We start from the raw sequence: 128076 nt of genomic DNA, 5'->3' as shown, positions 1-128076 counted from the left end.
TTCTGAGAGTACATTTAAATATATCATCTTGCTTAATGTAGATATGATACAGAAATACATTCTGGATGTTGATTCTCAATGTGATGTTGTTAAACTGAGTGGTTCCTTTTGTCAAGGTTGTTGTCTTAAACATCTGACTGATCCATTCACATCTGTCCAGGTACCTGCAAAAGCACATTGGTCTGTTGGGATGGCAGAAGAAATCAAGATTAAAACTGAATTGGCTTTGTGTGTTTCAGTGGAAGAGAATTTCATGACAAACAATATGGAAAAGCTGAGACAAATATTGAAATATTTAATGAAGTGATGCAGGGTAGATTCAGGTGCCTTACAGGAACTATACAGGCAGGATCACAGATGTTAGAGTGTCAAACTGTCTTTTTGTTTGGTTTTTTTTGTTATATTCACCAGCTGTTTTTTCTTTAGATATAGTTCAATATGAATTTACATGTCAGTAATTTCTTCCAGAGGTATGTGGTTCTAAATCAGTATATATTTGTAATAATATGCAACTTAAACCTCCATTTATTAGACATAAAGCATTCCAAGATTCAATTTTCCTAATATAAGTAACGTATTTTTACTTTTTTTTCACTGTACACATGTTTATACTGTATTTATTACATGAGTTTCATAGCACTCCTTTCCCTTACAGAGGGCATACAACACAAGAATACAATGAATGTTCTACTATCACTCATAATGATGTGCTTTAATCATTATTGTAATCAAAGTGCAATAAATATTGACATTAACAGATGTAAGTGACTGCCTTTACAGTACAGTAGAATGCTCTACAATATAAAAGATTTACAATGTTGATCACAAACTATAATGTTATGATAAGATATACTACGGTGGAAAGTAACAAAGTACATTTATGTTATGTTATGTTATGTACATATTTACAATTTGAATTTATATGCATTTCACAGAGTAAAATATTGCAATTTTTAATCTAATACATACAGTTATGTGACAGCAGTTACTGGTTACTTTTGAGACTATGATTTTTCATTAAAAAAAAAAAGAAAAAAGAACACAATTAGTTTAATCAATGGGTTAATTGTTAGTGAGTAAATGACCCATAAAGCATATAAAGTTGTTAAAAAATTAGCTCCCTTATGACCTGCCACATTACTAAATTGCTATTTAGATGTTAAAGCATCAATTATAACAATAATATAATAATATAAATACATATGTATAAAAATATATTTTCTATTTATATTATATGTACATTTTAATATTTTCTGGTAATATTTCTGCATGGTGACGACTTGTACTTCTGATAGCCTATTTAACTACTTTGTAGTTAATACTTATACTTAATACATATATATATATATATATATATATAGTTTTACTTTGTGATTTGCTGCTGTGACTTAAGTAAAAAGATATGATATAGGATATATTTTTGAAGGAATAGCCTGTTTTCTGCTTATTACTGTCACAATACGCAGATAATATGAGCTGTAAAGTTCATAGAATAAAACATGCTATTAAATACCAGTAACTGTGTATTTGCCTGCGGAGATTTCAGCTTCTCCAGCATCAGTTGGACAACGGCAGCTTCGTCCTTATTGGTCACAAATGGCTTACGTAAGACCGTCTCTGATCTGCTATTGGCCAGACTCGCTGTCTGTCACTCTCAAGGGGAAAGGGGGGAATGGACGCAGAGACACTCAGCATCTGTAGCAAACGATGAAGGTTGTGTCAGATTAAACGGTTTTTGCTTAAAAATAGAGGAAAAAGAAGAACGGCGGTCATCATGGTATGTAATTACCGAGTTTATATTATGTTTACCTGCTGGTAAAATAGGATGTTTGTGGTGTGACGCGATGCATTTGACATTTCCTGCTAGTAGACCACTATGTAGCCGTTACACAATAATATGTATATAGTGTACTGTATAATAGCCTAACAGGTGAACTAACTCTGGCATGCGGAGTTATTTTAAGCAAACGATAAGGTTTGAACATGGGATATAACATTTAAAAACCAGCATCATGTATGTTTCAGGAAGAACTGTCTGTTTGCATAATATTCACGTTGCTCGTGTTTTCCATGAATTTACAGTATGGTTTTGTGAATCACGCCTTGGAGCTCCTCGTTTTAAGGAATTATGGCCCGGAAGTGTGGGAAGACATCAAGTGAGTTTGTGGATCATGTGTTTACTACTCGGCCCTGTTGGTTGGTATCATAGGTTACACAGTGACCAACCAGACCACAACAAGGATACAAGACAGGCCTACTGTACAGCTAGCTCACTTTCAGCTCACACTTTGTCACTGTGTTGCCAGCAGGGGTATAGACGTTTTCTTTTACTTTAATGATTAACTGTCATTCTCTGCAGGCTCACACTGAAACTCTAACTCTCAACTAAGTTGGTAAAAAAAAAAAAATTAACATTTATAATTCTGTCCCACAGCAACTCCTCTTTTACTCAATCACTCAAAATACTCTGCGAGCATTATGTTATATTATTTGATTACTGTTAATGCAGCAATGTAAAACTAACATTTTAATGTTGTAGCTGGTGGAGGTGGAACTCATTTTTTGGTTTTATATATTGTAGGGTGGTTTCTTGTACAACCATGTATCATATTATATAAAATGGTTATAATATTTTTTTGTAAAAAATATATTGCAAACTAACTAGTGTCAACTAGTGTTGTTTGACTGCTGTTAGATAAATGTAGTGGATTGAAAAAGTACAATATTTCCTTCTGAAATGTAGTGGAGTAGAAGAACAAAATAGCATAAAATAAAATGGATTGACAAAGTTATTCTATTTCTTAAGTTATATAAACAATTCAAAATCCTTTATTATTATATAAAAATACAGCGTCACAAAGCTGAAAGCAGGATTTTTTTTCCTCAGCTCATGAAAAATGTAGTTTATATTTTGGAGATATTGTACTTCATATGTATCACTTAGAGGGATACATATGAAGTACAATATCTCCAAAATATAAATGGCACATCACAGTCCAATAAAGAGTAAAAAAATCCCCAATCCCCTCATGGAGCAAATCCCACTTAAAATGTGTTTATTTAGAGTGATTTTTAGTTACAGTTTCAACTTAGTGGATGAATGTAATTCCATTCCCTGGTGTAATGTTAACATGTCATTTTTTCAGCATGTTAAAATGTTTGGCTCAATCTGAGTTTATTTTTCATCTGTAGTCTTAACTGCCCTCGACCTGACCCTGCCTGAAAAAAGAAAGAAGGAAAAAAACAGCAGCAGCTGCCTCGTGTAAATGTTTTGAAAGTGGTCTTTCTGCCACCACAAAAAAAAAACTATACTGTTGTGCAGCATCTCCAAATGTAACTCATTGTTATTTCATGCACAATTTATCATGTTTGGTCTGTTTTCAGACTTGATGAGCTGAGTGATTTAGAAATGAATTCTTATTTTCTTTCCAAAACCTTTCAAGGCTTGGTATGTTTTCCCAGCTGTTACAGGTTCTGATAAAATGGCGCTCGCTGGTCAGGCCTGTAAATCATTTCTGTTTTTTCAGTTAAACAGTAGTAATCAGACCCTCATTAAGATTTTGGACTTAAAAAAAAATGGATTGTCAAATGTATAAATAGCAAAGTGCACTCTGTGCTTTGAGTGCTTGCCAAAGGATCTGCAGTAGATCCAAATCTGATCATCTGTACTTGTTTCACAGTCTAGTTCTGAAACCACATAACCACTTCAAACCAGTATGGAAACCTTTTTAGATCAAGACAGCTCACACTGACTGGCCACAAATAAGACTCAATAGCTGTTATTGACTTGTTCCTGTAAACAAAAGTCCCTCTGTGAATTAAGCAACAATAGAAAAGCAGTTTTAAAAAGGCAGAGCCATTGGTTGCCTGAACAAGATGCCTACAATGACTGTTTACTTCTACTGTAACATTTGCTGTGGCTCATGAGTAACATCTTCACTTTGTTTTCAGGAGGGAGGCACAGCTTGATATTGAGGGTCAGTTTCTTGTTAGAATCATATATGAAGATGCCAAAACATACGATCTAGTTGCGGCTGCGAGTAAAGTTCTCAGTAAGTGACAGTATTTTTTTTAATTATTGTAAATGAAAACATATGCGATATATGTAACATATGGTGCTTCATGACACAAGTGCCACCTCTATCGCAAGCAGTGATCTTAATAAGCTCTTTTCTGTATTTCAGAGATCGATGCTGGAGACATCTTGCAGATGTTTGGGAAAATGTTTTTTGAATTTTGCCAAGAGTCAGGATATGACACCATCTTGCGAGTATTAGGATCAAACGTTCGTGAATTCCTGCAGGTAGGCTCTCTCTTCTTTGCCCGTAGCAGAGCTGGAGGGTAACACTAACTGCAAAATTGTGAAATTGCGGTATTTACAAGGACTCTACCCATTTATCATTGCATTCCTATAACATTGTTGGACTCATGATGGACAATTTAGAAAAAAAAAAAAGATCAAACTTTGTGCAGCAGAATCAGAGATATCGTCTTTTTTATTCTATGCATTATTCTTCTTTGTTAAAACCTGGTGTCTAAATTGCCCACAATGCACGTGAATTGATGAAAGTTCAACTGGAGAACCGGGTGTGTGTTGCCATGAGGAGTTACTCTCAAGCAGAGATGGGGAGTGGGTTACAGAGATCTTGTGAACTCACTTCCTTCTAATTCCATACTCTTTTTCATTTGAAACGACACGAGCATTAATTGTGCATGAGGGTCACAGTACAGATGCTGTTGTATTGGATTATGGGAAATCTAGGATCCAGTGTTTTTGGAGCTTGATCCATATGAGGAACTAAAAGTCAGGATGTTGCACCTTCTACTGCTTCCGTTTTAAACATTCATTTTTAAGTCTACTTCTCACAAGTCCCCCATCGTTATGGAAGTGCAATACTAAAAAATAGGAGTGCTCTTTTAATGTTTAATGTATTTTGCACAACATTATCCCTTAACTAATTTTATCTAAGCCAGGTTTTAATTAAATGTGCCGTGATTGACTGTTGCATATTTCATCTTTAATCTAAATTTTCAGAATTTGGATGCTCTACATGACCACCTGGGAACTATTTATCCCGGGATGAGGGCTCCCTCATTTCGCTGCACTGATGCCGAGAAGGGAAACAATCTGATTCTTCACTACTACTCAGAGCGAGAAGGCCTGCAAGACATTGTGATCGGCATCATTAAAACTGTCGCTCAACAAATCCACGGAACAGAGATAGAGATGAAGGTTTGCTTCGCTGTTTTTGTTCCCTTTTTGTGCACAGTGAACGCACAGCTCTAATGGCTCTCTCTGCTCCCACTGATGAATGAAGATGACTTCCACTTTTTCTTTTTTTCTCTTTTTTTTTTTGCCAGTTCCTCTCTAATTTATGGTACAACATTCAATGAAGCCTTTTAGTCCTTGTGATGCTTTGTGTCAGGATGTGTAAGTTTGTGTCTTGGAATATAATTGAAAAGGTTATAGTGGAGATTAAACAACAGAAAGTTCCAAAATATCCAAAACGGGAACAGTGCTGTGCCGTGACAACTGCAGTTCAGCAGTGAGTTTTTGGCTAATGTCTGTGCGTCAGAGGATATTTTTAGATCTAAGTTATAGAGTCTCTAGCTTGGAGGTGTCTGGAGTCTTTTGGGGAGTTTTTTCTTCCATGGTTTTATTTGAACTTTTGTTTCTTGAATTTAAATTGGCCATGAACTGCATATTTAATAGATAATTAACCTTGATTTTTTTTTATTTTATGTTTTTTAACATGGCTCATTTACTCGACCACACTTATCTGATTGTGTTTAAACTAGGAGGAAGAATTGTAACAGCAAGATGTCATAAACTGTCATTGGTATTTATATTTGTACGATAATGTTCAGCCCACAAATCACAGTCTGTAATCTACACCAGTAACTGCAGTATGTTGTGCTCCTCAGACATCTACTGTACTTTGGCTGGAGTTTTTTTCATTGTTTCATAAGCGAGTGACATTTTCTCCCAAACCTAATCACATTGTACAGACAGGATAATATTTTTCAGCAATTGTGTGTGTAATGAAAGAACAGAAAATGGCAGACGCTCCAAATGTGACACCCAATTTCTGGAAATATTAGCCACTGTTGCTGTGGCAACAGGGTGCAGAGACGGCAGCTTGACGTCAGCATGCCTTATGCCCATAAACCCACAGAATAATGTCATTTTATACCCTCCTAATTTTAGAATAGCACACTTGAGATTAATAATAATATTAATGGGATAATATTAATGAAATGAATATTTCAAAGATGAAATATTCAATAAAAAATGGCCGCAACCATGTGCCACAATAAATGGCAAGTTTAAATTAATTTGAACGTAATTATTTCTGTATTGTAACAATAACAACATTATTCAATCATTTCATTTTGTTTTATACAGATGATCCAACCGAAAAGTGAGGAGTGCGACCACATCAAGTTCCTCATTGAGGAGAAGGATTCAGAGGAGGAGGCGTTCTACGAGGACCTGGATGGCTTTGAGGAGAACGGAACGCAGGAGACTCGGATCAGTCCGTACACGTTTTGCAAGGCCTTCCCGTTCCACCTCATGTTTGACAAGGACCTGATGCTCACACAGTGTGGGAACGCCATTTATCGAGTCCTGCCACAGGTGCACATTCACATCCAATTATACCTAAAGTCTGTTTCACATGCCACAAACCTTAGTTCATGAAGTCAGTGATGATGTGTTTGTCGGAACTGTATTTTTCTCAAACTGAGTAGTGGGTTGCATTTTTTGGCTACAGCTGACTTGCAGTAATTAATTGCCGAGATAACAAATATTACAATAATTTCTAATATCTCTTGACTGAAATGTGCATATTTTTATTTTATTCCCCAGCTCCAGCCCGGTACCTGTATCCTCCCTTCAGTTTTTTCTTTGGTCCGTCCTCACATTGACTTCAGTTTTCACGGCATCCTTTCCCACATCAACACTGTCTTCGTTCTGCGAAGCAAGGTACATATGACATGTAATGCAGTTTTTACCACAATGCTGTGGGCTGATCACATCACTACTTCTGTTATATTTGAATACTTTTCCAGGAGGCAAAAAGTACTAAAACAGACGCAAGTCTTAATGATCAAAACATGGTTTGATTGTACATGACAGGATGTGTTTATAGTTTTATATATTAATATTGATGAGCTCACTGATATTTTTAGAAGCTGCATAATATTTCGACTCTGAGTTTCATCAGCACTGTTATGAGGATTAAATTGTTTACGTGCAGAGATTGTAAATGGTAAATGGACTTGAAATTATACAGCACTTTTCTAGCCTTACTGACCACTCAAAGCGCTTTACAATACTTGCCACATTCACCCATTCACTCAAATTCATACATCGCACGAACAGCCATCAGGGTCAATGTGGGGTTCAGTATCTTGCCCAGGGATACTTCGACATGCGGCCTGGAGGAGCCGGGGATCGAACCACCGACCTTCTAAGTAGTGGACGACCCGCTCTACCTCCTGATCCACAGCCACCCAATTATTGAGATTTTTCAGCATGTGACCAATTAATCAAAGAAATTCATATGTAGAATTCTATATTGATGTTTATGCATGGAACACAGAGTGCAAGGGTCTAAATGTCAAAATGAGAAACTGAAAGGACAAAGTAGATGAGAAGCACAGATCTCAGTGAGAAATTAGATGGAAACTCAGGTGGGAAAAATATAGTAAGAATAGAAAACAGTTGAATTTGTGTACTTGCTACATGAGCTATGATAGAAGAAAAGAAGAGTTACACATAAAATTTGAACTCATGCTCCCCAGTGGTAAATGATGCACTTAAAGCAAAAAAACATACCGGTTTAAAAATAAAGAATGAGCTGAACTGGTGCCCAATTTTGAGACAGATTTAGAGAAGAACATGTAATGAAATATTCATAAGTGTGATGTAATCCTGACAGGAGGGCCTACTGAATGTGGAGACTGTAGAGAACGAGGATGAGCTGACGGGGGTGGAGATCAGCTGTCTGAGATTGAAAGGACAGATGATTTACTTGCCAGAGGCGGAGAACATCCTTTTTCTTTGCTCACCCAGGTAAATTCACAGTGCGGTGTCCTGACAGAAGCACACACTGAATATACACACCAAAACACAGATTCTTTTTTACCTACTGAGTGGGAAATGATGGCAAAGATACAAATCCTGAAATTAAAAGTCTTAATTTACTTGGATGAATGCTACTGCACTTCTGCTTATATGGACATAAAATCTCTGAGGAATAATATATGTATACAGGCCACTATATACATAAACCCCAATTTGAAGTAAAATTGAGAAGCTGTTACAATTTGCTACACTTGCTCAAATGCGTCAAGAGAGTTTGTTTCTGTTTACTGATAATATGCTGGAAGGTTATCTCCAATGTGTTTGTGCTTATCTCAGTACTTTTTCTTCACTACTCTGTGATGTTCGGCCCAAAAGTTGTTCCTACTGAACACCTAAATCTTTAAAAAAAAATAAAAAAAATAAAAGGGTCACAAACATATACTTTCATTTTAAAAAGGCTCAGTGATTTTCTAAAACATATGGACACTGGAGTTTTTTTTTTTTTTTCCTTTTGCTTTTGAGTTTCGAGAACACATACACAGAGTTACAGAGCAGTGCGGCAAAATGACCATGTGATGGATATGTCATCATAGATACTACATATACAAAACATTACAGTCATCCTTTTCTTCAAAAGTACTATTTACAAACTATTGCCCTAGAGTTACACAAAAATGACAATAGAAATGTGACGATAAACGCTGAGTATGACATTACATGCCACAATATTCTGTAACAGCACTTTTTCATCTTAACCCATCAGTGGGTAAAATGGTCAAATATCCATTTATTAGTACAAAAACAATTTAAATTTTGTGTTCTTTCAGCTTAATTGTTCAGACTACTCTTTTCATAACACACTCAAATCATGTCCATCTCTCTCTCTCTCACACACACACACACACACACACACACACACACACACACACACACACACACACACACACACACACACACACACACACACACACACACAAAGCCAGATTAATATGTTTTTGCAAGTATTTATGGCAGCAGGGCGGTTTATGTGTGACGGACCCAAAATAAACTACAGTGCTCATGTTCGTAGTACCTAAGCAACATATCACAGAGCAAAACAGAACATCTTATCTGGCAGTTTTCACAAGATAAGTAGTAATCCTTATGATAAGTAAACTGACATTAATGTGTAAAATTGGTGGAGTGCCCCATTAATAGTTTTTGGACAGCAATGGAGGTCTATGGCACAAAGAAATAAGTTACTATAAACAGTATCAAGCTTTGGCTACACAGGCTTTGGCTATGCATGTAAGTGTCTTTTAAAATAAAAAAATAAAAAATAACATATTCACAATATTCTCTTCATGTACAGCAAATATTGCAACTGAGAGAAAATGGTTATGGATCATAGGAAAAATGTCAACAGAAAGCCTTTTTTTCCCTTGCTTGTAATTCAAATGTGTTCATAATCTATATATATATATATATATATACATATATAGATTATATATGTGTGTGTGTGTGTGTGTGTGTTTGTACATTTACACAAGACAAGGCAAGACAAAACAACCCCATGAGGAAATAAAGAAAACCTGTGAGCTGGTAATTACATTGGTTCTATTGTTGTAACCTCCATTAGCCTTTGTGGCCCTAATATAATCGATCAGACATTAGATCATCAGACACATCTCATACAACACGGTGTGTCTGGCCTCATGCTACAAGAGGAACATTTATCTGGAGATAGTCGGCTTGGCCCTGAAAGGAATATGGTGATCTCACTGCCGGCAGTTCATACATTATGCTCTGTTTAATTTATGCTCATTCTTTATATGAGCAAGAATAGGAAACTAGTCTGCAGTGTTCCTGCTACTGATACAAACAGAGATTTTCAGCAATTTCTGCAATATTTAACTGCAACACCACCAATGACAATGAATTAGTATTTCAGTGTTTTCTATTTTCTTTGTTTACCTATTCTGTTTTTTTGTGGTTAGTGTCATGAACCTTGATGATCTTACGCGAAGGGGGCTATACCTGAGTGACATCCCGCTACATGACGCAACGCGTGACCTGGTGCTGCTGGGCGAGCAGTTTCGTGAGGAGTACAAGCTGACCCAAGAGCTGGAAATCTTGACAGATCGTCTGCAGCACACACTCCGGGCCCTGGAGGATGAGAAGAAGAAGACAGACAGGTTTGACTGTATAGATGTTCTTTCTTATTTACTTTTTAATTTAACCTACAGACACACTTTAACTCTAGCTTTTGGTAACATGACTAGAGTTATTATAAACACACATCATTGGGTCGTATAAATAGCTTAACAAATGATCTTCCAACCTGCCAGACATTTATTTGAACCAACCTAAGCAATGTAAGACTTGTAAACTACAATGCCACTTGGTAGAATGCATACCTCAGCCATGGCCAATCCTACTCCTACACAAACTCAAAGATTTCAACATCATTAATATGTAAACTTTTGGCCCACTGAACGTATGGCATTCACTAGGGATGCCACAAACTATTTTTTTCTGCCGATAATGATCGGCAGCCGATCAATCGGGTCATCCCTAGCATTCACACAATTGCTAGCATGTAGGGAATGTCAAAAATGACCCCTTTCAGCTAGTAATTCCCACCATGTTTGGCTTGTGATCCATTAAAACAAGTCAGCGACCCCTCATAAAAGCTTACACATTTGTATGACCTATTAGCAGTTCAAGCAAAGAATGATTTTTACTCATATGACTCATATGGTTTAATTTGCCTTTTTTAGAGGCCTGAAGAGGTAAAATTACTAATATTTAACAAGTAAAAGATGTAGACAGGAGAAATGCCTTACTGTTATATACCAGAAATATATATTTTTTTCCTTTTTTACTAACTTGTTTATCATCTTGTAACCCCTCAGATTTCTCGTCCCAACCACAAAGTTGAGAACCATGACCCTAAGCAATAACCTAGCTTTTCATTCACACTTGAATTTAGCAGTGTTTACAAACTATTCCTTCTAGTTACTGAGAAAACTGTGTCATAATTATGTATAATTATATGCCACAGCCCTGTAATTATCTGTAGGTTATGAGTCAACCTCAACCTCACTATGATATATGTGTAATAACACTGCTGTTATTCTTCTGTAATTCTCTGTCGTTGGAAAAATAAATGGTGAAGATAGTTCTTCCTTAAGTATTCCCTTTTATGGGACTTTAGACAAGAAACACTGAAGAAAGATGCAAGTCTCAGTCCGCTGAGGTTGTGTTGAAGCTACGTCACAGTAGGACCACCTAGGGTCAGAATCTATTGTTATCCCCAAGTTGATATTTGCCTAAGCTACTCTTCAGTCCCTGTTATGGTGAAGACACCTAGTTAGTTTTGACTTAGGCTTTCAGAAAAGGGCCTGTCATAGTAATTTGGCACAGCAGTGGGTGACAGCTGGAGAGGAGCACGGAGGTGGAGCATGGTCTTTATTAAGACTGCTTGTAGCAGCCCTATCTTCTCATAGGAAAAGACTTTCACTCTCCTGTTGGATCCCTATATTATTATTCTCGCCATTCTCTGCTCTCAAAGTGCTTTGGGCTCCGACTATTGATTAGAATTCATGGCTCCTCTCTTAATAGTTAAGAGAGCTGTTGCTCCACTGTCGTTGCATTTTCATTTTACAACACTATGTTTTCTGATCATGAAAGCAGCTGTTTTTGCTGCTCCCTCATAAGAGAAAACACTCTTTACACCCTTGAATGTAAATCGTGAAAGATGCTACAGATAAATGTGTACACTCTTGTCTACTAGGTAAAGATACCCTACATGCATGTGTAGATTTGTCTAATGACTTATTGTATGTATCATGTGTCCTCAAATTATAATGCACCATGGAAGGTATTTTGCCTTTAACAGGCAGCCATGATCTAACCAGTTACCATAGAAACACCACCCTCCCATCTGAGAGCAGCTTGTATAGCGAAATGACCAAAAGGTGGTGGGTGAGCAAATAAAATGCTGATCCAAAGAATGGACTTCAGTCCGGCAGCCCCAGCCCATTACTCTGCTGCTCGGGTACACCATAACTATGCTTTTCGCTCAAAATGTTCATTTCTCTTTTTCCTTTTAGATTGCTCTACTCAGTTCTGCCGCCATCTGTTGCCAACGAGCTGCGACACAAACGGCCCGTCCCGGCAAAACGCTACGACAACGTGACCATCCTCTTTAGTGGCATTGTAGGGTTTAATGCCTTCTGCAGCAAGCACGCCTCGGCCGAGGGAGCCATCAAGATAGTCAACCTGCTCAACGATGTTTACACCCGTTTTGACATCTTGACAGACTCTCGCAAGAACCCTTATGTATACAAGGTGGGAAGCAAGAATTGTACCATGACAGTATATCATGTATATTTGTAAATTTCTCTCAGTAAGGACTGGAATTATGCAGCAAAGTGATACTGAAACAAAGTACAAAAGACACTACAATTGTATTGTCTGAAATGAAGAACTCGAGGGCTTTTATCTACCATGTTCTCAGCTGGTTCTCCAGCTTAAATGCATGAGTGAAGCCCCCTGACTCTCTGGTGAATCATGTTATGCAATTATGCACATACACGTCAGCAAGAGTGTATTTATATCAATTGACTTGAGTTTTTCACCATAAGAGTAGTACCAACTTCTAAACACAGTGTAGTTTTACAGAGGGACTGCACCATTTTATAGGCTTCATGCAGCAGATTTACACTCCAGGCTTTCAGACAAGAATGCACTTTAAGAAGTCAAACAGACCTCGGCACTTCCAGGGGATCGGCTTCAGGCACTGGGTCACCAAAAGAAGTAATATTTACTCTACAAGCTGAATGGCTTGGTGGTCCTCGGGTTTTAGCAGGGCTCAAAGAGGCCCCGAATGTCTTAAAGCTGATGTAAGTGTTTAACTGTTTATCTCAGGGTGTTTCAGTTTATTTCTAGCGGCACAGTGCATTCAAGAAGTCTCTATGTAGCACAGTGGGAACAGTTGATTTTACATGAAATGAAAGTAAAGCAAAAATAAAAGTGGTTATGATATCCTTCATGTGAAGAATGACAAAATGTTTTTCTTCATACAGGTGGAAACAGTGGGTGATAAGTACATGACAGTGAGTGGCCTGCCAGAGCCTTGCACGCACCACGCCAAGTCAATCTGCCACCTCGCTCTTGATATGATGGAGATTGCTGGACAAGTCAAAGTGGATGATGAACCAGTACAGGTGTGATATGAATCTCAGGCTTCAGAACATACTTTTTGTATTTTATGGCTATATACATGTGTATGGTTGAAGTGGTGCTAAATCAGGCTGTCAAATACATACTGTCATTTGTAGGTTAGACAGATGGTACGCCAGCTAAGCCAGTTTTACACATATGTAGTAAATTTTTATATTTATATTTTGGCTGTAGCCATTAAACATAAGGGTGACCCCTCTTACACTTTTGGAATGATTGTAGCTGCAAGGAAAACACAGCTATCATAGTGACAAGTGGAGAAACAGACCTTTGGGCCCTTTTGAAATGAATTCAGTGACTCAAAGTGTGTTTATGTTTCGGTTTTAAAGAAGGTGCTGACGGTGCTGCAGCACGTTTGGTTTGAATGGGTGGAGGTGGCAGGGAAGCGTGAGCATCCTGTGCATTACCTCCTTTAGATGATGCTGATTATGGAGATAGCACATTGCTGTCTGTGCCCCACAGTTCACTGAGCAGTGACGAGGACTGTGGTGCATGGTTAATATGGCAAATTGGGAGAAATCTGAAAAATTGGATAAAAACTGGACAATCTGCAAATATACATAAATTTAAATAAGAAAAAGGGTCCTGACAGAAAAAGCGAGAATCTTTTCTAATGCAACATCATCCACTGTAAATGTTGTTGTTTTAATTTCATGATAATAGCAAGTTTAAGCATCAACTTATTCTTTATTTTATTAACTCTCCACATAGTATCATGGATTGATTTTGCCCTCAAAAACCTCACAATTTAATGTTTATATTGGCAGAGTTGTGTGTGTGTGTGTGCGTGTGTGTGTGTGTGTGTATTGTACATGAATGCTAATTAGCGGTGTTTCTTGATTGTTCCAGCCCCTTGTGTAGTGTAAGTGTCTTTTATCTCCCTGTCGGATAGTTTCTCTTTGGTGATGCTGTTTGTTTGTATTTGGCACATGTTGTCGTGATTTTCAGACTGCTTTCTATCATATATTTCTATCATATATTTATTTATTTTGCTGGGTTTTTTTTTTAAGCGATTTTCAGACTGCTTTCTATCATATATTTAATTATTTTGCTGTTTTTTTTAAGCTATGCATCTGTTATTTTGGCAAAGAGAATTTGGACTTGTTGGAGCTTTGTAAATGTCTAATATTGTTTTGAAACTCCACATATTAAAGTGTTGAGTGTCAGACCTCTTCGGGAGCTGACAAATACTGCTTCAACCTAGTATGACCAACTCTTTAGCCTCAGGCTTTTTTTGCTGATTGATATCTGTGCATCTGGACATATTTCCACAGTGAAGTAATAAGCAGTGAAAAGATGGAGAAAAAACAGCAGACTTTTGTTTAACTGACTGTTAGAGATTGTTATTGTATCAATGACTGTTGAGACCTAACTTTGGAAAATCATGTCTGCTTAACAAAAGGCTGTTTATTTTGGGACATGGCACTGGCTGAAGAGGAGTCCGGTTTAGTAGCAGAAACAGACTCAAATCATCTCACGATCCTGTGGCTAAATATAGATACTCATTTGTCCCAGACACTCACCACGTGTTCATGTTCTGAAGAAAATAAGCACTGAAGTGCCTTCAAGTTCAAGTGTAAATATTAGTCTGCAGATTGCCTGGGGCTGCTTTTGGAATTGCTAGTTTATTGCAAACCTGAAACCTAAAAAAAATCTAATTTTGTGCATGGAGTGATTTCTGGCAAAGTTAACCTTACATCCACCCACCAAATGTTGCACCTTTTCAGTCGATAGCTTTAAGATTTAGTGCCAACAGACTAAGAGTAGCATTCAGTTGGATAGCTGCTTGCATGTTTTTTTTTTTTATCTTGCTCTCTGTGGAGCACAAATCATTTACTTAGTCCTTGATTTAACATTGACTGAGGTTTAGTTCAAATGCTAGGATAGTATTTCTCAAACTGTGCTTTTTTTTTTTGTTGGTGTATTTTGAAATCGATAAATCAGGTTTAATGTGCTGCTTTAAATAATGAATTTACCTCAGATAACTAATGATAAATATTATGGATATCTTAAAATAAATATTTAAGCTTTATTTTACCAGTATTTGACAAGAAGTAGGGATATATTTGGCATATTTATGTGCTTTAATCAAATTATTACCAAATACAAAGCATTAGTCTCCTTTTTTTATTCTCCTTTCTTTCCAGATTACAATTGGGATCCACACAGGAGAAGTGGTCACTGGGGTGATTGGCCAGAGGATGCCAAGATATTGCCTTTTTGGAAATACAGTCAACCTCACAAGTCGTACAGAAACTACTGGTGAAAAGGGAAAAATAAATGTCTCTGAATATACTTATCGGTAAGTCAAAGTACTCCCTTGTTTCATACCATTTTTTTTATTCATGTGAAGCTATGTTTGGGTTTTGTCAATGCATGTAGAGAAATTAGGTGGGTCTGAAGGAGTTTTACAACTAAGTTAAACAGAATTAAAATAGATTTGTAATGTGTGTAGGGAAGTATCAGTATTAGATATGAAGAAGTGGGAATCTATTTAAAAAGGTCTACACATGGACTATTTGATGTTCTTTGTTGAGCAAGTGAGATAAGATATCACACAGGGCCGTACAGCGTGAGTGATTTGCGACGGTGTTGATGCTGTATTCCAGGTGTTTGCAGTCTGCTGAGAACGCCGACCCTCAGTTTCATTTGGAGTATCGGGGCCCCATCACCATGAAAGGAAAGAAGGAGCCGATGAAGGTGTGGTTTCTGTCCAGGAAGCCCACTGACACAGAGTCCTCCATGGTTAAAACTTAACTATTCAACACTAAAACATCACAGGTGTCATCTAATGAAAGCTTCAGTTTGGTACCTTCAAGGGGAATTTTGAGGCACAGATGAGATGGATCAGATGTATAAAGAGTGATAATTTATCCACAGACCTGCAGATATTTTAATATAAACCACATTTTTTAAAAGTGAATATGAACCCGTTTCATTTCTCTCCCTCCTTGTTTTCTGCTTGACAATGATCTGTCATGACCTCACTATATTTTTTTAGCGTACACACAATATGCTTAGTGATACAGTATATGGTATATTCAAGTTTGATAGAGTTTTGGACAAAGTACACACAAGATGTGATAAGCAAACCATTTTCCATCTACCTTAAATGTTTTTAGTTGCTAATTTTGTCATATTCTGTATTTGTTCTGAAGCCTGCCAAAAATACAGAGAATCTTTTGGCTTTACTCTGTCAGCCAAAATAACTTATTTCACTTTAGATGAATAAAATACAGTATTTTTTTAACCACTCTCATTGTCACTTTCAGAATGACAATGATAAAGTCTTGATTTAAAGTGAAAGATTTGACTTGCGAGTATAATACAGATGTGCTCTGGCTTGCTTTATACTAAAAAGAAAAAAAACACAAATACTTCAGCTAGGTATCATATTAGTGCCATTATATTACTGTCACTATTTGAAGGGGGCATTTTTGTTCATTGGATGTGAGATATACAAGGTTTTACACTGAACACGTTGCACTGGCATCAAGACCATTCAAAGAATAAGAAATTGTATTGTATTTATATAGATTTATATCACCATGTTCATTAGTTATTTGGCACAAAAGCTATTGTTCTAACTTGATTCATGTTGAAATTCAAAGATGTATTTCATGTTTAATTAATGTTATAAAGTTACAAATGATAGTGTTGAGCCATTAGTAGACATGTATCATCATGTATCTCTCACTAAATCACAAAATAGTCCAATAAGTAAAAATGAGCACTACACTATTTTATTTAGTATATTTATTGCACCTCTCAACTTAGCGCACATTCACATTTTATCAGCTTGTGTGAAATAATATTGAGCGCAATTTTCAGTTCTACAGTACATTATTGAGATATTCTTAAAGATCTACTTATTTATTGTTAACATCATGTTACTTTGTATTTATTCTTTCATTTGTAAGAACTCATTACTTTAAATGTAGCGTTCACCTTTAGAAAAGAAAAAATATAGTACATTTAATTATGGATGAAACTACTGTATGTGCCTCCATCATATTTATGATTAAAGTAAAACTTTATGTGCTTTATGTGTTTGATTAATTTCACATGCGTATATGTACTGTACTTTGTTACATTTTTCCAAAGTCATTATTATGACACCTCACTGGAAGAAATCCTCTTGTGCAAGACACAAACAGATGCCTCTTTTACTGTTCGATTGCGTTTCTGTGGTTGTAAGATGTGATAGTTTTATTTTAATATTGTTTCTGTTGGGAGGTTAACTAATAAAAATAGTCTTGAGAAGTGTTGGTTACAAGATATTTTCCTTTGTACAGTACAGGTCATTACTTTTACTGAAGGTGGTGTTGTTATTCAGTGTAAGTCTGCGACATCAGTGTTATTAGATACAGAGCATTGATAACTTTGAGAATGTAGATTCTTTTGTAAAGTGCTCTCTCTAGTGGCCAGTCAGAGGATTACAGTAAGTATTTAAAAATAAATTTGACATCTCCACCCTGAGACTGTGCCTATAAGACACAACTGCTGTAGTTATGGTAACTAAAGTTGATTTTTTTGATTTTTTTAAAAAACTTTTTTTTCGTGTCTTTTACTCGTCTATGGTTCTCATTATCCAATCAGGAGAAACTCCCCTTTGCATTGCTATATCAAATGGTTGGGCTGGGGCTTTTTCTCCTGGTTTGAACCCTTTTGAAGACATGCAGTAGTTGGAACAGGTCATTCCTTCAACTGTCTCATGAACCAGTTATGTAACCAATAAAGCTTTGTCAGTATAGATTCCATGCTGCTGTGATAACTGATAAATAAAACCTTGATGGCATTATTTTTTTTTTTAAGCATCCTCACTTGAGTTTTAGTTAATGCCTGAAGGTTTTGTTTCTTTCAGTGTTTGTTTATTAAATGCACAGCACAAATTCCCAATCACCACATCATAAGACATAACTTTCAAGCTCCACTCAGCTTTTCAGCTTAATTTCTTTCTCTCTTTTTCCCCTTTGTCTTCCTTTTCAGCCTTAGACGTTTCATAGAGCTGGGCTAACTCCATGCCCCAGCCAGTTCTGCCAAATTTGAGCTACCACTGTTTTGACCTATATTTGCTAACATTTTAGACAATTAAGCACGACGAATTCAATATTGCACCACACCTGTTTGTTGTGTGCCATTGGATGTACAGACAACTAGCAACAAATTACTTTGCTAATAAAGAAAACTTTTGATTCATGATTCTCAGGCAGGTTCTGCAGTTACAAGGAGTTTTCTATGATTTCTGGACATTAGATCTGTGGAAATTAGAAATAATAATATTCCTGAGTTACACTGAACCTAAATACGTGCATCATATCTTTGTGCTCAGATGAACAGTCAAATTGTTGCAATCGTGCGCTATCGGTTTTAAAACATTAAGCTAGGCTACCTTACTTACCGTTGCCGCTGCTGCAACTGTGGACCATGATGTTAAGCAGCAAAATCACAACACCTGCGTGCACCTGTCCCCTTACCTTGCACAGTGTCTTCATCTCTTCCACGGGAACCTCCCTCACAGTTTGGGAACCTCTGGTCGGACTTTCCATAGATAACCTCCCTATTAAAGAAAAAATAAGCCTAGCTGGACCCAGCTTGTGACTTTATTGTGTTTGCGTCAAGCGGCAATCTCAGGGGTTGACAAATGAAGCCAAGCCGGAAGTGCCAAAAACTGCAATTCCGCCAACGACCACTTGAGGCCGGCTCCATAAACTACTCAATCCCCGTAGACTCCCACGTTATAACTTTACAGCAGAAATAAACATGTTTACTGCCTGGTACAAAAAGGTTTGTGGTCTCTAGAGATTTTTTATAAAATTCACCGATTTACATTTTATTAAGGCTTAAAGTTATGCATCATTGGGGGCATAAGTGACAGTTGGGTGCCGTCACAGGCTGCTAGCTGTCTGCTAGGCGTCACCTCAGCTAATTGGAGTCAATGAACGTGACTTTCCGGCCGTGTTTGTGGAGTTGGTTCATTTTGGAGGATTTTTCATGCATATATGGGACTAATAATATGGCGTTATGTGTGTATTATTTATGTTTTTAATTGCACCTACGTATGTGTTTTCTGCCGTAATATGACAAAATGTGAACTGTAAAAAATGACTAGTTGTAGCTATGTTTCTGAATATAACCTCGACCCTGGCCCTTATAAGCACTTAAATCCTAAAACCAATCCTCAAAAGTTATCAATAAATTCTTAAAATTAATTGCAGTGATGCTGAATGTGGAGAAATGTGTTCAGTTCATACGCTATGTTATCATTTTGCATGTAGTGTTACATCAGATAAAACTGGGATCAAACTTTGTGTGATATAATTGTGTTAAAGATTAGCCTCACAAGGTCTTAATCTAGTATGTCCCAAGCACATCTGTCAATTTCATGACTGAAGTCATAGTAGAAAGGTCTTTCATGTGATAAGCGGCAGATTCATTGAGGTGGAAGTGAAGGTCAGGCAAAGGTCTCTCGTGCGACATATTGATGAAAAGAAACTCAGATAAGAGATAACTGACATGTTGTGCATGTTTTATTCATCTCTTTGTCAGATTTGGCAGGGGATATTTAATAAATAATCTTTTATGTGCGTGTTTTTTGCTTTTCTTCTGCTTGAGAGAAATATTTTATGAACATTTTTTGACACCTCAGTTAGCTTGGTATCAGTAAATGAATGCCTATCATCCTGTTATGACAAATTGCCCATAAATACCCAAAACCCAAACTCAAAAACAAAAAGAGACACTCTACAAAAACATTTTCTCACTGGCATAAGCTTTGTGTTTACCCAGAGAGACTATAAAGAATATCAATTGAGCTGATCTTAATTACACACAATGTGTTGCAAATGATGACTGTGTACACTAGTGTGTGTTTAATATTAACTTAAAATATCAAAGGTCTCACTTATCAACAATGGCCAGATTAAGGTTGAAGGTTTCATCAGAAACACAATATCAACTGATCACTGCATTATTTGTATAAAGCAGTTACATCAAGTGTAATAATGTCTTGTCTAATGAGTGACAAGAAGTAAAATTACATCAAAGACAGTCAGATTTAACGAAGTGCAAACATTGTATTCACATATGCTTCAACAGGTCTGTTCAGTTTATTATGTTTTTGTCTCAGCTTGAGGTACAGGGCATTAAATTGTTGTGTTTCAAGTTAAACTTAGAAACATATTTTATATATTTTTATATAATTATTATATCATTATATCAAATATTGTCTGCTTCATTGCTGCAGTCCTGCACTGAGTACTGTTAATGTGTGAAGCAAAGACCAACGCCCTTTGTAAACAGAGATACAGGTATAACAGGATGCCGATGGTTCTGTTATTCAAAAAGAATACCGTGTCAGTTGGCGTGGTTTACTGGGCATGGCACAGTTCTTTCTTTTCAGAACCACTGCGTTTCCCAATCAGCTGCAGCGCTGGATATTGCCTTGAGACAATATGAGCTTTAAACGGCCACATCAGCATTCAGATAGATGATGAGATAAGGAAGTGTGTGGTTTAAAAGCAGCAGCAGACTTAGAGTAAGACACTCCTTGCTGCAGAGTTGTCCAGTTCATACCCCACAGTCAACATGACCTTCAACGGCTCCTGGAAAATTGAGCGCAATGACAACTATGAGAAATTCATGGAACAAATGGGTGAGTGATATCAAACTGCTGATAATCTGCTTTAGACTGTTAAAGATGTTTCTTAAATAGCTGGTATTTGATGCAATGCTACGAACACTATAGTGTGTTTCATTGCTATATCTATTCCTTCTGTAAAAGGATGACAATAAATATTATCAAGAGCTGATAAGGCAGTTGATATAACACTGATAAAGTGCAGCTAGTCACATCATATAAAGATTTCTAAGTCAGAATGTCAATTATGCAACAAACTGATAATAGAGATTTTTTTTTATTTGGTCACATTTATAATTATTTTTAAATGGTGCTATAATTTAAGCTATAAATTATATAAATATCTCAAGTCTTTAGACACTTAAATCAGAAAACAGAACAAAAACTGGAGCCAAGGTCTCAACTGAAAAGACTTGGTGGCATGATGACCTCCTGTACATTTGGCAGGTTTGTGATTTGGCTTTTGTACATACTTACCCTCGACAAATACTCAAACCAAGGAACTACCTTTGTAATACATGCGCATGAAAAGGGACTAAATCCTGACAAATTTCCTGTGATTGTTCAGAGCCTATTGAACATGTTCAAGTTGTCTGTTGATAGGAATTAACATGGTGAAGAGGAAGCTGGCTGCTCACGACAACCTCAAGATAATCATCGAACAGACTGGAGACAAGTTTCATGTCAAGGAGACCAGTAATTTCCGCACCCTGGAAATAGACTTCACCCTGGGGGTCACCTTTGAGTACAGCCTTGCAGATGGAACAGAACTATCAGTAAGCAAAAGCGGCATCTAATGGGGCGCCTTTATCCATCATTACACTGTCAATTACTCAGAACCAAGCTTTACAAGATCCAAGTTTCTCCCCAGTCAGACTGTTGTTATTTTTTGTGATCACTCTCTGAATACTTTGCAGTGAGCTGGGTATTTCACTTTGAATCTTTGAGCTGCAAGAGATAGGTCATTTGTTAGCTGAGAAAACAATCAATATCCTTGTGCCCAGTACCACGAACTGTCAGAGACATAAAACTGTCAACTAGCACAGCACTTCTGCAAAGCTTTTTCCACCTAGTACTCATGTCGTGACTTAGTTTCATGTTTCACCCTGCAGGGCTCATGGATCATGGAGGGAGACATGATGAAGGGAGTTTTCAACAGAAAGGACAATGGGAAACAGCTGACAACAACCAGAATCATCCAAGGAGATGAGCTCATACAGGTAGGATGAATTTGTATCTATGCAAATTAGGGCACCAACAATCCCTATTTTATGTCAATCACTTGTTGACTGACATTACTTGTTTTTTGATATTCCAGCTGCCACTCTCTTTGTATGTCTGAGTCACGAGATACTGTTATATTATATACTGATTTACATTTTATTAATGCGTTATGGATAAGGACCTCAAATGTAGTAAACCATCTATTACGCCAAATGCAGAACTATGACATAATGATATAATAACTGTGTCTGTTACCATCTTTCTCCAACAGAGCTACAACTACGAAGGTGTGGACGCAAAAAGAATTTTCAAGAGGGGTTAGACCACAAATGTTTGACCACAGGATTACATACAGTATTGTCTCGATTTATCAACTACATATACCAGCATAACCTGTAAAAAGTGCACTACTTGTAATGCCATATATTTGAATTGCAATGGATTTTGATACTTGCAGTAATAAAGCCTTTCTGCCTGTGTTCTTTGTCAAAATCTTCATTTTCAGTGAGAATGTGAATTTAAAGAAGACACATTAAAATGACTCATTTTAGAGTGATACAATAATTTAAACTTTATTCAACAATGAATAAAAATAAATATATATTATCTACAAAAATATAAAGTGTAGACAGATTTGACATGTTTCTTTAAATTGGTCTATACTTACGCAAGTCATGAAGTCTATCACTGAAGCACCGACAACTCAATTCAGCAGTAATGTCAAGCTGAGTCCTAACCACACACAGAGGTATGACAATAGGATTCAGTGAGGTCTTCACATCAGGCCATATCAGATAAAATCAGTGACATAAAGTGGAAAGTTATTTCTTATTCTCGAGTGTTGATGCAGTACAGTGTAATCAGGTTCTGACCCCGTATATGTAGCACAAGATAAAAGATTCGGATTGATGCAATACCAGCTGTGACGTTATGTGACACAGGACAAAAAGACCTTTCATCAAATGGGCCTCTATAGTATATAAAGCCTTCAACTGAAAGCTATGGATCATTGGTGCAATTATCAGCTTCCTTTTGCAAGCGCACAGATGCACATATACATATAATAACCCAGGACAAGCACTGGAAAAAAAAAATCTTGTTTTTATACATTAAGGCTCTTTCAAACTTGGAAGCACCCAGCTTCACCACCCAGGAGGTGGGATGTACTTGCCACTTACAAGCACTGACTGCCCCACTTTTTGCTGATGACATTTGAACATGTCAAACTTGCCAATTGCAGCTAGATGAAAAGTGAACCGCTGAGTTTGCTGCTTGCCGCTGAGGCTGTAGCTTCCAAGTCTGAAAGGGCTTTTAGGAAGATTAGACCTGGCACCAAATCCACCCAACCCCCTCACCCCCCACCCCCCCACACACAAACACAGTACAAGGGTGCACACAAAGGAGTGTCAGCAGATATGTCACTATTATCACTATTAGCATTGCATATTCAAAAGTTTTGCATGACCTCCTCCATCCCATTCATTCATCTCCTTCATTCCATAAGTGTGGTTTCACTCTCACACACACGCACACACATGCACACACACGCACACACACACACACACACGCACACACACACACACATACACACACACACACACACACACACACACACACTGAAAATGTCAAGGCACTCTTGATACAACTGAAGACACACAGATCAGAATGTAAAATAAAAGTTCCTATTTTTTTCTTACAGGTACAGGAAATCATTTTAACAGGAAAAATACTGTAGATAAAATATAGAACCATTAGTCACATAACAAACCACAAAAACACTTTGCAGGTGAGACAACATTAAGATAACCTGGTTAATATACTCAATTCAGCTTCAGCCAATGATTTAGTAGTTTTGATTTCTTTATCTACTTACTATATTAGATATCTTAAAATAACAGTAAAAAAATAGAGTTATAATAACTACAGCACAATCAGCTTGTAAAGGCATGAGTTATATAATGAATGAAAGTGAAAATAATGAAACATTATTAGAAGATGCTTCCTTTTTCTTCAATTTTAACAGTGTCAATAAATAAACCGTGAAAAATGCAAATAGATGTTTAGGTTACATGTTTAGGTGTGATTACACCCACACTCACACCCACACCCACACCCACACACACACACACATACACACACACACATAAATCTCTGATGTCAGACAACTCAAACACAACACACACAAACAGCAAATGTGAGCCAGTATGTGCAGTGACAATAGTAGAGCAATACCTTGAAAAAAAAATGCAAAGCAAGTGAAAACACACATGAATGTATAATGTATAAATGGCAGGATGTTTAGGAAAAGACTTGGCAATTTAATGTCCAGAAAATTAAATTGATATTAATATTTGAAAATTGAGTAACACTGATTTTTATGTGTTCTCAGGAATGTCTGATGTACAGAATACAAAGCTTTAAAAAACACCAAAATCTGCTGTTAAAGTAATCTTAAAGTAACTTTTAGTGAATGCATAGTATGTGTTGGACAGGCATATTCCAGCATATTGTTTGCATCATCCGTTTATATTTACAATGGATGCATAAACAAAAGTATGTGTTCTGGCATGAGCAAGAGAATAGAACATCATTCAAGTGTTAAAAAGTTTCCAAATCAACTGTTGTTACAAAATGCTGTTTAATTAATGTATTTTATTTCAATTCAGTAAAATCCAATAGAATTTATGTCTGTTGGACTCACAGTCCAATATTTTCATGCTCATGCTTATGCTGTACACACAGCTAGTAAGACTTTGTAAAGGCCACATGCAGGTTTCAGAACATTAATCTTATTAACAAGAATACTTGTGTTTTTGTGTTGTATGGTCAATAATAATATCAGAGAGGCATATTAAGTATATTGGCATCTTTATGAAAATACCTGCAAATACAGACCTGTTTAAATCTTTCTACTTGAAGAGGAAGACTGAAAAAATACAATTTGACATCACTGTGAATTACAAAAAAGGATTACAAGAACCAGCACAATCGAAGGTAGAATACACAAGTTTACATGATCGTATATAGTGACCTGCTGAATAACCTTAGGGCTGCCCCAGCTACAGAACGTCATAGTCTACAAATGATAGGCTTTGTAACTGACCGAAACTGAACACAGTCTGTTTCTCTCAAAGATCTCTACATTTTTATGAATGATGGCATGAAATGTGCCTATAATGTTCCAGCAAAATGAACAAATCATTTGAAGCAATGATTTATTTATCTTTCTTGGCAGATTTTCACAGCCAATGGGAGGCTGGCTGTTACGGGGCAGCCTGCAGTCATTCATTAACAGATACATGTTGTAAAAGAACTGATAAATGATAACAAATAATCAGTAACCGAATATAAGTGAATGTTGCAACATCTGTTCCCTGGTGACCCAAAGCCCTCAATGTGCATAAAATCAGTAAGCTGCCCAGAAAAAACTTTTCCAATATTATTACTTCACTCTCCTTTGGTGTGATTAAATGAACTACCTTTAACCTGCTGCGGAAGGTTTTATTTCATTTTTTTATAGAATGACATCATATTCTGATAAAGTATCTTTCACATATCCCTTCATGTTATCATGCTGTGATTTGTTATCACACTTCATTCTGTCATCTTTGTATAATTACTGTGCAAACCACAGTACAATCAGTCTAATGGTGGCTCACCATTATCTCTCATGCCTGACTTTACATGTATCGGTATATATCTTCAACTCTGCAGCTCTTCTGCAGAACTACTGTACAAATAAAAAAATAAACATTTTTAACTTGACATAAGGTGATTAAAAGACTCAAAAAACTCTTTGTGCAAACTGAGAACAGTCCAGATTTTGGTTAAAACTAAATCTTCTTGCAGCAATGCTGCAGGACAATGGAAGACAGTATATGTAATAGCTGATAATCTGTCACACAATACATGACAGCATTTAGAAATAGGTTTAACTTATGTGACAACCTTGCATAAATACATTCCGCTCAATTTGGAGATGGCGGGCTTCTGAACATCTTTCCGTTCTCTAAACTCTTTGGCATCCAGTTAGTACTCCACTGACCACTGTCCATCCTTGTAAACAAAACTTACCAAGTAACACTCATAAAAAACCATGATCATCCAGTCCTTTGGCTGACACTGGGTTCCATTTTGCAGTGGGTTTATTGCTATTATGGCCTGTAAAGAAAAAACAAAAAAATATTATTAACATTGTGTTTTATGGAGCTTCCCCTTGTGTACATTTACACCACGACAGAGAAGACAACTGAATACTTTCATTTTGTCTTTTCCAATATCTTCCAGGTAGTAGTGGGCGATATAAATATAACCCTCCATTAGGGTAATATGCAATTTTATATTGTGATATTGACGCATGTGGTGGAAGAGTAAAGTTTTCAAAATTAACTTGGAAATTGTTCATGATTGGAGTTGACACAACAAATTAAATGCTTGACAAAACAAGGGGCTTCATTATTGATGCAGAAATCAGATACGATTCTAAATCTTCCATACAATGGTCCTGCTTCATAAAACAACCAGACATATTAAAGGACTGGCTGCTACAGGATCAACAGTATAGCAGAATTTCTGGTGGTTGAAATTAAATCATCTCACAGTACATATATTATGTCCTGCACAGCCCCACAGTACATTCAGGTTTGCAAGCATAGTGATGGAGGCTCACTTGTTTCAGGTCTGGCTTTTGGCACATCTTGTGAGTGTGTGTCAGCAGGGAGTGTGTGGCTGGTATCTCTCCGCTCAGTTGCAACCACTGTCCGTGGCACCGTGGCAGAGAGGACAAGAGGCCTCTGGTTGTGGTACTTGAGACGGTATGTTTCTGTCATACAGTTATCCACATTGAAGTATGTTGTTAGAGAAACCTCTTGAGCTGGCACCGCCTGCTCCGCTCTGCATCCAGTCAGTCTTTCCTCGCTTTCACATGACGATGGGGTACTCCTCTCTGGGTCAGAGCCAGACTTGGAGCTTGCATCTGAGAAGGTTCGGAGGCCTGACATGTCGGGCTTCCTGTGAGGACTAACATAGGATGTGGATGAAAGGCGAGGAGATGATGGAAAGGGTTCTTGAAGCATCCTTGGACGAAACACGGCATGGCTTGTTTCGCCTTGGTGAGGAGAGATCCGCTGGGTGGATCGAAGGTGAGGTGACCCTGTCGTGCCGAGCTGACGCTGATTGTTCAGTTGAAGAGGTTCTGCAGTCACATTGCTGGGAGGGTGGTATGGCGGGGTAATATGAGGACGCTGGGAATCAGAGGCGACGGCCTCGCTGTTGCTGGAGCGGTAAGTGCTTTCTCTTTCCTCGGGCTCCGAGAGAGCAAGATCATCAGAGCTGTTCCATTCTGAGCTGCTGGTTTTTGTGATATGCCTCAGGGCTGTACTTTCTCTACAGTTTGTCAGCTCCTGCTGATCACTCTGCCTGTTATCGGAACCAGCAGAATCCCTGTCTGAAGACACTGCTTTCCTGGAGGTGCTACAACTGTACTTTGATTTCCGTCTACGAAAAAGAGAGAGAATTGTTTATAACAGAGAATAATGGAAGTGATTATTCATGTATAATGGGAATACTTGAATAAAATGTACACTACCTCGAACTTGGACTGCACTTTAGATGCGAATGTGAAACTTGGTCATGGTTCTTTCCCTGAGGTTTGGGTTGATGTTTACCTATAAAATATAAAATAAAGGTGATCAAAACATAGTGACAGAAAAAGAGACAATTTAAAAATTGAGAATACAGTCTGTGTAGCAGTCCTCCTTTTGGACAGGTCTGCACTACTGTGACAAATAGCTATTTACATACTGTAATTACTGGAAAAAGTATTTTTGTCTTCTGACCTCGTTAACTCTGGAATGAAATTATGCAGAGCATGTATAAATGCACAAAACTACTATTGTGCCCTAAAGGACAATTGATCACAAGTAGAAATATTCTAAACTATGACAGAAAATAAAAATCCCTAATAATATTAACAAATGGGAATTCATCTGCCCTAAAAAAAACAATCTCAGGAAGAGGAGTAGAGTGAAAAACAGATTTAAGTGCTGAGATTAATCTTCTCAGAATTGATAGATTTAATTCAGAATCCTGAGAATGAAGTCAGAATTCTTCTGAATCGCAGATTTTAGACTTTAATCTCATAATTCAGATTTATTTTTCTCTGAATTCTGAGATTAATATCCAAGCTTAAATACTGTTTTTTCACTTTGCCCTAATCTTCGTCACTAATTATGAAGTGGGCATCTGCATATCCACAGGCGCACACACACACACACACACACACACACACAATTAATTAAAGGCAGACACTAAGCAAAGACAAAGGGGCCGACACATCTGACTAAGAAGCTGTTGCCCTCTCAGGACACAAGGTGGCGGCAGAGTGTTAATCTCACTAGACTCTCTCACAGCTGGATGAACCAGTCAGTGCGCTCGCCCCATGCACCAGCGCAGCGAGAAGCAGTGTGGTGCCGAATTCCTTCCCTTTAAAAATAGACGTGTTATTTTTTTCCCTTGCTGTTGCCCTGGAGAGGTCCATGCAAGGATAAAAGCTGCCAGTTGGAAACACTGGCTCTAGATGCACATAGCCTCGATAAAGTATCAAGTGCAGCAGACTCAAAGCAGTGCATGAAACAGAAAGATATTCATGACAATGCCAGCAGCCATGTCCAGCTGTGCTATCTGAACGAGCTTTGTAGGATTATTATCAGATTAATGCCTCTGCAGGGCTGACTGGGTGAAGAGGTTAAATAAGCCAGAACAAGCTCAGAAATCAACTCTGACATTAATCAATCTTCAATTACTCTCACATTATCAGTAGAAGAGGTGGATGACACTTCATCTGTTTGTTTTTAAAGACTAACAAAATAGACAGAAGTAAACAGAGAAAAGTTTCTTTTGGAAATTGCTCTCCTGTGGCAGGCACCTACTCGCATAGGGCAAAATGAAATAACCTTTCTTACACTTAATAATATAGGACACGAGAGTCATGTGTTAATATACTCAAGCCATTGTGTGTAACCCCGTGTGTGTCCCTTGTAATTACATACTGGATCTACGAAGACTTAATTCTTTTCTTTGCAAATCTTTTCCTGGAGGTTTGAGGATTAGATGTGAGATGTAACTGACAGTAAACAGTGACATGTTCTTTTATGCTCTAAAGTTTCATATTTTTTTCATCTTACTTTTGTTATCGGTATCTCAGTCTATCCTTTTACTTCAGCTTTGTGGTTTTTAAGTTAACTTGAGTGAACTTGTTGCCAGGGGATAATCATTCGCATCACATTATGTCATACACTGCGTCAGGCTACAATATAATTTAAACTAAATTTACTTAACTTATCACAATCCAAAAACTAAATAAAAATGTAATATTTAATAGTCAGAACTAGGTAACTGGATGTGGTTATTCCACACACTGTATTTAATACCTGCTGAGATTTTTACTGTGCTAGGAAAAACTAACGAAGCTCAGTAAGTATTAGAACTGACCGTTGTATGAAGGTGAGGACATTATACTTGATTTTGCATCGCCTCCCTTTTGATGCAGCTGGCTGGAAATAAGAGACAAAAATTACTCTCATGTCATGTACTAGCATGTTTTCAAGCTGATTAATCAGTTAATACAGTAAATGTAAAATGTCTCAGCACAGCCATAAACAAACAAAAGAAAGACAAATAATGCACAGAAACCTATGAAAAACACTGGCAGAAACAAAGACTTTTCCAAATCACTGTCTGCTCAGGCTAATGGGATTCTAACATCCCAAAATGTGATTTTTTGTTTAACATAAGTACAAAACATTAAACATTTTTGTCTTTTGATGTATTATTGTTTTAAAATACAATGTGTAGAAACCATATGCTGAGAAACCTTTTAATACAGCAGCAGCTAAGTAACTACTAAAACTTATATTTATATACTTATATATACTATATATATATATATATACGTATAAATAAGTATATAAAACTATACTATACTTATACCATATATTAATATGTGTGTATACATATATATATATACATATATATACACACACACACACACACACACATATATATACATATATACAAAGCTTATTAATATTGCAGTATATCATTGGCCATTTCTTTTTTAGTTAATTTGACAAATCATTTTCATCTCAAGGAATAATTTGTAATGAGTTGTTGCATTTATTTTTCAAATCATAACGAATAAATACCGAATGTAAATTGACAGTTACAGTATAGTACAGTGTCAACCATCTTCCTGACATTGATATTATACACGTTGTTTGAAAAGGGAATGTCATGGGAACACGTGTTGTGTTTATAGTTTCCAAGGAAATCAAAAGTATTCCTGGGTGATGATGATGAGAATAGCAAACCCCTGCATGCATGCACTGAATATCTGAGAAATAGAAAAAATAGAAGAGAAGCATGTGGTTCATCAGCTATTAACATAATCCCTTCACTTGAAAACATATAAAACATAAAAACTGTTTCATTGTTTCTGTACAGTGGGACCATGACTAATTACCGAATGAGAATTATTTATAGGACAGTATTTAAGATCCACAATTTGGACTGTTACTGGTATGAATTTTCAAAACAAACAAGTTGTTTTTATTTAATTAAAGGGTTTCTTCCAAATTTGCATGGGAATAGGCTCTTAACATCAGGCTGTTACCACATCTGTAGTTGTCAGTAATCCAGTATTTACTCCACACCTCCATTTGTCCTTGTGCAGAAGTCCCCCGAAAAATTACACGGCTGTGTCTTACCTTTGCAACTGTGCCTCTGGTGTTGATCTCTGGTCTTTAACAGCAAAGCCATCAACCCCAGGTGAGTCAGGATTGGTGGAGCCACTGCTGAGTCTATCACTACTCTCATAGCCAGACTCTGTCCTCTGAATGGTCCAGGTGTCACTACGCAGCAGCGTCTTGGGGCCACCTTTAAGCCTGCTGCCCCTCTGTTGGTTGGCCCTGCTCTCTGACTCTACAGAGCTGTGGCTCTCAGTCTCAAGCCTCTGCTCATCCTCATAAATCGTCATTAAACACTTCTGCTTTCGATCGTCTCTGGTTCGTACATATTCCCTCTCATGGTCTCGACTTGGTTCAGCGTGCACCCTTTCCAGTGAGGAAGGCTTGCTGCGCCGCGGACTGTCATGCTGCTGTTGCCGGCGCTGCTCCAGTTCGTTCAGCACAGTGTCCACATTCAACACCTCCCGGATGGGTCTCCAAGTGGACTTAGATTTATTGCGGCTTCCTCCACTTACACCTTTTTCCCATTGTTCCTGACAGCTATCTTGATCATAGCGACTTGGGGAGGTGTTGTTTTTCTGGCCATGCCCACCACCCTGTGTGCCCAAGGACTGTCCACGTGGCTCCTGAGATCCTCTGCTTGAATGGTTTGATGACTTCTCAGTGCGTTGATAGCTTTTTAATTTTTGGTCCGCAGGAGGCCTCAGTCCATTCTCTGGAGGAGGTGATGATCTTGCATGAGCCATCTCTACACAAAGTAGACACAGATCATTAGTGGAATGACTATTTCCAACATCTTGTGACTTACAATTATCTGCACTGTATCGCCCCTGTATGTCTTTGTTTTTGCCTCTGTAATATCAGTGTTCCCCCTAAACCTATGATGCTGACACAATGCCCTACCTTTGTGTTGTGATGGGTCAGTTCTCCGATGCCCTCTGTCCTTTTTTGACGTTTCACCTGGCCTCTGCAAATTCTCCATGAAAGGTTCCTGGAATTTGTTAGGACTGCCAAGGGGATGTTTTGCTGAGGGGAAAAAAATGAAATGGCAGATGAGTTGCTGTGCTTCAATGCAGAAAACTGCTGCTGTTCTTTGAACTTGTGATTTTTTTATTGGTTCATAAATAGCATTTTCTCAGGCCTGCTGACATTAGTGTCAGCTGCTTTACCTGCAGAAGACATCAATGAACTTGAAAAACAAGACATGACATGACTGTGTACATCATTGACTGTTTTGGGGTACAACATGAAATTTCTCCATATGAGGTTAACCTGAGGTGTTTTAGCCATCTGATGGCCCCGTAACTTGTTCTGGGTTCAAACTAATTTACAGTGTGCTATGCACTGCAGGCAATGAGCTTCAGAAACCATCATTATATCCTCAACTCTCTGACCAAGGCTCATCAGTCAGGTCATTACTAACTACTCTGTCACTCATTACAAATTCCAGTGCCGCTATAATAGATGTTTTGATAACCTTGCATCCTTTCTGCAAATGCAGACAAAACAAAACAAAAATTCTTTACCTAAGAACAGATGCCAGTGCATCATGCATGTTAAAATACACTACTGCTTACAGATTTGCCAACACTGTAGTGTGCCTCTTTGCCTCTGTAGCAAGCAGGTCACTGCGAGAAACAGAGCTGCAGTGAAGTGCGAACATCTGCCTCCAAATCAGCACATTTACCTAACAGCTGCCACTGTCTTTCAGTTTTATATCTCAACACCTCCTTTCTGCGTCTTGGTTAGATCACTTTCTGCAGCACTGTTTCCTTCTTTACAACTGAGTTTTTACGCAATTAGTACTGTGCTTCAAGACAATGCTTCACATTTTTGTGAAGATCTACAGCAAAATATAATGACAGTATAATAAATAGGAAACAGGTGAAGGAAATTCTCTCTTAAACACAAGCTATAAAAACTGCATAAAGCTGTGTGCATGTGCATGGCTGCTGGATGTTACAACAGTGGTGAGTAACAGCAGTGAGTAAGCTGTAGTATTATGGATTTTCAGATTTATTCATGTAGCCTAATGCTGACATAAGTACAAGACCTCTACTGAAAAAGCATGCTAGATTCAGACAACTGCCATGTAATTAACTAATACACACTTCATCATGTTGCCTGAAGTTACAGAGACACTCTCAAGCTTAGTAATGCAAGTGTCTTATAATGCTGCAGGGCAGTTGTCTTGGTTAGTTGTAGTTGGAGTGGATAAATTAAATTGGAAGAAATTAAAACTCCTATCATTATGTACTGTAGGGAAAACTAACAGTACTTCAGTAAGCCTCAACAATAGTTTAACAAATGAGATTATAGTAAAAAAAACAATAAATGTTTCAATCTGAGCTACGCTTGACTCTAACACTAAAAAAATATCATTTACTTACGCTTATTTTCATAAAAACAAGAATGCCGTCCCATGCCAGTCAAAGTGTCTGGCCACCGCACTAAAGCAGAACAATCCATCTAAACGGGCAAGGCGCCATTGCCAAAAAAACCAAAATAAAAACCAGATATATTAATGGAGACAAACATCGGAAATGTCTAGGGGAGGAGTGAGAACTGTGGAGCAGGAGCATGAGTGCGCTTTGCCACAGGAGCAGGGATTAGGGAGGGAGGCGTGGGTGGTAATCTGCGTGCAAACAGAGGCATCATCCTCATGTCAAGTTCAAGCCAGCACACAGGGCAGGACAATCTTTCTGCCCATGGTTTAACAACACTCTCTCAATCCCAATGCAAACCATAACTGTAATTTTTTTGGAGTGACATCATTATTGTCATAGGTACTGGCATTGTTGACATTTAATTTCACTTAATGATACTTTTAGAAAAATTGTTCAAATGTTATAATAGATATGATTTTTTTGGAAATACATTATCAGACAAATATAAATATTGTAATTCCTATCACTCTCTTATTAGTCATTAATAATACTACTATGTTGCTGTCTCATTTCACCTGACACATTACAAAAATTATTCTTCATTTGTGTGACTGTTTATAACCTGTACACCAACTAGAAGTGCAGTTAGAGAGCACAGCTCTCTGCCAGTGTCAAACAACACACATCAAACCTTAGAGACAAAAATTTAAATTCATAGTAAATGTTTCAGATCTGCCTCAAAATGACCAAGTTCAGTGCAAATCAGTTTGTGTAACTCTAAACAGACACGAGGGAAAACATAACCTCCTTGGCGGAGCTAATCGGACCCTAATTGAGCATATGGTGACTTAAGATACTTGACCTTTATAATTAAATGTGCACCTTTGATAAAAAGGTGTGTGTGCACGCGTACAGTTGCCTTCACGTAAGTCATTTTATTGGTTAAATATTGTGAAGAATGACTTGAATATTAGCTGCCTAAAGTTCACAAATCACATGTGTTACAGTGACGCTCACACACTTCCTTCTCTAGGGATGTCTACTTGCATACTCTTTACTAATTAAGTGATCATCTTTCCACACTTGTTTCTCAGTGGAGGTAGAATGCATGTGGAAAATGTGGCATACATGTATTATATACCCAGGCCGATGTGAAGGCCTTATCGCCGTTCTAAATGAAGTGTTTTATAGACTGTGGGTGTACTATTCTGTGAAGCAGTAAAGCAATATTTATTCCCAGGGGGGTCAAAGACCTTGTGTGTGTGTGTGTGTGTGTGTGTGTGTGTGTGTGTGTGTGTACCTGACACAAAGTTTTAATTAAAAAGGACGCTGCTTTCAAAATAAACAAAGCATACTTTTTTTAATTGCAGGCCAATAGCCATGGGATAAACAAGTTAATCCACTCTGACACATCCACTTGTGAAAAATAACTTCTCAGAGGTTTTTTTTTTTTTTTTGTGACTACGCAGCTTATGATGGATTATGTCTATCTTGATTCAGCTCAAATTCTAAATTCAGTCATTCATTATCTGAAAAACAGGCAGTTGTTCGTCATACATACGGTCCAAAGCTTACAACGGACGGAAGTGAGTGATTTATTTCCTTTCGGCAACTGACTGTGGTCAAAATAGGATGATTCAAGACAAGGTTTGTGTTTAATAAGCAGTAATGATACTGGAGATAATGATCTGGAAGCAGAGTGGATTTTACCATTCTCACTTTTCAAAGGAAAGAAGGTGGCTCGTGTTTAAACCTCCACCCCCACTCCTCCTCCACTCCTCCTCCACTCCTCCTCCACTTTCATTTATCCTGAGGTATCCTGTGGTTACCTGTTGTTTAAGATGGCGCAATAACAATTTTTATAGGCCCCTACATCACTGAAATATATAATTTTTCAAAGTTAGCAGTACAAAGAACAGCTGCATCTGTCACATTGTTTGATATAACAGTAAAGGTATTGTAAAGCCTCTATATGTAAATAAAGATGTAAAGATGTGTGGATAACTGGAGGATTGTCTTACTTGTCATGTCACCATTTACTTGGGCTTTGTACCGGGGACACATTGTGGTTTGTCTTGGTGCATCTTCATTAGACACTGGACTTCCCTCAGGATTAGTGTAAAATAAAAGAAGTGGCTGGAAATGTCCCCTGATACATTTAGAGGCGACATCTTTCCATTTGGATCCAATCTGTGATAAAGAAAAGTATGATATTAGAGCATGTAACAGACAGTAACAGGTAGTAGACCTTTGGGATAAAGCAGATTAATAGCAGAGTTCCTAACCTCCTTCACAGTAGCATCATCAAAAAACATCCATTTTGAAGATTTGGTGTGATAGGCAAAAGCCGAGTAGTGTTTACTCGAAAAACAGATCATCCCCACCAGATGTAGCTCGCTCCGTTTGGCATTTTCATCAGTGACACGGTTGAAAAGCTGAAAGAGAGCAAATTGAAGTTTGATCTCTGCACATTTCTCTCGGGGCAGACACTAAATCCTATGAGAATAAAATTCATGTGTGTGGTTTTGATAACCCTTTTCTTCCTAACCTTCATTTTATAATATCATAACCAAAAGGAAAAAAAAAGAGAGCTGTGATTGTGAATTTTGTGGATATGCATTTTTTAGGTAAAATCTTTTCACGCCTCAACTGGCAAATCGCTTTGCACAGTACAACAATGATGATGACGGAGATGATGCTCTTACCCCACACAGGTTCAAACGCGGGCCAAGTGAACGAATGACATCATCCGTAAGATCAGACTGCTCAGCATCCCATACAAATCCTATAGTCACAATCTCTGGACAGTTCATGAGCACACGGCGGATCTTGATACTCTGGCCACAGTCACTCTGCAAAATATGTAGAAAAACATATATGAAGGCCCATCATAATATCAACATACATAACAGAAAAACATTGAAGTCAGACAGAAATCAATAGAACTATTGTTACAAAGTGCTTTACACTACATGGATAATGTCATCAAAGATACCGGAATAAAGTAAACAAGACAGAAACCAGTCGACCAGAAATAATGTCAAAATCTCTGCAGCGTATAAAACAGAATAGGATGTCAGTGTGTAAACAACACGGCTGAGGTTAGCTGTTCCCCTGCTTCCAGGTTGTGTGCAGAAGGAAGGCTAAACATGGATCATGGATCCAAAGAGATAAAAGTGAATTGATGTTTTATTTCAAGTCTCAATAAGAAATAAATGAGCAAATTTTCCTAAATGTCAGAGTAGTCCTTTAGTTTGCGGCTCAATCTCTCTGTCTCTCATACACACACTTAGACAAGACTGAAATAAAACTCATGTGACTCATCACTTCAAAATGCCACAATTAGGACTATTGCAAAGATGGAAAAGAGCCAGTAATATCTGCACATCAGTATTGTTAAGTCAGTACTGCAGTTTGATGTTTCCGGTAGAATAATGGGTTCATTGGAACAGAGCCCTCAGCTTCACCACAGAGATGCACACTGAAGAGGAAGACAGTGGCAGCAAATACAGATGAGAGAAAAACAGTGGATAAGCCCTTACTGCTATTTATATCCTAACACTAGTCTGGCACCGTCTCCTTCCGGCCGCTTCAAGTGCAGTGTCACAGCAGAAAGCACAGAGTGTACTCTGCATAGTTGCAAGAATTATTTTTGTGTCCATTTTACAGTAACATGCTAACTGTTCGGCTGAATGGCTAAATTATTCATTAATAACTGCCTGTATCAAATCAGCATTTAATGGTGGAATTCAGACAGATGTTTTGACAAAACAGCAGAACAGGGAAAAGTATTGAGTCACCACTTTGAAAAGATTTGTTAATTCATTCAAGAAAAACATCACATAAAAATAAACATTAACAATTAATCACATACCGGGCAGCTTCGGAGGTCACCTGTGTTGTTTGCTGCCTGCAGCAATTCTCCAAACATGTCTGACCTGAGCCGCTCGTTCTTCCCCAACATGCGATCAACCTGTTGGCTGTGTATACAACGTGTAAACACAGAGACTGCTCATAAATAATAAAATCACCACAACCTCCACGCATAACCTTTACTCATGCAGTAACAAACTTGCTATCAATAAGAACTGTTTGAAACTGGGATATGCACTCCCTGGCCACTTTATTCAGTACACCTATACAATTAAATGCAATCCAATAGCACAGATCTTCCACAAATTCATACATTTTCATACAAGATTTTAATGTTCAGTTTTTGTACACGCTGAAAAAGAGGTTTGAATTAAGCCAAATCTTTAATAACGATTACTTTTTACCGTGTGCAGGACTCAAGTACACATGCATGCAAAAAGTGAACTGAGCAGGCATCATGTGCAGCCTCATATTTGAGGAAATTATGAAAATATAAAACCAAACAATCGTCTGGCATCTTCAGCCTTTTGAGAAATGTCAGGGCAGACCCAGAGATGATAATCAACCCTGGCTGTTAAATAATATGATGATTTAACTAAATCTTTAAAATCCAGTATCACAAGTGATTAATGGTGGAGCGTGTTACAGAACATGTCACGACAGCGCACATGTCAGTGATGCGTTTTTATCACTCAGGTGTCAAAAAGACACATCAAGCTTCTAAAGGTCAAGTTTAGGATCCTGAACGTACAAATTTATGCAGAACAACACTAACAGTGAAAACACTCCGATATACTGTACATATAAAAAGAGACTCAAACTATGGCTGTTGAAGGGAGGGAACGATATTCAACTAAGAAAACTGCAATCAAATTATTTTCTAGCAAACTTGTTTAATACTTTTGACATTTATTCAGCACTCACCATAAAGCAGTGGTTGAGACATAATGAACAAATTCTGTGAACGGGTGTGGGTCTGAAGATGCGCCACAACAGCGACACACAAACTGCAAAAGAAAAGGAAAGATTATTTAACAGATTACATTTTGTATTTACCTTTTAGCAAATGACATGTGCATTAAAAAGCCATTAACATCAACTCACTACAACTACACTACGCAACTCTAACATTTAGTAATGGCAGCTGTAGGAGTCGTTCTTTGTTATTCTTAATCACCTTCATTTTTCTTCCTCCTGTAAAAACTGAGCATCTTATTATCGTCTCTATGTACTTCACATTAATGCATATCTTAGAACAGTACTGCACAGTTTTTTTCCACATCATTGAACAAATGAAATGACAAACAGCTCTGATAATAATAGTTACCTGCTCATAAAGCATCATTGCAAACTTCTGATGGGTGATGCAGGATTTGGATGAACAAGCATCAGTTGCAGTGTCTGAAACTATGTGCAAATGAATTCGCTCGAGGATGTTCTCCTATTAGATAAGAAGTAAGAGCAGATACAGTACCAGTATTGCATACGTGCACATACACTTGCTACATATGCACTATGGCACAGTTAGAAACACAAAGATTGAATTGTTATGTTAAAACCTTAAAAATTCTGTGTTTCCTTACAAACTGTGAATCAATCAGTCATCACTCAAACATGTATGTGAAACACTTGAAACATCTACATCTTCATGGTCTAATTCTGTAACAACTAACTAAATTCAAACAGATTTAAAATGGTTGTATATGATAAAACAGAGTCTGAGTCCTCCAAGTGAGAGGAGGAAGCACGATAACATTATTCAATAAAACAGTCACTGTGGAAAGGACTTATTACTTTTGAGTGTCAACGTACAAAGCACTCTGCAGCATCATCCATCAGGCCAAGTTGAAAGCGTTGCTCATCCTTAAAAGTTTCAGCTAGGGCGTTACGCAGGCTGTCGGAGGGGAGCACACGCTCTCTACTCTGCTGAAACTGGCTGAATATACTCTGAAAAAAAAGAAAACAATGATTAGTTAGTTCATGACAATTGTTAAAACTATCCCTGACAACCATTATTATTGGAAATGTTTAATACCAGAATCGTCAAAGAGAAATATGACATAATAAACAATACTAATAAAAACAAAACAATGTCTGATTTAGCTTTAAATCCAAAAACCGAACCTACAAACCTTTAAAGCACAGAAAATGCAGGCATCACCGAGACAAAAGTGACCTGAGAGCTGCCTCAAACTTCTCCTGAAGATGTCCAGCTGCCAAAGCACCTGCGAAGAATTCACAACAGCAGCTGAGATCGAGATATTTTATTCAGGGGTTTCAGAAGTTGGAACTGCGGAGACAGATTAAATTATTTTTGATATTAACATTGAATTAAATGCCTTTGTGTAATTAAAAAGGGTTGCTACTGAAAACTGAAAATTAACACTGGACTCTGCAACTTTTCACAGCTTTTAATCATTTCCAGCTCATTATTTTGGTTTGCTGATCCATGTGGCTGAGTCCAGGCTTCTCCCAAAATGTTTGCCAAATAAACAAGATGTTTGTTGTGTGCTGTAGTTTTACAGTTTGCGGAGTTGGTTTTGTGGTGTACTTCTGCCCTCTGGAGATCAAAAATGCTGTGTATGCTGCTTTTCAGTGTGGTGCTTCAAACTAAGTGCAGAAATGTTACAAGAAGAATGTATTGTTTGTTTGAGCATTGACATAGTTTTGTAATTATTTCAGTGTAAATAAGTAAAATAATTAAATTTAAGTTTATTTTCAGTAATTAAGAGTTGGTAGAAAATGGTTCTCACCTGAACAGCACTGTTTAGAAAACAGCTATTCTGCCCCGGCTCATTCAGCAGGCCTTTGGTGAGCGCGAGAGACAGCATGCTCCCAGGCTGGTAGGACTTCTTCAATCCTCCTCCAGGTTTTTTGAACATCTTCACCCATGCCATGGAGTTAGAGCCTGCAACTGATGAAACAAATCCTCATGTTTTGACATGTATGCTGCACTGGAGTCCATGACAAATTTTCCCATGGGGACAATAAAGTATCGTATCGTATCGTATCGTATCATATCGTATCATATCGTATCGTATCGTATCGTATCGTATCGTATCGTATCGTATCGTATCGTATCGTATCGTATATTTTGTGTTTCACATAGAGGGTGCTTGTCTATTTCTTTATGTCTCAACCCAACCAGTCGAGGCAGATGGCCACCCACCCTAGGTCTGGTTCTGTTGGAGGTTTCCTCCTAATAAAATTTAGTTTTTTCCTCTCCACTGTTGCCAACTGTTTGCTCATTGTGGAAACTGTTGGATTTCTCTCATATTGAGAGGTCTTGATCTTACCCTGTAAAGCGCCTTGAGATAATGTATGTTGTGATTTGGTGCTATACAAGCAAAGTTGAATTGAATTGAAATTAATTCTTTTGGATCAATTTACATGCTATGTATATTCCATTATATATTGTTCTTCTTCAGTAATCTAAACTTGATTTAACGAAATCATACAAACTAAACATACAGTACATATTCATTCTTGTAAACTTCAGTGCATTCTCATTTTGTTTTAGTTTGCACTGCTGTACTGATGGTTTTCAAATAGGATTATTACTGCATGGCACCGTGGAGATAAAATAAGCAGCCATGGATAAAAACTGAGTTCATCTTGGACACAGTTTTCATTACATCACTAATCCAAATGACTTATTTGGTGAGATGACAGATGAATTGTGTCATCTACCTTCTCCAGAGTTTGGAGACTTGCTGCAGCTGGACATGCTGGGAGGTGGGAGCTGGTGCGTTGGTCTGGCCATGGGCTCCATCCATTTCATCCCCATGCACCTCCAGAGCGGTTTGTTGAAAGCATTGTCAGGATCAGCCACAGGGCAGTTTCAGCCATGTGCTACTGGACATTGAATGGCAACTCGATAAAATCTGGGGGAAGGAGGAAAGGGAGAGGCAAACCATAAATGTAGAAGACATAATGTAATAATAAACTTAAATAAACTTTTCCTCATTAGATCAAACACTTCTACTCAATATAGCAGATAAAAACTAAAATTAACTATGCATGCAGTTCATTCTGAAACCATGAATTGTGAATATCATATCTCAGAACCACAGAGATAAGACCTGAGCTTTGAGTTCGGCACCACCTCTATGATCAGCCGCCTTCACAACCCTCCACAATCTCCAATCTGACCACCACAACGGCTGATGCAAGAACATGACAACATCTGAACTGTTTTTAATACTTTACAACGGCTTATATAGAAACAACAAACCCCATTCAACTTTTAAGACTTACAAATGTTCTGTTACCTGTGTTTTTAATTGTATTTTTCACCCAGCCATTGCTTCATCACTTATACATTGTTTACAGTAAAAATTAAATATACATAAGTAGGGTAACAGTATAATAATGCAAGGGGTAACATTACAATAAATCCTAAACATTACACCTATTGGATTGTAATTGTTACATTTTATCAATACTACTTTTTTTTTGAAACGTAATACAAATGCTAGGCTATTTTTAAACCCAAAATGCTGCAGTCTTGCTTAAATTCAAATTTGCAAGGATAGTGTACAGTTCGGCTTTGCCCTGAAATGCTATTTTCTTATGAATATGATAATGTGCAATTATAATTAAAAAAAAAATAAAAAAAACTTTAGGGGTGTAATAATAAATATAAACAGTAGCTTTGTCTTGAAATTCCATTACATTAAATTTTAGGACAAGAAGCTCAATCCAACACCATAAAATGAAAACACAGAGATGAAGACACTTTTTTCCTCATCTGCTGCTCTTCTAGTTTGTTTAGGGTACATTTGTAATATTCATACATAGGTGGAGAGATATCAATATTTTCACTTACGAACACATGACAAAGAAAAAATTCTTATTTTTGATGTTGAACAGGCATATACTATGTTTTATATTGTTAGAGGCATATTTGTAAATGTGCCTTTAATTTATATGTTCAAAACATTACTGATTGTATGTTTGTATGACGTCATTTCTACCACAAAATTGCATAAATATTCAAACATTTTTCATATTTAAAAATCCTATTTAAAGCTTACATTTGGTTAAAGTGCCCACATGTGTTTCTGCACCAACCTCTCTGAACACCATGTGACGCTTGTATAGGCCTATACGGTCTCACTTAAGCACCCATCTTTGCAGAAGGGTTCATAACGAGGACATAAATCCTTTATTGAACTGATTTTAATTTATTTTTTAACAATCCTTTGTTTTCCTGCCTTGAAAACCTCGCAATCTTCGTCGAGCGCGTTTCCACAGCAGGAGGCATGCTGCCAGTGCTCCACCAGCCTCTCAGTCAACTGTATACGGGAACGGCGCCCGGTCAGCTACAGTAGCATAAATATGCCGCAACTTGCATTCAGGCGTTGAGAAAACAAGTGCTCTGCAGACTCACCTTAAAGGGAAGCGGTTCCTTGGCTGCTCGCCTCCAATGAAGGCGCAGGGCGGTCCAGCTGTCAACGCGCAAATCCCACGACTTCTCGCCGAATCCTGCGAATAAAACTGGCTAGAAATGACTGCAGATATGTCCAGACGCATGTAACGCACTATCTGTCATAGTGCAGCATTACCAATCCCTCCGACGCGCACACAGGCGGCAGCCCGAGTCTGTGTTTGATGCCACACAGACCCGGTCCGGACAGTGTTTTTTTTTTTTTTTTCTCCGGTGAAAATGTGTCCCTTTCTTGTACAAGTGGGGCTGGTGATGGCCTGTGCCAGAATGTCCGACGCGGATTAGTGATGTTTTGAGACTTGAGAGGTCAAACTCCGCCCCTAGTGTAGCCTCAAGTCCACTGCTGCTGTATTGCAGTCTTCAATCCCTGCATGGCAAACTGTGTGCTGGCGGAAGGTCAGACTTCCAACTTGTCATGATGATGATGAGAGAAGACATCACATGACTGCACTGGTTTCATAATCACGCAGCACTGTGGGGACTAAACCCTGCCTGTGTTTCGTAAATGTCAAATACCAGAACAGAATACTGTTTTATGTTTTTTGTTTGGAGTCCAACTGCAATACCAAACGCGTAAATATGCCATGATTGTCTTTACATGCCACAGAGAGGCTGTGATTCTTTCTTATCAGTCGCGATGTAAATAACACATAATATAAGCATTAGTGTTATCTGATAACATCACAGACATTCTAAATCCACCATTTCTATCTGTGACGCTGACGCTGCAGTGAACAGGACATGGAATGACAAAAATCGGGGCAGATGGAGGGCCTGGCAGGGGAAAGCCTGCAGAGCTGAGCAGGTTTTAAGAGTAGACAGGACGACTAAAAGAGGCTGATGGTGCATGCGAGCCAGCGTCAGCAAAAATCATACTCACTAATTGGTGTGTCTCTCTCCCAGTTTTTTCTACACAAGTTTTTGTAGATCTGTCCCAGTTTGGCAAAGAAAACAGTTGAGCTGTTTTCATTAGGCTATACAGTACAGCCATACATTTTTTCAAAACAAAAAGATAAAAAAAAGCAAAAAAAAAAAAAAAAGTCTCAGATTTGTAACAAATCCAGGATAAAATGAGTGATTTGGTGACGCTGTGATCTTAACACAGCGTTTACCATCAGCATGCTGAGTGTTCATCAGCTGCTGCTATTCTCACTTCCTGTAAATATAGTGTGCACAGGGGATCCCAGTAGATTATTTACAGTATATGTGTGTGTGTGTGTGTGTGTGTGTGTGTGTGTGTGTGTGTGTGTGTGTGTGTGTGTGTGTGTGTGTGTGTCTCCACAGCCTGTGGGTTAGCCTGTGAAAAACAGTGGAAAACGCTCTTCATGTGTTGTTACACGGAGAGGTTCTCACTGATTCTGAGTCCAAAAGGAAATCTGTTTCAGTGATACTCAACAGGCACTTCTTCTATTACAGTCATGGAGAAAACAATTCAGTGATGCACTGTAACATGGAGTTGAAACCATTAGTTGATTGATCAATTAGTTGATTGAAAGAAAAATACATGGCATGTATTTTGATAATCAAATAACTGTTCATGTCAATTTTTAAGCACACTTGTAATGGTTCCAGCTTCTCCAGTGTGAACATTTGCCACTTTTCCCGTCCTGTGTTGTAGTAAGCGGAATATCTTTGGGTTTTGCATCAAATACAAAAAGCTATTTGCTATTTGAAGACATCACCTTGAGCTCAGGGAAATTATTCTGTTCATTTATATATATATATATGTATACTGAATACATACAGTATAACTGTATTTGGCATCTCTCTAATCCTGGCTTGGCTCTAGCAATAGCAGTGAAATCTCCCTCGGGGTACATGAAGAGTTCTTGGTATTATTTATAAAAAGACTCAACTGTTCTTAAGGTTATTTTTGGAGTTTGTTGTTTGTATCTGTTTCTGATCTTTTCTAGTATCCAGGATGTAGTTTCAATTACCACCATAATCAGTGGTGAGGAGTCAGAGTTTGCATGGTAGTTTTTGTTCAGTTAGTTTTTTTGTTCTAGTTGTTAGACTTTTGTCACACAAAGACTGGCCTCAACTTCCAGTATACCCTTTGAATTGAGGTCAGTATCAGATACTATTACTGTCAAACCCCTAGACCTTCCCACAGTTATATCTCAATACATAAAACAGCTCATCTTTTGGAGTGTGGGTAAGAAAAACTCCAAATGATGTCTTCTGTCTACTAATGCTACTTTCTACATTAATTGGAAATAATACAAATTAACATTTATTACTGTGACAGTCTGAAACAGCTGAAAAAGTAAAATTGTTCATATATCGTTATGTGGTGACCGTTCTGTGAGAATGGTATGCAAATTCTTTGGAGTACTGAGGTTTTGGACAAATGATAGACATGCATTTCCCACTGGCCTTGAATTCAATCCTGTCAGATCTCCTCTATAGCTGCTCTCTGTTTCCCAGCTGTCTTTGTGAATGGTTCCCTCGTCCAGTGGGCACATGAAGTCACATTCAGTATGTATGTATGTAGGACTGTGAGACATTAAACACTTTAACTGTATAAGAAGTAAAAGTAAAATCATGCTGCTCAAATGTTTTCTGCTTGATTTTCAAGAAACAGTGAACTCAACACTAAATGTCACTCACAGACAACCAGTGTATTTTGCACTAACACACAGAGTTGCTGCTGTAGGTTGTTTTACTGCAAAATAAAATCTTATTTTTACTCCATCCACATGACCAGAAACAAGACAGAACAAACATCTATAATTCCTCTTTACTGTCATCGCACTCCAAACAAGGCAGGTGTGACAGTTTCCATGTTACATGATTCTCAGCAGGGAGTGGTTGTTTCTTGTATACATACAAATTCAAAGGTTTTGAGTCCATGAGATGCAGTGATTCTAATTAGAAGTGCTTTAGCACGGCTCCATGCCATCACAGGTCAAAGTCCAGGTTCCTCGGTCTTCCTCCCAGATTGGTGATCTCTCTGTGATTTTCTCAAGATAAATTAATCTCGGTTGCACTGTGAAATCCCCTTTTTCTTCTGCTTAAATACTCTGAATCCTCTTCCGAGGATATGGGACCTTAACATGAAACAGAGCTTCCACTTTTATCTCATGTCTACAAATTTATGAGTGAAAAATTCAGTTTAAGTTATTTGTACTATGAAATTTTGACTAGAGCTTATTCAATCTTTATTATATCTATAGAGCTATAAATATACCTCACGTGAAATTTTCAGTTTCACTTATATATTAATGTGTATATTTTTTGTACTATCTATAATAAAAATACTACAAACTATATAACCTACTGCATGATCCAGTTTTGATTTTGTGCCATCAATAAATAAGTTGCATTCTTTATTTACATTACATACTTCTCTTTTCATTTGAAAATTTATAAAAATTTACAGTTTTGTTTTCAGTATCAGTGGAAACTCTGGATTTTGTGAATTCTGTATAGCACATTCTTTTGGCTATTTACATGACTTTCTTTGGAAACAGTTTTTCTAGCGACAGCAAACATACTAGTCAACTGAAGAACAAAAGAATGAAACATTTCGTGTCCATTGCATGGGAACAATCCAAAATACTGTTAAGGATTCGCAACTGTGCTACTAATTGACTGTTTTGTTGTCATCGCAGGCTGAGGCCACAATATTACAGCCAACATCATGTTGCCAGATTACATAAAACCACCTACAGGTCATCAGACTCCGGCACGTTGGCAGGCTCCACGGTAAAAGTGGGTAGGATCAGATGGGTGCCCTCAGATATCCATCCCTGGGCTGTTCTGTTGAAGGTGGGCCTCTTAATCCCCGGCTCCTGGAGCTCTGGGTAACTCGGCGGGTTCAGGTCCACCTCCGGGAGTTTGAACGTGATTCCTCTGGGAGTTTTCTCAAAGCCGCCATAAGGAGTGGCAACCCTGTAATTTAGATCAAGGTGTGAATTCTACTCTTTCTCATACTCTGCACTCATTCGCTGAAATGTGCTCACAGTTTTCTCACCGGTTAAAGCATTTGTATTCAGGAAGGTCTGGTCGTGAGTCTAGTTCAGGCATTCTTAGTTTGAGAGTTTCAGCGAGGTCGGGGTCACCGAGGATTGCCTCCTCCCATGGAGAGTGATAGGACTTGGGCATAGCTGTGGTGTTTAACTTCTCTGCAGTCGCATCTGTGAAGGAGAGAACAAAAACGAACAGGTACAGTGGAAGAGAAAAGTCAGCGTGAGATCATGTTGTTCTAAAATCGCAGCAGAGTCATCTGACAGCTTGATGTGCAGTTAACACGGAGCTGTTTTCTTTAGCCTGTTTTTTTTGGGAGGCTAAGGATTTTAGAGTGGATAGGATTATGAGCAGAGACTGTGCTTAGAGAACACTTAACACAGGCAGACTGAGTTGTCCATCATTACGATGCGAGGCCTTAAAATACCACATAGTTGAAGTGTGCACTCATCGTATAATGTGTCGATATGGGATGACACACTATGGAAGCTTTTTAGAATAAGCACAGGGCTCTGCTGGTTTTTCAAATATACCAAAATAAAATAAAGCATTTAAAGCACCTCAGGTTGTGTTTTCAATCATAGTTACATACATGGTGTCATGCTACTCACATTAGCTGCCATGTGATAGGACCAGCTGTCATAACTGTATGATATAGGTTTTCATTATTACGACAGCCTTACACAATCTCTTTTGACTGTGAATAACACTTTGACGGTGGAAAATTGGTATAGTTTGCTAGTACTAATGATTTTCAATAATCAAACATTTACACATCACATTTTCCTACTTATGCTTATGATAGATTTTCTAATACTTTAAAATGTTTAACTATGTTTGAATTGTTCCATATTGACACAAACAGCTGTATCTACTCAGCAGCATCATTACCTGAAACAGAGGTTTCTGCATTAGCAGTATTTCCATGGGTGGGTGCATCAACTTTAATTTCCACAGTGTGTGTACCCTCAGCTAAAATATCATTCTGCAAAACAGAATAAAGAACAGCACACATGTTCAGCTTCAGTTAAAATATCAGTTGCGCAACTAAACAATCAAAGTTGGCTCATGTATGAATGCACTTGTCCATCATGTGCTGAGATACACGTGCACACACACTAAAACACACACGCACACACATATCAGCAGGCAATGATAAAGAGGGAGCAGCTCCACAGCAAAGTGCCTGAGCAGCCTCTCAGAAGATTTGGCAGGAGGATGCAGAAGGCACGCGGCACATGTCTCTGTTATCATCCATGTGTTGTAACACTTTTTTTTTCAAGAGCATATTTACTGATAAATTTGCTGAATGAGTAATACACAGACAATTTAGATATTATATATTCAGTCATTCAAACACATGAAAATGACTGAATAACACACACAAGCTGACTTACATTTAGCTGCGCGTTTGCCTCATTTTGGATACTTTCAAATGTGTATTTGTCAGATCTCCTCTGGCGCATTTTAAAAAGGCGAGAACCTCTGTTGGAAAGCAACGATAACTCCTCCAACATAATGTCTTTAGGAGTGCAGAGCTTCTTTCCGAGATCCATGACGTCCCCTGTCAGACAAAGATGAGAACAGAAAGAAATATGTTGAGGATCACAATCAGCAACAACAGCATACTGGTTGTTGCATTTTATATAGTGTTGAGCTAACATTTTCAAAATTTCTAACGTGTGCTAGCATATATGATTGAGTTAAGGTAAATTTTGTAAAAAGGATAACAAAGCAAAAGACTAATTTTTCCGTTCTCTTTAATGTTATTGGGTTAAATAACATAACATAATAGCTTGAGGGGTCCCAAAAGCCCCAGAGTTACAGTGTGGCAATCATGGTAATCTGATTAATTGTACATCTATTTGACAGTACTCGTTACAAAAGCACAGTATAAATGGAAACAGTGTGCACCTTGAGGTGGCATTTTTTATCTAATTCTTAGGCCATCTCGTAGAAAGGTTTTTGCATCAGTTGATATTACACTTAAACTGTATGGTATCTTCTCTCAAATAAATGAGTATATAATCAAATGATCATAAACAAATTTAGAAAGGGAGTGGAGGAATAGTGGCTGACAGTTACTTTATGCCCCTAAGCCCCCTGGAGGGTTAATCCAGCCCTGGTTTTAGAGCTGGAAAGTACAGAATAGACAATATAAATATACACACAGACATATCCCCTGACATAATTCTGTCATCAGAAGGGGTTTAAGGGAGGGTCGAAAAAAAAGACGTCAAAGGTGTCACCGAATTTTCCGTATTATAAGTCCTGTCATGGAAAATGCGTTATCATTATAGTCGAGAATCAGTTTTGGATGTACACGACGCTCCCTCATCCACCAATAGTGACGGAATGTACCCCAGCTGTCACCAACCTTCACATTATCCAAACAGCTACACAGTTGGCCTGCAAAACGTCCCTCCCCTCTCCCACCCACCCAGAAATAGACTTTTGAAAAGGACAACGACAAAGGATTAGTCACCATAGGTAGTACATCACCCCATTCGCTTATTTATGGCAAGTGCTGGAGAGTAGCCCTGACATTTTGAACCCAGATCAGAATGGATATTCTCTGGCAGCAGTGTGTTTGTCCGCTGAGCCTCAGCTCTAACATCATACCATTGGTACCATGGACCTCTCGGCAAATAGCTGCTGCACACTTCTTCCTCTCTCCAGCTGGCATTGTACAGAATTGTGACATTGAAGCTTTGGCAAGGTTGGCAGAACTCAGGAGGACTGGAAACACATACAGGACACAGGATGTAGTTGTTCTGCCCAAGTAATAATGAAGGAGTTTAACTCCTAATAATCTGATCCCACAGAACATCAGTGCAGTGTTAGATTTAGCTAAACAGAGTGATGTTTGGTGAGTGCAAGTGTAAGGTCATTGTTTATCAGATGTCAGAGAAAAAAACCTAACTCCTCTTGATCAGACATATTTAATGCTCTATTCTTCTCTGTTACATAACACATTGGTACTATACATAGTTTGTTTAAGTCTATAATGTCTGTCTTCCATTTGCTGTCCACATATATTGGGATTTGAATATGATTTGTAAGGTGCCCGAGTAAATAAATCTGCTATATCAGCGTTTGGTTTGTTATAATAATCTCTGTAGAGGTTACATTTAACAGATTACAGGGTATTGCATAATCCAAAAGCCCCATTGTACTTGCATTGGTACCACACACGTAATTCTTAAATCTGGCCTCGTCACTGCACCAAAGGTTTGAGTACGTGAGCTAACGTTAGTGGCATCTCCTGTTAACGTTGTTGCAAGATAAATTACCTGTGTAAAGGTCAAGGGTGAATATTGTGTCCTATGTTTATATGTGTAGGTGCACACAGCAAATGTCCAACAATACAAAAAAAGACAGAAAAAAGAGGCACACAACATCCAAAATTACTTTTTAAAATTTTTAGTGGTTGTATATATTCAGTGTTCCCTTTCTTCTCAAATTCAAAACATGATACCAGACAGTAAAATTATAAATATACGTCTTTAAATTTTAAATGTTCAATAGCTCAGCTGTGCCTGTCTGCTGACTTTGCAGCTGTGATATTTGTGAGAATTTTAAAACTATTTCCATGCAAAATAGACACCCTGCAAAGTCAGTTAGTCAGTCAGTCAGTCAGTCAGTCAGTCAGTCAGTCAGTCAGTCAGTCAATTCTAAAGAGAGAAAATATGTACAATTAACTGATAATCTCTCAAATGTCACAAAATCCATAAGGTCATAAGAAAGTGATTCCTATAAATTCTAGAAAATATAAATGTTAGTTAGATCCAGCCAAATTTCTTTTATCACAAGACAGTGACATTCTTGAATGATCTAACGTATACCTCAATTTAATTTAAATCCACCACATATTCACAAAATACACCTTGATGAGGCCATACCTGTGATGGTGTCCCTACTGTGCAACCTGTATCCTTGAAGGGGAGACACGGAGACTCAGGGGTCAACCTACAGTAGGTAGTTTGATCTTCCCTGATCTTCACACTCCTGGACACTAAAGCCAGACTGTGAGTGTGTCTCTGTGTCTGTTGTGAATGGAATGCAGCTTACATCAATAGGCTAAATTTAACCTGCCAAACACTCAAAACCACTCTCAAACACCATGGGGCAAGGATAGCTACCAGAGGGAGAGGGGAGGAGAGGGGAGGAGAGGGGAGGATGGTCAACACACACATACCCACTGAGGTTCTTTGGGGCAAGGACTTCCCTCCGGAGACATTCTCCTTTCCTTGGATTGAATCCTCAAAGTCAACGCTTCTCTGTGGGTTGATGTAACCTCTGAGGCGCCGCGCTTTCCAGTTAGGGAGGTCGTCGGTACTCAGCACAGCTGCACTCCTCTCCCCAAACTGAGTTGTGTTACCATCATTATGTGTAATTACTGACTTTGGATAATGAAATACAGATCACTGAAGAAGGTTAAAGGGCAGTGTGGTCTCATCCCTGAGATAGCGCTCAGCCAAAAAGATTTTTATGAGACAACATCAGGGTCATTTTCCTGCCAGCCGAACATGTTGTCCTACCTCAGACATCCTGTACATTCTGTTGAAACATGAGATAAGTTCCTGTCGTACTCTTATTTTAATATGTACATACTGTCAAATCAGTATAAACTGTATGTGTTATTGTTACGTAACACTGACATACCAAATAAACAAAGAAATGTTACAAATGATCAGAGAATGGATCAAAAGCATTTTCATCTGCACTAAAATGATGCTGACTCTTAGAATTATATCAGAGAATTAAAGCCAAAAAATAACACTTTAAAGACGTCATAAAGCATTTTTGTGTCTTTTAATTTTTCAGCTTGTGTTTAAAAGATGCAAAAAAAAAAAAAGAAACATTTTATTCAAGAAAATCATCAAACACAGCTGGGCAAAACCCCAATTCAAAATTTTTAAATTCTAAAAAATTCTACATTAGAAATTTCAAAAATCTTACAACCCTGACACTCGAAGACAGAATCTGTGGTTCTGTTTACACTATAAAACCACACAGTGTATGACTAAAGGTGGGATACTTTATGAATGTATGCATGCAACACTTATTCTTCTTAAACTTAAAATATATTGATAATAATAGCAAAAAAGCTTTTATCCATTTTGAAATCTCACACGTAGTTTTTCAGTTTGAACAAGTATCAATTTTAGGACGCAACACTTATTGCAACTTTGCTGCTTTCCTGTTTCCTGTCACTCTAGCTTCCTAAGAGCATATAAAAATGGCATGTTGGCAATAGGCAGTCGCTAGAAAGGGCTACAGATGAATTAAAATGTTCTTCCTTTTGTATATTTGCTACTGCAATAGTAATGCAGATAAGAGTCATTAAAAGAAGATGAGTAACATCTGTAATGATTATCACTGAATTAAATATTCAGATGTGAAATAGTTTGCACATCAACATCAACATGAAAAAGTGATCACAAAGGCCCAGTGAGTTTTAAACTAAAGATAAATGAATGAAAAAGCCACACAAGGTTTCTTAAAGCGCCTTATTTCTCATAAAATATTTATAACCACTATTACCAACATCTTCAGTGAGTAAACACCACTCCAATTAAAAAATAAAAAAGCAGCCAAACCAAATTTCTTTCAACTACTACACGTTCACTTTAACTTGCATAACACATTCTTAATCTTATCCTGATGACAGTTTGTCTTAAAACATCATCCACTTCTGTCCTAAATTATTCTGAATGATCGCTGCACAACTGCAAAATCTCCCATCAATGCTCAGCAGGGTAATATCCCATCAGCAACACAGCACAGAAGCTACAGTAAGTTGTTGTGCTCTTTAAACCAAGTGATCACTCAAACAACGAGGATAGCTGCTGAGACCCATCACTCCCATCAAATATATAAAACAAACATAATAAATGGTCTAAAATAATCCCAACACTCAGATCTATTGGTTAAGTTTTAACCAACACATGCCAACAACAACCTATTATTTCATCACCGTGGATCAAACATATTCCATCTTTCTGGGCCAAATTTATTCAATTGTTTTTTTATGTTATGTTTCTTAATTTATTTATTTGTTTATTTATGATAATATATATGTATGTTTCTCTTTCTCTGATGCACATCTGACTTCATCTTAACTCCTCTGGACTGCAGAATAGAGGGGAGGGCACTTTGTTGGACTGGGGCCTTGTCCCATGTATCCAATACTGGATCTACTGCCAGGCCTAAGGGGCTGTGCAGGTCTGAAAGGAGGCCCGTAGAAGGCTGGTTTCTCAGGTGAAAATGTCCTGCTCAGAGATGGTGCCTGGAAAGCAGGGGCTGCATGATAACGACTCTTACTGAGAGCTGCAGGATCAAGAGACACCCTGCGCTTCCATTCGTCTGGTGGCTCCGGCAGAGATCTGCGTTGCCCTGCAGCTTTGACATTAGAGGCAACAGATGACGGGAGGCTCTGAAACACAAACGCGTCATCCACTGAACCAATGGGGCTTCTAGATGCCGCCTCCCATGGTGACAGTGGCTTGTAGATGTTCTCTTGAATGGATGTTTGCCTCTGTGCTGGTAAAAAGGATGCCTGGGTTCCAGGGGTGCTCATAGGTGACAGAAGTCCGGTTGAAGGCATCGAATTCAGCCGCTTTGGCAGACTCAGGGAGCGGCTTCGACCAAATCCCTGAAAGAAAACACACGGATCAGCTGACTGCTGGGACAGCAGTGTTGCAGACTTTGCTGCCACCCGCTGGCTCCACAGAAGCCGGGACAACTAATAACTATCTTGTTCATGTTTTACTTGAAGTTATATGAAAAGTTTTAGTTAACAGAGGAATGTAAACATATTCATAATTATTTTACTATAAAAAAAAAACTTTCCAATTTCATTGAAAAGTTGCCTGTTCACTGGCAAAGAAAGTAGAGGAAGCAAAGTGACGCATTGTGGAAAAAAATGTGGCACAAATTGAAAGTTTCACCTTTTTCTGATTGGTCATTTCTGTTTGTTGAATCCTTTGAGTGAAATGTTCACATTTTGTCACACATCTTTTTCTCTTTGGGCCAGAGTGATTTCAAAGCACGACCCTCACAATTCTTTGTCTACAATAACAAAGGCCAATCAGAGGATTGAGTTTTCCCATAAATCCCATAAAAATGTTTGGCTGATATAAATGTATGGGAAAGATCTCATGTGTGAAGGTCTTGTAGCATCATTTAACATTAACATATATTGAAAATGAAAAAAATATTTCTTGACTTACCTGTTGTTGGTCCAAGAAACTTAAAATACAGTACAGTAGCAATGTTACTACATAAAAGACATTTAAAAGATTATGAAACTTTGCTTGGAACTATTTCTCGGTCAACTTGTCTTTGTTTTCTCTTCTTAAAGGGATATCCACCGTAAAAGAGTACATTTTGTCAGATTGAGCAAGTATTTCCATACTTAATTTCTGTTATTACTCAGTAGTCAGAGCTATTATTGTCATGTTTGACAGATTCTTCTCCATTATTTTGTTCTGTGTGAGTCTTTACTAAATTCGGTGTTGTTTGTATTTCTTAAGCAAGCAGAGAAACTTCCTGCAACACAAATCTTGCCATACTAAAATATTTGTCACACAGTGCCATGGTTTGTTGTGCTTGTTGTGAATAGTTGTGTGTACTCAAAACTTAAGGGGAATCTGGTCTGTCCTTAGACGTAATTGACAGAAAAAATACAAGTAACATACTGTTAACTGACTCGTCAACAGATCATTAGAGTAGCAAAATGTAAACTCTGCTTTACTGTGGATTTCTTATTTTGGAGGCCAAGATCATAGTTCCAAACTTTTTACATTAAGGGCTGAAGGTGGACTGATGGAAATGCTATGAAAACAATCACACAAGAGTATGTTTGTTTTCACAGCATGTCCATCTGTCCAAACTGAAAAGATAAAGTTATACAGTGACAGTGTCAACCTTCAGCAGTTCACCATTTTATATTAATACAAGCAATAATTTATTGAAAATAATCAATGATGTAGTGGAGCTTAGAGAATGGATATTGCTGAAGGTGCAGTAAATATGAATAACTTCTGTGTGAAAGTGTGAGGCAGTGAGAAATATACAGGAGGAAACATGGGTGACTCAGAAAAAGTAGTGATACAGCAGCTCAGCAAGAGAGAATAGAAGCTCATGACACACAGGAAGTACTCAGGTAGGAGGAAAGAGAAATTTAATGGCATGATTGTGCTGATGACAAGAAGTGCAATAAAGAGTGATATGTCAGAAAAACAGAGACAAACAAGACAGTTGTTTTGTATTTTCGTTTTGAGTCGCTATTAATAATGTGAGTCAATAACATTCAACTCAAATCCCTGTGATATTCTGCTCATGTTTTACATCAAGGATGAGGACACAGAATGTCTGATGACATTAAATAACTGGTCTTATCTGATGATTGCAGAAAATACATCCACATAAAAAGCATTTTAAGTCATCAGGGTTAATGATCACAACTAACATTGATGCTTTTTAGCTGTTGTGATACCATCAAAGTTTGGAATGAGACTGAAGGAATTTCATCCAAAAAAAGAAGTGCATAGACAGTTTCTCCCCAAACAACAAATAAATAATTCAAAATATTACGCAAATATAATTGTAAACTTGAGTTACTCTTATCCCAAATGACAGAATTATTAAGAATTATTATGACTATTTTGGATAAATAAATGTAGTTTTGGGATTAGTGGTGATTACAGTTACATAAAAATGCATGTAATCTTATTTCTTACAAAAGAAAAAAAAAGAACTAAAGAAAGATGAGCAACTCAAACTAGAGACCTTAGTTGAACAAGGCTCTCTACTCACATTATTGCACATGTAAAAGCACCTCCTGAGAATCACTCAACATGATTTAGTCTCATATTTCCTTTTAAAACACACACGCACCTCCCAAGTTTTAGGAAGATGATGTGATGTGCTAAGTTATTGATTTATGTTTTAGTTTGTATTCCATTGTTTAATCACAATTTTTAAACTAGTTTCGCTGTACATTCAACTGTCTTTTCCTGTTTCCCGTACATTGGCCTACGTTTAGACAGTGCAAAGGTCTATACATTTCCGGTTAAGTAAGACATTTTAGATGCTAGCAAGTTACAGACGTAACTGCGTCCTATCGTCTCAGTGTTGACTACACCAAAGCCTGACCATATACAGTATTAGGACAAATGAAGCATAGCAACAGGCTTCCACTGTTTGCCTGTCACTGCTGGCTTCTTTGCAGAGAATTTTGGCCGAGGAGCCATTTGACGTGCGCCTCTAGCAATAAGAGATGCAGGAGAAAAAGCTGAAGCTATGCTGTCAGCAGTAGATGACTGCTGGGAGGATGTGCTTGTGGGTCGGGCGCTTGGTGCTTGCTTTTTGGTTATGTGATGGGCTGCAGGTGTGACAGTGTGCTTGTCATCCAAGTGCTTGTCAGTTGCAAGAGGCTCAGCTGATCTTGTGTTTTCGTGGGCAGAAGAATTTTGGGAACTTACCATTCCAGGAGACTTAGCAGGGGCTTCTGCCTTGCCCTGAACAGCAAGCTCAGAGGCATTGTAAGGAGAATGAGAGGAGGCAGATCTCTGTTTAAGGTTTTTAGTAACCTCAAACTTTGACACTGGAGTTGGTTTGGGGCTGGGGCTTTTGGCCTCAGGGACTGCATCATACTTGAACAGTGACGAGTCCAACTGATAAGGCTGATGTTTCATAATATCTAAGGCATTTAGGTGCTTTGGGGGTGCTTTAGGTTTTTCTTTGGTCTTGGGCTTGATTTTGGGGCTTGTCGAAGGGGGCTGCTTGGCTGCTGATGGAGGGTAGAAAGGAGCAAGAAGGGGATTGTATGATAAAGGCGGGGGGGCACGAACAATGGAAGAATACCTCCAGTAGTTAGGGAGGGACGCAGTTGGGGAGGGAGATCTGGTTTTGTTAGCTTGCACTGATTCAGCATCGATAACAAACTTCTCCATACGGGACTGTCTCTTGGCAAACAACTCCGCACCTCTTCCCGCCATAGTTGAACCATCACCAGCCCGATTAATACCTCTGTCTGAGACTCGACCCTTTGGAGAAGCCTGCGATGCTTTTGATGCGTGGATGTATGACTTCCCTGCTTGTGGTGGGCAAGAGGCGACTGAGTTGGGAACACTGCCTGACTTATTCCTTGAGGGTGAAGGTGGGTGATGTGGGCTGTAAGTAGGACTGTGGGCCTGCATACTCACAGGGGATCGTGGCGGCTGTTGATTCCAGCTATTTGTGGTTGGCTGAAGATGAAGCTGAGAAGAGGAGTTGACCGGAGCCCAGGCATTGACAGGTGTTTGAAGTGGTGCTCGGGTTTGATCTGGTGCCCACTGGTTGGCCATCTGCTGAGGCTGAGCCCAATCTTGCTGTTGTAAGTAATGCTGACTATGAGGCCCTGCGGAACTGTGAGAAGGTTGTGAAACCGGACTTCTTGGTGGAATATATGGTTCACCAGAGGGACTCCTCCCCATCCAAGGTGGGCAGGATGGATTGATGGTAGGTTTTGGGGCAACTGGAGGTGGATTCTTGAGTTTTATTGTTCTTGGTTGCATAAAGTTACAAGCTTCTGCACCAAGACTAAAACAGTCTTCTTCTGACTCAATATAAGATCTCCTGTCCCCTTTGCTTTGAAGGTGAGGATTTGATTCTTGCGCCAGCTGTTTAATAGGAGCTTTTCTTTTTGACTCTGGTAGGATGCCGGTCTTGATCGCTGGCACAGATATTCGCTCATCTCTTGAGGCTATGATGTCTCCAGTTGGGGACCAGACCTGTGGGTTCGTGTTAATAGGCACAGGTACTATGAATCTCGGTTCGTTCCTCTTTGTCACTGGAACAACGCCACCAGGCATGACATGAGCAGTCGTGCCATCTTGAAATCCTAGGAAGGGCTTCGCAGTTCTGTTTGGCACCAATGGTTTTGGCACATCAGCTAGGTGGTTCATCTGTTGAATATTTTCTTGGTAATCTACATGCTGCCTGTGACTCGCATCCATGTAGTTGGCCTGATCAGCATGCATGTACATTTGCTTAGTGTCATAAATATTTGGTGCTTCTGTACATTCAGGTTCTGTTAATTCCTCCGCAGGTAATCCTTTACTCCTCAGTTCTTCTTGCTCTGACACAATTTCATCCATCCGTTTGCGGCGTTGGGCAAACATCAAAACTCCCTTCCCTTTTGTCTCTGGTAGTGCTTCCATTTCTCGAACACTTCCCCAATTCAGACTTAAATTATGCTGCTGGTGATAAACAGAATACTCTTCCTCTAACTCAGAATCACTTGTTGCCACAAAGTTATACCCAGCTGATCTGACTTCTTCAGTTTCCTCCTCTATTTGGTCTTCGCTGTCAAGCTTATCACCAGTCCCGTAACTCACAAGTGTATACTTCTTCACCCTCTGGCGCCGTTTTTTAAACAGCAAGGCTCCCTTATTTTGAGGATTGGGTGCATCAGTTAGGAGCCGAGCAATTCGTTTACATTTAGACTTGGTCTCCTTGACATTCTTTTCTGATTGGCTCTCGTTGTGGCTGAGCCCTGAGACACAGGAAAAGACAGAGAGAAAGAGAGAGAGAGAAGGGAGAAGGGAGGGGCATGAGGAAGATGAAAACGTGCGAATCTTAAAATAAACAGTGAGCCCACATTATTTTATTTTGATGTTTTGTCAGTGAGAGGAAAGTTAAGAAGCTACAGTATTTAAATGATCAGTGCTCAGTAAAGTAAAACAATTATGGGAGAAATAAGCAGTTTGGGATTGTTTCATACAGTGCTTTGGTATCATTTGTTCTCAGTTTGCAGAATGCATCAATACATACGTTACATGTTGGCTGAGCATTATTATTATTATTATTCTTTGAAGCAAGCACACTAATGTTAAATGAGACAAATTTTAAAGTTACCCCTGCTGAAGCAAGCACACTAATAAAAGCATCATATTTACTTACAGCTAACTTGGGGGGGGGGGGTCTCCATGAGGCAAGGAAAGTGAGGAGCTCACTTTCCATTGCAGTCCAGTCTTACGATTGGAAAAGGGATCGGGTGACAGGCCAGGGTGACACATGCTAGTGTCTGTCAAATTTGTTTCTGCTAGTCTCATCATATGGTCATATTTTATTCTTATCTTGCTCTGACTATTAAAGCCATGGGAATTCTCCCTGTAAGTCCACCTCAAATAGACCCCAGCATGAAAATAACCAGCACCCATAATGCTTTGCACAAGTTATTTATCGATTAAATTAAGTATTTTGTTTCACATAACACTTCTAATGAATGCAGGCAGAAAATATTATTTTATGATAATATTATGATTATCATGATGTAAAGTTAATTTGTGCCTCAGGCTGCATTTAAACCACATACAAAATTGTATCTATTAATAAATCATATATAATTTAAATTTAGGGGGAAAAAATCAAGATAGGTTACACAGCTTGCACTACTAACTCCTAACTACATATGTGCACTGAAATATATAAAAGGAGGGTAGAAGATAGACACTTACGTGTGTGCCTTGCCCTGTGCCGGTCAGGTCTGCACAGATCTGTGTCAGACTCCGAGTTCCACTTCTCTGCCTGCTCAGCACCCTCGTCTGGAATTTCAAAGAAGACAGAAGCAGGAGGTGCTTCACCACTCCCTCCTTCCTCTGAAGATTCAACCCTCCTGTTCCCAGTCCCTGAGTCCTGCCTATTACTGGCTCCCAGTGGCTCTTCTGTGGTCAGGGTCAAGGCCAGGGTCATGTCAGCGGCACAGCCAAGAGAGGAAGAAGATGACAGGGAATGCAGTCGTGATATCTGGCCAGCGGGAGGCCTGGAGTCAGGGCGCTCTGGGTGTGGGGAGAGTGAGACGGGTGAGGTTTGGATGTGAGGTGACTCTGAAATGGACTCTCTTGATTCACTAAGGTAGATGTCATCCTCCTCTTGGTATGAAACATCCTCTTCACTTCCACTTAGTTCAGGCAGGGACTGTTGCTCACCTGCAGATTCCCAGTCTTGTGACTGAAGGCGTTCTGGGGACTCAGACTTGGGAATATGAGGAGGCTGTGGGTCTAAAGGGAACTCATCACTGATATCATCCTCATTGTAGGACTCTGCCAGGGACTCAGAGACACAGAGTTCCTGGGAACCATCTGAACCTGACCAAGGGACCAAGTTATCATTGTTGTCTGGGTCTTCCGCCTCTGGTTCCATTTTTTAATGCTGTTTCAAAATGTCCTGGGTGTCACCAATGATACCTTCATTAAAACAAAGATAAAACAACTTCAGGCCAGGGAGCCTTTCACTTGAAGGGTGGATTACAAACTAATCAGACATTTTAGCAGACTTTCAATGTGACATGTTATCAATAAAAAAAATAAAATACCCCTGAAAATAAGTATTTACTGGTTAGATCAAGAGATTTCAGCATTAGTGCACTTTGTATCATTTCTAACTACTATGTAATTCTCTTGATTATTCCTATCCCCAATAGGAAGTGCAGCTTTGCTTTGGCAGCGCTGCCATCGCTCTAAATGGAATGGTATGTAATATCAAGGGGGAAGCAGCATTCACATCCAAGAGTATAAGCAAAACAATTGGGTGGCTGTTTTCCAAAGTCCTGTTTATACAGCAAGGTTTCTTTCCCTTCACTGTTCTACATCTATCATTACAGAAAATATCAGCAGAGCAATGGATGTCAGCATTTCCATTTAAGAACTAAATCTGAGAGATTATTTATTTTATACATATTAGAAATACTAGGCCACCTTCAACCTCACTTTAAGCCAGTGTTTTGCTACTGAAGTTAAGTTATATCAACAGTTAATCTATCAAAACATCTACCAAATTATTCACTTGAGAAATCAGTTATTCTATCAAATCTGATAGAAAATGCTTCTATCAATTTAATCATTCGGTGAAAAACAAGCGTCTACATTTTTTCATTAAATCAAGAATTTTGGACAAAGCTGGTATTAAATTCAGCACGCCCTTTTCAGTTTATTAAATGAGAGAAAGAAAACATGGCCTTCATAACCTAATATGAAACTGAAATTCAAAATTGACAGCCTGTTGAAATTGTTCATATTAGTGCCCACACAACGTTAATCTATATCTATCTATCTATCTATCTATCTATCTATCTATCTATCTATCTATCTATCTATCTATCTATCTATCTATCTATCTATCTATCTATCTATCTATCTGTCTATCTGTCTATCTGTCTATCTGTCTATCTGTCTATCTGTCTGTCTATATAAACAGGGTACAGAAAGAGTTCAGCGGTCTTCTACAGTTTGGAAAATAGCAGGGAATCCCACACAGGTTATAGGTTATAGAGCAAACACAAGCCTTTTACTTTCAAACGCAACACTTCCTAACATCCACCAGAAGGTGGTGCCATAACACAGCAACACAACAGTAGTACATTTCAATAAATCTAGCCTCTGGTTGTTCACCATGTTAAAAAAAACTTTACATTGTGTAATTTTATCTGGAACAGTTTATTCAGCACTCCAAAATACATAGACTACCTCTCCAACACAAACAATTTATCTCAATGAGTATGCTATTGAGTCGGTCACTTCTTTTAATCTTAATCTCTTTGAGATATATCAATTTGATGTAATTTGTTGGGGAATAATCCATGTTAACAATTCGTCACCATGAAGAACCCAATTTCAGTTCATGGAACTGTGCCCTTCAACATGGTCTTATACATTTTCTCTGAATGTCTTTAGTCAAATTACATTTGCTAAAGGCAGCTCGTAGTGACATATGCTTAAATTTAGATTTAAATCATAAACTCATAGAATTCAATCGACAGCACTTAAAGTCTAAAGTCATGAAAGAAGCCTGTTCTGGTTGCACTGCAGATACATCTCACAAAACAAAACTGTGGGACAGAAGAAACAGATGATTTTGCTATTATTAGATTCTTAAAAATATGACACCAGACGAAATTATAGTAATGTAATTTAGTCAGCAATATCTATGTCAGTCTGCCTGTATTATGAGTTGACATTTTGGCCTAAATATGGCACTAAAGAAGAGCTCATGGACTGTCCAATGTCACTTTTACTCTTCAGCTTTTTGATATTTCTTGTGCACAAAAAACATTTTGGCTTGATGGCAGCAGTGGAGTGTAGGCTAATGCAGATGTAGCCAGTCTGGACCAAAGCATAGAAAACTCACTGACTGATACTGTCATTCTTAGTCCCCGCTGCAAGTGGAAACAGTTGATATTAATGCAAAAACAGGAGTATTTACATTATTTCACACCTGAATATTCACATCTGCATTTTACTATAAATTAGACCAGTTAAAATGATCATGTCTCTCCATGTTCTTTTCATAGACTGAGAGGAATACAATAGATAAAGTTTGTAGAATAAAACTACATATAGGCTATGTGTCTCTCAGGTTTGATATTGTCTGACCATGTTTCGGTCATCAAGTTATTCGCCCTCCTGTCATGTACTTATATGAACATTTGCACTAAATGCACTGGCAGCATCATATCAGGGTATGATGTATTTTATGGACCGATTTTATCCATTTGAACAGGACAGTAGGATCCTGCAGCTGTTCCTCACCTCAATAAGGAGCGACAGAACATTATTGTTATAGCAATATTGAACTATGAAAAAACTGCAGTGACACTATCATGCATATAAGGATAAGGTTACTTCAAAGAAGGACAGAGGGTTGTTCAAACAACTACTTTGTTTACATGATGTTTTGAGCTTTGGGGGTTGCTGTGTGTTTAAGTACAGTACTCTGCAAAAGATTCAGCAATTTTGATGTTCAGACTTTTATCTGTCACCCATCAGGGAGGGGTCTGACCGGTCCCAAATTCATTCTGCAGCATGACAATGACCCCAAACATACAGAGTCATTAAGAGCTATTTTCAGCCACAAGAAGAACAAGGAGTTCTACAACAGATGATCTGGCCTCCACAGAGCCCTGATCTCAATATCATTGAGTCACTCTGGGATTAAATGAAGAGACAGAAGACTCTGAGACAGCCTAAATCCACAGAGGAACTGTAGCAAGTTCTCCAAGATGCTTGGACCAACCTACCTGCCAAGTACCTTAAAAAATGTGTACATGTGTACCGAGGAGAACTGGTGCTGTTTTAAAGGCAAAGGATGGTCACACCAAAGATTGATTTGATTTAGCTGGCACACCTGATATTAATTTACTGTTTTTTCCAGAACCAAACTACTCCTGATGGTGGTTCTGAAGGTAAACCCAAAGCTTGAGACTGGAACAGTGCCTCTGTCCTTTTTGTGGAGTAAACTTACTCTTATATGTTAAATATCTGTGGATCTCCTGGTTCCTACTATGTATCATTGCACACATACAGTACATGCACACATTTTCTAAATGCAGCATGTCTGTATGTGGTAAGACGTTACTGGACCGGTTGGAAGGTTGTTGAAACCTCTGATAAATTGCATTAAACTACATGACTTTTGCTACATTTTACTGTACCACTATATACAGACCCTGATGAAATGATACATACAACTCCAGGATTGCTAAAGGTACAGACTCGTTGGCACTTTGTCCCATGCCCATGCTTCTCTTCACACTTGGTTCCACTTCATTTTAACACTTCACCATCATCAAACCTTGCTTTAGTGCTACAGGAGTTTTTGTTTCCTAGTATGGCAGTAACTCCAGTATGTTGACTTATTGCCATGGAAACAGAGAGTCAGCATCCTTGACAAATGGGTGAACTCTTGGTCTGGGCATGACCCCTGTGAGGACTGAGCTCTAGCGGATTAGATGTTTCCATGTTATTACATAATTAGACTGTCTCTCCTCAACCACTAATGAGAAACACATCTGTTCTTAACAGCCTCTACAAATACCTCTTTATGACTCACTCCAGGAGCCTTATTACAGAACAAAAATCATTTCTATATAAAGTATTTAACCCATATAGATATTGCAATTAATAAATATTTTATATATTAATTAAACTGGTGCAGCGGCAGGTAGAAATATGTTTGCTACTGTAGGCAACATACACATCTGAATGAAAAGAATAAAACACTTAGTGACTATATAACTGGCATGATACTTAATTCGGCCCATTGCTAAATTACTGGCTTAACAGAGTTACTTGGTAAATTAAACAAAATCCACAACAGTAGGATGAATGAATCACTTAATTACGGCTAACCTTTACCAATAACAAACTGTGCAAGAAAGCCACATTAAGAGGTCTAAGAAGTTAATGAAGGAATTACTTACCAAATCCACTACTTACAGTATTCATTCCCAAAGCGCCTGTAAAAGACAAAAGTTTGTCCAAAAGGTGTCTCATCAGTTGGTGTCCAGCACTGTTGGCCTCACATGCTGGCAGTTTTAGTGCAAGACCATAGATACGAGATTCTGAGTACTTGTCATTGATTGCAGATGTTCAGGTCACTTACCAACTTGCTCACAGTGTAGCCTCGCTCATTCATGTACGCTGCTGTTTTTAAAGAGAGAGAAGAAGAGGAGTTCCTGGCTCAACCCCCCTCAGACGCAGCTCAGTTAGCATCATGCAGAAAGCACACAAAATGGACTTGTCCTTAGAAAGCAGATTCTTTTAAGACAGATTTGAAATGTGCCATTAGCTTGGTATCAGTGCATGCTCCAGAAATCATAACTGGTTAACACCTGCACCTGCATTTAATTACTGGATAAGTCAAATAATTCAACAGTTACGAGAAATACATAAAATTTTGTTTACACAGACACACTGTATGTTGTTTTTCCATTAATTTGCCATTAATCCATTAATAATAATTTTTCATCGCTGTCAAATTGGGGTATCAAATAGGGTCATTAAAATTCAGGGTAAAGTTCCACATTATAAAGCTGCTGTATAGTAAATACATGAGGTAAGACTGTTCTTCACCATCACAGGATGCCCCTACATGGAACTAAATCTGTGTTTGAAATGGAAGTTTGCAGAAGTAATATGGGAATGGAGAAACTACTCTACTGCAGTTATCAGTACACATTTAAATGTGCCAAAAGTTGGGTGAGTATTCCTATGAAAGCCCAGCATTCATGTTAAATGATGTTTGACCTTTCATTAGGCCCCGCAGCGGGTGGTATCAGGCTGTGCCATCGTAAATCTGCTGTTCGCATTCTCTAACCCTGATCTAGTTAAAGTACCTTTGCGTATTTTTAAGCTGCTTTTATCTCCTACCCTCCGTCAAACAAAGAGAAGACATTGAACAGCTTGACCCAGCCTTATATTTACATTGTATCTGCTTAGGCTAAGCTGCCCTAGCCGGCCCCACTGGCTTGACAGGACGTTTCATCTGAATGCCATGTCCCACCCATTAGTCCACCCATCATCCCTTCTTATCTAGCTCCACTTACCAGTAGTTACTGGCTATATCAGAAATGTTCTATTCTCCTATCCCAGTGCAGTTTACTTGGAGAAGCCGGTCCGCCACTTGCTGTCCACCATTGGCTTTGACACAGCATTTTTTCATTTTACACCTCACTTTTGCCAATTTGAATGAAAAATGCAGATGGTCTTTGGCTCTTGATGAACAGCATTTACAGTAGAGCCCATTCTGACAGTACTTGCACCATATTGGGACTCATAAGCAACTGTAATGATTAACATGGTTCTGGTAAATGTGTCCTGTTTAGTATCTATCACTTTACTTCACATCACTGTTTCACATTTGGCTTCTTGTCTGACTCCACGGGCACAGCAAAATGAAATTCGACAACATCCTTTCAGAAGTTAACGGATTTGGAAAATTCCAAATCAAGCTAATCTTGATTCAGATCCTCTCTCGAGTTACTCTGCCATGTCACTTCCTGCTGAATAATTTCATTGCAGCTGTTCCCGCTCACCGCTGCAACATCAGCGCTCTGGATGATGGAGGCATCTTCAGGAATTTAACTCTAGAACAGAAACTGAGTGTGAGTATCCCAGCCGAGCAGGATGGGACTCTGAGCTCCTGTCAGATGTTTCAACAGCTCCAATATCAAAATCTGTCAGGGTCAACAAAGAACAGTAGTGAGAATATATTTACTGTTCAGTGTCAGAATGGATGGGTGTATGACAACAGCACTTTTAAATCTACTTTGGCAACAGAGGTAAGTGTCATTCAATAAATATGATGTGTTCCTTAAAGACTTTAAGCATTCTTTAATTTGTTAAAAAAAAGGGTCATATTTCATTAAAGTAAAAGACATTTTTCTGAGGGTTGCTCATCTTTTATGGTAGAATTTTTTTACGTACAGTGAATATAATACATGCAAAAGTAAGAAACGTGGTTTAGAACTTGTGAATGTTTTATGTAAAAAGAATACATAGTGTAATATTTTGAATGTTTTCTCTGAAGTGGGATCTTGTGTGCAGCAGAAAAGGGATAAACAAGGCAACAGCCACTGTTTTCTTCATTGGTGTTATGTTTGGAGCCCCTTTATTTGGGTTTCTCAGTGACAGGTAAGATTGTCAATGAAATGTATGTATGTATATCCATAACGTCCAAAACATCCCTCACTCACTGTAACAAATGTTAGATAAGATTAAAAAGTTCAGAGAAAATGGTTGTTGCAACAGTGCATACATACAGTAGTGTGCCAGCTCTTATCAAACTGGGAATATTACTGTATATAGGTATTTAATAGTAAAGTTTATAGTAAAAATTACAACATGAACAGCAGAGTGCAAAAAAACTGAAAAACATTATGCATGTCACAGGCAGGACTTGTTAAAATCTTCATTATAGCAGGTTCAACACAATTAAATAACAAAAAGAAACATAAAGAAATTAATTGAGATAACAGAATGGGATGAGAAATAATTTGATCACTTGTGTGCAAAATATTTCCTATCATGTGAATTATGAACTTATTCTTCAGGTTTGGGCGACGGCCACTTCTGCTGGTTTCTTATCTATCATCCTTGATGTTTGCGGTGCTAAGCACTTTCTCCACATCGGATGTAATGTTTGCCATCCTGAGATTTTTCACAGGGATGTCACTCGCTGGAATAAGTATCATCTCCATGGTTCTAAGTAAGTAGGCTAGTGCTGAAATTTATTTCCACTGAAGTGTTTCTTGATTTGACATTTTCTGTGCTGACGTTTCTGCAGGCATCGAGTGGTTCAGCATTGAACACAGGACTTTCTCTGGTGTAATCATAAGTCTGGATTGGACACTTGGGAACTGGATTCTGGTTGGAATTGCATACTGTGTAAATGAGTGGAGGATGCTCATTCTGGCAGTGACCTCACCCCTGATACTGTCCCTCATTGCTTGGAGGTATTAAAATTTCATGTTTCACACTTTGCAGCATGAAAAGCTGAATCCTACTAGAAGCTGATGAGACACTTAACTCAACATGTTTGTCACTGCAGGTGGCTTCCAGAGTCTGCAAGGTGGCTCATGGCTCGTGGGAGGGCAGATGCTGCTCATCATTACATCATGCAATGTGCCGAGATGAACAACAGATCAGCATGTATGGCCACCATCACACCAAGGGTATATTTCAGCAATGTTTTCATTTTGGTTAGTTGACAACCTCATATTAAGAAAAAGGATCTGTTTTAAATGAACATCTTGACTGTGTTTATGTGCTTTTTATCCCGCTTTCTCACAGACATTACTGGAGTCTGCAGAAACTGAAACTGAAACTGAAGATAAGAAGTACAATTTTGTTGACCTCTTCAGGACTCCAAATATAAGGAAACTTTCTATATGCTCAGGGATACTGGGGTAAATGTGAATTTCAACAGTTTGACACATACCACTCTCATGTCTGTTATACCTGTTACGAGCTGCAGCTGGGAGATGATTAGCTTAGCTTTGCTTAAAGACGGGAATAAGGGGAAACAGCTGGCACATTCTGAACTCCCTCTAAAACCACAAGTTGTCTGTTTGTGTATGTTAATCAGTGATCTTTAGAGGTGCTGGTAGGTGGGTTTTTGAAATTTGGACAGAGCCAGGTTTACTTGGTTTCCACTCTTCTTGCTAAGCTAAGCTAAGTATCGCCTGGCTCCAGCTCTGCAGTTAGCGCACAACATGAAAAGTGTGAATAAACGTCTAACTCACAGAAAGAAAGCAAATAAGTATTCTTTTGTAGCAGCTGTAGCATGTGCTAGTTATTAGCATATGATATATTATAACATATGATATGACATGTTTAACAGTCCTGTTTTTTCTATGGTCTTTTCAATGTGCTAATGTCTGTTTTCCTTCACTGATAAACAGTGATTTAGGTTAGTTTTACAATAGTTTTTTTTTTTCATTTCTGTTTTTTGCTTAGATCTCCTTATAAGGCCTTTAGGGTTTTTTTATTTTATTATGTCTTATTGTGTCTTTTTTTATTACTTTTCCAAATAACTAGTAAACTAATTAATTTAAGACAGTGTGAGGCATGAATCAAACACTAGAAAGTCTAATGATTGATAATATATTTCTAATACACAATACAATAATATTAATAATGTAATGTAATATGTAGTATGATATTTTACATGATAATATGCAATGTAATTATATAGTATTAATGTAAAGTTTATATAATATGGTATTTAATTGAAAGATGTTTGATGATACCAAAACAACTCACAGTAACACTCCACCCTGCTATAAAGACTTGCAAGGCTAAACTCACTGTTATCTGTTATCAGTAACCATATCAGTAACCAAATTAACAATGTTTCTTTTCTTTTTTTTTTAAATCATCCCAAGGTTAGAAATGGCATGTCAATACAAGGTTTGAGTTCTTTTTTCTCCCTTTTGTAGGTATGGAGTTGCATTTATATATTATGGGATAAGTCTAAATATCACTGGATTTGGACTAAACCTTTACCTCACACAATTTATATTTGCATTCATCGAAATGCCAATGAAGATTGGTTTGTATTTCTTCCTGGATAAAGTTGGTAGAGGGCCTGGTCAGATATGGGCCATGCTATTGACCGGACTCTGTCTCTTCATCAACTTGTTTGTTGCAAAAGGTCATTTCTTTGGTTTATCTTAAATCTAATCATTTAATTTTGTTGCATTTTTGTTAATATACCTGAGAATATTTTTGATCAAACTTCTTTGTATTTTCCCACAGATAAATGGATCATTCGTTCTGTTGTCGCTGTTCTTGGAAAAGCCCTGTCAGAGGCCTCATTCACAATCATGATACTCTTTACAACTGAACTCTATCCTACAGTCGTAAGGTTAGTCAACAACAAACTCATGTATCCAGTTTGACCACAGACAATGATCTTCTGTTCTGTTAGCAGCCGATGTGCAACAGGTTTTCATTAACCCTGACTTTGATTTTTCAGACAGAATGGTGTAGGCTACACCTCATTTGTGACACGGCTGGGTGCGTCCTTATCCCCACTCATCATGCTATTGGAGGACGTGTGGCATCTCCTCCCTGAAGTTACATACTGTGCCGTAGCCGTTGGGTCTGGTTTAGTGGCCTTACTTCTGCCTGAAACATTAAACACACGATTGCCAGAGTTCATCGAAGACATTGAGAAACCAAGGTAAAGAGGAAATGATTTTAAAGGAAGATTACATGTACAGTAAACGATTACCCACGTGAATGAGCTTCACAGCTAAAGAATAATCCAGTTAACCTTGAAAAAGCAAGCTAACCATAATTTCAGAGCCTTATACAGTTTACATCTTTCTAAATAATTTATGTTTTAATCATTTGCTAATATTCTTTCCTGAAAATATGACTAATTTAAGTTTTATCTATATTGCAGAGTAAAATCAACAAGGAAGAAGGAGATTCAATAAAAATCACTCTTAATGATGAGAGTGATACTTAGCATGCACAATTTAGTAAAAGCTGGTTCAATTTAATAATTTAAGACGATGATTTTAAAATAACAATATCAAATGACATTGTGAAAAACTTGAACCAACTGGCTTGAACCAACAGCCTGTCAGGATTCAACATGTCCTTAGTTGTACTGTCTAAATTATGTGCTGAACCTAACAGAGTTGGATAACAGAAGACAACAGAGGAAGAAAACCCAAGAAAAGTGAAACTTAGTAGCAGAATCTGTTGCTCCAGGTGACATTGCACTATAATTATTATAATATGAATAGTCTATTATAATCTATTATATTGTGATATATTATGTATTATGATACCTCACATGCTAATATAATTTGTCTAAATATAACCATTCCACATATTTTAGAGATACCACATGATAATATGATGAAATATAGACCTAAAATACTCACATGTCCTCAAATGGGATTTTCCCTTCCACAAACCCCCCTCTGACTCTCTTGAAAATCTGTCAGGTGCTATTACAATATTTATAAATATAACCCAGACACATATTATAGAGATACATCATGCTAAAATGATGAAAAAAATTAGGTCTGAAATAGGAGGATATAAGCCCTACTCACACGTCCTCACACGGATTAGGACAGCTCTGAATCCTCGTGTGAGTCGCTTGAAATCCGGAAAGATTTCAATTTGAACCTTAAATTCAGCCACATTTTCTGAGGCAAGCGTATGTCACACGTGGTAAGTTCACCGACCATGGGAAAGTTGAAAATCCGGCGATTCTCTCAGTCTTCACAGCTTCTGGCTATGATAAATGGTTTATTTTTGGCAATTCTCAAAAAGAAGCAGTTTTTTTTATCCTGTGCACAGGCTTGGGGTTCAAAAGTGTGTTTAGAAAATGAAATAAAATAAAATAAAATAAATATAAAAGTATTCCGGTTCTGAACTATGTTTTCCTTGCTGATCTTCTGGAGTGTAAACTTGGATAACACTTTCAATTGCAGTTATATTTTGGTGGTTTAAATGGGGTCAATTTGACCCGAAACATAACATTTATTTTAACATAATAGCACGGTTAATATAGATCTTGACTATGGAACATGCAATAAGAGTGCTAGTGACCACTGTCTTTCATCAGTAGCTCACTGGGTCTTGCAGCTATAGGCATAGCTTGTTCACATTGCTTTTTAAAATTGTTTAACAAATAAATTTGATTTCAACACATAAAACATTTTTTTAAATTATTGAACGAACATTTTTGCAAACTTAATTCAAAATCTAGAGAGAGTCATTTGTGTTTTAAAATATATTTCTAATGAATAAACTTTTAGATATTATCAATATAATCTGTAATTTTTTTTAAAATCCTTCATGGAAAAAATTGCAGAGGTCCATCATGTTGTCTACAGCGAGGTCCCAGTAAAGGTCACATTAAAATTATTACTGGGTAACAAGGTAGGATCAATGGGGTAACGTTGCTGATATTAAAATGAAATTATTTACATTATATCTTATTCTAAAATTATGCTATATTTATATAGTTATAAGTAGGTGGTGCAATTTATTCCTTAGTCCGCTCTAAATGCAAATGTGTTGCCCCCTTGTTTGTACTTGTACCAGTAGGTATCCAGTAAGTTCTTCCTTGGCATTGTACCAAATATTTAAACTGTAACTTGCTGGCTGTTAATTAACACTAAACACAAAGTTCAGCTAAGCTTGCTGGGAATGAAATTAGTTTTGCAGGTATCTGGTCATAAAGGAAAGTATTAGGCAAAGTGAAAAATTTGATCTGCTCTTGACACCACAGGAAAAGTCAAAGTCAAAGTCAAGTTATTCGGATTCATCCTCCGAGCCTTACTGTTCTGGAATTATTTGCAGTATTTTGCATAGTTTGATTGTTTAGGTTATTTTACTCCTGAATTGAAAACTTTCAGCACTTTAAGGTACATTGTTGTGTTAAACTGATCTTTCAATATTTGTGGCACTTTGATGTGTTTTTATTCAATGTTTTTTTTTTTTTGTTAAGCTATTTCAATCTGTAACAGTCATGACCAAGTGGTGTAAGAAGAGCATTATTTCTTTCCTCACTCGAAACTGATTGTCTTCCACAAAAGTGTTTTTTAACCTTTAGACAATGATCGTGTCAGTATAATCTTTCAAGGTGGAGTATTGTATTGCTTAGGGATACATAGTTTTAACATGCAGTCATTAAGAAATGATTAATTTTTTAAAATACGTTACTTGTCAGACTATTTTTTATTCTGCTGAGAGTGCATAAATTGTCTGTTTTCATTACCTTATGAAACATTCACTAATCATCCTGAGCTGACCATTAACCTGCAGCATTTAACATAAGTAAAAGGCTAGCAGCTCACTTTCAATCTAACATCTTGTGTGCTTTGTGATATTTACTATTATTCCCTGAGCTTCACTCCAAATTGGAAGTGTAGCAATACTTATTTTCAGGATGAAGTTTGAGAATGTGCTGGCAGAGGTAGATGGCTTTGGGAAATTCCAGATATTGATCATCTTCATGATAGTAATTCCTCGTGTGACTTTGCCGTTTAACTTTCTGCTGAACAATTTCATTGCGGTTATTCCCTCTCACCACTGCAACATCAGCTCTCTGGAAGACAGAGCTGATTTAAGGAATTTATCCCTGGAAGAGAGGCTTGTTGTTAGTATTCCAGTCCAGGAGGATGGGACCCCAAGCTCCTGTCAGATGTATACAGAGCCTCAGTATCATCTGCTGCTCAACTCCTCCAACATAACTGACCTAACCACAGTGTCATGCCAGAATGGATGGGTGTATGACAACACAAGCTTCAAATCCACTCTGGCCACAGAGGTGAGTTTTTTTTGTTTTTTAAATGTACAAAGCATTAAACAAATACTGGTCCCAAATTTGACTTTATTCTTCACTATTTTTCATCTGTTATGTATTCCCTCCATAGTGGGATCTGGTTTGTGATAAGAGAAGAGTGAACAGAGCCACAGCCACGATCTTTTTCATCGGGGTCATGCTTGGATCAGCAGTATTTGGATATCTTAGTGACAGGTGTCCACGACTTCAGCTCTCAAATCAGACACCTTTACGCTATTTACTTATATTTGTTTTTACACAAACATATGAGAGAAACTCGTACATTGAAAACTCATTGAACACTGAACATTGAAAATATCAATATAAATATTGATATCATTTTAGTTTTTAGTTTGTATTAGCCTCCGTGCACCTGTATGGAGTCAAGAATTGAGTCCAAATGTTGTCTTGTAAGGTATCAGCTATGCATAAGACAGTCAGAGATAGTAGTGCAGCCAGCGCAGTTCTGACCATACAACTGACTCAAAACTTCACACTGAACATCTGTAGACTTTCTTTTTCACACTGTAAACACAGGAATATATGTGTCTACCTAAAGAAAGTGCTTTTGCAACTTCTTCTGAACATACTGTAGGCCTATATCAATTATATCAAATGAATAATTAACTAATTACTTATCTCTTAATTTTTTTGCCTCACAGGTTTGGCAGGAAAAGAACACTTCTGTTGTCGTATATAGTCACCACAGTGTTTGGATTTGCAAGTGCTTTCTCATACAACTTCAGCGTTTTTGCTGTCATGAGGTTCTTCACTGGTTTTGGAATTTCTGCAATAAGTATCATCACCATTGTCCTTTGTGAGTGGAACATCATGCTCTGTCTTTTATTTATGTAATGTTTGGAAAACAAAACAAACATTTGCTCAGTTGCATGTGGGAAGTTTTCATAATGTAAAATTAAGTTTGTAGAGGTGATTCATGCTTTCTTCTTTTATCACTGTCCGTGAAGACAAACAAATTCATTTTAAACCCACTGTGTACGTCCAAAGTCAAGAAATGATCCACAGATGAGTCAAAATGCTCTATCAAATACAACACAGCTGTTTATCACATGTACTGTATAAAGCTTAGGTCATTAGATGGTTGCTGTTATATATATATATTTCTTGCTTTTTAGAAACTATCTTCTTTTTGAGTCCAGCAAAAAAAAAAAACAACAACACAACTTTGGTCTTACACCAATAAAATTATAAACAAAAAGGTTTTCCTCACACACACATATATATATATATATATATATTTTTTTTTTGGTACATAACTATACTCCTTCACACTAACCTTTTTATCAGTTTTGTGTTCTAAACTAAATAAATACTAATAATAATTTTTTAAAAATCTGCATCTGCTAAAGTGTAAACTAAATTACCATAATTATGGTCAAGTATATTTTAATAGATCTGATTTAGTATCATTGCTCATAATAGGCATTGAATGGGTGGACATCAAGCATCGAACTGCAGTGGGTGTTTTAATGAGCATGGATTGGAGTGTTTTTACCGCTCTGCTTCCTGTTGTGGCCTATTTTGTGAATGACTGGAGGTACCTGACTGCCACAGCAACTGCTCCACTGTTTCTGGCGATGATCTGTTGGTGGTAAGGAAAAATAATTTTAACATAATTATTGTTCTGTATATTGGCATATAACTTTCACAAAAATAATTGCCAATAAAAAGAATCTTTATAGAAAACAATCTTACGGTGTTTAAAGATCAGACTTTTAGTTTTGATGAGGCAGGGGTGTGACTCGTGAGTTTATATGAAAAACCTGAGCTTTATCAAAACAAATGTTGTTACAGGTGGCTCCCTGAGTCTGCTAGGTGGCTTATAAGCAATGGAAAGCTAAACAGTGCTCATTATTACCTGAGCAAGTGTGCAAAGGTCAACCACAGAGAGCAGTTCATGACTGACCTAAAGCCTGAGGTTCAACATTTTACATAATCTTTTCATTTCTAAACAAAAATCGATGCACAGCTCTATTCTTTTCTTTGACCAAACTTTTCCTTTCACTCTCCAGATCCTGTCCAAAGTAATACTTGTGGAAAATGAAAACAGAAAGTATTCCTATTTGGACCTTGTGAAGACTCCCAGAATGAGGAGACTGACTGTACTTACTGGCATTGTGTGGTACTGTACTGTATATATGTAGGATTGACTTTACCTTCAAACAACACTGACACTTTAACTTCTAAGCATTATGAAAATGTCTAATTTGTTTACTCAGCTGTTGCTCAACCAATAAGCGACCGTGGTATCATCAAGTTCATACACTCCAAAGTGTCCTGAAATAGAAAACAACAGACTCAGTGCAGTGGATATTTTCATACATCACAACACTGTATATTACTGTGAATTATCACTTATGTATAACATGATTACATTGCTCTTTTTCTGTTCATAGGTTTGGAGTAGCCTGTACTTATTATGGAATCAGCTTGAATGTCAGTGGGTTTGGTGTGAACATTTATCTCACACAGTTCATCTACGGTGCAATTGAAATCCCAGCAAAAGCAATTATTTTTTTCAGCTTGAGCAAAATAGGTCGAAGGTTGAGTCAGGCCGGAACACTTGTTCTGACTGGACTGTGTATAATCTGCAAGATGTTTCTCCCTCAAGGTAAATGATTAATTCAGGTGTCTTTTTTGAAAAACTAAGATCATGGTGGCTTCTGTTACTACAGCAACAATAACATACAACAACAACAACAGAAAAAGCAAAACTTGGAAAAAAAATAATACATGTTTAGATTTCATAGATTGATTACCTAAGTAAAGAGTAAATAAGTTTAAAAAAAAAAAAACAGCACTGGGAGTCATTAATTTTCAAATTCTGGACATAGTGGCTTTAAATATAATACAATGTAGAGTTAAAATGTCCTTCGCCAACTTTTTCTTTCAGAAATGGGGATGATTAAGACAGTTGTAGGAGCTTTGGGCAAGATGTTTGCAGAGGCAGCTTTTACTACTGTATATCTGTACACAGCAGAGATCTACCCCACAGTAATTAGGTCAGTAAAATATATAGAGCTTATATTTTGCACATTTACAAACAATTTCTGTTATCCGGAGGCCATCTCCAAAAGTGAAGTTTACTGAGACTTTTGAAAAAGGCAGCAATCAACACCCAGAATGAGTTAAAGTGAGTTGCAGTTGTATTGTGAAATAGATCCCTGATAGTTACAAATGTGTTATGGTTTCTCTGTAGTCAGAGGTTATATTTTTTTCTGTTACACAGACAAAATGGATTGGGTTACAGCTCCTTCATGGCGCGTTTAGGCGTATCCGTATCCCCCCTGATCATGCTTCTTGAAGAAGTGTGGCTCCCACTACCAAATATTGTTTTCTTCCTGGTGGCTTTTGCTGCAGGGCTGTCAGCTTCTTTTCTTCCTGAGACACAAAACATCCGTCTACCAGAGACAATTGAGGACGTGGAACAGACGGGGTACTGGTTCCTCTTTATAACTCTCATTGTGCATCCAAACAACAAACACAGTGATAAATAAATGTCATAAGATGAAAATGTTTTTTTGTGTGTTTCAGAAGACGATCAATCTCCACATCAGATGAGAAATCTCCACCTTAAAAGTTTTCACCATTGCAACTGAAAATATATGAAAACAGCAGCAGAAACGAGCTATAAACAAAATACTGGCATATTATCAAGCTTTATAATGTGAAGTTAAAATAGGATGTAAAACTAAGAGCAAAGAGCAGAAAAACACCGAATTGCTCCTTAGAGCTGAGGGCAACTGCAGAGTCAGGTGATCCTTCTCTTTGCATTCATCACTACAAGCAACAGTTTTGCAAGTAACATGTTAAATAAAAAATGAATTGATTCCACAATAATAATGTTCCTGTGTTTTGTAAGAAATACATTGGGCAAATGTCAATAAATACTTGAAACTAACATACCAGTGTTTAACAGCTGTGCATTTGAAGCCATGATTTCATGTACATTATGTATATTAGAGCGTGAGGAGATGCACAGTCTTAGAAGAAGCTGTGGATGCAACGTGAAGTCCAATAACTTGCAGGCACATGGCTTACGGCTTGTGGAGCTATTTGTAAGTTTTGCTATTGCTACATAGCTAACGTTAGCATTAACAGCTGTTTACTTACCAGCTTTGCCAAGAGCATCAGCCATTGTTGTGTTTACAATACAAGAGGTTATAATACATCTTCAGAGCAGACTGGACACCACAGTGACTCAGATAATCTCATCGACCCCCATGGGAGACCACTCCTACTAGATTGTTCAAAGAGGTAACCGGAGCCTTGAAATAACCCCATTAGCAAAACCCTTTTATAGAAGTTTAATCAGAATTTTTTAAAGTTGCACAGCACAAAACAGTTTACTCACAAACAATTTACAGATGGCCACTAAGTCCGGTGTACGTTCTGTTCCGTTATTGCTTCATCTCAAAGCAGCGTTTGATACAACTGATCACAATTTTAAAATAAACAGTGGGCTGGTATCCCTGGCATAGCCTTGGACAAACCCTGTCTCCTAAAAATTATATTTCTATACAACAAAACTGCAACAGCAAATACGTTTTGTGCAAAAACTTGATTGTGCCTGGATTACATTTTATAATGTAATGAAATGTTGACATGATTGCATGTCCATTCGCAGATTTGTCAGCTGCACATTCATGCTGCAAATCTCCTGTTCTACCATATCCCAGGGGTGGCCTACTGGATTCAGATCTAGTGAGTGCTGACGTGCACTGAACTGATCATCATGTTCATGAAAGCAGTTTGAGACAACTGCTGGAAGTAGCCATTAGAAGATGGGCAAATTGTGGCCATAGAGATATGCACTTGGTCAGCAGCAATACTCAGATAGGCTATGAGATTCAAACAATGATGTGTGCCAGGAAAACATGCCTAACACCATTACACCACCAGCCTGTACTGTTGACACAAGACAAGTTGGGTCAACAGATTCATGCTGTTGACACCAAACTCTAACCCACCCCAACAGCTGCCTTAGCAGAAATCCCAGGAGATCAGCAGTTTCGGAAATACTCACCCATCTGGCACCAACAATCATGCCACAGTCAAAGTCATGGAGATCACATTTTTTCCCCCAATTCTGATGTTTGATGTGAACATTAACTGAAGCTTCTGACCTGTGTCTGCAAGATTTTATGCATTTACTGCTGCCACATGATTGGCTGGTTTAATAACTGAGTGAATAAGCAGTTGTACAGGTGTTCCCAATAAAGTGCTCTGTAAGTGTATAATCCCCCAGGTGCTGAAGGGTCTCCTCTCAGTTGGAGAGCAGTCTGTCCAGTTGACTGAGTTCGTCACCCTACAGCTAAGGGTGCATCCAGTCACTTTGTGAAGGATACTCATTTCAACTACTTCATTCATTTCACTACGTCATTCTTTTAATTTCTACATGAGTCATGACCAGTAAAGGATGAGCAAATGACTCATTTATCTGAAGGGTGAAATAAGGATCCTGCTTTAACTATTACCATGAATGCTTCACAGTCACCCAGACACGTTGTTTTAGTGGTTAAGTGAGGTAAAATATTCACCCATTTCAGCTTTAATACAGCAGCTCTTGGGAGAGTCAAATGCCAAAGGTTGTCTTATCAGGTCTTTGATTCAAGTTTGCTGTTCACTTTTTCGTGTACAGGCATGGGTGTGTGAGCAGTTTTTCTTTTTAATCTCAAAGGAAGACATTTTACACACAGTGAGAGGCCACAATGAGGTTTGAGAATGTCCTTGCTGATATTAATGGATTTGGAAGATTTCAGATAATGATCATTGTAATCAGCTTCATTGGACGCTTCACACTGCCCTGCCACTTCATGCTAAACAACTTCATAGCAGCGGTTCCCTCTCACCACTGCGACATCAGCTCGCTAGATGATGGAGATCATTTCAGGAATTTATCGCAAGCAGAGAGGCTTGTTGTTAGTATTCCAGTCCAGGACGATGGGACTCTGAGCTCCTGTCAGATGTTTGCAGAGCCTCAGTATGATCTGCTGCTCAACCCCTCCAACATCACTGACCTGCCCACAGTGCTGTGCCAGAATGGATGGGTGTACGATAACACAACCTTCAAATCTACTCTGACTTCACAGGTGACTTAGATTACTTTTCATTCATAAATATCACAAACTGTATTGTGTCCACCATCATAATTAAGTTTTATGAAGAAGTCTTTTATGTTCAGAGTGAACTTGTCCTCTTTCTTTATTTGCTTGTACAAGTGGGACCTGGTGTGTGATAAAAGAGGAAAAAACAAAGCAACTGCGACCATCTTCTTCATTGGAGTGATGTTTGGAGCTGTGACCTTTGGAAGTTTGAGTGACAAGTATCTCAGTTTACAACTTAAAGTGTACAGTATATACAGTCTACTGTATGATCACCTAGGGTTTCAACCAATCAGAAACACTAACTTTGGAGACGTCCTGACTTTCCACAGGTTTGGCCGAAGGATCATGCTGTTGGTGTCCTATGTGTCTGGAATGCTGTTTGCCGTTGCAAGTGCTTTTTCTTCATCCTATGTGATGTTTGCAGTGCTGAGGTTCTTCACGGGGTTTTGCATCACTGGCATCGTCATTGTTTCAGCAGTCCTTAGTAAATAATCTCTGCTCTGTATCTTAACACATCACCTCAGAAGCCCAAACTACCAAATGCAGGTCTATAGAGAGAGAAAAAAAGATTACAAGTATTGTTGTAATTGTAAAGGGTTTTTTTCTGACAAGCGATTGTTGCAAAGTAAGTGATGGGATGTTTGTTCTTTGCAGGTGTGGAGTGGGTGGACGTTGAGCACAGGAAACTGGTGGGAGTGATCGATAGTTTATCATGGACATTTGGGAACACAGGATTTGCAGCTATTGCCTACTTTGTTACTGACTGGCGGTGGCTGATTGTTAGTGTCACATCACCTCTAATCTTGGCCATTGTCACCTGGAGGTATGACTCTGAAAATGAGATCTTTTCATCAAACAACCTTAGTCCTTACTCAGTGGGATTGTGATTGGTTTAATTATTGGTTATAAACATAGGCAAGTGACACTCTTACATTGCCCAAAAACATATTAAGGCAATGTTTGAACATTCAATGTCTTCCTCTGGCAAATATCCAGGTGAAAGAAAAACATAGCATAATCGGCTTTCGCCTGATGAGGACTTTGGTGCTTGGAAATTTGCCTCATTAAACTTGCTACTTCTATCTTACGCCTGTATCCAACCACAGCTAGATGTACACAGTATTTATGGTTTATGCTTTAAATGTAAATATGCAATGGAAGTTATTGCCATGTAATGCATTAGGACTAAAAAACCTTTTTGCCTTCAACATTAGGTGGATGCCAGAATCGGCTAGGTGGCTCATCGCCAATGGAAAGCTGGAGCAAGCTCAGACGTATTTGAAAAAATGCGCCACAATGAACGGAACAGAAGAGTTAATTCACACACTTAAAACAGAGGTATATTGCATAGCAGATGATAGTTAAAGCTGGAGTGCAGGACTTTTATATATAAATGAACGTCCGTTACATTCAAGCAAATGAGTTCATACGATGCTGATTAAGCCTATCAGCGGCAGGTAAATCCCTCTGTATTTCGCAGCATACTGGAGTATTAAATCTGGTGGTCTGTGGCGACATTCCCACATTGGCGTACCGGAAGTGATGCTTTTTACATCAACCAGAAATGATTGGTTTCACAAAGAGAAGAGGGTACCAAAGCATAGCGATGGAGCTGGAGTAGCCTACAGCAACTAGGCGTATGGTGGCACTATGGTGGAACAGCCTTGGAAGCGTCCAGAAGAAAGGTTTCTGATTCTCCAGATAATAAAGAAACTATTACTCTCACTTTCAGAGGGGGGAGACAAAAGTTCTGCACTACAGGTTTAAGTCAAGAGAACCAATATATATATATATATATATATATATACAGTATATATATATGTATATAATAAAATCAACAACATAGTCTTGGGCCTGCAATCTTTCAGATTCTAATTATTTTTGTGTTGCCTAAAACACTATCCTTTATTTGTATATCACATGGCTCAAAGAACAATGCTGCTTTGCATTCTTTCAGACACTATCCACTATTGTTGTGACAGAGAAAAGAGATCGGACCTATTCCTACCTTGATCTGATACGAACACCCAAGATGAGGAAACTGGCCCTGTGTACTGGTGCATTGTGGTCTGTATTCCCACTGTGATTTAGGTCAATGGTTTTAGGTTGTAAAATATATTATGTATTGTGTTTGGGTCAAAGAGTTAGTTTTACATTTTAAAAGATCCAGATGAAATGTTGTGATGGTGTATCAACAGACTGTTTAATGAGCTTGCACTTTCTTTTCCCCTAGGTTTTGCGTGGCGACTACATTTTATGGCATCAGCTTCAACATCACAGGCTTTGGGCTCAATATCTATCTCACTCAGTTTACCTATGCTTTAATTGAGCTCCCAGCCAAATTATCAGTTTACTACTTACTGGATAAGATTGGCAGGCGACGGACTGAGGTGGGAGCTATGCTGTTGGCTGCTGTCTGTCTTGGAATCAATATTGTGGTACCTACAGGTAATCTAGATAATTGTTCATTTCACATACTTACACCCCAGAGCTTCAACCATTATGCACTGGAGTATATAAGGAATTCTAGTTTTTTCATTATGAAAAATGAACTGAAATAATAAGAAAATTATGTTCTCCTCTTAGATATGTCTGTTGTGAGAACAGTGGTAGCAGTCATTGGAAAAGGGTTTTCTTCAGCATCCTTTGCAACTGTTGTGCTCTACAGCTCTGAGCTCTATCCCACTGTAGTAAGGTAACTATGCATGCCTTTCTTTTTATCTTTCTCTCAACAACCTGCGCTATATCAATATTGCAGGACATTGAATACATGGGCATTATTTCTACCTACAAGTATCAAATCATTGTTAAAGGCAATGTCTCCGAATGTTTCTTATAGGCAGAATGGTATGGGCTACAACTCCTTCATGGCTCGACTTGGTGTAGCTGTGGCTCCTTTGATCCTCTTATTGGATGATGTCTGGAAGGAACTGCCGCAAGTTGTCCTGTGCTCTGCAGCTGTAGTCGGGGGAATAGTGGCAAGAATGCTGTCAGAGACACGCAACAGGTGCCTGCCAGAGACCATAGAGGATATTGAAGAGCAGTGGTAGTAAACACTGTCACTGGCACATACTCAGTCAAGCAACGTTATTTTTAACAGTCTGTTCTGGGTGAATTTATGTGCAGTTTTTTCTTGAAGCAGAAAATAAATATTGGTTGGTTTGAAGGATATCATTTCCATCTTTCTCGGTTTTTGACCTCTACATTTTATCTTGTAACCTCTAGATTGGGGATCCCTGTAATTAGATAAATTAGCGACACTTTACTGTAAGTCCCGTACTTTAACATAAATGTAAGCAGATTTTTTATTAATATAGAGAAATACATTTGTTTGAAATTTCTTCATAGAACTTATGATTGTTGATAAACACTGTACAATGTCCTTATAGCATCTAACTACATTATGGTGTGTTATAAACCATTTATTAAATGCTTGTATGCTGTTTATACTGTAAATGCTAAGCGGGGGAACTTGAAGTAAGGGATTACCAGTGAATTATATACAATATGCGCATTTGTGATAAAACAAACTGTTTTAATGAAAAGTGCCTCAGACCTGATTTTGTTCCCTGAAGATTTAAATCAGAAAACAATCGATATTTAATCTGTACAATGGATTAAATTATAAACTAAGCTCCATGTTAGGTGATACAAAAAAGGTGAGTTGAACTATAACAATCTGGCTGCTAAGAATTTTAAAGAACCAAAACATAAAGTTAACAAGCTGATAATCTGTATGACAAAGTAATATTATGTACTTTAACAATATAGTGCCCATATTAACCTGTGTATTGGTTCTGTTTATTTATTTGACCAAATTTATATCTCAACACAAAAGTGAAACATTAAAACTCCTGTATGGACCACACAACTGTTATAATAACAGGTTTTACTAATTAATATCTACACGGAAATTAAGTCAAAGCTCCTTTATTAAAGAAACAAAGCAAGCACAATTCTTTTTTTTATGACTCAGTAATCCCCTAAAGGAAAGTCAACCACATCTAAATGACATGTTTCTGATATTCCTTTTGAAAATCTTTTATAGCCAAGTCTAAGATTTGCTGCTGATATTTCATCTGACATTACACTTAGTTACAGAATTAACATTGATGGGAAAAGGGAAAAAAAAAGAAAAAGCAAACAAAATATAAAAATCAAAATGCCAAATTTTAAACATTAAGATACAATGATACAGAAAGATCTAAAACTATAGTACGCAGTTGTTTTCCAGGACACTTCTTGGCTATTGTTCAGTACTGGGAATACTCCTTGCTCTCTAGTTTGGCAATGATTCGTTCCAGCTGTCTTTTAGCTTCACATTGTGGGAAGTTACTCATTTCATAGTACTGGGGTGCAATCTTCACCAGCCTGTAACCAAAGAAAGAGGATCATGATTAGTTCTGTCAGTGCGATCATGTACAAACAAAGTTCAGTTACAGAGATTTATCTTGAGGAACCTGTATTAGTAAAACTTTTTGAAACCTCAGCACACATACCACTCTGGCTTGATGTCTGTGCAAGTGCGGATGTAGTTCTTGGTGGTGAGGACAAATTCATTGTAGAGCACCCACTCGGGCTTGTGGTCCAGGACTGTAGATGGGTGGAGTTGGACCACTTGGTTGTCTTTCACTGTGAGGTAATGACCTGTGCGCTCCAAATGAGCCACCTGCAGAATGCGACGAAAGAAAATGCAGAAGGACCTCAACAAGTTAGAAAACAAACATCTCTGGTGCAAAATTAGCAATTTTCTTGTAAAATCATCTTGGAGCCCCGTAGCATCTATAAGCAGTATATAAACAGCTCAGACATGGTTTATTACACACTATAATGTTCTTTTGTGGTTTATGAATGCATTTATAAACAACTATATCTCCTCCTGTGTGCACCCATGAGCAGAACATTTCGTATGAAGAAATAATGAATAGTAACATTACAGTGTAAAATACATCTTCAAAGATGTTATAAATTTTGGCAATTACTGTACTCTACTCCTAAAAATGCCATGATTTTTACTTATAGCTGCATTATGGTGTGTTATAAAGTCTATCATTAACATGTCAGCTAGCATCCTTGTGTGTTCACCTGCATGAAGAACCCAGTGCAGAGCGCCCTTCGGATGTTGATGTAGTAATCTCTGCTGGTGAACTCTGTGCTCCGACGGGGCAGGTTGAAGCGGTCCATGATCCTGGACAGCTGCTGCCGCACATTGTCAGCAGACATCAGTGAACGGTAGTTGACAAAGTTGTCATAGCACCACTGGTTAGACTCGTGGTCTGGAAAAAAGTATAACAGAGATTCAGAAATTTAATTAAATGTCAGGTGTTTCAAAATGGGAATGGGAAGCGTTTGATGTTATTTTTACAGCAAACTCAAAGCTGCACTGATCAACATTTTTTTATATAAACTATGGATAAAAAAAATGTAAACGGCATCACTAAAATAGAGAGCAAATTTGCTTTATGAAGTGATTTAGTACTTTTTTTTGGCTTTCTGGCCCCCACCTTCACTCTGATCATGGTTTCTAACTACAGCTGAAACTGAGGATGGATTTTCCTCATGAGTTGTTGTAGATTAAATACAGGACTCAAAATGAATACTTATGTTACTATCTGCTTATTTTAGCTTGTTCTGTTGCATCCAAAGTACCTAAACACTCAATAAATGCTTCTTCAATATTATAAGTGCAAGCATTTCAGTGCTGCAACATAATGCAAAAAAAAAAACAAAAAAAACAGGAGTATGGTGCAGAACTTAGACTGGTGCTCACTTTGTTTGAAGGCGTGGTAGACGTTGAGCAGCGTCAAGTGGTCTCCGTCGATGTGAGCAAACCTCATCTTGGACTCGTCTGCTGCCTTCTTAGCCTCCGTGGGGCGGACAAAACACTGTGGGACTAAACAAGGTTGGTATGGGCCCCAACAAAGCCGCCCATAGGGATGAGTCAAACATTCACAGAAAAATGGAGCAAAGCCTATGATGCTAGGGCACTCGACACTGCGTTGGGACAGGGCAGGACCACAAGCTCTATCAAAGGGGGCTGCAGGCTTTTCTCATGGTCATTCCCAACTGTATTGGCTATTAGCTCGTAGAGAGGGGGTCATTTAACCACATCTGTAAAACAAGAGTTTTCACACAACTACAAAGTGTTAGGGACACCAGCAATGTTTAACTTTTCAAGGTTCAGAAATTTAACTTCTTGGTATTGAGACACAATGGGGTTAGGCCTTTAAGAGAGCAGATAATAAAAATACTCATAGGCTACACACGATAACTATATAAAATGATAACAGCAAAAATTCATAATGCATTATTTCAATGAAAAGAAAATTCACATAAATGTGACGAATATGAAAAAAGTAAGTGGTGCCTGCCCTATCCACTAAACATACTGTATATTCTATGACCATAAATTAAAACTAAAATTAAAAGTCAAAAACAAATTGACTGTCAGTTCAAGGAGAGCTTTAACATTTAACTGAAGTTGTCCAGTGTTAACACATTCAAACCAAAACTAAAGCTGTAGATTAAAAAAGCTTTTTCATTATTACATACACTATATTCCCTATACAATATTTATTTTGTTAGGAACAATGAAAATCTTAAAACTTAAGATTGTTTAAAACTCTTACAAACTCAAATATTTGTTCAAACTAAATACGTTGCACAACTTTTCAATAAACTACACACAGAGGGTAACTTGACATAATAAGCTGTACTTGTTGCCAACCGGTTTAAAACAAAAATGATTCTCAGAAAGAATTAAAGGAAGAAGCATTTTCATGCAACACTGGGGCAATACTTTGATGCTACATATGGTGTTGAATGAAGTGCTTGAGATGCCACATCAAGACTTTCACAGGAATTAAAATATGAAATAATAGCAAATTAAATATAAAGTATGATTAATAGTCCTGCATTTATTTGCTTGTGTTCCACAATGCTGTGCACAATCTAAATTCTAGGTGGGACACTTCTTTTCACCACCAGCAGTGAATAGCCGTGTTTTTAACCCCAAGAGAGTGGGCCTACAGAAGGCAAGGAAGATGTCAGCCCAGTCCTGGGCATTACCTGACAGCATGGCAGTAATGGAAAGGATCTCATTAGAGCAGTTAAACTCGCAGCTGGCAATGACCATCTTAGCCAGCTGGGGGTCCAGGGGAAACTCAGCCATCATGGAGCCCAGCTCCGTCAGGTCACCGTCATCGTTGAGAGCTGCGAGGTAATTCAGCAGTTCAAGGGCCCTCATCAGTGTTTCTGGAGCTGCGGTGGGAGAGAAGGAGGGTCAGAGGGTCATGCCCAACTCGAGCCCTTTGGATGTTTTAGTATTCTTTATGCAGACTGACTCACCAGGTGGATCCATGAAGTCAAAGTGCACCAAGTCGTCAATACCAAGCTTCTTCAGCTGCAGCACAACAGATCCCAAGTTGGATCGAAGAATCTCAGGGTATGTGTTATCCTGCCGAGGGATGATTACCATGTTAAATGTATCTGACAATATAATTCTGATTAAACTACAAGGAGCCAATGAAAAATGAAACGACAGAAGTATGCTTTTGAGCGTTTTTCTGCCTCCTGTTTATGTAACCGTGGTCACTTGCCTGCATTTCTGTTTTGTAGGCCTTCTCTGTGTAGAGGCGGAAGCATTTTCCTGGACGTGTTCTGCCAGCTCGTCCTGCCCTCTGCTGGGCAGAAGCTTTACTGATGGCTGTGACGAGCAAAGACTCAACCCTAATACGAGGATTGTACACCTGGACACACATTTGGAACAATGGTTAATTAAACAACTGACCTGAGATGTGCATTTTTTTTACATTGTAAACAAGGAAAACAGGACCACTAGTGAACAACAAAACTTATCTACGTTTATAATAACAAGTTTTACAGAATGATGCTAACCAAAGATTTTATGTAGGACAAAACATGTAAGATTATATCACCTTTTGTTTGGCAAATCCAGGATCAATGACAAACACCACACCATCAATTGTTAGAGAAGTCTCAGCAATGTTTGTCGACACCACGACCTGAGAGGAAGAAGCAACAGCAGTCTGTCAGACATCTATTATCAACATCTGATAATTAGGTGCAAAAAGATGCATTATGGGAAGTCATTCAACAACAGAAAATGCAACTTTGATTTGGTTTAAAACTCATATTGTAATTAAGCTGAAACCTATATCTCTATTATTCAAAACTGACCTTTCTTCCTATTGCGCCGTTGGGTTTCCTTGGAGGAGGAGGCTCAAAGATCCTTTGCTGCTGCTGCGGCGGCAACGTGGAATACAGGGGAATGATTTTGATGTCTCCAACTTCAGGTCCAAGGTCATCTACCTCACGCTTGATCCGTTTGCAGGCTTCATCAATTTCCTGAAAGCAGAAGGTTAGGTTTCATTTTGGTGTTCGAGACACAGACCGACGTGACAATAATGAGGCTTCCCAATGGACCAGTAATGTCAGCGTTGTAAGTCTTACCTCTTGACCAGTGAGGAAGAGTAAGCAGTCACCTTCATCTTCCTCACACATATGAATCTGGATGACAGTGCGGATCGCTGCCTCAAGGTAGTCTCGCTCGGGCTCAGGGGTGTAGAAGATCTCCACAGGGTGTGTACGACCAGGAATAGTCAGCAGGGGACAGTTGTCGAAGTAGATCTGGAACTTCCCAGCGTCTAGTGTGGCACTCATGACGATCACCTGTCCATGAAGGAAGCATCACTCAAGTTTCTTTTTCTACTCACATTTGTTTAAAAAGACCATAACCCGTGTGTCTTTGTGTTTTAGCCCCTGGCCTACAAAAATCACACTTTACAGTTTTGTTTCAAATGTACAGTAATTAATTTCTATGTGTATGAATCTATTAGCAAAGTCTTGAAACCTGACTGAATTGCATAATTCATCCTAGTGCACAGTAAGTCAGCCTCAGTTTTTGTTCCATTTTCACTGGGTGGCAACACAGTGTCACTGGAGATTGATTTAGAAAGTGTGAGCTCCGATACCTCCCAACCATGACGCAACTTTAACTAAACTTAATGCAGTGTTAATGCAGTGTGATGGTTTACACAAATCAAGCAAGTTTCAAGAGTTTGCTAATACATTTTCATATCATACAGAAGTTAATGGAAACCAGTGTGTGCCTTGAACAATGAGGAAAATACATTTTAAAAAGTCCAAAAAGCAGGAGCATGGGGTTTGCTGTCATGTAAAATACATATATATTTGTTGTAATTTGGCCAACACAAGGAAAACCTCTGATATGGTCCATTAAGCAGCAGTTACTCTGTATGTTGGTAGATTTTTTTTAATAACATTTGTTTGATCGAGAGGGGAAAAAAAAAAAGCTGTAATTTGTTCAGTTAACTGACGCAGAAACTATTGCGCCAAAATTATGTGCCTCTGTTTTATTGGTGCAAACGACTTCCCTGTTTGTCATCCAATGAACCATCCTGTGTGTGGTGTTTTTCTTTTTTTAATCTTTAATACTAAATAAGCTGTGTATGGTCATAATAATAATAATAATAATAATAATAATAATATGACAACTATCAAAAAAGGACAAGCTTATTCCTCCAGTCTGTGCTGTAGAGCATGCATTTCCTACCTTCTCATGATCAGTGGAATTTAAATAAATGAATAAACTAATCAAAGTGGCACAGTGCTGTACTCTACGGTATTCATTTTATTATCATCAGCCAAAAATAAATTTAGAAAATCACCCGGCTGTAGCAAAACATAACATTCACAAAGAAATCACAAAGAAGAAAGAAATTTTATGACTTTTATTCAAAAATGAACAAATACCTTCAGATCTGGTCTTTGACGCACCACCTCCTTCAGTACTCCCATCAGGATATCTGTGGCCAGAGTTCGCTCGTGGGCCTCGTCCAGAATGATCACACCATATCGCTCCAGCAGTGGGTCATTCATCGCCTCTCTTAGTAACATACCGTCGGTCATGTACCTGAAGAAATAACAGACATGATTTTTTGGATTAAGACATTCTGGGGTAAATCAAATACGACTGATTGCTCTATAAAAAGCTGTTTTTGAGCGTTAGCAGCTCTAAATCACTTACTTCAATATAGTCTTGGCAGAGCTACAGTCCTCAAATCGGATGGAGTAACCGACTTCCTGTCCGAGCATGACGTCCATTTCATCTGCCACTCTTTGAGCCACACTCATGGCTGCCACTCTCCTGGGCTGAGTACAGGCCACCGCTCGCTTGGGACCAGGCAAACCTCTCACCATGTCCACACACCACTGTGGGATCTGAAGAAGCAAAGGTTGCAAGGCTGTTAGTGTGCACAACACAAGCTTTTAGTATCTAGCACGTAAGACACAGGTCAATTTATTGCATTTCAGACCTGTGTCGTCTTCCCAGAACCAGTCTCTCCGACAAGCACAAAGCTCTGATGACGTGTGATGATATCGCTGAAGCTTTCCTTGTACTCCCACACTGGAAGCTGTAACCTCTTCTTCAGGATCTCGTAGTAACGCGGTGTGTGCGGTAGGTTGGTGAATGGATTGATCTGCTGGTGCACAACCATTTGCTTGATGGGTGGTAAGACTGGCCCGGCTGCCGTGCTGTTAACTGGCGCACTAGAAGGCTTCGGGTCTCTGTCCCGGTCTCTGTCCCGGTCCCGATCCCTATCTCGGTCCCTGTCCCTGGAGCGGTCCTCACGGTCTCTGTCACGGTCACGGTCTCTCCTGTCAACATCATGGCAACAAATTGTTATAATCATTTCGCTTGTAAAGAAATCATTATGAAACTTCAAGTATCAGTCGAGTTTATGCTGCATTCACGTCACATCATATGGAACGGATTGTGGGAAGTTTGTAAGCGTTTACCTCAAAGGAAAACTCAAGACAGTTATGATTGTAGAATTGGTTGGACTTTGGTGGATGTGAAGCATTCATAATTGTTTGGATAATAAGGCACTTCCTTATCATAAAAATAAAAGCCAGGTTGACTATATCTGAACTTCAAGTTCAGATATATATCAAATTCAGATTTATATCAGATATCTGAAGTTCAATTGCCATATCTCCAAGATATGACATGAAAGCAGCATTAATCTGCATTATGTACATTACAATCCTACAGGCACTGGATCTTTAAATTTGATAACAATACACTGAGCAGTATTCTTCCTCTTTGACAGGGACCCCTTAAACTCATTTTTTCAATTATTGTACAAATTGATATATCTGTGATAAGCTAGTATTAGCCAATAGACTGGCCTGGGTGACTTATAGATCGAGCTCTAATGTACACTCAGTTGCCAGTTTACAATGTACATTAAGCAAATAAATCAAATAAAACTTTTCAAGGGATTTTTCAAGCAATAATTACAAAAATATTCATTTTTCAGAATGAATATTACCATAAACTAAATGTATGGGTTTTATACCATTTGTTGAATAAGACAACTGATTTTTTATTTTTATTTTTTTTTAATAGGGAAAAAAAATATTGACTAAAGGACAGGTTCACATCTAGTAATCAGTTTGTCTTACAGGAATAGCCTTGTGTCCATAAGAACACTTAAACAGGTTTTGCTTACTGTAATCATTCCTCCTAATCCTACTGGTCATTACAAAATCCCTTCCTAATGCAAGTTGGGGGGGGGCAAAGACGCTATCCCTCCTTGTTTTGTGCAAAAGTGTATTTTTCGGTTCAGCTGAATTTAATATGAGGCTTCAGCAGTCTGAATGAGCCAATTCAAGTGAGTGTCTTTCAAATTTACAGCTTTCAGTAGAAACATTCCCTCTTTTAATCACTATATTTCCACTGTAGTTCAACAGGGAAACTTGAGGGACTTTTACACTAGAGAGACAATCACTTTGGATGATAGCCACTTCATTTGTTCAACTGGGAGTGCTGAAGTCTCATATTAGCTTCAGATTAACTAATGAATACAGATTTATTTTTGTCACGCACTCCCTAAAAAGTCTATTATGAATGGATCGTTTTTAATGACAGGACGAATTCATGATAGCAAGCAAAAGCTGTTTTAATGTTATTTTTATTTTAAGAGACTGGGAAAGCTGTGAATTTATCAATTAATGCAGAGGATTGTTGACAGATTAATCAATAACAAATAATTGTTAGCTGTTCTCTTTGACTGCCGTTAGCTAGCATGCTAATGCACTGGTTCTGTCAACAGACCCTTATTTGGTAACTTGTAAGTGTATCTAGATAACGGTTTGCTTCACAAACCAAATCACAGTTTACGTTTTTGTAGCTAGTTTTTACTCGGCGTAAATCAGTTAACAGTGGCTGACTGGAGCTGTTAGCACCGCGCCAAGTAAGGTTAGCCCTACACACACACACACACGTGTCTCAGCCGTGATGGAAACGTTGAGGCTTCGTTTGTTAGCTTGAGCCGTCCTCAGCAGCTACTTACATTAACTTAACACCAAATTAAATATATTGAATATCATGTACCACAGGAGCATTTGGGATGCTGAGAAGCAGCGGGTAAGAAAAGAACTAGAACATTAACAGCTAAGGTTACATTATTGTACATTATTCCAGCTGATTTTATGATTTAGATTTTATGGTTAGCCAAGTTAACTAGCATCAGCTAACAGTCGGTTAGCACCGGAGTGGTTAGAGCAGACATGTAAACTGTGGAGCTTCACCTACCCATCAGACCTCTTCTTACTGGAGGAGTAGTCATCACCCAAATCCAGGCGATGTCTTTTGGACATCTTTGGGGGGGGATAAACTTGGGTTATCGTCAATCAATCAACGTGAATACAATTCTGCCGGGCGATATGCAACTAACTTGGTTTCCTGATTCCTGAACTGGAGTGTTTTATTCTTTTCACATTAGTTTTTACAGACTTCATTTACCGCCGCCTACTGGTCTGGAGGGTCTACCTCAAGACACCCCAAAAGTCCCAGATTTACACCATATACTGAGTTCACATAATTTGATTTATCACAAAATTGTTAGACGAATGAACCACTTCAAGTAAAATATCAGTAAAGATATCAGCCTTGTCTTGAAGACAAAATTGTTTGTAGACAAACAAGTCTTATGGCCTTAACTGCTAATTTGCTCGTTTGTCTTGAAGTTGTTTTATCAGATTGCTTCATTTTTTTGTGTCAATTCATTAATACAGAGAAACCCTTGTAAAATAGTATTGTTCCATCACAGCATTACAATAAGACTGCAACCAATGTTTATTTTCATTATCAATACATCTGGCAATTGCTTTTTTTTTTCTTTTTCTTTTTTAAATAATTAGCTGATTGCCATTGTCAAAAGGCCCATCATTATTCCCTGAAGCACAAGTTAACATTCAAACTCATTCTGTCAAAAACTGTCAATTTTCCCTGTTTTGTAGATGATAGACTTCAGATGTGTTTTCTGGGCAGTTACTTAAGAGGAGAGTTTAGACCAGGCCTAATGGACGGCAGGAAAGTTTCTAAGGTTATTCAACAAACAGCTACCTACAAATAGCCTATAACATGAGCTGAAAAACACAGGTTCAGCCGCTCATAAACGGAGAAAACAATGAAAAGTGAAGACCAGCCCACACCATCAATCTTCCATGATGAAAAAGAAACTGACAGTGTCCTGTGAAGGTCTGCTCCACCCTCAACAAGCAACGCCCACTGACACGCTTATACAACACTTAAGAAACATATCGCATAGTCAGACGATAAACACGGAACCATTCAACAAGAGTGAAAACTCTTTACCAACAGGTTTCCCATCGTTTTTTCATGCTGACCATGCGTTTTCACGGGTAAGTGGACTCAGCTTATATGACGGTATCTGAAGTCTCGTTTTGGCTTGTGTGGGATAATTAACTTTATTTAAACAGGGTAAAACACTGCGACATCATGTTTTTCCAGTGGTAAGAACAGTCTGCATGTCGCATTTCTCCCCTTATTCTTGTTAGGGCATAAACATACAGTATAGTTAATTTAATGTTTTGTGCATTCATTTTAAATGTGTCAAAATTGACAAGTATTGGAGTTTGACATGCACTAACGGGCATATTGTCCTTGTTGAGAAATAAGAGAAATAACAGTCACATGGGCCCTTTCTTAAGTGTTGGAGCTTAATATCTGCTGCTCTGTAGTTAAACTCTGAAGTAAAGGTTGCACTTTTTTGACTGAACTACTTTCACGGTGGTGCATTTACTAAAGTACATTAAACCACACCAAAATACAAATTTTAGGTACTTTACAGGTACTTTAGTAATTCTTGTTTAGCTGCGTCATACTTCCACTCCACCGCATTGTAAAGTGAAAAATTTTACCTTTAACTCCATTATATATTTTTGTCAACGGAAGTTTTTTCTTTTAGATGAATATTTTAAATATAAAACATATGATGATTTTAATAAAAGTGTAATCAATCATCCAACTATGTAGTAAGTATTTAAATGAGCTCCAACTCCAGCAACATTAAAATGCTCCTAAAATATAATGATTCTTTCTTCCTGAAAGGAGATATTATATATAAATATAAAGAGGGGTTTTTGATGCTTAAGTACATTTTTCTGACAATACATGTGCATTGAGTAATGCAGGACTTTTACCTATAACAAAATATTTATATAGTGTGTTTTTGCTTCCATTTAACTAAAGGCTCTAAATGCTGCTTTCACTGCTCCTCATTTACTTTACTTGCTATTTTCATGCAAAACCTATTGTTTGTTTATTAATCTAATGCATCGTCATAATAATTTTAATATCTTTCAGGTCAGTGCGTCTATTGGAAATTGCTCTTTTGGTCCTCCTGGCAGTCTGTCAACAATGTGTCTCAGCTGACAATGACATTTTGGCTCCACCAGAAGTCTCGCAGCACAATGGCACCATGTATGCAGTGTGCAAAATGAGACCCAGCTCAACAATACCCGAGGGTCTGCCCAAAGTGTACGGTCAGGTGCTGTTTAAGCAGGATTATCCTCATGGAAAACTCAAAGTCCTTCTCCGGTTTAATGGCTTCCCCACGGAGGGTAATCCAGAGCCTAGAGCGGTGCACATCCATCAGTACGGAGACCTGAGACAGGGGTGTGACTCCACAGGTGGCCACTACAATCCACGTGGTGTACATCATCCAAACCACCCGGGAGACTTTGGGAACTTTGAGCCCCAGGAAGGAAAAATCAATACGTTGATAGAATCTGAGGCAACACTGTTCAAAGAGCTTTCTGTGATCGGAAGAGCAGTGGTGGTCCATGAAAAGAGAGATGACTTAGGGCGTGGTGGAGATGCGGGGAGCCTGCTGCATGGAAATGCAGGCCGCAGGCTTGGCTGCTGCATTATCGGGATTTCCTCTCCTACTCTCTGGAACATGTACAACAAGCAGAATAACAGGCCGCTGAGGAGAAATTAGAGTAGAGTAGTGCTGTATACTTTTAATCAGCTCACAGATGTTGCCTTTGTATTCATTCAGTCATTGTATCGGTTGTATTCTGTGTCTGATACTAAGAAAAATCAATGATTCAATCACATCACCACTTTCCAAACATTCAACAGTAGCTTATTGGATGTAGTGGAAACTTGCCTTAAGAACGTGACCCACCAAATTTGGTTCAGACATCCATGGTTCCCAAAGGATGTATCCTTGATTTTGGTGATTCTTTGCTTTTTCTTCTAAAACCCATTAAGTTAGACTCCTTGCATGAAACCTTACAAAAATAGACATTCTGCATTAAATACTGTATCAAACTTTACTTTCAGGGCGGTGTGTCACAATATATCAAATCATGATGAAAACTGCTTCTTGTTTTGGATTTTATACTTAAAATACAGTTTTTCCAAAAACAGTAGTTGAAAATTATTTATTTTGCAGAAATAAATCCACATTTGTACACATTCAACACTTACAGAAAACACATATGGCTCTATGTAATTACTATCTGCTGAGTTACAAAAACACAAGATATCAGTGCTGGTAATCTAGATGTGGCTTCAGTGTGTTACAGACTAATACATTCTGTATATATATAATATATTCTAAACTAAGATCTGTTTGTTCAGTGTCAACTGACAAATCATGTGGTAAATCATCAAATATTTGCTTTGAAAATGTCTGTTAAGGAATAAAAGCATGGATTAAAATAGAAAATGCAGTTCTCTTTAATCAATTAATTGTATATTGTCATGCAGGATTTTATATAGCTTTCATAACATTGTGCTTTCATGATTCAAAAAACAAAAACTTGTTTAGCGATGTTTAGTTAAAAAAAAAAAAAAAAAAACTGAAAAAGGTTTCTGGACAGAATCTGTTTGGAAACATTTCTATAATGTTTGCAGAAAGAAACTAGAGATCATCTTGAGATGCAGTTATAACAGTGTCGCTCTGACAAACATCTGTCCACAGACAGACAGACATATAACCACCTGCCAAATTATTCAAAACCACCTCTGTGGTAATTCCTGCTACAGTAGGTGTCTCCAGGACCACACACAAACAAACAAACAAACAAACAAACAAACAAACACACACACACACACACACACACACACACACACACACACACACACACACACACACACACACACACACACACACACAGTGAAAACAAAACCAGCCCTGCAGCTGGTAATAAAACTGCCTGGCTTAAATATTGTTCACAACAGTGGAATGTCTACTTCTTGATACAGTGTTTTATAAAATATGGTAGGTTTATTTATTGTCAAGGGGGAAACATGGGCAAGATAAAGGGGAATGTTTCAGACCAACATTTAATTTCTAAGCGACACTGCCTCTTTCTGTTGATGGTCAACTGACAGCAGCAATTGCACTTTGTCCCTCTTTTCATTTTTAATATAATTTCCTTGTAAAACAAAATCTGAATCAGTGTCCCACTGGAGAGTTAACAGCAGAAACATAATGCAAATTACATTCTCCTTAAACTTAGTCTCTGAGTCAGAACTAAGATTCGCACAACTAAAGTAAATGATCTTTAATGATCGAATGCTGACAAATCTACATCTTCACACCTGTGTTGTGTTCCAGCCACAGTTCCAGTTCATAGCCCTCGTTCGCTACTTCACAGATTCTCCACTCCACACCTCTGACACAGAATGTGCAGCTTCCACCAGTTCAGGAAAGATCCTTTTCCCTGTTTCAACTTGACAGTGCCGCTAAACACAAAGTGACATCCATAAAGAAATGGTTTGATGAGTTTGGTGCGGAAGAACCTGAATGGCTTTCACAGAGTTCTGACCTCAAACCAACAACTTTTTGGATAAACTACATCACATACTGTTAATGCCCAGCCACACCAATTCTCTGGCTCAATGGGAGCAAATCTCTTTAGCCAGGTTCCTGTGGAAATCCTTCCCAGAACAGTTCAGGCTGTTAGAGCAGCACATTAATGGCCATAATTTTGGAATAAGATGTTCAACAATCACATTTGGTTGTAATGTTTGAGTGTCCACATACTATTGGCCATATAGTATGATTAACGAGGTTAAAAGGTGGGACAATAATCAGTTTAAGGATTTTTTTTTTTTTCCTAGACAACCATGAAATTTCATGCCGTGGCCACTGAAACACAATAACAAATCATCTGTTGATCCTAGCAGCTCAGTCTTGGCACACTCACACAGATTTTTTTCATTATTCATAAAAATAAATAAAGGATCATTATATAATAAATCCATTTTTTGTAATTATTCTTAAATTTTCTCCTGATGCAGCTCCTGGAAGATGTCAGATTTCCTGACAAACACAAACATCTGTCTCCTCTGAAAGCTCTGTCTCCTGGTTGGGCCGGGCGGCGTCGTCGTCCTGCTGCTCTTCAGCAGCCGCATCAGAGACAGCGTCGGGCGTAGCAGCACGACTGTTTTCCTCTGTGATAATACACTCAGTTTCGACAGTTTCAACCACTTCAGTGTATTCATCTGACTCATCCCCTCTTCCTCCTGTAGTGTCTGAGCTGTCTAAAGTTAGCGGTAAGTGGTGAGGGTCTGAAGGACGGGGTGTGTTCACATCTGTCACCGTGGGAGGGGAATCACTCAGACACTCCTCTTCTAGTGTTAAAGCAGTTAAATCCACTGTGGTCTCTATGTGGTTGTTTGGTATTTCTGTGTGAGGCCCTTCATGGTGTGAAGGGTTCTGCTGGGGCTTCTCCACGCTGGATGGTGGTGGAGTCTCTTCCTGAAAAGCTGATGCAACTTGTGTGTCACCGTCTTGGTTTTGAACCTCGGGGGAGCTCTGCTGCTCAGCAGGTATATCTGCAGGCCCCTTGTCAGCTGTAAGAATAGACAGAAGAGTAACATTCAAGAAATACTGATTGAATACAGATAGCTGCAGACTCATAGAGGTGTAGTTGCACTGAATATTCACCTTCCTGTCCAGGAGACTCTGGTGACTCAGCCTGCTGAGTGCTCAGGATGATAGTGTCTTTTCCTCCTGTCGTGACAAAATATTACTCAAAGTAAGCTCCAATAAATATGATTAAAATGTAGTCATCTGTATACCACTACTTAAAACTGCTGGATTGGATATAGATGAGTAAATGTAATGTAGGAAGATGAGAAGTGATGGAAGAAGGTGAAGTTCAGAGGTTAAAAAAGTAGTTAATAGATAGGGGGACATACTACCATAAATTCCCAGAGACACATTATAAGTCAGGCCTCCAGGTAGCAAGAAGCAGAAGGACAAAGAAGACGATAAGAAAGGTGAATTAGCGTGCAGTATATATATATATTTATATATTTGTTTTAATATATCAAGCAATTTATATCCACCTGGCAGGCTCCATAATCCAGATATCTCTAGTGTTTTTAGTTTCTTCTCCAGCTCTGCTACTCGATTTCCCAGAATCCTTAAGACAAAAGACAGAAAGACTTAAAGACAGACATGCATGAGTTCTGCCCAACATCCACAAATTACGACCTAAAAGAAATGTTTAGGAAGAAAGTGTCAAGAATAAATGTCAGTACTTGTTGATCTGTCGTTGGTGCTGAATCACCATGTTCTTCTCGTGGATGGTTTCCAGCAGAGCTGTGGCCAGAGACTTGAGGTCTGAGATGGACTGAGGAGTCACCGGCAAACTGCAGCCGTTTTCCTCAGAGAGCAACAATTCCTTCACTGCGTGCGCAAACACAAAAACACACAAACACCATCATCAGTCACAGTTTAGGTACAGACCAACTACTACCTTCAATTTAAGAGTTTAGAGAAAAACAGATTCCTTTTCTTCAGCGCACATTTAAATGTTTACATGGTGCAGTATTTTGTCACATTGTGCATAGTGAAGCGTGAGGGTTTTGAAAATATGATCCTTCTGACCTTGTTTGGCAGAGAGCACCCCTGTGAGAGCACTGCTGTTGGCTTTGCCACAGATTTTAGAGTTTTTCCTACACTCCAGGGCGCTCTGTTAGCAGAGGGAGGCATTAGTGAGCATGAGAGGTTTGTTTCCGAGGAAGAAATTAAATTTTTTTTCCTTCTAACAAATCCACATTTATAATTTTGTAAAAAAAAAAAAAGTTACATGCCTCCTTCTTTTATGGAATTGAGAAACTATTATAAAACATAATTTTATATTTTAAAAATGTAGCCACCTTGTACTTCACCAGATTTGTTTTGAGCAAGTTGACCTCCTCCTGAAGTTGACTGAGGCGCTCGTGCAAATACCTGGAAGAAATATTTTTTATCAAAATCCCAGATTCAGAAAAAAAAAGTCAATAAAATCCTAAAATACACATTATTTCATTGAACTAGTCAAGTAGTGGGACTTACTCAGATTGTTCCTGCAGCTGTGGACACTGCCGCAGAGACTCGCATATAACCGAGGTGACGGTAAAGTTTTTTTTTTTTTAAAAAAGAGTAACGAACCTGTTCTCCATGCAGAGTGCATCTATGTCTAGGATTCGAATCTCATCGTTGCCCACGATGTGGTTCATTTCCACGTTGAGACGATGAGCCTTCTGCTGAAACACGTCTCGCTCCGCTCGGACATCCTGAAGCTCGTCTGTGAGCGACTTCACGCTGTGCTCCAGCACCTCGTTCTACAGCAACACAAAACACACTGCGTGAGTACAGACGCTGTGATGTCATCTGCAGATAGCACTGTTCATCTTCAAAGGTTATATATCTAATTGTCTCATATCTGTGTGTATTTTTCACTATTTGAGGAAAACAACAGTTCCACACACACGATATTTAGCCCGTTTCATTCTTGCCTCAAACATTTGTCACCTATTATCATATCTTGTCTAATCATGGGAACAATGGGTACAACTTCACTTATTTATGACAGATTTAGGGCAATAAATCTCCAGGTGGACACAGCTTTTTTTCATGGAAAAACGAATGTTCAGATTGAGAATAAATGTGTTGAAAATCTGTTTAAAGTAACTGAAAGTCTTGCTGAAAATTAAATAATGAAAAACATGGTTAATGTGACTCATTCTTTACACAATAATAGCAATAGAGTAGCAGTAATAAGCAAATTTATCTCTCTGTCAAGCAAAATGACCAAAGATTTGTTACAGCTGAATTTATAAAAAGTCAGCTCTCTCAGTGGGAGGTTTACACTCATGATGCGCTCCGCATCATTCAAGGCAAGAATCAAACCGAACTCTTAGTGTCACAAACATTAAAACCATCTTGAAGTTCAACAATTGTACATTTGTTTGCAATATAACACAGGATGTTCTTTAATGTCACACTGTCGTCCACTGACTGCGAATCATTAACCCAGTAACACCTGAATACGCTGAACTATTGCAACTGAAAAGAAAAGACAGAAAACTAAAGAGCGGGCTGCGGGGCCTCAGCCGTCACCTGTTCTCTGGCTCTTTCTAACTGTTTGACCAGATCTTCTCGCTCATGTGCGGGAAAGTGTCGAGCGCCGACCTCCTCGTCTCCCAGCCTCTGTTTGGTGATGGTCATTCGTAGGAGCTGCAGGAACAGAAAGACCCAGCAGGAGTCTGTTAAATTGTCCGTCGTTTTCCTGCATAGAGCAAACAGCGTGATACTGCTTTTCTGATCAAATACTGGATATGCTGGAGATATATTCAAGAATAAAAATGCATCTAAGGTAGATTATAAACTAATACTTGGAGACTTCTGATGGTTACAAATTACAACCTGCTACCTTGTTATCACCCTGAGCTTCCACCAGCCGTTGTTTCAGCTCCTTCACCTCCTCAGAAAGTTGATTACTTTTTTCTCTGGAGTCTCTCAATAGCTGGGCTAAATTCACCTGGAGGAGACATGAGGTCACACGAGGGAGACAACCCAGGTTTAAGTCAGCTGTCAGAGGAAAAATATACAAGGAGTGGATATCTGTGCAGTACAAAGGTTCTATGAAAACATTTTCCCCATCCTTTTTTTTTTTTTTTTTTTTTTTTTTTTTTATCTTAAATCTACAACAGAACAGCAGAGTTGGTATGGACACTGGCAGGAACTGCTCTCCACCCACAGGCAATGATGAATTAAAAACTGTCGGTTTGTATTGCTGAACTGTGCACAAAGCAAAGGTGCTCCACCCAGAAACATCTGGACTCACCATGGTTCAAAACTGTCATCATCCCCTCATCTACTGGGTAAGTTTTATGTATAAAAAATAAAAACCAGCCACATCAATAAACACAAGCGGTGTGTGTGCACATTACTGACCATACTGAATTTCTGCAGTATTTGTGTGCAGTAGCAGTTTGCAGCAGTTTGTTAGACAGTAATGAACGAAGATTAGTAGGTTAAAATCACTTACTTGATTTCTCTTCTCCGGAGGCAGAGAGAGATCTCCATCCTATTAGTAATAAAGACAAAGGAAACTGTCACTGAATATAACATCTCCAACATTTAATAGAGGGCAAGGACACTTTTTATTCTCCATTTTGCTGCCTATTATGAAGCTTATGATGTGTCTCTAGGACCGTACTGGTGCAGCCCACAGAGATGTCTTACAATGAGTTCTCTGTACTTCTTCTTGAGGCCTTGGTGCCGCTCGCGGAGCTGGTTGGCCATCAGCTTGTACTGATCCCTCTCCTGCTGGCAGGTGTCCAGCTCCTTAGACAGAATCAGAAGAGCTTCCTTCTTGCTCTCCAGCTTCCGCTTGCAAATTAGAAACTGCATGAAGGAACAAATGTTTTGTAATAAAAGGAACAAAAGACCGAGGTATTGTTAAGTGAACAGTGAAAGATTAGTGAAGTTATGCAGTTCTCATCTGTTCATTAAAGAATGTGATGAAGCAATGCAGACAATATGAAAAACTTCCTCTGATGATGGTCATGTTTATCATGACATCTGTTAAAGTAGGAAAATCTCCTGTTTAGGGCTGCAACTAATGATTATTAATTATTCTGACAATTATGCTTTTGATTAATCATTTAACTTATTGTGTCAGAAAATTGTGAAAAATGCCCAACACAATTTCCCAGAACCCAAAGTGTTGTCTTCCAAAAACCACAGATATTCAACTTAACTTTAACTTAACCCGAACCCTCACGTCTGAGAAGCTGAGGGAAGAGAATGTTTTGACATCTGTGCTCTGTAAATTAAATGATTAATCATTATCAGGGCCGCTATCAATCAATTTTCTGTCGATCAACTAATCGATCAGTGTATGTATATAGACATGGGGGAGATCATTAACTAATCACACAATAAGTACCCCTTCAAAAGAAAAACTCCTGCATTTAAAGTACATAAGTACTATCAGCAAAATGGAGTTAAAGTAGTTTAAAGTATCAGAAGCAAAAGTATTCAATATGTCAACAAGTCCTCCAACCTTGTTAGAGTTAAACCATTATACTATTGAATCAGCAGTAGTGATGTATTGATATCTAAACAGATTTTGTGGGTTGAAGTGGGACTAAATTTAACTATTTCATATACTGTTGTTCAACCTGTAACAGAGCATCAGGTTTTATAAACTGATCATGTGTTTGTTTGTGTGTGTAAAATGTTAATCTGCAAAGTGACAAGTATCTCCAGCTATCAGACAGGACTAACTAACAATTATTTTACTCATCCTATCCATCTGAACATTATTTTCTCAAATAAAAGATTTAGTTGTTATGTCTACAAAAACAATTGAAGGTGCCTGTCACAAATTCACAAAGCACATGGTGACGCCTACAAATGTCCAAGAGCCACAAATATTCAGTTTTACTTCCATAGAAGACAAAGGAAACCAGAAAATATTCACATCCCAGAAGCTGGAACCAGAGAATTTGGGCAATTCCTTCCTCAAAACATGAGTCAGAACGATTAATTGATTATCGAAATAGTTGATGATTGAGTTACGATCTAATAATTAACTAAATCTAACTAATTGATTAATCGACAAATGGGCGGAATTCAAATGCCAGATAAATGTGGAGCAAAAAGGACAAATTTTCTCTCTTAAATGTAGTGGAGTAGACACGTAGAGTAAAGCTAGCATTAAAAGTAAATACTCAAGTAATGTACAAGTAGTTCAAAATTGTACTTAGCTACAGGATTTGAGTAAATATACTTCATTATTTTCCACAACAGTCATCTAAACATATTGATGATTGTGGATTATCTATGAAAAGTCAATACACCTGCAGTGTGGTGCATGCTGTTGTACATACCATTAACTCAGTAAGACACAGGGCTCTGCAGGTACAAGGAGAAAAGATTTTTTTTTGTTTTTAAATCTACTTCCTCGTTTTCCACAGACTGAGCTGAGAATGAATCCTGTTTGCTCAGTTTAATCTGGACCACATATTTTAACTGTCTGTGCGTCAAACAAGAGACATGGACACATGGAATTTAAAGGGTTTAAAACGACGCACGTTCACTATTAATATAATGGTTCAGAGTATAAGACATTTCTCCTAACATTAGCGGAGGTTAGTGAGTAACATGCTCACGCTTTTTTACTCTGTCCCCTCTCTACGTCTTTCCAGTCTCACCTCACTGACCAGCCCCTGCCAGTCACTCTCGCTCCTCCGGGAAGGATCCATGTTCCTCCGTGTTACAGAAAAACAAATACAACAACAGGCCAGTAGTAACACAAGGTGAGTTTCAGATCGTATGTGTCACCATGTTAGTTGTGTTGAGTTCAGAGACATTTTGCATCAAAACGGATTAACTGATCGAGGAACGCGACCTGCATCACTTCCGTCCGTCTCGACGTCAGAGAGGCGTCACGACGCATTTGGAGACCCCGAGTAAAACCAGGAACAATATTCGCACTTAATTCCAAAAAGACTCGTGGTCCTGTTTCATACGTAATATCTTACTGGGATAATCTAATATCTGGTCGTGACTGGAAGATTAATCGCTAAAATGATAGATGATAAAATAATAATAGTAAAAGTAGAAGTATTGATATAACGATTTGCATAATTTATTCTGATTTTGTCCCCATCCTCACAAGTTTTGGCAAAATGTCAGTTTATTTATTACACTACTGGGAATTTTCACTTTCTTTTGAGCATGTACTGTTCGGTTTTTACAAATTAACTAAAATCTTGAGGTAAAGCCAATGAGGTTATTTATTGAATAGTTTATGTGATATTCTCATCCACTTTGATACTGTCATGTTATTGTGATGTATATGTCTCACCCTCTGGCTAATACTTATGTATGTCTATGAGATCTTTCCCAAGTATGTGGTGAACACACAGACACCCATATTCATCTATTTTTCTCTAAAATAAACCATGTGTTTTAGTAATTTGTTCTTTGTTGCGGTTGAAAGAAAATGCTGTCTACATGAGGCGGTCTGTGTTATTGCCACATTTCACTGCCTGCCAAGAATGGAGGACTGAGTAAAAAACAAATGATTACACCACATGTGGTTAAATGTTCTTTAATGCATTTCCACAAACTCATTCTTACATAGGACAGAAGGCTGTAGCTGTAGCGCTGTGTAAAAGATCTGTTCTTCCTCATTGCCAAAGGGTAGCAGAGTGGAAAATAAACACATCATTATTAGGTAGGACATAGGGGATAAAGGCATTACTGTCTTTTTCAAGAAATCTGAAATCCCGACAAAAACAGATTTCTTCTTCAAATCTTGTTAGCATTTGATGAATTCAGCAGTTTGACAGTTGTGAAAGACCATGGCTCAAGTTGCACATCATGCCTTTGTTATGTGAAATGTTCAAAGCCCAACAGACTGTAATTAAATCTGTACAGTGCATGAAAAATATCAAAAGATCAGTAAAGAAAAGAGCACACTTTTATGGCTTACGACCATGTAAATGTCATTTCAAGTTATATAACAGCTCACAACTATCCTTGTGATTGCAGCAACACTTAGTATCACACATTTTGCATAGGAATCAGGAGTAAATTATATTTAGTTTTGCCACTAATCAGGCACTCTGTTCATACAGTAGCTTGTTATAAATGTTGTGCACTTAAAGCTCATTTTATTTACATTCTGCTGTAATTTTGGTAAATAAGAAAACCTCTGCATCATGCACATTTAAATCATCAGTCATAAGAGTTACTGGGATTAGATGGCTTCAAAATCTCCACTGGCTGCTCAGTTATTTCAAACAAATCACTTCATTTACAGAGTTTAGAGCATTTTAGGGTAACCGTTTAGCTTGCAGTGGTAAACAACTTTCACATGAATGGCCACTTCTTTACTCCCTGTGTGGGGTGACCAGGTTATACTCCCAGGTCGTCATAGTTGGAGTGGACACCCATTAGCTCAGCAGAACTGAAATAAATAAAAGCCAGCACCTCTTAAGATATAGTATGCAATAAAAATCATCTTCATGCTGTTAACATATCAAATGTTGCCATTGTTTTATATTTCTGTCAGCCTTCAGTTTTAAGTTAATTACTTGAGGTCTGTTATTAATTGTACCACCATAATTGCTCGAAATGCATATGAGTTGCAGAAACTTTCCAAAAAATGTTTGTCTCAAACCAAGAAAGTTTTATCTAGTTGCATAAGGAAGATATACAGCGTTTGAGACTCCTTTGTAGCATACGCGCAATGTTGATCTGAGTGACCAACTCATACTGTGATTAGTAATGATTCTGCTATAGGCACTATAAGCTTAAATCTACAATAATATGCTCAAAAACCATTGATTTGCCCTTTAAGCTGGAAGAGAAGATGAAATTCCTCCGGTCAGTGGTCACGACTGTGAATGACCGAGGTGACTGCACATAAATGTCCTTGAACTTGTGGAAGGTTTTAGTCTCCACATCCCAGAGGTAGATCTGTGTGAAAGAGTAATCGCTGCCAAGAGCAAGATAGTGTCTGTCTGTGAATGTGAAAGGTTGGAGGATCATCGCTCCTCGAGAGGGCAGAGCCTGCACCTCAGTGAACTGCTTATTGGTCCATTTGAGGACTTTGGAGTCACCGATGTAGCATGTCATGGCCAGATACAACTCATCTTCCTCCCGAAAAGCTTTGACTGCCACCACGTCATCGACATTTGGGATTTCACTGTGAAGTATGAACTTCAGGGTGCTTTTGTTCCACAGGAAGATGACAGGTGACTGAGACCGACTGGCTAAGATGAGGTAGCACTTCCCATCCACTTCGACAAACTCAGCATCTGTGTCACGAAACCACTCATGGAGAAACTGGTAGGAGTAAAAACCTGTTTCGTTGCGGTCAGGTTGGTTGGTCCACTTGTACAGCGTTGACAGTCCTGCCTTGGAGCTGTCCACAATCACAAAATACCAATCGCCATCTATTTGGAAGACCTCAATGTCATTTGGCTTTGAGATGTTGAAGACCTCAATAGTTTGAAACTTGGTGAACTTGTTCTGTTGATCATCAAACTTGTAAATGTGGGAGCCACCAAAGAGCTGGGTGACAATTATCAAGACATGGTTGTCAATCAGGACCGACTTGCATCCAACAACAGACTTCCCTGTAGGAGAAAAAATGTATCAGTGGTAATACAACGCAGAAAATGACATTAGAGTGGATTTTTAACTCACATTAAATCAATAATCTAATTTTTTTATGTAAAAGAAAGGCTAATTACAAATTTACCGTTAAGGATAATGCTGGCAATCAAAGAACCCAACGAAAGACCAAAGTCAACAATGTGTAAATCTGTTGTTATAGGGGATTAAGTTGTATCATGGCAGGAAAACTTCTCTGTAGCACCAATTCATTGTTGGTTTGGGCCTTTTATGGGATTTATGGGCAAAAGAAGAATACAGAATATCACCTGCTTTATCTATTGAAAAAAAGATTTAGGGTGGGTTTTGTCAAACCTGTGATATTATCAAATTTTCTGAAGTTCATTTCAATGTGATCCCACTCCATGACCACACAGCTGTTGGAGTTCGGGGCAGCCATCGCCACGTAGATGTCCTCTTTAAAGGAGAATATGTCTGATGACATGGACTGAATAGGAATGGACTGATGACGCACAAAGTCTGTGAGATGCAGACAAAAACAACCACTGTTAGTCTGCTGACAAAGTGAAATAGTGGACAGTTAGGACCTCACTGCTTCAGTTACATTTTTCATGCTGTGTAAACCTTTCAATCTCAATTTCTATCAACATGTCATTTTTAAAGTTCACATTTGGAGAGAACAAAACTTGTATATAATAAACTAATAAATTTATAAATAAATGTTTAGTAAAAATATAGTAATATTAGGCATGAACTGGCATTCTGTTGTTTCTTTACTTATAATCTGATGAGGCAATATAACTGAGAAATAGGAAATGATGTAATAGCTACACCACAATATTTTGGTAAACATTTTCAAATAGTTGAGACTAAAAAAAACAAAGGTATTATAATTTGTTCCATATTTGCCCTTTATGTATTTTTTTGATTATATATTTATGTGTGTGTAGTGTGAGAGTATTTGTGTATATATATGTATGTGTATGTAAACATGTCAGCAGGCCTGGAGCCTGTTTGTTTTAGTCCAGAATGGTGCATGGTGGCGTCCTGTTTAATTATTCAACAGTTTGATTGATTTCTTCTGTCTTTCTTTTATGACATGTTTAGCCGTGCCTGAGACTATTCCTAAATGCCTTTGATGGTGCACTCGTCATTTTACCCGTGGAGATGCACTCGCCCGGTGGAATAGGAAGGTCACTGAGCCGCTTGCCCTTCATGTCACTGGGCCCTGCGCAGAAGACATCTGATACCGTAGCGTTCGTGTTTTTCAGCCATGTCATCAGCCACTTGTTTTCACAACTGCACTGGAAAGAGTTGCCTCGTAGGTCCCTGACACAGGGCAGAGAGGGAGTCATTAACATTTACAAAATCAGTTTGGACACATTTACTGGAAGAAACGCTAAAATATGCAAAATGTCTTTTGTTGATAAGAGCAGAAGATTGAGAAAGATTGACAAAGGCTCAAGACAGTTCGGTGAGTGATTTAAGGTGTGACCCAACAAAGTGAAGCTCAAATTTAGACATATTACATGACAGCCAAAATTAATTATGATGATCCAGATGATAGTGCTGCACAAAAAAACCTTCCATCTACAAAATACGAACTGTACTGAGTGACTGTTTGATATGTCCGTGAAAAATTTTACCTACGGTTTATGTGATAAACACTTTTGGCAGAACACAGAGAACGCATTGTTGTGAGGACAATTTAAAAGTCACCCGAAAGCAACAGTATTGAGGTGGACAGAAGAAACAAACCATTTGCTGTCCATTTCATTCTTGTGGGATTTAATGCAGCCAATCACAAAGCACAGCATGAGTCAGCTTCACTTTACAGCACAGTATGGAAAAAGAACACACACACACACACACACACACACACACACACACACACACACATACACACACACACACACTGCTGACACCACAACTGCTTACTCACAGTTCTAGCAACGAATCCAAGTCAAAAAAGAGATCTCTTGGCAGAAACCTCATCTGGTTATTGGCCAGGGAGCTAAACCAAAGGCACAGCACAAAAAAAGCACACTTCTGTCATTTCTATGTTGTAACATTAGTTCACCGCTGAAATAGTTAGATGCCAGTACTGCAGGTGCTGCCTACTGTGAGCTTTAAGTGTATATCTCTTTTCTGATTGGTGGAGAGAATGATAACAGACTTACAGGTGAGTCAAATCTCGTAGACCACGAAAGGCATTTTTGGTGAGAGTGTCAATCTTGTTTCCTTCAATGAACCTGTTCAATGAATAATAAAACTGTAGTTTATCGCCATGGACCAGCAGAAGAAATAAATGATCACGTTGTGTCATGTCATAAATGTTTATTTGTCTGTAGATACTGGGAAGACAAACGTCTTTGTGTATGTGTCTTGTTATTTTTCTTATTGGTGGGGGTGCTGGGGCAGTTTGGACAGTTTTGGTCATGAGCAGATTGGTATTGATGATGCTTTGAGTAATTAAAAGTGATGGTCTGCAGTTGTATTTGCAGCATGATGTAACAAATTTCTTTAACATAATTATTAATCATTATGTGGAATATTCAAGTTTGCTGTTGTGTATATGAGAGTGACTATAGGCTCCGCATGCAAAACTGCAAAAAATATATATGGCAAATACAAAATACATGATGTCATTTGGTCAGTTTCAGTAAGAAAGCAAGTATGTCTGCTGAATAATACTCACAAATATTCTAGATGTGGAAGACCAGAGAAAGCATCATCTTTGATTGTGGTCAAAGAATTTGCATTTAGAAGTCTGTAAGGAAAAAACAAATAAAAAAATTAAAAACTACATCTTTTCTAACTTCACCTTACTATGACAGAAGACAGAAGAAAAAAAAAGTTTGTATAATTGACAATCCATCTACTGTCTTTTGTTCATGTATGTTTAGTTGTCTACAACAACAGCTAAGCTCTTAAATGTTAATCACTACACCAGTTAATCAATGCACTTACAACAGCTGCAGAGAAGGCATTAGTGAAAACATCCCCTCAGTAATTTCAGCAATAGATCCATTTACCATGCTCCTGTTGGAAGAGGCACATACAAAATCATCAGTCAAACTCAGGGTTGGGTCATCACAACACTCTGTACCAGACACACCAAGTGCCAACTCTGCAGGGAGGCACAGGGCAGCAAGTAAATGGACTCCCTGAATGCAGCACTGATTGTCTTTTGCCACATTGAAGAAACAATCCTACTTTGTCTGAAGAAATAGGATTTGTTACTCACAGTGAGTTGATCTCATTCGGTATGGTCCGTGGGACTTGTGAAGCACCGACGCAGATGATCGTCTCCTTGGAGCAGGAGCATCCTGAAGGGCATTTAAAATTCCTTTTGGATTCAACTGCTCCAGAAATATAAAGAAGCGCAAAACCGGCGAGTAGCCACTGTTGAGTAGATGTCATTCTGCTTCTTCAACATTAATAAACAGTAAAAAAATAAATAAATGAGAGCGAGGTCAGTGCTAGCAGCAGCTTATGTTATCCGCCTGGGCGACATCAAAATGCAGCACTATAGTGGAAAAGCCCTGACACAGGCTGATACGGCTACAGCGGCGCCCTGGAAGACTGCTGCGGTTTCGGCCGTGGTAGAAAAAAAACAAAAACGCCGTCTCGTCACTAAAAGCAATGGTAGCTATTGTAGGGAGGGCACTAAAATGAACCTGCGTATGTATTTAATCATTATTTGAATTAATATTATAAAAAGTCATTTTTAAACTGGATATATCAGTGCACCACAACGATAATAAAACACAAATATGGCATGAATAAAGTAATTAGTCCAGCACCATGGAGAATGGTAACAGTTGTTAAGTGCAAGTTGGCCATGCACAATTTAGCTCATATCCTGCATGATACACTAATGTGACTTCATCAGTAGCTGCAGAAAGACCCAAAGAAGAAAGAAATCCAGATAACATCGTAACTCCAAAGCTGAACAGCTGATCATCCTTATTCTCTCAAGCCCCACAGATATAATCCCTGATCCCTGTCTGTCAAACGTTTTCCTCAAGTAAAACAAATGAAACGGATCTTGAAAAGTAATATTTCTCAAAGTGTAACTGAAACCATGATTTTTTTTCTTAAGATGTCAATAATGATGAATGAAAACACACTGTACATCAGGCCCAAAAAGTCAAATAGGCAGAGAATCTAGTTGGTGTGGTCATTCTGCTATCCAATAAATAGACGTATTTATAATGGTACATTAAGGTACCATTACTGTAACATGAGTACAACACCACTAACCAGACTTAATGGTAATAGTACAGTAACAACGATTATTACAGAATATAGTATGGTGTAATATAATAATATATTTTATATAATATATTTTATTTAAACTTTGGTGCCATCCAATGTATCAAGGATCATGTTGAACTTTTAACTCTTACAAAGGCAATAACATTTTCTAATGAAGCCTCAGTTACTTGTCCATAACTGATGCATTCATTATCTAGAAAATAGAAAAGTATGTCCTGTTTATTTGAAAAAAGCACTAGAGTGGACCAAAGCACAAAGAGAACTGTAGTGGTCTGTGTGCTGTTGTTACATGAGTGTACCACCAGAGGGAAGCTGCTGCTCACCAACGAGGGAACAAACCCAGAGTCTTCCTCTGAACAAGTTACAGTTGTGGTGACAAAGGGAAAAGTATGATGTGTGTTTTAAGTTTTTCTGTCCTAATTTTCATATCTTAAAGCTGCTGTCTGAGTTTTTATGTGATTATAACTGCTGTTTAAATTATTGTGGTGACTTTGGGTTTTGTTTATAGAATTTTATCCCATCTCATTCTTGTGTCTCCCCAGGCTGGAGTTAAAGTTATACATTTCCTACACACAAATCCTACACAAAGGAGCTTTAAAATATGTAATTTGGGAAGAGAGTAGATATGGAAAAATTAGCTCATCCTACAGTGTGCTAATGTTCCTTTTGTTCATTTGTGTCTTTTTCTTTTCAACAATTACACATAAATTACACAACTGATTTCTAATTAAACATAATAAGCTATACAGAATGTATAATAAAAGCATGACATCACTGAGAAAAATATTACAAACAAGTGTGTTTCTTCAGAGGTGTGCACATTAATAAAACATACAAAATGGACACTTTTTCTTATACTTGTCATAATTTATTTCAATTTTCCCTTTTTAAATTACAATAGAAACAACTGTAAATACATGATGAACTGGGAGTCATGAAACCAGTAATTACACACTCAATGTAGTAAATTCATGAAATTAAAGTATTAAAAAAATGATAAAATAATAATTAAATAGGATAAAGAATATCACAAAGACATTGAAGAACTTCTGTGCCACAATAAAAGTGCGATTTTTGTTTACATTTTATTTTGAATAAAATGGTTGATGATATACATTAGATTATTTACATAATTTGGCACTTTTGGGCAAAATTACTTTAAGTTACATTTTCCCCACTCATGCACAGGGGCAGTTTGGGGTTTAATGTCTGTTTAGTGATTTGTAATTTGTGCTGGTCACATAAAGTCTGATCTGCTTGCTAGTTCATAACTTTTACAGTTACAAACTGTTTCACTTGATTCTTTGTGCGTGACAAAGGTCAGCAAATCACAGTTCATGGTCATATGTCTATGAAAATAACTTCTCCACTACATTTACTCTATATTAAATGGAACGCAGTATCATTATTCATAGAAAGAAGCATTCACACAATAGGGTTGTTAGTTATGGCAGCAGGCCCTAACAAGGTGCTGACCTTTGCTGGAGGACCAGTAGTCTATGAGCATGAGTGAAACCAAATACCCATTGCCAGAAGGGAGCAACCGTACATGTCTGCCATTGCTGGCATAATTCATGACAGCTCTGCATCTAGCATTGCTGTTTTTAGGCTAGAGTATCCCTGAAACACTCAGGACACGTGCAAGCTGAAACCAGATGACGCTACAGCAAACACTATTTCTTTCTAGACAACCATAAAGATGTAATTAAGGCTCTGGAAACACCTTTTCACTTATTTTCTATGAAATGCAAATATATCTGCAAGATCTGTTTGCCTTTAACAAACATGAACAGATGTCTGTCACTTGTGACCGTTGACACAGTGAATGTCATTTTATTACATTTTGCTCATGTCTTGGATGTCTGTACAACTTTATGAACGCAATAAAATTTCCTTTTTTATTTGGCCTAGTCACAAATCAAAATGAAGCATCTAACAGTGGTGAGAGGGAACTTCAAAACAGCTTGTACAAAAATAATCACTGTTAAACAGCTGAAACACTGAAAGTGTATTTGTCACTAAACATACCTCCTCCTGTGGACACCCAGGAGTACAGACTGCTGTATAAACAGATAATGAATGACAATATAGTAAAACACTTTTGTCTCCTTATGGGAGAAGTTCTAACTGTTCAAAATACTGTAGACTACATACATGAACATTTTAAATGTATTAATTTATATCTGCTTATAACTACATTATATTGTCTTATAAACCATTTATTAAATGTTTATATTCTGCTCTTAAATGCGGAATAGACGGACTTAAAGTGAAGTGTTACTGATTGCTTTTGTATCAAATAAAGCAAGGCTCCCACACACACACACACACACACACACACACACACACACACACACACACAGAAATATCAAGATAAATTAAGTTCAATAACTGCCATCTGTGGTCTATTTTCCTTGTAGGTTTACACTTGTAAAACAGACTACGCTATGTTTTTTAGAGTACAATTTCTGAACATAACGCTGCTGTAACTGAAACCATGACATGTAAAATACACACCAAAAAGTTAAATAAGCAGTGAATCTGCAGAATAACGTCAGTTTAAGGAGTTGCAGTGTGGTTATTGTGCAAGCCACCAAACAGATTCAATTGGTAACAGGTAACGTTAAGGTATACTACAACTGTAACACCTGTAAACTGTAATCAGACCTAATGGTAATGACAGTAATAATAACCATTATTACAGTATGTGGTAAACAGATTTGGTTTGGTAATATTAACACTCCAGGTATTTTATGAAAATGTGTAGGATTTAGTTTTTATTTAAACTTTGGTGCCATCCGATGTATCAAGACTGATGTTGAACTTTTAACTCTTATAAAGTAAATTGAGACCATTTTCTAATGAGGCATCCTCTATAGAGTTTGGTAGCAGCTAATGACTTTATTGATAGTTATTTGTTGATGCTATTAATACAGCAACATTTGGGTTGCAATGTTGTAAGAAAGGCTTTTTGATGGTGTTAATATATTTGGTTATAATGAATAATAATACTAATACTAATAATAATAATAATAAATGTTTGTGATGTTTTAATAAACAAAAAAAGGTGTTTTTTTTAACTTTCCAATAAGACATCAGTTATGTGGTTGTTAATGGTTACAATTCATTGAGATTTTTTTTTTTTTACGATAATCTTCCAAGTCGGCATTTGTAAATATTAGAAAGTTTTTATTAAATGAATTTTGGTCCAGATGATCTGCAATCAATGATCAACTGATAATGGCTTATCAATGATCTATCAAGCATTAATTAAACATTAATGAAGCAGTTTATTACATCTTATAAGCCTTTTATAATGGGAGTTTTATTAGAAAGTGGTACTAGTAAATTAATTATAATCTTTATAATCTATATTATCTGTATAAAACAAGACCCTCTATTCATACATCCTCCACTGTGTTTATTCCAGCTTTCAAAACTGCTACATGTTGTCTTTGATTTAGAAACTGTCACTTGTGTGTTCATGTTAGCGAGTCAGTTTAAAAGGTCAGATATCGATGCAAATTTCTGAGGTTTGACTGGGCTATAACTGACTTGACAAAACAATATGGCGGCTTTTCCTGTATCGTAAAAATACACTTCTTCAGCTTCATTTGGACATAAATGCCTCAATAAATGTGTCGCGTCATCACATCTGTCATATTTATAAATTCACCAGTAAAAGTGATTAAATACTCACAGTGATCAGTTATCCTTCTTAACAGAATTGTCATTATCGGTGGTTTAGGGTGACGCTCTAATCCCTTACATCTACTGAACTAGCTCACATACGACACTTTCAAATCCAAAGACAACCTTTTACCCTTTGAACCATGAAACCCTTGAGGGCTGGGAGGTGGGGGGTGGAGGTAACCTGGAGAAGAGCAGCGTCTGGCTGCTGGTGACTGCCTCACAGCAGGTGTTCAAGCTCTCAAACTTCTCCAGTTCCCAGTCAGAAGCTGCAGAAGGCGCAGAGGTCAGTGTCACAAACTCACTGTCACTGCTAGAAGGCACGACCTCACAAAAAAACAAACATATCCTGATATTGTACAAATAATGAATCAGTCTGTGCTCAGTATTATTGATGTAATTTATATTTCAAGGCCAAAATCTTGTATTTCAAATAAAATTAAAATTTTCTTTAATATAATAATGCAGTAAAATAGAATTAACCCTGTAATACAGTTTCATTTTTAGTATATTACTATTAATTGTAACTATGGAAGCTCTACTTTTACTTCAGCAAAGGATCTCAATGCTTCTTCCACCGCTGGTAATGACTGGAAAACCTCAACTGTGAGATCCTGTTTTGGACATTCAACTAATTTTGCATTAAATCAACAACAGGCTATCTTATTAATAAACCATAATAATAATAATAATAATAATATGTATTTAAATGTATTTCGAGTATGGAGTCTGGGATGTGCCACATGAGTCTGAATGAATCTTAACTTTTAAAATAAAATAATCAACAGTGATGGAAGAAGCAGATATACTGTTACATTCAAATATTTTAAGTACAAAAGCATTAGCATCATAATACACTTAAAGTATCAAAAGTAAGTAGGTTCTTATTATGCAGAATTGCCCCTTTCAGAATAGAGTATTTAATTGGATTATAATTATTGATGCTCTAATTTACATCACTTTAAAGTTGAAACTGTTCATTTTATTGACTTTATATATACTGCTGGATTGTGAATAGCCCCTGGGCATTAATAAAGCAGTATATATATGCAATATAACAAACGTGATGAAGGAATAAATATAATTAATAAATGTAATGAAGAAAAAGTAAAAACCTACATCTTTCCCAGGAGCACACACAGGCCCTGGGTTTATCAAACACTTTCATGTCAGCTCTGCGAATGTCCGACCACGCAGTAACTTTTAGTGTAAAATCAACACTTGTTAACACTGGGAGTAGGTACACATTGTGTATTGATTCTCAGCAGTGACTTCTCTATATCAACATCTGATGTGTGAGGGTGAGAGCGAGGGTTGAAAAGGTCTTCACTTAGACTGTTGGTGGCTTTGATTAATGGTGCTCATGATTTAACACCTGCTGTTTTTTAATGTAGCCACTGTAAGAAACTGATCTCAACGTGCTTGTGTGAGTGGTGTTCCCATTTTAAATAGCTACCTAAATTTATCAGCTTTGTGGAGGTCACTTCAACCTGTGTACGTTCATGGTTTGGCAGAGAAAGAGAAAAATTAAAACTTTAACAGCTCAGCCTTTGAGGAAATGCATGCCACATGTGCAATGTTTTTCCACACAGGATTTTCTCATCAGGACTGTCACAGCACAGCTACAGTGGTATTTGTACAATAACTGCATGACATCCATAAAAGTAACTTTAATTCAATTCATTTTATCACTTGTTCTAACACTTCACTAAGAGGATTTACTAGTAGAAAAGATTCTATGGTATTAAAGTACTGTTATGCAGTTTAATTATAGGTATAATTTGATGATGTGAAATCCAACCTTGAGTCATGACCTTTAGTAGTTTACTGTTGCTTGTCTTTGCTTGGCAGTAGAGACACTGACAGGCTTCATCTATTAGATATTAAACGCTTCAAAAACAGTGGTGAGAGCAGTACTTACTTCTTTTACTTAGTAAATTTACTAATACATTAATGTAAAAATACTCGTTACAAGCAAAAGTCCAGCATTAAACTCATACTTAAGTGAAAAGTGCAGAAAAGAGGTATTTTGTACACATGGGTGACAAATTAAAGGAAAACCCTGAATAAATGAGTGGAGAAACATAATGAATGCAGATGCTTCCACACATGTGCACTGCATGGGACAATTAAGCAGTAAACATCAGGCCATGCTCTGTGGCTGGTAAAAAAAAATGCTGAGCAAGCCCAGCTGATTCTGATTCTGGTTGATTGTCACATTGCAGGAGCTTCAGTCACAAAAACTGCTCAACTGACTAGTGTTTCAATAGGAAAAGTGACTGAAGTGACATCTGCATTTAGATCTATGGGAAAGTAAATAGGGTTGGACATTGTGGTCGACAGCACACATATGATGATGATGGAGCATTATGCGGTATGTAAGATGAAATAGAAGAGCAACTCTTCCTCAAGTGACTGAGAATGTCAATGCAGGACCTGATCAGACTGTGTCAGCAACAAAAGTCCATCAACAGTTACATGGAGAGGGATGTTATAGTAGGTTTGCAGTGCATAAACTCCTCATTAGAGAGATGAATGCACATGAGTTCACATGAGTTCAGTTATGCTGAAAGCATAGGGACTTATCTACAGAGATGTGGAAAAACACGATAGGGTCAGATGAGTCATCCTCCACCATATTCTCAACAAGTGGGTGAGTGCATGTGTGGCGTACACCAAAAGAACGGTACAAGCCTGAATGCTTCACCCCTGCAGTGAGGGGATCTGGTGGCTCTGCTATGCTGATATTTTACTGGCATGGTTTGGGTCCACTTGTCCAGTTAGAGTGAAGGGTCACTGCAAATCAATACAAAGTTGTTCTGAGAGATCACCTTTATCCTACGATGAGATGAAACTTTTCTATCCTGATGGGAGTGGTCTCAGTCAGTCAGTGCATGAGCACTTTTACTGTTGTAGCTGGTTGAAGTGGAGCAAGTTTTAACTCCTTTATATGCAGTTCAGCATTTTGGTCCAGTGGTTCCCAAACTAGGGGTCGGGCCTCCTTTTCGGACTTCTCTAATCTTTGTTTTTTTGATTTATGAAATACTGGATAATTTAACCTCGTTAGGCCTGGAACAGTCATTTGGAGGGGAAATGTCTTGTCGGTGAAACAGCTAACAACTCATAGACATCTGAAACATGACGATGGGCCCTGACTATTCACTTCTTTTAAGGGACAACACGCCAAAAAGGTCACAAACCACTGATTGAATTGCAACAATGTGTTGATTTTCAATGTGCATATTTTTTTAAGTCTTAATCCATAAAGTGACTAGTAACTACAGCTGTCAAATTAATGTAGTGCAGTTAAAAGTACGAGATTTCTCCCTCTGAAAAGTGGAGCAAAGTATAAAGTAACAAACACTCAATCTCAAACTTGTGTTTAAGTAGAGCACTTGAGTAAATATACTTGTTTCCATCCCTGCTGAGAAAAAGATTTCTAAGAGGTTACACCACATTAATGACACTGAGGGTAAAAGTGGGATTAAAGGGTGACAAAGGGTTTATACTGGTGGCCTCTGTCCTTGATATTGCTGTCAGTGTGCCCTCCACATGGAGCAACTGTTGGCCCAACCCCTCCCTGCTGCATACCACCAATCTGGGGCCATGTCCAGAAGCAACACTTGTGTTTTCAACACTTGTACAGAGCTCCAAAAACTGAATCATTATTATGCAAAAACAGCCTAATTCATCATTGTTCCTGATATCAAACATCCTTTTTCTCAATATACTTTTGTCCAGCTTTCAACAAACCCCACATTGGCCCAGTGGTCGGACACTGAGCACATGAGCTCTGGACAGAAAAGACTGACACAAATCTCACGCTACATCCGCAGATGAATGGAAGAACTTATAGTAAATTATTTCAGCTGAGTGGCACCAGCTGGTGGTGAATATTTCTCTCCACTGAGGGCAGACAGCTGTTTCAACGGGTGGGCAGAACGCTAGTGCATTCTTCTTTCCACAAATACTATTAGTGCCAATACTGTAAGTGTCGCTTCTTTTTTTTTTCTTGACATTGTATTGTACTTTTGTCCCTCCTGTGAGAACAACCAGTCGGTGGATGATACATTTATTATTCCAAGAAAACAAAATTCATAACTCAATATGAACTCACAGTACTTACAGTAATTAGACAACAATCTTTAAAAGCTGATGGCTGTTAGGCTGTATAACCTTTGTCCAATATATATCAGTTTTTTGAATAATAATAATAAACTAAAGTCAGTGATTTTATTTTTATCCACAAAACTGGGGCTGTTTTTTACCTAAACAGAAATACTGTGTGTTATCACTACATAATTAACTGAATACAACTCTAACATGAACTAGAGTGTACAACAGCCATATAATCATTCTAACTTTAACATACAGTATCTCAGGCATTAAGGTGCTAAATGTAAATGAACTAAAAGCAAATTAACTCATATTAACTCTTTATATTTATATAATAAATTAAGACAAACAGTTGTTGTCAGTAGGGAGCCTCACACTTGAATTTAATCCTGCTCCATAAAGATAAAGACAAAGTGCTTCACAATTAAAGCCACTGGATATCCAACAGCCACTGTTATTTGAGTAAAAAAGTAATTTTAATGGATTCTGGTGGTCCAGCAGAGGAGCTGTTCTCCCAGGAAAGGTGCTGAATCTTGGCACTTTTTATTAGTTACTTTCATTAGACCACCTAGCTTCTCTTTGAGCAAACAAAAAAAAACTTTGAAAATGTTACACAAAGTATAAGACAGCCTCTCTACATCACAGAGAAATCGTCAGGGGATTTTCTTTGGGACTCCCCCCATTTCTCTCTCTCTCTACCTCTCCCCTCTCTCTCTCTCTCTCCCTCTCTCGCTCACCCACTCACCCCCCTCGCTCTCCGTCCTCCTGTGGCTCAAGCCTGCAGAGTTTTCCCGTCCTGTGTCAGGATAACATCGTAAACGAGGACCACCTGACGGTAAGACCGGACTAAATGGAAGCAGCGGAGGAAACTCTCACTTACCTAGATGACACCGGACTTCACAGGAAGCTGCTCCCAGAGGACAAAGATAAGGACAACACGGACAGTAGAGGCCAGACCACCGAGACAAAAAGCGACGAGTCCAACTATGTGGATCTGGACATGAAACCGGACGGGGCAAGAACAGTGAAGGTTACTTTCACTGGCGAGGGGAACCAGCTCTCCGTTATCAAATACGACAGCTCCAAGCAGGGGACGGAGGACAAGCGGGCCTCCGTCTCCGCGCCTGTCTCGGGTGAGCCTCCACTGGAAACTCTGACCAAACTTCCCAACACTGATCCGGGCTCAGAGAATGACAAGCTGCTCCAGGCCGAGCTCGCCCCGAGTGACTGCAGCGAGCATGTGTGCAGTGAGAGTGATGAGCTCCAGTACACGGACATGTATCTGAACAGCAAAACGGAGTCTGATGACGGGGTGCTGTCCGACCACTGCGGCTCCGACACCGTGGAGGACGAGTCTCACTATATCACCACGCACGAAATCCAGTTGACCGAGCTCGACCACGACGTAGATTACGACCTGGGGCGAGGGACCTGTTGGGATTTTGAAGACGACAACCTGGTCTATTCCTTTGTGGATTACGCCTCTTTTGAGAGCGATGAAACGCAGGAGGGGACTTTGATACTGGAGGGCAGGAGCCAGGCGAAAGTGCAGTCTAATCTCGGTGGAGCAGTTGTCAGCACCGAGCAGGAGGAGGAGAGTGATCTTTGTGACTCGGACAAATGCGCCAGTTCAGATGAGAGCGTGTGCAAAAACCAAATTTGCGGGGACGAAAATACGGGGAAAATTCATCTATCAATAAAAACCTCCTCCAGAGCGGTGAACGAGCCCGTCGGTATCCCTGACAACAGCACCTGTAGTTACACGAAACACTTTGGAGACAGGAGCCACTTCTCTTTTGTGAGCTCTGGCGCCAGAGCGGGGCCCTCGGGCGATAGAGCCCAATATTTCATCCCTGCTCCGGGCCGTCAGCACCTTGCAACCAAACTGAGACGGAAAGATATTAATGAGTATTCCAGCGGAGCGTCCAGCTCCATCAGTGAGCTAGATGACGCTGATAAAGAGGTGCGTAATTTAACCGCCAAGTCTTTCCGGAGCTTGGCATGTCCATACTTCGATACCATCAATCTTAGCACCTCTAGCGAGTCCTCTATGTCGGAATATGGGCTGAATAAGTGGTCAGCCTATGTGGACTGGAATTATGGAAACATATCGCGGGGAAGAGAGCGGAGCGTAATTGCGCACAAGACTTCGAGCGCAAGACTGGAAATGAATAAGACTGTGGAAAGTAAGAGGCATGGTAAGTCCGCATTGAACAAGAGAACAACTTCTCAACAGTCTTCCTCCTCGAGCAAAAAGGTCGAACTGAAAGATCCAGTTCAGCAAAAGCAGCGTGGAGTGACGCTGAATTTCCGCTGCAACGTCGAAGCACCCGAAGGAACCAGGCGTCCAAAATGCTCCAAGAACACGCGATCCAACGAGGTTACTGGGAGATCAGGAAGTGAGATGCAATCTCATCACACAGACAGCATGGGGGACACACACAAGAGGGCAATTTTTGCATCAAGTCTGTTGAAAAATGTGATTTCCAAAAAGATGCAGTTTGAACAGGAGCGCAAAATGGAAAGGGGTGAACTTTGTGACACATACCCAGCACTCTCCCCAGATAGGGGTCTGGGAAGAGGCTTGCAAAGACAAACCTCAGAATCAGGCTCAGGATTCACTGTTAATTCTGCTGATGACCAACACCTGGAGGGCAGCAGACCCAGTTCTTATGAGCCGGCAGAGGAGCAGAAAAGCAACAAAGCACCGGATGACTCAGAAAAGGGACAACATGAGCCTCCAAAAGCAGCGCTCAGCCACAGCCAGAGTAGTGCATTTAATTCATTGAAAGTAGATGAGCCAGAACCTGTAAAGGAGGCTGAGCACACAGCTGCAAGTGACGCACAGACTACAGCAAAGGAAGATTTAGACACCAGCAGCATGCTGACAAAACTGGTTTTTGTTCCGAGCTGCCGTCTTCTTTCAAAAGAGAAGGATTTTACAGAAGACTTAGCAAGCCACACACCTGTCACAGACACACCTGCTGTCCCACAGAAGAGTGAAAAAGAGTTCAAAACAGGCAATAATGGAAAAATAATAGAGAAAGAAGAAAACGAGAAAGGGGGGAAAACACCTGAGATAAAAATATGCCTGAGAAGTGTGAAAGAAAATAAAGGCTGTACACTGAATATTGCCAACCTGTTAACCCCTAAAATAAGTTACAACACTGTTAACACATTCAGGGCAGCAGGTGATGCTAAATACCACATTTTATCTGCAACAGATAAAATCCCCAACTTCACAGTTAGAGACATAAGGGACACCAAATGCCAAAAACACCAAAAGTTTCAAACACCAATATATCATGTCAGGGATGTGCGTAAATTAGTAAAAAGCTCATACCTGGGTAATAGTGACAGTAAATGTTCCACAGCAGCTGAAAAACCTGAGGAAAAGGCCAAAAAGGAGCCGGTTAAACATGTATTACCATCTCCCATCGTGATTAAATGCCACTCTGTTAAAACAAATGTTAAATCACAGAAACAAGAAGAGGAAGGTGTCCCATCTGAAACATCCCAAAGTGAAAATGCACCACCACACTGTATGACTAGCATGGTGCCACCTATTGTATCCAAACAGCTACACCCTGACCAATCAGAAACCCAACCAAACACTGAAACCAAGCTGACAAAACAGAGGCAGGACAAGTTCACAGGTGAGACAGTCGAGAGGAGAAATGAGCCTACTGTACCAAAACAAGCTGCGCTAGAGAAGCTTAAAGCTGCAGTCAAAACAATGGAGCAGCTTTATGTTTTTGATAGAAATGAATGGAAGCGTAAAACTCAAGCTCCTCAACCCATCAGAGACAGCCACGTGCTTTCACTTATTGCCAGGGAGGAGCAGGGAGCAGACGAGCTGGAGACAGCAAACACTGACAGGATTCCACGGTCTCTGATAAATAGCACAGAAACAGGCAGACCACAGGAAGGGAAAGGTACTGTGAATATTGTACATGTCCCGTATAACGATGACACTTTTAAAACACAATCACAGCAAAGTAAAACATTTAGTAACAGAAGTGTCCTTCATTTTGGCAACAGCAGTAAGGCTCATGTCAGCATTAGTTCAGTTAGTAACTCTGTTCTACAAAGCCCCGCGCTGCAAACACCATCGACTATGAAAAGCTCCAAGACACCGGCGACTCCACTGTCAGTGAAAATAGAGCCTCCGAAACACGGCCAGGTGGAGCAGGGAAAGGTCAAAATCAGTGCCAGTAATCCCACTGTCACACAGGGCTGCTCAGACTCGGAGAACTATTTAACCATACCAGGCCTGGGGTATACAAACGAAATCAAACTGCTGAATCGAGAGCCTGTGTCGAGGGAGGGGAATTCAAATGTCAGTCAAGCCCAGACAAGTGACAGCAAGATGCCTGAGCAGAAAAGGTCTCCGTTAATCCTGGAGTACCCGGCTACAAGCATCTACCATCACTCAGCAGCAGCAGCAACAACAAGGCCACAAACCCAGCAGCAGGTGTTGTGCTTCTCTCCCACTGTGTCACCTACCTCTCCTACTGGAGAGACAGTCCCACAAACCCAGCGCAAGATGCTTTTGGACCCCACCACAGGACACTATTACCTGGTCGACACTCCCATACAGGCCACCACTAAGCGACTGTTTGACCCTGAGACAGGCCAGTATGTGGATGTGCCCATGCCACATTCACCTGTGGCACCCATCGCCCCTGTTCCTCCAGTGCCTCTCTCTTTGTCCCCACTGACACTGAGCCCTGGAGCGTACGCCCCCACCTACATGATCTACCCAAGCTTCATCCCCTCACCCACCCTCCCAGCTCAGGCGGTGTTTCCACAGTCTCCATGCCACGCTGAGGATGCAGGTGGAGACAAGGTAAAAAATGCCAAAAGCCCAAGGCTGGAAAGTAACACAACAGGTGCAGAGAGTGCATATTACAGTGCAACAGGCGAGGCTCCGCATCTACCTGTGAGTTTGGGACATGTGACCAGCAGAGGAAGTGCAGCAAGCTCCGAGAGGAAGCCGGTTATCAGCATCACGACACAACAAGGTCCAAGAATCATCGCCCCGCCTTCCTTTGACGGAACAACAATGAGTTTTGTAGTGGAGCATCGGTGACCAAGAAAATATCTCATCATACATGTAAGCTTGCACAAATCCCACATTTTGAGTGACAGTTGTGTGAATGATGGACACACCCCTAAATCCATTTTAACTTGAACAGGTACAGTGGATTAAGTGTTATTCCCTCTTCTATACTGAGTGTGTGTACACTGTCAATTGTTATATATTCACTGAAGCCTAATGGTGCATTTGTATGCATTAATAACTGTTGTATATGCCATTGTAATGCACGTTTGCAGTTCAGTTGTTATGCAAGTCTTGCACTGAGGGATGGCAAGAATACTTGAATAGCATTGAACCTTGCTCAAGTATGAGTAAGTGTAGTCCTATCAAAAACTACCAAAAAGTTAAAAATAGTTTCATTTGCATGTAGCATTGAATGAAATGACTATTAGACAGTACAAATGTTTGTTTCACTCTCTAAAAATGCAGCTTTCGAGTAAAAAGCCAGAGAGACGGAGCGCCCCGGTAGCTCACCAGGTAGAGCGCGTACCATGTGCAAAGGCTGAGTCCTTACTGCAGCAGCCCAGGTTCAGTTCAGGCCTGGGTCATTCCCTCTCTCTCCCCTGACTTTCCTGTCTCTCTCAACTATTGCTATAAAATAAAGCAGAAATGCCAAAAAATAATCTTAAAAAAAAAAAAAAAAAAAGCCAGAGAGGCCTGCGCATGTGTGAAGCTACTGAGCTTACTTACTAGCTTTTTTTTTTTCTTAATTTTTGTGTTGTAAATGTGTAGCACAAGACCAACTCGGCTGCTGCAGAAGTGGCATGTCAGTGTTAATAGACATGCAGTAGCTTCATGACAGGCAACCTGACTCCACTGAGCTGCGGCTGGGCTTGCTGGGAGATTGCTGGGAGATTGCAGCTCACAGCAAGTCCCTTTTCTCTGCATTACACACCGTCGGGCTATTTTGATAGTGTGAGACGAGTTTGTTTACATGGTTTATTCTCAGGGCTGGAAGGTGTCACAGGAAACTATTCCAGTCAGTGACACCTTGCTTGGAGTTATTCTTAATCAGTGTTATAAAATGCTTTAATTACTCAGATAACATTACAGCTCTTTAATGTGTTCGTTCCTTGTTCATGACATTTTGTGGAACTCTCTCCCTGCTAAATGAGTTGGAACAGGCCTGCTTATTATACTGACATGAAATCCTCAGTCAAGAGTTGGCGTACTAAAAAATATTAAAACATGGAAAGTGTACTGTAGCTACTGTCATTTTTCATAATACATTTTTAATAAGTGACAGCAGAGATTGTACTATAATGGCTTTTCAACAAAATAGGTGTGGAACATGTTCATAAGTTTGTCATAGGCTACTTAAAAAAACATTTACAGGAAAAAACAACCTAATTACACAGTTTAAAATGGTCGGTTCACAAAAAATAAAAAAACAAAACATTTTCAACTTATACTTAGCACTCAGCTCAATGTTGTCTGTTGTCTTGGCTCAACTTTTAAGCTGCAATTTGTGAGCATCAGCTGTACTTCAGATTAAAGCTTACATTTTATCTCTACCATGCTATGTTGACTGAACCAGTATAAGAAAAGTCTGCATAAACCTTTTAAGTATACACATCTTAGCCTGGTTCTCACAGGTGTTTTCACTTGTTGCTGATTAGACCTCTGCTCAGCTTGAAGTTGGGTTGGCTGTAAGTCCATGTTGTAATTGTGGTTGTAAAGGTTGTGCTGATCTAATGGGTGAAGCAAAACTGAGGCAGATCTCAATCAAGCACAATCTAAACATGCCCTGTATGTAACATAGTTACACCATTCAGTCATCTGCCATTTTGTTTTCTGGTGACTTTGACTTCCAAGTTAAACTTCATAGAAGTTGTTCATGGCAGACAGTTTGACATGCCATAGCAGGAAAAGCACAGGTGCAACTAATAACATTAATGAGGGCGCTGCTCCATTAAAGTGTCCCACTAATAACGGGGCACAGCATGCACAATAACAGGGCATCTCTATTCCCCACTGCTTTACTTTAGGTCTAAAAGAGTAGATTTAAGTGTAAGGACTTCAAAATACCAGTAATATATTTTCCAGTTATCAATTTGATGCAGTTGTTTAGCGACCACTTCGAGACCAGGCAGTAGGAGATCATTGCAGAAACCCACTCTGCTGGAGATGAAGTCATAAATGAGTTTCCCAAAATGGACAAGCAAGCAAGGAGAATGAAGAAGTATAAAAAGAATATAGAAAGAAATACCAAAAGGCTGACAGAGAGAGAAAACTTCCCTTGCTCTTTGCATTGGTACAAGTTGCAGCCAACTCTTCATCAAATCCAAATTTAATTCTCAGTTTCTCATACACTTACAGATACACACTTACAACTAGTCACAGTCGATTCTCAGCTAATGTGTCAGAGCAATAATACAACTGCATGAGCATGAGGGATTCATGTCAGCTGGGTGTGTGGCAGGCAGGGGCCTAGCATGGGGTTGAGTAGTGGTGTGAAGGGGAACACGGTGTGAGTGTGTGTGTGTGTGTGTGTGTGTGTGTGTGTGTGTGTGTGTGTGTGTGTGTATGTGCGTGTGTGTGTGTGTATGTGTGTGTAGCTGCTGGTTGTGGGGGTGTTTGGGGCGGAGGGACGTGGGGGCATCGCTGGGATAGTGATGCAGGAGGAAAAGGTCAGGCAATGTAAAGTATTTGTTGTGCTGATGCAGGGAGAGGACAGCTGCTCGGAGAGATCAGATGCTGCTGCAGCTCCAGCTTGGAAGCGAGTCTGTGGGGCTGAGATGGGGTCAACTTTTTATAGCCCCCTCCCCCTCTGCTTTTTCCTAAACGGGGAGAAGGAGGTGGACAGCTCTGCCGATCTCCAGCACTCCTACATAAACAAATCGAGTAGTGTGCCCCCCGGCAGTGATCTGGCTGAATCTGGTCAGCTGGTTCACAACCAGGAACTGCAAACTGAAAAATCACTGTATTACAATGGCTTATATGTCACAACTGGACAAAAATGAATAATATTTAAATTAAATTAATTTTTCCTCTCAAAATACACTGTGTTTACATTGCATTTATCTAACTTGAACACTTGTTTCATTTCTTCTTTATCACCTTTAGACATCTCCCTTGAAGAATCTTCATTCACCGTAAGTGCAGTTTTCACCCATCACTCCACCCTGTGCTCCCCCGGACAACTTCCAACAATAACAATTTCTACCCCCACTCCGTTGTGTTGTTTATCCTTGCAGCAGACATTACTGTATTCTCTATGCATTGCAGCACTTTGTAGGGTAAACGCATTTGGCCACGTCCTCTGGCTAATGCTCTGCCATGTTGCTATATGAATCAGCTTTGTAATACTTTCCATTCAGCTGCTGTCATGAACACTTATCTCTGTTGAAATGCTGTTTGGGCCCTGCACCATGTCTATTCAAAAGGAAACAAGGCAGGTCTTCTATTACAGTTGAGTGCTACTCATCCATTTTATTACTGAGTTTAATGTTAGCATGTCTTTAAAGCAAGTCTATGTAACTTTTGAAAAGAAAAAAAAACATTTTCCTTTTACCAATGAAAAGTTCAACTCATAAGCAATGACGTGCAACCTTGCTACAATCTGTCTTGATATGGTACAACAGGGACTAACTGACATTACCGAGTCAATTTGCTGACATTATCACTCTAGTTTAGTTACTGTTAAAATATGTTTTAGGATGTCACAGATAACCCTTTCAGAGGTTTTATCACATGGTAAAACGAGAGGGAAACAACATACTCTTCCTCACCATGAGAGGTTTCCAGTTGGCTTTGTTGCCAGTTTATCCCAATGTGACACTACAACAAAAACTCCCTTGCAGCCCAGAAAGCATCGATAATAGACCCAGGTTAACCTGGGTACATGTTCAAAGCCTCTATTGCAAATGTGACATCTTTGGCAAGCAAAGAACCCACTGGTAGGCACCGGGGGTAAAGGATGCCGTCAAGCAATCACATCAGCAGTAATGAGGATGCTGCACCAGACTGTTGTGGTGAAGAGAAAGCCAAGTCTGAAGGTAAAGCTCTCAAGCTTTCCTCATGACTGAGGAAGTAGCTTACCTTGCTTAGCCTGTCACCATGATCCTGGATTGGCAGCATCTTGGTGTCCTGTACCCAGTTCTCATAATAAATCCATGGTCCTGAGTAAGGTTGCTAATAGTGATGTTTTTAAGCAATTGACTCAAGGTCAGGGTCACAGTGGCTTCATGGTTACATAGTCTTACTTTAATTCACACAATAAGATAATTAATTACAGTAAATAAAACCTATGATGTATATTTTACACAGTTTTCTGAGGACAGGGACCATATGTCTGCACTGAATTAAAAGAATTAAGGATAATGTTGAATCACTCCATCTTTTCTTTCACAGTAAGTCAGAAGAGAAATTAAAATTACTGTATTTCAAAATATCATATTTTAGAGATGTCACAAGTAAATATTAATCAAATTCTATATATATCTGACATTCATGTGTCTCAAATTATTACTCTCTACAATACACTATTTTTCACATTCACAATAACATTTTCTTGTCTTTCAGGACTTAGTGGCTCATGTTCTACTTCTAAATGTATCCTGTGTCATGACTCACAAAATGCTCCTAATACCTATACACAACTGATGCGCTGTATGAAGTGGTGTATGCTAAATTTTTAAAAGCACGCTCCTTGCATGTTACAGTGAGAAGAACAGAGAAACACACCAGGTGTGTTGCTCAGATGTAGCAGAGCTGGGACTATGGTTCAACAGTGTACTTAGGTCACTAAGTAGTGTTGGGCCTAATGAGTCAGAGCCAGCTCAGACAATTAGGGGATAACTTCCTCTAATGGTGTTGGTTTATTTTACACTTTTGTGTAATGAGATGGGAGTTAGTGCGTGTGCGTCTGAATGTGTTCGTGTTTGTGGCAGAGTTATGTATGGCATTTCAGCATTCTGTGAGCGTACAACAAGGAGTCATGTTACTTTGCTGTAGACAGGAGCGTACAGACTGTATGTGTTGGGTGTGTCTTTACACTTTACACACAGCAATACCATTTTCTCTTGTTTAAACCCCTTGACCTCTTTCACTTAAATGTGTATAAAGTGAGGTTTTCATGAAAATTATCCATGAACTGATAACATGCAGACAATATTTAAAGATTTACAGATCTGTCCTGTTTCCTTTTGAATATGCAATGGGGTATCATAGTTTATTGTGCTTTACTTGACTCAGATATACCAGCATCCTATGTAGAAATAATGCAAATGATAGATTGCTGTTTTTAGCATGTTTCAAAACTAAACACATTTTAAAAAGGTATTTGGAGCTGCTGGTCAGTCTATGTACCTTCATTCTGTAAAATACATGTTATTATGCCTCTGTGACAACAGACTGTATAAAAAAATTGCCCTATGAGTTGATTTCATTATAAGTGATATGACTTCATGCAGTGATTTGGAAGACTTGTTGTTGACATTGCAGTAGATTGGACATGGTTTGCTCTTTAGAGCAACTTGATGTTGCAACATTTAATGCATTTTGAGGTGAAATGTAACTTAAATTTGTACATGTAATGGTCACATTGTCATTCTTAATAATAGTATTTTCATTATTATTATAAATTAATTTGCCCCTCAAGCAGGAGAGAGCAGTGCAAGTAAAAAGGTATTTATTTAAAAATTATAAGATCTGTTGTATAAAAATTACTTTTAATAAATTTTTAAAAATCTCCATAAATTTTGCCAAGAA

General features: G+C 38.5%; 13 protein-coding genes across 18 annotated transcripts; 7 read left to right on the top strand and 6 right to left on the bottom strand.

The window, feature by feature from the left end:
• Positions 1–1667: 1667 nt before the first annotated feature.
• On the top strand, positions 1668–17609 carry gucy1b3 (guanylate cyclase 1 soluble subunit beta). Its single transcript, XM_022758542.1, has 13 exons — positions 1668–1777; positions 2083–2156; positions 3952–4052; positions 4185–4303; positions 5036–5233; positions 6407–6637; positions 6869–6985; positions 7944–8077; positions 10066–10263; positions 12184–12421; positions 13159–13299; positions 15463–15617; positions 15925–17609. Exons 1-13 carry the CDS (start codon positions 1775–1777, stop codon positions 16070–16072), a joined length of 1857 nt encoding a protein of 618 aa, XP_022614263.1. The 5' UTR covers positions 1668–1774; the 3' UTR covers positions 16073–17609.
• A 3200-nt stretch (positions 17610–20809) lies between these two features.
• On the top strand, positions 20810–22657 carry LOC111231436 (fatty acid-binding protein, intestinal-like). The gene is made up of 4 exons (XM_022758527.1): positions 20810–20969; positions 21558–21730; positions 22067–22174; positions 22450–22657. Exons 1-4 carry the CDS (start codon positions 20903–20905, stop codon positions 22498–22500), a joined length of 399 nt encoding a protein of 132 aa, XP_022614248.1. The 5' UTR covers positions 20810–20902; the 3' UTR covers positions 22501–22657.
• Positions 22658–24347: 1690 nt separating this feature from the next.
• On the bottom strand, positions 24348–42662 carry LOC111231435 (inactive ubiquitin carboxyl-terminal hydrolase 53-like). The gene is made up of 17 exons (XM_022758525.1): positions 42575–42662; positions 40873–41066; positions 39936–40096; positions 39315–39407; positions 38995–39129; positions 38510–38623; positions 38107–38189; positions 37184–37289; positions 36015–36161; positions 35595–35744; positions 35331–35499; positions 31826–31948; positions 30944–31670; positions 29670–29731; positions 27766–27844; positions 26848–27674; positions 24348–26339 (listed from the first exon to the last, which is right to left on the bottom strand). Exons 2-17 carry the CDS (start codon positions 40967–40969, stop codon positions 26263–26265), a joined length of 3150 nt encoding a protein of 1049 aa, XP_022614246.1. The 5' UTR covers positions 40970–41066; positions 42575–42662; the 3' UTR covers positions 24348–26262.
• Positions 42663–45352: 2690 nt separating this feature from the next.
• On the bottom strand, positions 45353–50635 carry LOC111231482 (myozenin-2-like). Of its 2 annotated transcripts, XM_022758588.1 has the most exons (6): positions 50503–50635; positions 49223–49339; positions 47998–48164; positions 47492–47585; positions 46608–46770; positions 45353–46525 (listed from the first exon to the last, which is right to left on the bottom strand). In XM_022758588.1, the coding sequence occupies exons 2-6, from the start codon at positions 49302–49304 to the stop codon at positions 46300–46302; spliced, it is 732 nt and encodes a 243-aa protein (XP_022614309.1). In that variant the 5' UTR covers positions 49305–49339; positions 50503–50635; the 3' UTR covers positions 45353–46299. The 2 variants fall into 2 exon arrangements, with proteins under 2 accessions (XP_022614309.1, XP_022614310.1); XM_022758589.1 differs by lacking the exon at positions 49223–49339.
• A 2086-nt stretch (positions 50636–52721) lies between these two features.
• Positions 52722–59344, bottom strand: LOC111231403 (synaptopodin-2-like). Its single transcript, XM_022758479.1, has 3 exons — positions 59110–59344; positions 56092–58145; positions 52722–53258 (listed from the first exon to the last, which is right to left on the bottom strand). Exons 1-3 carry the CDS (start codon positions 59342–59344, stop codon positions 52722–52724), a joined length of 2826 nt encoding a protein of 941 aa, XP_022614200.1.
• Positions 59345–65280: 5936 nt separating this feature from the next.
• Positions 65281–72084, top strand: LOC111231385 (solute carrier family 22 member 7-like). The gene is made up of 11 exons (XM_022758457.1): positions 65281–65708; positions 65957–66060; positions 66480–66634; positions 66713–66881; positions 66977–67100; positions 67219–67334; positions 68367–68581; positions 68686–68794; positions 68906–69112; positions 69338–71324; positions 72004–72084. The coding sequence occupies exons 1-10, from the start codon at positions 65322–65324 to the stop codon at positions 69369–69371; spliced, it is 1620 nt and encodes a 539-aa protein (XP_022614178.1). The 5' UTR covers positions 65281–65321; the 3' UTR covers positions 69372–71324; positions 72004–72084.
• On the top strand, positions 71471–76166 carry LOC111231386 (solute carrier family 22 member 7-like). Of its 3 annotated transcripts, none has more exons than XM_022758459.1 (10): positions 71593–72229; positions 72336–72439; positions 72907–73061; positions 73688–73856; positions 74060–74183; positions 74278–74387; positions 74662–74876; positions 75159–75267; positions 75495–75701; positions 75803–76166. In XM_022758459.1, the coding sequence occupies exons 1-10, from the start codon at positions 71849–71851 to the stop codon at positions 75840–75842; spliced, it is 1614 nt and encodes a 537-aa protein (XP_022614180.1). In that variant the 5' UTR covers positions 71593–71848; the 3' UTR covers positions 75843–76166. The 3 variants fall into 3 exon arrangements, with proteins under 3 accessions (XP_022614182.1, XP_022614180.1, XP_022614179.1); XM_022758458.1 differs by having other exon boundaries at positions 71618–72229; positions 75800–76166; XM_022758461.1 differs by lacking the exons at positions 75159–75267; positions 75803–76166 and having other exon boundaries at positions 71471–72229; positions 75495–75633.
• A 1667-nt stretch (positions 76167–77833) lies between these two features.
• LOC111231497 (solute carrier family 22 member 7-like) lies at positions 77834–81917 on the top strand. 2 transcript variants are annotated; one of them, XM_022758606.1, is made up of 9 exons: positions 77834–78357; positions 78487–78590; positions 78702–78856; positions 79027–79195; positions 79587–79710; positions 80330–80439; positions 80606–80820; positions 80959–81067; positions 81212–81917. In XM_022758606.1, the coding sequence occupies exons 1-9, from the start codon at positions 77977–77979 to the stop codon at positions 81420–81422; spliced, it is 1578 nt and encodes a 525-aa protein (XP_022614327.1). In that variant the 5' UTR covers positions 77834–77976; the 3' UTR covers positions 81423–81917. The 2 variants fall into 2 exon arrangements, with proteins under 2 accessions (XP_022614327.1, XP_022614326.1); XM_022758605.1 differs by having other exon boundaries at positions 78487–78614.
• A 369-nt stretch (positions 81918–82286) lies between these two features.
• Positions 82287–91169, bottom strand: LOC111231496 (pre-mRNA-splicing factor ATP-dependent RNA helicase DHX15). Its single transcript, XM_022758604.1, has 14 exons — positions 91016–91169; positions 88731–89073; positions 88442–88635; positions 88168–88327; positions 86845–87063; positions 86572–86739; positions 86310–86396; positions 85971–86120; positions 85720–85828; positions 85441–85632; positions 84143–84265; positions 83458–83648; positions 82872–83041; positions 82287–82743 (listed from the first exon to the last, which is right to left on the bottom strand). Exons 1-14 carry the CDS (start codon positions 91078–91080, stop codon positions 82626–82628), a joined length of 2289 nt encoding a protein of 762 aa, XP_022614325.1. The 5' UTR covers positions 91081–91169; the 3' UTR covers positions 82287–82625.
• An 838-nt stretch (positions 91170–92007) lies between these two features.
• sod3 (superoxide dismutase 3) lies at positions 92008–94161 on the top strand. Its single transcript, XM_022758594.1, has 2 exons — positions 92008–92127; positions 93092–94161. Exons 1-2 carry the CDS (start codon positions 92105–92107, stop codon positions 93726–93728), a joined length of 660 nt encoding a protein of 219 aa, XP_022614315.1. The 5' UTR covers positions 92008–92104; the 3' UTR covers positions 93729–94161.
• Positions 94162–96056: 1895 nt separating this feature from the next.
• Positions 96057–102423, bottom strand: LOC111231402 (coiled-coil domain-containing protein 149-like). The gene is made up of 12 exons (XM_022758478.1): positions 102242–102423; positions 100266–100427; positions 100069–100107; positions 99451–99558; positions 99138–99254; positions 98187–98359; positions 97913–97985; positions 97641–97725; positions 97292–97439; positions 97097–97173; positions 96693–96758; positions 96057–96598 (listed from the first exon to the last, which is right to left on the bottom strand). The coding sequence occupies exons 1-12, from the start codon at positions 102290–102292 to the stop codon at positions 96057–96059; spliced, it is 1641 nt and encodes a 546-aa protein (XP_022614199.1). The 5' UTR covers positions 102293–102423.
• A 744-nt stretch (positions 102424–103167) lies between these two features.
• Positions 103168–108739, bottom strand: LOC111231457 (leucine-rich repeat LGI family member 2-like). Its single transcript, XM_022758552.1, has 8 exons — positions 108424–108739; positions 108147–108218; positions 107875–107946; positions 107357–107428; positions 107119–107190; positions 106336–106505; positions 105531–105695; positions 103168–105178 (listed from the first exon to the last, which is right to left on the bottom strand). The coding sequence occupies exons 1-8, from the start codon at positions 108597–108599 to the stop codon at positions 104343–104345; spliced, it is 1635 nt and encodes a 544-aa protein (XP_022614273.1). The 5' UTR covers positions 108600–108739; the 3' UTR covers positions 103168–104342.
• A 9287-nt stretch (positions 108740–118026) lies between these two features.
• On the top strand, positions 118027–125921 carry LOC111231463. 2 transcript variants are annotated; one of them, XM_022758561.1, is made up of 2 exons: positions 118027–122379; positions 125431–125921. In XM_022758561.1, exon 1 carries the CDS (start codon positions 118114–118116, stop codon positions 122353–122355), a length of 4242 nt encoding a protein of 1413 aa, XP_022614282.1. In that variant the 5' UTR covers positions 118027–118113; the 3' UTR covers positions 122356–122379; positions 125431–125921. The 2 variants fall into 2 exon arrangements, with proteins under 2 accessions (XP_022614282.1, XP_022614283.1); XM_022758562.1 differs by lacking the exon at positions 125431–125921 and adding an exon at positions 123097–123114.
• The last annotated feature ends 2155 nt before the right edge of the window (positions 125922–128076 follow it).

Source organism: Seriola dumerili, unplaced genomic scaffold (genome assembly GCF_002260705.1).
Source record: "Seriola dumerili isolate Sdu_G_001 unplaced genomic scaffold, Sdu_1.0 BDQW01000301.1, whole genome shotgun sequence".
In the NCBI taxonomy this organism is placed as follows: domain Eukaryota; kingdom Metazoa; phylum Chordata; class Actinopteri; order Carangiformes; family Carangidae; genus Seriola; species Seriola dumerili.
This window is presented reverse-complemented; position numbering and strand designations above follow the sequence as displayed.

Excerpts from the sequence above, each read along its gene's own strand:
- gucy1b3 (XM_022758542.1), top strand. Across the intron at positions 4,304-5,035 it reads ACGTTCGTGAATTCCTGCAG|AATTTGGATGCTCTACATGA; the intron begins GTAGGCTCTCTC and ends CTAAATTTTCAG. Across the intron at positions 10,264-12,183 it reads GAGAAGAAGAAGACAGACAG|ATTGCTCTACTCAGTTCTGC; the intron begins GTTTGACTGTAT and ends TTTTCCTTTTAG.
- LOC111231436 (XM_022758527.1), top strand. The coding sequence starts at position 20,903 with ATGACCTTCAACGGCTCCTGGAAAATTGAGCGCAATGACAACTATGAG. Across the intron at positions 20,970-21,557 it reads GAAATTCATGGAACAAATGG|GAATTAACATGGTGAAGAGG; the intron begins GTGAGTGATATC and ends GTCTGTTGATAG. Across the intron at positions 21,731-22,066 it reads CAGATGGAACAGAACTATCA|GGCTCATGGATCATGGAGGG; the intron begins GTAAGCAAAAGC and ends TTCACCCTGCAG.
- LOC111231435 (XM_022758525.1), bottom strand. The coding sequence starts at position 40,969 with ATGGGGATGAAATGGATGGAGCCCATGGCCAGACCAACGCACCAGCTC. Across the intron at positions 39,130-39,314 it reads GCATTTTCTGTGCTTTAAAG|AGTATATTCAGCCAGTTTCA; the intron begins GTTTGTAGGTTC and ends CTTTTTTTTCAG. Across the intron at positions 29,732-30,943 it reads CCAGAGGCACAGTTGCAAAG|CCAGCTGCATCAAAAGGGAG; the intron begins GTAAGACACAGC and ends TCTTATTTCCAG.
- LOC111231482 (XM_022758588.1), bottom strand. The coding sequence starts at position 49,304 with ATGTCACAATTCTGTACAATGCCAGCTGGAGAGAGGAAGAAGTGTGCA. Across the intron at positions 48,165-49,222 it reads AGAGGTCCATGGTACCAATG|GGGACGTCATGGATCTCGGA; the intron begins GTATGATGTTAG and ends TTTGTCTGACAG. Across the intron at positions 46,526-46,607 it reads GAATACAAATGCTTTAACCG|GGTTGCCACTCCTTATGGCG; the intron begins GTGAGAAAACTG and ends TCTAAATTACAG.
- LOC111231403 (XM_022758479.1), bottom strand. The coding sequence starts at position 59,344 with ATGACCCTGGCCTTGACCCTGACCACAGAAGAGCCACTGGGAGCCAGT. Across the intron at positions 58,146-59,109 it reads GCACAGGGCAAGGCACACAC|GGCTCAGCCACAACGAGAGC; the intron begins GTAAGTGTCTAT and ends CCTGTGTCTCAG. Across the intron at positions 53,259-56,091 it reads CTGCTAAGTCTCCTGGAATG|GGATTTGGTCGAAGCCGCTC; the intron begins GTAAGTTCCCAA and ends GTTTTCTTTCAG.
- LOC111231385 (XM_022758457.1), top strand. The coding sequence starts at position 65,322 with ATGAAATTCGACAACATCCTTTCAGAAGTTAACGGATTTGGAAAATTC. Across the intron at positions 66,061-66,479 it reads TTTGGGTTTCTCAGTGACAG|GTTTGGGCGACGGCCACTTC; the intron begins GTAAGATTGTCA and ends CTTATTCTTCAG. Across the intron at positions 68,582-68,685 it reads CAACTTGTTTGTTGCAAAAG|ATAAATGGATCATTCGTTCT; the intron begins GTCATTTCTTTG and ends ATTTTCCCACAG.
- LOC111231386 (XM_022758458.1), top strand. The coding sequence starts at position 71,849 with ATGAAGTTTGAGAATGTGCTGGCAGAGGTAGATGGCTTTGGGAAATTC. Across the intron at positions 74,184-74,277 it reads TGACTGACCTAAAGCCTGAG|ATCCTGTCCAAAGTAATACT; the intron begins GTTCAACATTTT and ends TTCACTCTCCAG. Across the intron at positions 75,268-75,494 it reads ATCTACCCCACAGTAATTAG|ACAAAATGGATTGGGTTACA; the intron begins GTCAGTAAAATA and ends TCTGTTACACAG.
- LOC111231497 (XM_022758605.1), top strand. The coding sequence starts at position 77,977 with ATGAGGTTTGAGAATGTCCTTGCTGATATTAATGGATTTGGAAGATTT. Across the intron at positions 80,440-80,605 it reads CTGTGTACTGGTGCATTGTG|GTTTTGCGTGGCGACTACAT; the intron begins GTCTGTATTCCC and ends CTTTTCCCCTAG. Across the intron at positions 80,821-80,958 it reads CAATATTGTGGTACCTACAG|ATATGTCTGTTGTGAGAACA; the intron begins GTAATCTAGATA and ends TTCTCCTCTTAG.
- LOC111231496 (XM_022758604.1), bottom strand. The coding sequence starts at position 91,080 with ATGTCCAAAAGACATCGCCTGGATTTGGGTGATGACTACTCCTCCAGT. Across the intron at positions 89,074-91,015 it reads AGTAAGAAGAGGTCTGATGG|GAGAGACCGTGACCGTGACA; the intron begins GTAGGTGAAGCT and ends TGATGTTGACAG. Across the intron at positions 86,397-86,571 it reads ACGGCGCAATAGGAAGAAAG|GTCGTGGTGTCGACAAACAT; the intron begins GTCAGTTTTGAA and ends TCTTCCTCTCAG.
- sod3 (XM_022758594.1), top strand. The coding sequence starts at position 92,105 with ATGCTGACCATGCGTTTTCACGG. Across the intron at positions 92,128-93,091 it reads CTGACCATGCGTTTTCACGG|GTCAGTGCGTCTATTGGAAA; the intron begins GTAAGTGGACTC and ends AATATCTTTCAG.
- LOC111231402 (XM_022758478.1), bottom strand. The coding sequence starts at position 102,292 with ATGGATCCTTCCCGGAGGAGCGAGAGTGACTGGCAGGGGCTGGTCAGT. Across the intron at positions 99,255-99,450 it reads AAGCTCAGGGTGATAACAAG|CTCCTACGAATGACCATCAC; the intron begins GTAGCAGGTTGT and ends CTGTTCCTGCAG. Across the intron at positions 97,726-97,912 it reads CAAATCTGGTGAAGTACAAG|AGCGCCCTGGAGTGTAGGAA; the intron begins GTGGCTACATTT and ends CTCTGCTAACAG.
- LOC111231457 (XM_022758552.1), bottom strand. The coding sequence starts at position 108,599 with ATGACATCTACTCAACAGTGGCTACTCGCCGGTTTTGCGCTTCTTTAT. Across the intron at positions 107,947-108,146 it reads ATGCCTTCTCTGCAGCTGTT|ACTTCTAAATGCAAATTCTT; the intron begins GTAAGTGCATTG and ends TTTTCCTTACAG. Across the intron at positions 105,179-105,530 it reads AAAATTTGATAATATCACAG|GGAAGTCTGTTGTTGGATGC; the intron begins GTTTGACAAAAC and ends TTTCTCCTACAG.
- LOC111231463 (XM_022758561.1), top strand. The coding sequence starts at position 118,114 with ATGGAAGCAGCGGAGGAAACTCTCACTTACCTAGATGACACCGGACTT.